General features: G+C 44.1%; 3 protein-coding genes across 7 annotated transcripts; 2 read left to right on the forward strand and 1 right to left on the reverse strand.

Moving 5' to 3' along the window:
* MSN (moesin) lies at nucleotides 731-43,734 on the forward strand. Its single transcript, XM_021405923.1, has 13 exons — nucleotides 731-883; nucleotides 20,787-20,870; nucleotides 31,418-31,513; nucleotides 33,367-33,641; nucleotides 34,052-34,135; nucleotides 34,492-34,638; nucleotides 35,053-35,149; nucleotides 36,637-36,800; nucleotides 37,274-37,404; nucleotides 38,070-38,230; nucleotides 38,729-38,821; nucleotides 39,238-39,471; nucleotides 40,545-43,734. The coding sequence occupies exons 1-13, from the start codon at nucleotides 872-874 to the stop codon at nucleotides 40,707-40,709; spliced, it is 1,743 nt and encodes a 580-aa protein (XP_021261598.1). The 5' UTR covers nucleotides 731-871; the 3' UTR covers nucleotides 40,710-43,734.
* Nucleotides 43,881-51,027, forward strand: LOC110403103 (adrenodoxin-like). Of its 2 annotated transcripts, XM_021405924.1 has the most exons (5): nucleotides 43,881-46,453; nucleotides 47,502-47,733; nucleotides 49,271-49,395; nucleotides 49,932-50,061; nucleotides 50,317-51,027. In XM_021405924.1, exons 2-5 carry the CDS (start codon nucleotides 47,555-47,557, stop codon nucleotides 50,435-50,437), a joined length of 555 nt encoding a protein of 184 aa, XP_021261599.1. In that variant the 5' UTR covers nucleotides 43,881-46,453; nucleotides 47,502-47,554; the 3' UTR covers nucleotides 50,438-51,027. The 2 variants fall into 2 exon arrangements, with proteins under 2 accessions (XP_021261599.1, XP_021261600.1); XM_021405925.1 differs by lacking the exon at nucleotides 43,881-46,453 and having other exon boundaries at nucleotides 46,731-47,733.
* On the reverse strand, nucleotides 55,322-88,320 carry LOC110403202 (rho GTPase-activating protein 20-like). Of its 4 annotated transcripts, none has more exons than XM_021406202.1 (15): nucleotides 88,187-88,320; nucleotides 72,427-72,509; nucleotides 70,156-70,326; nucleotides 69,388-69,537; nucleotides 67,980-68,021; nucleotides 67,176-67,260; nucleotides 66,217-66,294; nucleotides 65,008-65,074; nucleotides 64,056-64,244; nucleotides 63,434-63,609; nucleotides 62,747-62,908; nucleotides 61,456-61,565; nucleotides 60,351-60,540; nucleotides 59,617-59,731; nucleotides 55,322-59,003 (listed from the first exon to the last, which is right to left on the reverse strand). In XM_021406202.1, the coding sequence occupies exons 2-15, from the start codon at nucleotides 72,504-72,506 to the stop codon at nucleotides 57,298-57,300; spliced, it is 3,321 nt and encodes a 1,106-aa protein (XP_021261877.1). In that variant the 5' UTR covers nucleotides 72,507-72,509; nucleotides 88,187-88,320; the 3' UTR covers nucleotides 55,322-57,297. The 4 variants fall into 4 exon arrangements, with proteins under 4 accessions (XP_021261877.1, XP_021261878.1, XP_021261879.1 ...); XM_021406203.1 differs by lacking the exon at nucleotides 88,187-88,320 and adding an exon at nucleotides 87,802-87,932; XM_021406204.1 differs by lacking the exon at nucleotides 88,187-88,320 and adding an exon at nucleotides 74,918-87,430.

Below are 132,968 nucleotides of genomic sequence, written 5' to 3' on the forward strand. Positions count from 1 at the left end.
GAAACTTTGGAAAGTGGTCCTCAGACTATTTTCATCCATGCATTTCACAGCTTTTATACCATGTAATTATGGTGATGGCCTCTGAGGAGGCTTGAGGACCAGAAGCAGTGTGTATGCCAAATTACAGGAAGCCACAGCCCCTTCAGTTATGCTTTTCAAATACCTGAAGCCGGTGGAGGGCTTTATAGTGAAACAGACAGCTATGAAAACCCTGTACATGACAGCATGCTCAGTGAATGCCCTGATGAGTCAAGGAGACCATCAACTTACCACACCACTGCTGAGCTGCACCCAGTGCATGTGACTCAGACTAAATAAAAGACAGGATTTATCACACACCACTGCTGTCGCCTTATTCTGAAAAGTGGAACTGCCCATAATGCACGTTTTATGTTTAAAATAATGCTTTTAGCAAGGACCAGATGTCCCACTGACATCAGATACGTAAATGAACTTCAGAGGCCAGGGCTTTCTCGGTTTCTTGGGCACCTGATTTTGGGGCTGATGGACCACACCTCAATTTTTGCCCTGGTGGGCCTCAGCTGCTGCCACCAACACCACTCCTCTTCCGAGAGTGCCTCGCAGAGGGTCCTTCCAGCGGGTCAAGGCCTTCTGTAGTCCCGGCTCCGTCTCCCGGCCCGGCCTTACGACGCCGCCAGGCTGGAACGCGCCGCGCCCTGCTAACGGGGCCGGGCCGCGCCCCGCTCCCGCGCAGGGGCGGGGGCGCCGCGGTACAGCCCCAAAAGAAGGCGGCCGCCGGCGGGGTGGGGTTTGCGCCGGGACAGGCGGGCGAGAGAGTCCCGTTAGAAGCGGTGCGGAGAGCCCCAGCAGCGCAGGACGAGCGGTCCGCTGTGTTCAGGACGCCGGAAAGATGCCGAAAACGGTGGGTGCTCCCCAGCCGCTGGGGGAGGGTGACCCAGCTGTCCGGCCCCGAGCTTCCTCCAGGGCCTGGTGGCGGGGGGATGATGAAGCCTCGGCTGCCTGCCCCGCCGCTCCGCGGGGCGCCGGGAGCTCTTTCGGGCTCGTCCCCTTCCTGGCGGCTGGGCGCCGGAGGCATTGGCGGAGGCGGTAGCGGCCACGGATCGGCCGTGACCCCGGGTGGGAGGGTCTTGTCGGGAGCGCAGCGTGGGCCCAGCGGCGAGGATGCGGCGGGTGGGGAGGGAGCCGCCCGCCCCTCCATCTTGTGCTGCGCTCTTCGCTGGCCGCTTCCTGTCCCGCCGCAGCATCCCCGCGCCTGAAGGGGCCGGGCCGGTCGAGAGGCGGCTGCCTGGCTAGCGGCGTGCTGGGCAACTCCCTCCGGATGCTGCCTCTCCTCCTCTCTAAAATGTCTGAATAAAGAGGCGCCTCTCTTCCCTTCCCTTCTCTGCCTTGCCGGTGTCTTATGCGCGCGGTTGTGTAGTGAGCGTGTTGAGTGAATCTTTTGAGAGTCTGATGGGGAATTAAATCTATGGCTACGTTTCACGTGCTTTGTGGAGAGAAGTTTGGGGTTTTCACAACTTGTAATTAGTCAGTTTAGGTTGCTAAGGGAGGTTTGTCCCAGCTTGACTCTTAAGTATTTCTTGGCTGGAGAGATCTTGATACTTAAGAAAGTCTGTTCAAGTCCATACTTGACTCCTTCTTACAGCAGGAGTTCAGTGACTAATAAGGAGCTTTTTTTCCCCCTTTCTTTCTTTTTTTTTCTACTCAATTTAATTTCTCCTGGCTGGAGAAAGACTTGGTCCCTGCCCTTCGTTGATGAAACAGGAAGGAGCAGACTGGAAAGCTCTGGATATTTCCTCACTAAGTGTGATCTGAAGTGGCCTAGGGACTTCTAATCTTAAACTGAAAGACCGTATCTCTTACATCAAGAGAAGTGGGGGGGAGAACCAAACAAAATAACCACACCTCTCTATAAGGGGAAGTTGAAACAGAATCCACCCTGATTTTTTTAAAGTAGTTTAAAGTTATCGCTTTAAAATAGATATTAACTACATATTTAACTGACTTCTGCTTTTCCTGCTGTCTTAAATGCCAGCATGCCAGCTCCCCGAGACAATAGATGGATTATTGTGCTTTAGTGGGCTTTTTTGTTTGTTTGTATTTGTTTTTAATTTTAAACATTGGAATCTTAAAGGATATCAAAATCAATCACTTAAAGGTTGAGAAGACAGTACTTTCTAAAGGTTTTGAAAGGCCTTTCTTCAAACAATGATTAGTCAAGAGTTACTTCCTAAAAAAGGCAAAAAATTCAGTAAGATCAACAGAATTACCTCAGATTAAGGGACTCCTGTGTAAAGTGCAGTGGACGCTTTTTATCCTGAAGAGAGTTTACAGTTGTGGTGTGACTTCTTTTAGTATGAATCAGATCAAAAATCTCTAGTGGAGAGGCTTATGAGGCAGGGTTCTCTGCTGATAGGATGAATCAAAGTGTTTTGACACTGCATTACAAGGTGCTTGCAGCCTTTCAGTCCGGAGACACACCCTAGACTGGATTCACGTTTGCTATCTGCTGCTTTCTAGTTCTGACAGAACAGTCAGAGCTGGAATAGATAAAGAAATTTAGGTACTTTACTGTACGTTGCAGAAAGCAGTTCACGTGTTTGTGCTTGTTGAGAGGGAAGGCTGCAGGCCTCCTGCTAGAACAGTCACTTCAGTTTCCTGCCCCATCTGCCACAACTGCAGACCCAACTGAAATAATATTTTAAACATCATTTCTTGAGTTGTGGTTTGCAGGAACAGGAAATGCTGGCATAACTGTGTAATCAGTTCTTCATGTGAAAGAAACACAACCGCTAATGTGCTAGCTTAAGATTTGTTAATAGCTACTTAATTAACAAAACAATAAAACACAAGTAACTTTCCTTAATTGAGGTCAAATGTAGGTGAAACTTGAGCAGCTAGATGTAGCTATATGTAGGCTTCATCACAAAAATAAATCCATTGTGAAGAAGACAGATGGAGGAAATGTTCCAGGGAACAGTTCTGGCTGGGCAGGAAAAACGTTTGTGTCTAAAGTGTTTGGTAGCTCTTATCATTCATCTCACCAAGCATACAGAACATGTTGCGGCTGTTTTGTGGCTTGAGCAGCAAAACCTGTTGAGTTCTGAGTCCCTGCTTTCTGGTAAGCCAGGCTAAATGTTAACATACCTAGCGAGAGTGCCTGTTACACGAGATTTGTTCACAGTGGCACTGTGCTTTAGTGCACTATTAATAGGAGTCCAAGATTAAATCTGGTAACCTTTGAACTAGTGGCTCATGATTTGCTGTTGTGAAGTGTAATGTCTGCAGTCAACAGGGGAGTTGATTGTTGAAGGCCTTGTAGACCATGTAGAAAATGCATCATAGATCTGCCTGCTAATCCTGCCACACTCTTCACAGGAAGGCTTCATTGTTTTATCTTGAGTGCTTTTATAGTTAAGCAACCAATTCCTGCTCATATATTTTTTTCTAAAAAACATGCAGGATGTAAACAGTTGGAGCACTCATGGAAGAGGACGTACAATCCCCCCCCCACACTTTGTATTGCAAAGAGGTGGAAGTGGTTGGTAAAATGCCTCTTGCAAACTATCGTCAATCTCTGAAATTCTGCTAGTTGTGAGAAATCTGTTAGCTGTGAATGGCTCTGATCAAATATTCACTGTCTCGTACTCTGGTCTTCAGCCATTTCAGGGTTGATAGAGCTGAATGTCACACTTGGTTCCAAATCCTGATAAAAATGAATGAGTTATCACACTGACAGCGGCTCTGAGCCCCATAGTTAATTGCTTTAACTTTAATGTTGCAAAAAACATTTTAGCTGGGGAGAAGTAGTGGAAAGAAAGACAACTCTTTTGTACCAGTCACACCTATCTCAATGCTGATATTTCAATGTATTTTTAGCTGTTGGAAAAAGTAACATTTATATATCAGGATTCATAAACTATTTTGTCAGTGAATGTGCTGGCTTAGTGGCTATGTGCATGGTTTTGTCACTGAGACCTTGGAGCGTGAGCATCTACCTTGTATGAAGCGTGTGTTCAACTCTTACAACTGTCCTATCACTAGGAACTGAGCAGTTCTGTTTTATGTAACATAGATAAATTGATGCAATCAGAGCTAACAGCTTCAAACTGGGGATCATGAAGTTCGAACTCCTCTGACTGTGTTAGCAGAACTAGCTGTTTCTTTGTATGTACGGAGTGTAAGTCTTCCAGGTTTCAAAGTGTTACTGCAGAGAAAATCAGCTTGGACAAGCATGAAGTCCTCAGAGCAAAAGAGCAGTGAGATTTGTAGGTCTCAACTCTATTATGATAGTTCAGATTTAAAAACAAACCTTAATTGCTGCTTTCTTTTCCCTTAATATTTTCTAAAAATTCGGTGTAGCAGTTGCCAGTAGATGCATCAGGGACTGTGCCTGTAGCTTATATTGATGAACTCCAGTTGGACTTCAAATGTCCTTGAGGCCATCACTAGGATTGGAATAGGTCTGGTTAGAAGGAAGGTTACTGCTGGACTGTGTGGCAAGAATCAGGAGAACCTGCTTGGTAATTTCTTGAGGTGTGGCAACTTGCTACTAAATGCTGCAAGGAAGTGGCAGCTGTAAGGGGAGTGCCATTTGTAGCACTGGATAATTTTTTTTTCTTGTGGACGTTTCTAGAGATCTTAAAAGCTGCAGGTGGAGGGTAGACAGTGATGAAAACGTAACTAGAAATGGATGGGCACGCACTTTTGGTGCCCTGGATTGGAATCCTATTGTACTGTGAAGGAACACTGAAAGCATTCCAATGCCACTGCTTACCAAGTGTTGGTCCTAGGATGTTGTATCTCTCTTTTTCCCTCCCTCAGTATAACTCAGAAAGTTTGGAGCTACTGATCAAAGTTGGGCTTTGGCTTGATGTTGGGACTAACTTGTTAGGCAAACACAATCCATTGTATCTTTCTTCTAACACTATAATATACGTTGCATTGCACTGAAAAGATGTGGCCGAGAGCTCTCAAAGGCCTTGCTTTATATAGAAGCTGATGTTGTCCTGTTGGTGAATTTCAGACGAGTTTGTACTTCGGAAGCAACGGTAACGAAAACATGCTGAGTGTGCTGTGGGACCAGGTTAACTACCAGAGCTATAGCTTTATATCTGTCATGGCGTGTTCATACCCTTCCTTGCATTGTGTTCCTAGATTTGGCAAGAAAGTAAGGTTTTACTTCTTGGGCAGGTGAGCCAGTTGTTGCTGATGACACTGAGCAGAAGCTTCTGTTGGTACTTCTGAACCTTCTATGCTGAGGTTAAACAGGGATTTTCGATAACCTTTGTGCTCACTTTGTTTATACATAATGCTAAAATTTTACTTCCCTTTCTTATGGAAAGCCCTATCTCCAACTGTCAATGCACTGCAGAAAACATCCATTACAGAGGTTTTAAACTGTAGCAAGCAAGAACTATCCTGAGTGCCTGATCTAAATTGGTTGACATGATCTAGTTTGTAAAACTGTAAATGACAGATTATTAGGGTTGAGTGATTATCATATCAGAGATTCAATAGGATTCAATATTAATTGACTTAATTTTTAATTCTCAGCTTCTTGGTTTGTTTCTTGAGCAAGAAGTAGGCTGGTAAGGTGCATGTAATAAAAGCCCAAGGAACGCTTTAGATTTGGTACTTCTGCTGTAAGAATCCTATAGGGAAAATAGTGCCTAATATCAGGGGACTGGTCATTACTCACTTCTTGCAAATATCCCATTGCCTTATCTCGTTTGCAGGCAGTACTTCTTTTGGACCTGCAAGGAATTGCAGCGATTTCCTTGGGGCAACTGCCTCATCTGATTAATCACCTCTGAGTGTTAATTGCAATTCTTGCTTTTCTCATGTTGCTACTTTATATGTCTTAATATGGACTCCTCTTTTGACAGGAAATGTCATTGTTGCCTCTAGAGGAAACTTGTTTCATTTGTTTTATGCACAGCGGCTGGTCCGAAGTCAATTCCTCTTTGCGCAGAGCTCACTGACGTCTCTAGGTAGCTACCTAAAGACAGCTGGCAAATTGAAACTGAGTGTTTCAAATACCTTCTGTCTTTTTGTGAAACTGGGACGAGGGGGGATCCTTCTTGAGTTGCTGGGCCCTCTGCATCCTTTCTGATCAACTGACACCTCTCACAGAGAAACTTGTCTGGAAGAGGTAGCTCTGGCACTGCTCCCAGTTATAAAGGAAACTGACTAAAAGCTTCCTCTAACTACTACGTCATCTCCTGCACTCTTTCCTGGCTTGGTGCAGTTCAAACAACCTTATTTGGTTGCCTCGTTTCTTTTTTTTTTTTCTTCCTTCTCTTCTTTTTTTTTTTTTTCTTTCCCCCTGTGCAGCAAGAGGGCTTCCCTGAATTTGCACAATAAAACTGTTGTCTATGCTCAATCATTGTTCTAAGGATTATAGTGGAGTTCTTCAAAAAGAGTTCCATGATCTCAGTACTAACTCCTGGCCCCCCTCCCCCAGGTGTCTTGTTTGTCTGCGCTCTCGATGTGATGATAGTGGAAATCTACGTCCTCTGTGAGGAGTCTCCCCCCTGTTGCAGACATAATGATGGAAAAGAGGAAATCCTTCTCTGCCTAGGAATAATGGGGGTATTTAACTGTTTTAAATGAAGAGCAGCTAGTTAATTACTTTCTTTTCCCTGGCAGTGTTTGAGAATAGCAGGGATTTGCCTAGTGCAGCCAATATTGCTGCATCAAAGGAGTTTGTTTTTTATCCTATCTGAAATTTCTAGAATAGGTTGAAGTCTCTAGATTCATGGAAAGCTAATCTTGGGTTAACCTCTTTGTAACAACTTGAATGCTCCAACTAGAAATACCCATATAAGTGTTCTGGAAGCTGTTGGCATTATACCCACCGTTCTGACTACAATAGCTAATGTTGGCTCTTACTGTAAATAGATGGTACAGTAAATATTTGGCAGTGATGCAGGAAGAAAGTCACTGGTAGCCTTAGTGATTATAAAGACACAGAATCAACTGCATCTGTTTGGAGGTTGAAAATCTGAAAATGCAGAGGTTTGGGCCTTATGTTTGCAAAAGACAATTATAGCTGTAGCAAACATGGACACATGGCCAGGTGATCTAGCGCTGCTTCCCTCCTGTGTATCTCTGAAAGGATATCTTTGCTTCTGTGAATGTGTGATCCTCCAGTGGAGTAGTGAGGCTGTCAGAAATTCCTGATCTATGTATATTAACTTTCTGAACCTATATTAAACGGGGAGAAAACACTCTGAAGAATTTTAGTGGTATGACTTGTGCAAAATGTTTTCTTTTCCTAGTTGTTTTGATACCTCTGAAGTTATAGCTGTCCTGAGGAACCTGTTTTCAAAAAATGTTTTCAAAAATGTTCTGTTCTCATCCCACTCCAGGCATAGGAAAGGAGTTTTTGGCTGTACTAGGTTTTTTTTTCCCTTTGGCCATTGTTGGTTGACCAACAGCTGCAGTCGAAAGAGGAGAGGTGCCCCCAGAAGGAGAAATGAATGAAAAAAATTCTGAATCTGACCAGCTCTGTGGGGAGAGGTGATTAGGCAAGAATTGTATGGCATACTGGGAAGGAAGAGGCAGACTCCTCCTTTTTTTTTTTTTTTTTTTGCCAGCAGCAGTTCTCCACAGAGATAAAGAAGTATCTGAAAAGATAAGAAAGAGGATAACTGAAGTAGTGAAGCAGAATAGCACAGACTGATCTACGTTCTCTTGCAAGTTTATAGCTCTGCTGATCAATGTGTTTGTTGCTTAGTGAAAGGCTACTTAGGAGGATACTAACTTCAGCAGTGTACTGAAGTGTGAATAATGCAAAACTTTTTTTTTTTGAAATTAAGTCAGTGTCAGACAAGCTTACATGCAGCATATTGGAGAGCTGCACTTTTGCTGTTGTGTGCCTTCCTATGTTCTCCAGATATTCTTTTTAAGGCAAAAATGATGTCTTCCTGCAGGCATGAGCCATTCTTGTCTGTTTATCGCTGGCTTCTCCTTTTCCCATTACTAAGCCCTTATGACTTGCAACTTTCTTTTTCCCTGGATTAGACATAGTTAAGGTGGGGAAGTGACTAAGTAGTGGAAAAGTGCGATCAATCATTTAGTCACACCATTTAATAAATGTACTTCGTTTTATGTAACACAGTCTAACAAAACAAGCGATTATAGTCTAAATCTCTCCTTTCTGTAGCTTTTAAACTATACTGAAATGGACTATCGAGTATTAATTCTCTACTTTGTTGCACTGTAAAAACTGAGCTGACAGATAAATTTTAGGGTGAAATGTTAGAACTCTCAACAACTCCACTAGCCCTCTTGGTCTCTTTATTCATAATACCTTTAAGAATAAGGTAGAATTTTTTTTATCCTTTGAATATTCTATTCTGGAATAGTGATTAAAACAGTAATCCACATATATTTCCTCAATGTGCTGTATGTCTTTTCAGGATGGCTGCTTGATGGGAAAGAAGGTTCTGGTTATATATTTTGTTCTAGAACTTGTTGTTCTAACTGGTTAGTACAGGGTGGCTAGCTCTTCAGCAGCTTTTGCAGTCTTGCAGAATTACCAACATTTTAAGCTGAGGAAGATGTCTAGAAGTCATCTGGTTCCATTTCATGCTGAGAGGAAGAAGGCTGGTTTCAAGGCTGGATCACTTTCTAAGTTGTATTGAATTGTTCAGGGCCTTGTATTGGTTGCAGTGGGACAATAGTTCTTGACTTCTTCACACATAGCTTGGAAAGTACTTGAATTTGCAAAGTGTTGGGTAGGTGCCTGGAAGTTCTTAAGGATACCTTCAGGAGTGTGGAGGCATGGAGACAGTAGAGGAGCTATTCATGTATAACGACAAAAAACTATCAAAGGCAGCCCCCTTTTTTTATTTCAAGAAATACATATTATAAACCCAGTTACTGAGTACACCTTACTTATCTGTTCAGTGTGCTTGTACAGCTGATCCATGCAAGGCGTCTGATTATGCCCAGAAGTAGTCTAAAAACACATTCCCACAGAAAGCTAGTCTAGGCCAGAAGATCATGTTAAGCTGTCAGAGCCCTGAAGCAGATAGTGATGATACATTGCATAGTTGCTTCTTAGCAATGTTTACAGTACTGTTTCAGGAGATGCAGCCCTGTAGAAAACTGGGAATAGTTCTTTTCAGTAGCAGTTCACTGAGAGTCTGAAGCTTTGTTCTGTCCTTTAAGTTGTAGCACTTACAGAACTGTAGAGGCTTTATCAAAAGCGAGGCTTTTGGCTTTATCAAAACCAGGCTTTATCAAAAGATTGCCAGATACTAATACTGGTCCAAAGAAGGCAGTGGGAGGGTGCGTTATGGTGACAGGCATTTTCGGATGGTTTGCAGCGGTGGTGTGACCACACCCTGCATATGCTGGCACTGCTCTCTCCAGGCTGCTGCCAGCAGCTCTACACCCACTTGGGAGCCTTTTGGGACACAGGGTTCTGTGTATTCTGCTGTTGTAGCTACTCTGTATATTAGGAAAGCTCAAGTGTTTGAACTACACGGAGCTTAAAATAACAAAAGGTACTTCATCGATCACAAGCTGGTCTTTTATAAGCTATGTACAGTCCCAACAGTTTATTTAAAACCTAAAGTAGGTTGGAGAGGGAAGCAAATGTGGGTGGGGAAATTTGCACTTAGACAGTACTATAGAACTGAGCTGTTTCAGGGAAATCAAGCATTTTAGAGAACTGTGACCTAAACAGATGCAAAGAAGCAGCCAGCCTACATGAGACCCTTTACTGAAAGGAAATTGCAGGATTTTTCTAGCTCACTGAAAATGATAAAACTGAAAATCACAGGATGATGAAACAGCTTTACCTCATATTTGACTGCCTGCAGTTAAATTTGGAGGGATGGCTCATAGTCTGGGCAGTTGAATCCCACAGTAAGGCTGTGTTCTAACTCCTAGAAGTCTGGCTATTGTTCAAGATACTCAGTGAGCTCGGTGAGCTGGCCAAGAACTCAATGTGCCACACCCAAGCATTGCTTTGAAAGTCTGGAAAAGGCAGCTGCTGCATGTAGTTGCACTTCTTGCTTGTTATCAGCAACCCTAAGTGCTGGGTGTCTCTTGGTTGAAGAACAGGGAAGGATCTGAAACAGCTGAGTGCATTTCTAACTTGTTCATCCAAACATGAGAATCCTGCAGAAGTAAGAGCTCAGTCACAGAAGTGATCTTTGTGCTATCTTCCCTGTGGAAATTCTCTTGAATGATAAGTGGAGTTTCTGAGTGTGGCTTTCTTATTGCCCTATATTTCAAGTTACTGCTAAGACACTTCTTTCTTAAGAAGTAGATGAATTTGAAGACCTTTACATAGGGAATGAGTTGTTTAGTCTATTAGCCTATGAACCTTTAGGTACTTAATGTACATGTGGTGTGCCTGTGTAGCTCACATTTATTAGCATCCTGTCTTGATCTTGTTTTGAGCTCCTTCCAGCAAAATTGATGGTTATAATTTTGGATATTAGGTTTGCAAAGCTTGTTGGCTGTTTGAATGAAAACGCATCTTGGCTACCAGACACGTCGTCTTAACCCCTTGAACTATTTTTTTTTTTTTGCAGTTGCTAAATGGTACTGGAAAATCCCCTGCCTTTGAAATGAAGTTTGGGAGGGAAGAACTAGACTAATGCAAGTTTAGGAGGCAAAAAGCTGCTGTCTAACAGTCTACTCAGAAAATCTGATATGCTTCCAGTGGCAGTGGGGTATTGGAACTATTTTGTGTGTTCAATTACTGCAGTAACAGCCAGGGTCATAACACTGATTTTACTGGGGAGGGTGGTGATGGTTGGACCAAAACACTTATTTGTAACCTGTAATTGGGATTGCCCAAGAAGTGCGCACAATAGCTGTGAGAAATGTCACAGGTACCACTGCAGGCATTTCAAACATGCCCACTGCCCTGCTGAGTGCCTTTAAGTTGAAGAGCTTTAATGAGGGATGTGGTTAAGCTAAGACACGTGAAGGACAGCTGCCAACCCCACTATTAGATAGAGAGGCCGTAATAGGCATATATTGTTTCTCCAGAGAATAAGCACCTTCTAGCATGCACAAAGCGAGTGTTTTAAACCAACCAACCAAAAAAAAAACAAACAACCCAACAAACAAAAAACAAAGTCTGCTGGTAGTGTATGAGTAGAATGGTAGCAACTGTGTATGGCTAGATTTTGCTTTGTTTTCCCTCTTGATACAGGAACTGTAGAAGAGGATAAAGTTTTCTTTTTTTTTTCCCCACCATTGTTTTTTCTTCATCTGCTTCTGGATTTTGACTAATATATATATTATATATATATAAAGAGCGTTCTCTCTAGGTAGCCCAAATGACAGGTACAAAAATAGTTTTCTAGGGGCTGGCTTCAAACTAGCTCTGAAGGAAAAGCAAATGGCAATACTGTGTCTTGGAACAGCTACAGGAAAGCAAAGGGAGGTGTACAAGGAATCTATTTATGAGAAAGGAAATGGCAAAAATAGAGGAACTGACCCTTTGCACAAAGTTGTGAATAAGTTATGTAATAGTTGTGTGACCTACAAACATCTGACTTGAGTGTAAATCTGGGGACTCAACCGTGGCATCTTTTGTGTCTTAGGACTCTTGTCTTGCGACTCCTCTGGTCAAACTGAAATTTGTTTGTGCTTCAGACAGTGTTGCTAGGCTGTTAGCAGCCATTGTGTTGAAATACCACTGGTAGGATGTAGCTAGTTACTGTCTGCTTGGCTGCAAAGGAAGTAATTATATTCAAGTAACTTTAACTGGGAAACGTGTTGTTGAGGACTTTGGAGGATGTGCTGTGTTGGGGAATTCCCAGTCTTTTTTTTTATTTTGAATGACTTACTTTGTAGTAGTCTTACGAAGTAGAACTTCTACAGGAGCAAAAGTTGTCTGGGAGCCTAAACCTGATCACTAATTAAACTAGGTAAACAGTGCCCCCAAAATTTTAAAATTCTATGTTCTCCAGCCCATTAAGAGGCACTGATAAAGCTCTGGCTTTGTACGACCTTACATTATAGTGCATACTTGCTAGCACTGTTGAAAAAAGCCCGGACCTTTGAAACACTGATTATGAGAAAACAGAAAAGTTGAGGCAGAGTGGACAGGTGAAGACAGCCTCTAAAGTGTGGAAAATGTAAATGTCAGCCTCTTTGAATAAGGAATAGGATTTTCTGAAGCTCTCTTGTGAGCTCTGTCGATGTGGTTTGAAGGAGTTTTTAGAAAGGATGTCCTTTGAGATTGTAAGTTGGGTTCGCCACTTGAGAAGAAGAGGTCATGGCATATATGAGGATGCCTGAAATAGATACCATGACTTAATATGAGTAACAAATCTCTTGTCTGATGGGCTTGTCCTGAGGATCCCCTCAGGCTCAACTGTCCTTACCTTGTAATCAGGCCCCTTGGAATATCAAGTATTGGTCAGTTGTAAAGAGGGACTTCAGCAAAAAGCTAGTTGTAGCTTCTCACGCTTTGTCGCAAGAACCAGAAAAGCAACAAAGTACTGTGTTGCTCTGCTCTGTAGGCATTACCTTTTCAATGGCAAAAGGTGTCTTTAAAGAAACAGTTATTTTCATGGTCGCATTCCAGTTTATTTGTGGCTGTATGGATGAATTTTATTATCTCTGGGACGTGAGCGATCCAACTTCATCTCGTAGTGCAGAAGATAGAGGAGTTGTGAGGAGATCCCTTGTGAGAAAGCGGAATTGAAAGGCGGAATATCTTGACTGTGACCCTGACACAGATACACATTGGTAGAGAAACGATTAAAAAAGTTATGCCTGTCTGCTGTTCCTTGTAGCTCTGCTGATGAGGGCAGTTACAGGAACTAGTTGCTCTTGCCTGCTGCTCTGGGGTACTGTCCTGTGTCAAAGGCAGACTTTCTCCAATAAGAGGCTGTTCTGCTGAGAGCCAGAAATGTGTCATTCGCTGATATGCCTCTTCACATAACTCAGGTGCTTTTTTTTATTTTAATTTTTTTAGCCTGTTGCTCTCAGTTCTGCTGTACAGCTCATGTTCCTGTTACCATAAGTTTCAATAAGAGTTGTTGAACTAGGGCTAGCAAGTATTTCCAGGAATGTGTAATTTAAAGGGCTACTTGCTGGATCGGTAAGCATAGAGGCCTTGCTCTTTAGCTAGAAAATTCCATGATAGGGTGAGAGAGGTCTTGATAGATCTCTGCCAACATGCTGAATTGCATCTGATTATGATATGTATCTAAATCTGCTGAAAGGGCAGAAGAAAGAAGAGGAGTAACACTCTTGTCAGGAGTAATGCAGTCTTCACAATTCTTATTAATAACTGGTATTAAGAAGTGTTCTCGCAAAGTAGACAAGGGATTAAATGGACAGTAAATATTGGTCATCAAAGCATAAATTCTGTAGAGTTAGACTTGCAAAGCCATAGTACAAGTTTTTTGGGGAAAAAAAGAAAAACTTTGCTGGAATGCTACTTTTGTGTTCATGTGGTTAAACAACTTGTCTTTTTTAATCACGGGTTCAAAAAATAGTCTCTTGTGGTAACAGTCAAACAAACAGATATTTAAGGCTCTGACACTACAGTATGACGGGGTTTATGTTAGGGTAAATCATTTAGTTTCCTTTTTTAAGGAACTTTCCTGACTGCTTAGCGTTACATTTTGTACCGGATTTTTTGTGCAACCTCAGTCAGTCTCCTATCTTTATCCATTTCAAGGACAGGGATTCGCTCTTTTATCTACTGCATATGCTACTTTCTATAAATCCTGTGAGAATATTTGTATAGGAAATGCTGCTAGAGTGGCCCCAAAATCAGTTTATTTTGAACCCCTTTGTCAGATAAAGCAGAAATTCTCTACTCTTCCAAGCTCTGCATGGTTCAGAGGACTTCTGGAAGACTTCCATGTTAGTCTCCAAGTGCTAGAGGAGTGGGTAACCAGTAGCACAGATATTGTTTTAGTGGTTAGTGTGCTCTAACCAGCTCTCCCTCTTTGTCCTGCTAGTGGTACGAAATCAATTCCACAAAGTTGCATTTTGCAGGAAGTTAAAGGCAGAGTGTTTTCTGCACTGGCATCCCTCTCTTGGTGTCTCTGCAGAAGAGAGGTAAAATGTCAGATGCATACTTGTGTCAGGGCATGTCTGGTTTCCTCCAGCTCAGGCTCTGCCTCCCCACCCTTTCTCAGTTCAGTTTCTGCAAGTATACTCTTGAAAGCCGTGAACTTTCTCAATCTTGACTGCTGTCACTGCAGCTCACTTCCTGTGGCAGCTTTTTAGTCTTACTGTTCTCAATAACTTGGTTCAGAACCTGTGTGAAAGCTGCAGCTTGCTGCCTGCAGAGTCCATCCTGCCTCACTGGAGACTGAGAGGAACTCCAGAGGGGGCTGCAGCTGTAACGTGGCTGCACTGAGATGTGGCTCCATAGGGTCCTCTGGATCTGAGCTGGCTTGTTGCTGTGCTTCTTCACAGGGAGGGGTGGAACAGGACTGCTTGAGCCCAAATCTCATTAGATTTAACTGTATAATTTCCCTGGTCTGGCTTGCCAGCGCCTGCACTTGTGGGAGAACAGGGCTACATAGTGAAGTGGAGCTGCAGCAGCCACAATCCCTGCCTCACTACTGGCTATTTTTATTATGGGTCAGCTCCTCTCGCCTTGTTAGACTCCCCGTGGCTTCGGCAAATGAGTAGCACCATTCCCCAGTTGAACAGAGAGGAGCGTTGGAGAGCAGCAAAGCTGTGGGAGCCATCTGTGGGATTAATTCTCTCTAGGGGCTGCAGCCTGGCAGGGACAGAGCTGGTGGCTGGGGTGTGCCTGCTCTCTGCTGGAGTTCTGCTCCTGATGAGCTTAGGGTTATGAAAAGGCCCTTTAAGACAGCTGGAAGGGGGCTGGTTTAATTAAATGTAATCCCTTTAGAAATTGCAAGCACTTTCATATGACCTGAGTCCAGCTTCACCCTAACACAAAGGACCCAGGTCTGCCTTCAGAAGCGTGCTGGTACTCGGAAAGGAGCCAGATGTCTGTGAGTATTGCTGGTGCTTCAGGTGGGGGGCATTACCTCTAATGCTCTTTCAAGGCAAAGCAAGTTGCTTCAGTGTGCTCTGTGGATTGCTGTATGACTCCTGTCCTTCCAGCAGGGCACTGGGCCAGTAAGCACATAAGGTGGCAGGGCCCATATTAGCTAATCTGCGTAGCTGGGAGTGGAGTATGTAAGCCCTGAGAAGCATCTGTTGTCTCAAAAACACATATTTTATGGAAGAGCGGCACAATTCTAATTATACTTACTTATTATACAGTTGTTTTCCAGTCACAGCTGGTGCCACCAGTGCATGGTGCTAATTGAGTATCTTTACCTGCAGTAACTGCTGGGTGAAGAGATGCTCTGTAATACAGAAAGCCTACAAAGGTTAAGGATTGGCCTGGGGTTTCCTTTCTAAAATAAACTTGCATCTTTTCCATAACAGTCAAATAATAAAGTATGACTTTTCCCTAACTGTAGTTTCGCCATTTTGCCCAGAAATGATCCACTTGGTGTCTTAAACCTGGAAGACATTAAAATGTGAAGATTGAGGCCTCCAGATCAGCAGTGTGTAACAAACTTGCATTCAGGAAATCCCAGGGAGAAAAGAAGCTTTAACTCAGGATCAGGGCTTTGTAGAAGCTGATACTGTGTTGTGCTGTCTCTACCTATTATTCTGTCATGAATTTCCTAGTGCTCTGTTCCTATCTCAGTTTATGACAAACAGAATTATCTGTTCTACCTGTTATGCTGCTTAATACGTTGTGATATTAATGCAGGTACTGTATCTGTTATTTAGCATGATGGTCAGTATTTCCTTTTTATCATAGAATGGTTTGGGTTGGAAGGGACCTTTAAGATCATCTAGTTCCAACACCCCTGCTATAGGCAGGGACACCTCCTGCTAGACCAGGTTGCTCAAAGCCCCATCCAGCCTGGCCTTGAATGCTTCCAGGGAGGGGGCATCCACCACCTCACTGGGCAACCTGTTCCAGTGTCTCACCACCCTCACAGGGAAGAATTTCTTCCCAATATCTAGTCTAAATCTACCCTCTTCTGGTTTAAAACCATTTCCCTTTGTCCTGTTGCTACATGCCCTTATAAAAAGTCCCTCCCCAGCTTTCCCATAGGCCCCCTTCAGGTACTGGAAGGCCACTATAGGGTCCTTGGCTGCAGGAAGTGTTTTATTGTGCTTTGGCAGTGGCAATCTTTAGTTATGCTTTGACTAGTAAAACAATGCAAGTCCTCAAATAGAGAAGAGGAAGAGTTGCTTGGTTTCTAGCTCTTTCCTGTAGCCATTATGAAATGAATCGGAAATGAAACTTTGGCTTTTATTCTTGAGTATTTTTTAGGTTAGAGTAATTAAAGTTGTCTTCTGAAATGTGATGAATTTTCTTGTAATGTGCAAGATGGCCTTTTCTAGAAGCTTTTAATACCATATTGTTAACTGTTAGTATGCAAAATACTCTATGAAATGATAATGGAAAGACATAAGAAGCCTACTTAGAGGCCATCTACCTGGGTAAAAATTCTACTAGTTCAAGATCGAAGCAGAATTTTGAGTGTTGTAGACACTTGCATGCAGCAGTGAGTGCATTATAAATGTATTATAAATGATGAAAATTCAATTAGTTGCTTTAAATAGAATTTCAGTATAGCTTACTGCATTAGGATAGCATTTTTGGTAAATCTGCTGCTAATGAAAACAAGTAAACCTTCTAAAAGTGCATACAGAGCATTGAAAATTTGAGTTTACTAACAATTATTTTTGGAAAAAAGAATGTGGATAAATGCTGTCACTGTAACTTATAATAAATAAACTTATAATAAATGCTAATACTGTAACTACTTTGTAATCAGTAGCAGATAATGTCTTTTTCTCACTGTGTTTTCTACTGTTGCTAGTGTTGGAGAAGGATGTGTCTTGCCTGCCTGGTATGACAGAGCTAGAACTGTGTATGCTCAGCAGTCCAAGTCAGTTATCTAATGGAGGGGCATTTTATTAAGTTTGCAGACTGCCCTCAAATGAAGATGTTGATGAGGAATTGGGCACTTATTACAGTCTTGTCCAGTCTCCGTGTCTGACTGGCTGTTTTCTAGAGTGTTCTAGTTTATTAGTTTTGTTATATACTGCCCGGGAAAAGCAACCAAGTTTTTTCAGGCAGAACTTGTCTTGTTATGGGGCAAAGATTGAGTGCCTGTAGAGAAAAAGGACGGTATTGTGTCTTAATTCAGGTATAACACATTACCATTCCAGCATACCATTACCATTACATTGGAGGACAGGCTTTTCTTCTGATTTGGGAACAAATCTGTTGTATATACGCTATAATTATTTCTCGACAGGGAGACAAACCAATGTCTACTGTTTTGTAGGTGCTAGGATATTTAATCTAGGAAAACCTCATTAGATGGTTTAGAAATACAAATCTTAATGCTAATGAATCTTGAGGCTTTTCTTGCTTAGAATAAGCATTGATGCTAAATTACATTAATAGTTTGAAAGTACTTTGGCAGGATAACTCAAGGGACAAAGCAAGCTGAAGAGCCTGAATTATGCTGGGACTAGATTATTCTTTCCTCTGATAAAGTACTTTGTTGTGTACCTCTTGTGTTACTTCTGTGTTAGACAGTACTCAGCTGTGCATGCCTTAGCAGAGTGGTTTAACTAAAAATAATATTTTGAATGAATGAGGAGAATGAAGGTGATCGTGCAGTGCCTGGCATTTACTTGCCAGGTAGATAGTCTGTAGTAGATAGGTAGGCAGTTCTGGTGGCTTCTGTCTGAGCTGCAGTCAGAACCCATTAGGGTAATAGTGAACTGACCAACAGTTGGATTATCCTCGGGCATCTTTTAGAACAAAGCTCCCGCCTTGGTGCTGCTTTTTTTCTTTCTTTTTTTTTTTTTTTTTTCCTCCCCCATGCTTTAAGAACTGATTTGTGTTTCTATAGCAGTACTGAACAGAAGCAAAACACCGAGGTAAAGCTGCATCTGCTCTGAAGTACTGTCAGGCTTCTTATCTGCTAACTGGGAATGGAGAATATGACCTCCCATTGCCTGTAATGGTGGAAACTTCACTTTGTTTTTCCAGTTCTCAGCAGCTGCCTTAAAAATGTAGCTTGGGAGCATGTGGGGGGAAAAAGAAACAACAAACAGAACTTCGTGGTGTGTGTGTTTTTTTTGTTGTTTTGGGTTTGTTTTTTTTTTTTTTTTTGAGGCAGTGGTACATCCCAGGACATGCTTTCCCCCATTCAGTCTGTAAGAGCAGTATGCTATTTGTTAAAACTTTTTTCAGATCAGGGAAGCTAGCATTACCGGGGTGTGGTTCTGTAAAACACATGCCTGTTTCCTGTGGTATCTTAGCTCATGCTGTATTCTAAAACACCATAGACTGAAATTGCAAATGCATACCCTATTCAAGACTTTCCTGCTCCTAAACCTTAGATTGCTACTCATCTTGAGCACAGGGGGCTACTACTAGGAAAAAAGTCTCTCTCTTTTAATTTAACATACTAATTGAAAGATGATAACTCATCAGAGAGCTCAAGTATGTTTAAGTGAATGACAGTGAAGGAATTTCACTGATTGTAGCATGGGACCTTACTTTACTGTGCTAACAAAGGCATGAGTATTACAAATAATAAGGAATTATGAAATTCACAGAATCATAGAATGATGTAGGTTGGAAGGGACCTTTAAGATCATCTAGTTGCAACCCCCTAGCTGTAGGCAGGGATGCCTCCCTCTGGACAAGGTTGCTCAAAGTCCCATCCAGCCTGACCTTGAATGCTTCCACGGAGGGGGCATTTACAAGCCCACTTTGCAATTCTGTGAGGAGAATACTTATTGAAGAAGCTTTGTTTTAAAACTTTCAGTGAAGTGCTTAAAAGTTATTCAGGCATAGGTTGCAAAGAGCTACCACAAATGTTTCTGGTTTCTGGTGCTTCCACTGTGCTCAGATACTTCTGCATTCAATCACTTATGGAGGTGTTATCAGCCAAGAGTAGCTACTGCATTTTATCCATTAGCAGTGGAGCAGAAAGTCTATATATTGTTTCCACGATAGCTGATATATAAGTGGATTAGGTGAACAGGAGGGGCTTTAAAGCAAACAAACAACAACCTGTTGCTTAATGACTTGTTTAACCCAATGCCTCTTAGACATAGTTTATGGATATCTTTGCTCTTGCTGGTACATGTCCTAGGCAAGACAGATATAGAAGCTGACACCCCTTCTGGTACAAGAAACTGCCTCTAAGTACAAGTAGAAAAGCTGGTTTTGGGCTCTCAGTCCTTCTAGCAAGCATATCGAACATTTCTGTGCTTACTCTATCTTTTTAGTCTCTAATGTCACATTGTTAACTTACAGTATAAATTGCAGTTTGAGCTGCTCTTGCTAAAACTGTTCACAGCATACCTTTCCAACCCCTGAAAAGTGGGTAGAGTAGACTAAAAGTTGATTACGACAAAGAGCAAATAAATGAGGATTTAGTGATGTACAGTAAATGGCTGTTGGCAGGGATGAGAACTACAAGCGTAATGCCTGTACCCTGGGGTTTCATGCACTGGAAATCATGTCTATGTACCTTCACATTTTCAACTTTTGCTGTGATGGAGAAGCGTTAAAACAGTGTTCTAAAATGTTTGCATCTTCTCTATGTATTCCTTTTTCAGAGTATAAATATGCAAATAGAAATGAATTCTCAGAAATCTTGGTGTACTTGAAGGCTTTACTTGGCCTGGTTAGAAGTGAAGTCATCTGTGTGTCCAGGAAGGAGTATTCCTGTATCTAAGAATCAACAAGAAAATTCTGATAATGAAGAGTTGTAAATGGAATCAGCTATGTTTTACACAAACATTTGAGATACGAAGCTTCTGCTATTTAACTTGTTCCCTGAGAACTGTTGGTGAAAGATACACAGGTGTATTCTTGCTTCTGTGAAATGAAACTATAATCTTGCTTGCTGCAGTTTCCTTGCCAGTTTCATTTCACATGAAAACATGATGGTGAGACACTCCTGTCATCAGAGTGCATCATATAATATTTCTTCTGGAAGACAATTCATTATCTCACTTCTTACTTTTTTTTTTGTCTAAGGTGTCTACTCTTAGGAAATTTGACTGCCTAGTAAGATGCACCTAAACTGTTTATTCATTGTTTCTAGATCTTTCACCTCCCCAAAAGAACCAGATGTTAGTATGCATCTACAAAGGCATCATTCTACTGGTTTGTAAAGTGCCTGCTGATATTAGTGTCTTAGTTCAGTGTGCATTCTTTTTGCCTTAGCACGTGAGGTTATCCTTGTTTGTTTGTTTGCTTTGTACTCATAGCCCTTAAAGAATACCAGGGATTGTGCCTTATAATCTCCCCAAATATCCATGGTGACTGGAACAATATTGCTGTATACCTTCTGCTCTTCTACAGCAGGTTGAGGTTGTTAATGCTTCCAGAGACTTTCTTGATATTCATCCTTCATATGTTCCAAGGTTTGGAACATCTTTGCTTTGTTGAATGATTCCGGGGTGTTCTTCACTGAGAAATACAACCTCATAAGCTGTAAATGGCTCTCTCATATGTATCAGTATGTAGATCTGAATGCAAGCTGGGTCAGGCAGGATGGACTCTTATATGAGGACGCTGGAGAACTTTGTTCTGCGAGCAAGCTGAAGTGGTGGGTGCTGGGAACACTATGCTCTCTGGGCAGATGACTTTATAACTGTTGGCAGTGGAGCTCTTGGAAGCTTGGGAATGGGTCCCTGGATGGAGGCAGATGATGTTTTTTATTATTGTGTGGTGTTAGAGCACGTATTGTTATGATGTCTCTTCTGTTTTCCAGATCAGTGTGCGTGTTACCACCATGGATGCTGAGCTGGAATTTGCCATCCAGCCCAACACTACAGGGAAACAACTCTTTGATCAGGTAAGCAATGGAGCTGCAGAAGATCTAAAGTTGATACTGGTGTTGTGATTCTGGTAACAGCTTCTAAAGGGCTTCAAATACTAAATGACAGTGTGTATAGTAACTTTAAGAGAACTCAGAAAAATATGAAATTACATGCTTTTTTAAAAACTACTGTATTTTTTTTTTTTTTTTAGCTCCAGGAGTATGTTAGGAACTATTCTTACCTTCGCCAAACTGTATTGGTACTGTAGTTCATAATTTGCGTTGGATAGCAGTAGGTATCTGCAGTCACAACTCATAAGATCAGTGTTACAGGGCAACTGGTAAGCTACTGTTGCCTGGCTTAGTTGCAAACGTTGTGTAATTGATTTCAAAGAGTAACTGATCTAGAACAGAAGGGTCTTAGCTGGGATTTCAAACATTGTTGCAACATTGTGCAAGTGCAGTGATACTCTAAGCTCTCAACACCTCCTGTGTTGGTGAGGGTGTTACTGAGAAGTTATGTACTGTACTATATTGAGCCTTCATCTAGGTGCTTTAGGCTTCCCCTGCATTCTCTGGCTATGCAAATTTCTTTCCACTTTGGTCCATACAGAAGGAGGGAGACATGTGCATCCTGAATTTGGAGTGGCTGAACAAAGACAGTTAATTGCAGCTGCTGAAACTTTGACAGGCCCACTGTGTGTTTCTGCTGTAATCCTGAAGGGCATATCTAGGCAACTGTCTAGCCACTCAAAGCATCTGTGCTGCTAGCAAGTGATGTCATCACTTCTTCTAGACAGTCAAGGCTTTGTGAGGACACTGAGGAAGAAATCAAGGGTTTCCTAATTGGAGAAGAATCTGAGCAATATGTTCATGGCTTAAAGGAAAGTGAAATGGATTTTAGATTCATGATCAGATGAAGGAACTGCCAGACCAGATATGTGAGGTATGGCCGTGGCTCAGTAGTACTATGCATTCTGGGGCCAGCTCTACACTGAGCCTGTCTTAATAAGCAGAGAAACTTAAGAGCAGCCCCACCCATAGAGGTAAGCTATTTCATTTGGGGCCAGAGAGCCTGATTTATTTTTTTTTAGATGTTTAACCACAAACTGCTACTTTCCCTCATACTCACCTGAATGATTCAAAACTAGATATTATATTGTTCTCCATAGCCCAGCCCCAGAATGGAGAGAGTAGAGTGAGATTCTAGAGTTTAGCAAAGGGCACCCTTTTATGATGGTATAGGCAAAAAACCCTTTCAAAAAAAGTTCTGTGCTGCAGTGTAGTTTCTCAGCTGTTTGCATGTTACTACATAGTAGCTCCAGTATATTGAACCCCATGTGATCTCAAGCCTCTTGCAGTTCTTTTGACAGATGGAATTGAGTTCTGGATTCCATCCAGAATGCATGTGTGCAATGTGGAACTCCACCAGTTAGTTTATGAAACCTTATTCCATTAAAGCTGACATGATATGCTCCTAAATTAATCAAAAGGTGAACTGATTTCTTTTGGAGAGGTGCTTCCTCAGTTGGATGGTTCCTGTAATTATTTTTCAATATGTAATTTTTGACATTTTTTATATAATAATAAAATAATAATAAAATAAAATAATAATATAATAATAATTTTTTATAATATGTAATTTTTGACATTTTTTACTGTGTCCAGTTTTGGGCCCCTCACTGTAAAAAAGACATTGAGGCCCTGGAGCGTGTTCAGAGGAGGGCGACGAAGCTGGTGAGGGGTCTGGAGCACAGGCCTTATGAGGAGCGGCTGAGGGAGCTGGGATTGTTCAGTCTGGAGAAGAGGAGGCTCAGGGGAGACCTCATCGCTCTCTATAACTACCTGAAGGGAAGTTGTAGTGAGCTGGGGGTCAGCCTCTTCTCTCTTATAACTCTTCTCTCTTATAACTATACTAACTAACTAACTAACTTATAACTCTTCTCTCTTATAACTAGTGACAGGACGAGGGGGAATGGCTTCAAGTTGCACCAGGGGAAATTTAGGCTGGACATTAGGAAATACTACTTTTCTGAAAGAGTGGTCAGACGCTGGAACAGGCTGCCCAGGGAAGTGGTTGAGTCACCGTCCCTGGAGATGTTCAAGAAACGTTTAGATATAGCATTGAGAGACCTGGTTTAGTGTGGTTATGTTGGTGGTAGGTGGATGGTTGGACTAGGTGATCTTGTAGGTCTTTTCCAACCTAGCTAATTCTATGATTCTATGACATTGTCTGAATAAAGCACCAGGTGCTAAGAGGTGTTGCTACTGAAGTTAGCAGTGCTTTAAATCTGTGCATAAATTTTTCAGTCTGCACTAGACCATCTGTAGCTTTTGCCTCACTTGACATATAGTACAAGATGAAATTGTGGTGTCAAACTTGGACTTCAGCAGCTTGTCTGTGTTTGTGAAGCTTGTGATCATTTTTTCCTGCATGGGAACTTTTCATCTCCTAGTAATTGATTTCACTCCTTTGTGAACAGCTGCAAGTGCAGAAGAGAGAATTTGTCCACTGTCAGACTTGTGCATAAAGGAGGCTGAAAGTCCTGGGGATAAGGGAGCAAGTACTTGCATACTGACATGCTCAAACGGATTCTTGATCTCTGCAAAAGGAGCTAACTATATACCAAAACAAGAGAGTCAATAGCAAGCTGATAGTGTGTAACTAAACTTACTCCCTTTAGCATCGGAAGAGGGTACCTGAACATATTAGACTATTACACTATGGGACTTGCTGATCAATATGTAGGGGATATCTTGCTGCATGTAAAGTAATGAAAGGATTATCAGTCACAAGGAGCCTCTAGTATTCACTTATCTGGCAAAGACTATCTGGAGGCACAAACGTGAGTTGAGAGTGCTCTTCTGTGATGATCTTTTTACTGCAAATACACAGTACTAGACCAGTTGAGATGTTGCAGCCAAACTGTCTAATCTTATGTCTGATTCTCAGCAGGTATCTGTAGGCTTCTTACTGTTGCATAAACCTTTCTTTCCTTTGTTACATATTGTGTTCTTGTCTTTACTTATTTCACTTTTAATCCCATGCTCTGCTTTGTCCCCATTGTCTCTGTTCATTGTTCTCTAAAACCAATACCCCTTCACTCTTAAGAGAATTTAGGCAAAGTGCAATCTTGTAGCTTATCCAGTTCTGGCTTGTCCTCTTCATAACTTTTTTTATACTGTCAGCTGGCATGTATCCAATATATTTATAATGGCTGAGCTGTTTGTGTAGATTAGTTCCTGTAAAGGGCTAGTCCAGAACTATTTTCCTTGCTGACACTACTAATGGGATCTAAGCAATGATTGCTGTCTGACTAATATCTCTTCTCTCTATCTCAGTTTCTATCCTGAGGTGGTCTTTGGTCTCATGCTGGGATCTGTAAATACAAAGTGACTGTTAATTTTCTAGTTCCCTTAGGCTATGACGTGCTCCTGAAATTGCTAATCTAGGTTTTGTGCATGATGCTGAATCTGAAAAAGTGTCTGCCATCATCAGGGTTTTTTTGAGGGTGGAGAGAGTTTCTCTATAAAGCAAGCTTATGTTTTTGCTGTTGCAGCACATTGACCTCCTGGTGTGAAACCCAACTTTGACTCTTTCACAGAAAAATTTTTAGATATCCTGAATGTTTTTGCCCCAGAGTGCCCTTTCATTTTGAGTAAGTTGTCAGTTCTGATTTAGACAAAAAGCAGCTAAGTTTTACCAAGGCTTCTAGCTGCACAGCTATCTCAGTGCACGCTGCTGGCTTTGTTCAGCAGTGTTTAGGTAGCATTTGATTCCACCTGCCGTGTCTAAAGGTAGAATAAATATATCTCTTATCCCAATGTAGTTATGACCTACTCTGAATAGAATTAAAAGGACTTTTGGAAAGCTAATACCTAGGTGACAGCTTCATGAGGAAGAACAGTTTGAATCTAGAGAGAAAGTTCCACACTAGTAATAGGTGAATGGGCTTGAAGTAGGGATGCTTCTATCTCCCTCCACATATTAACACTTGGTTAAATTCCAAAGTAAACTTTTGTGCTGTTATCTTCTATAGTTGGATACCTTGGAGCAGAAATATCCTTATGAATTGATATACAGGGTAGTAACATCATGATTTGTACTAGAGGTCTACCTATGCCACCCTGTTCCCGATGCTTGTAATTGTACAGTTTTAGCATTAAATAGCTTAAATGGACAAAACCTGTGTTGGTTGAGACAGGAGGACTATACAAGCTTGTCTTCAGCAGCTCTGCTTATGTGCCTCTTAGTAACATTGCTGAACTGCAGTGCTTACCAACTCACCAGGAAAAACAGTAGCTCTGCTAAGGATGAATATGGACTCTGGCTGTAGTCATGAAATCTTCAGCTATTTTGAGCACATCTGTAGTATGAAAGCATACTCCTTTCTTCCACATACCCAGTCAGCTGTACATGGCAGCTTCTCCAATGCTTTTTTTTTTTTTCCTGATACTTTTGACCTTGGATCCTTTTGGTTTCTTGTTCTTTCTCCCTTGAAAGCCTCTTATTTCTTCTAGCTTCTTGTAGAGGCATCTTAGCTGTCTGCAATGCTAGATCTATTCAGTGATGAGTACAATAGATGGGTGGGATCTCTACCCATTTGATAGACCTTACATCAGGTTTTTTTTAAACAACTGAGTAGTGGCTTCTAAACTGTTTAGTCAGTACTTCTTTCTCCATCCTACAATGAACTCTACTTCCCTGACCTCAGATTTGCTTCTCAGTGACTTGCTTTGTGCTCTCTGAGCCTGTAGTTGACCACATAAACTTCAGACTTTCCAATACTAGCTTTTGGACATCACAGAATCCAAGAGATAGTGACTTCAGCATGTTACACCACAATAAGCCTTTAGTGTAAGCAAAAACACCTCATCGCTTTAAGGGCAACAGCTGTCCAGTTAAGAGCTGTGAAGTCAAGTCACAGGTTAAGGAGAAATGTGACACTAGAAAATGTTTCTGTTACTTCAGATTTTGAAAGCAAGCGGTTAGCCTTCCTGAGATACTTTCCTGGGTAAGAGGTCAGCACCTGAAGCAAACAGTGTTACTGACTCCACTCACTTCTTTAGAGGATAAGTGTCTGGAAGCTTTGTAGCTAATCTTGGTCAAAGTGCAAATGAGATTGCTCTCCTCCCCTCTCACATTTGCTATTTTTTGCATGTTCTTAAGAGAAAGTGTCAGCTAGAGCACAGCATCATTCTCTTGGCCTAGTCTAGATTTCAGTGAGTTGCTTGGATTGCATTATCTTAAGTTCTGATAAGGCCAGCTGATACTTTAGAAATACTGTCTCACTTTAAGAGGTGGAGGGAGTGCTTCTGAGATGAATATGTAATAATGCTGGGCTCTCTGAGAAACCAGGCTCTACCCATGGATCGTATCGTATATTGTCAGGTTTTCTTCTGCTTTCTGTACAACCATGATATTTTTTATTTCTAAAGAAAAAAAAGCTTCAAAAAGAGATCCTCAATACACAGTGTGGTGCTCTGTTAAAGGAATCGCTTCCCTCTCCAGCAATGGTGTTTTGAGGCCTTTGGTTAAACAAGTGGCCTTGCAGTTGAGCACCACCAGTAACAAAGTGGATTTGTCTCAAACTGAACAAACCTCACAGAAATAAAATCAGTGTTATATTCTTGTTACCAGTCCCTTTGCCAAGGCAAAAATTCTAGAAACTTTTCCTGAGAAGTCCTTTCAGGTGCCGTTCTGCTCATGAAGAAGTGAAATTGCTTCTAACAGGTTCTCAGTGATACCAGGCAAAGTATTCACATAAAGAAGAATTGAGCTCACGCAACTGGTGAAGGGGATCTCTGGCTATGCACCACTCCTCAGGAAGCAGCCTAGGTCCAGGAGATGCTCTCCCTTTAGTGAATGGCCCTTGTATGAGCCCAGGGTGACTCCTCCCTGGGTCCACCCCTTCTGGTCACTTGAGGAGCGTAGATGCAAACAATTGGCCTGTGTTCCCTGGGCCAGGCACGCCATCAGGTGCTCAATCACCAGTTCAAGCCGTGACCTAACAGTTCTCCTACAGGTGTTCTCTGTGCTTTCAACCTAAATGAGTCTCTTAAAAGCATCCCTGTTTTTCCATTACTCAAGGTCATGAGATGTACTTCCCGTCCAGTGTCTAGGGAGAAAGGTACTGGATATCTAAAATCTGTTCCTCATCTATGCAGAGTGTAACTGCTGTTGTTCAAAAGGATAAGCCCGTAAAGCGAAACAAAATTGCCAAGGATGTATCCAGCTGCCTGACTTGGAAGTATCAGTGTCTAATATCTGAGTTCTGTGTTACCGAATGCCAGTGGTGTCTGTGTGGCAGTGCAAGTTTTCTCACTGTCTTTGCTGCGTAAGATGGTGGAGTACACCAAAATGGTACCACAGGCTGCCTAAAACATCCTGTAACCTGTGGAAGAAGAATGAAATGATACTGTAAACAAGACTTTCATATTTGGAGTTAAACTGTGGCATTTATGGTCAGAAAGAAGTTTTTTCTTTCCCTGAACGTACAGGTTCCAGAATTTTCTGTAGACTGCAGTAGACTTAGACTTTAGTTAAAATTGTGTTATGAACTAGAAAGAATAAAGCATAAACAAGAGCAGATGGTTACAACATCTAAATGCTTGCAGCATGCTGGTCTGGTGTGGACAGTTTGAACATAGGAAGGCTAGAAAAAAGAACCAGCAAGGTGGTGGTAGTATGTCCTGAGGTATTTTATTGTTGAGCTTAGTCTCTGCAGACTTCTTCCGTGCCCAGAGCCAGACTGAAGATAAGTGAATCTACTTGAAAGACGTGACCTGTATCTCAGTGTGATCTAGCTGTGGCCTAAGTATATAGTCAATTTCCTAAGTTATTCCTAGTTTGCAACTGAAAAAGAGGTGTTTTTTTGTTGTTTTCTTTCTTTCTCCTTCTGTGAATTCCTTTCTTATCTCCACTTTTCTGCACTCATGCTTCATTTTGTACATAACGTGCCTGAATACTAGCTGAGCCAATGCTGTATTCAGTTTTGAAAAGTAACGGGGAGAAGGCCTCCTCAGTCATAATCACTGCAAGAAATAAAACCAAATAATGCCTGGGCCTGATAGGGATCTTTTGCGTTGTCTAATCCGTGGCCTAATCAAGGAAGGATACTTGTGCAGTGGCACAGGTTTTCAGTGTCAGTAAAAGTAGGATGATTAAATGACATTTATCTGCAAAGTGCCTCTTTTACTAAATTGAATAGAAAATCTTTGGCATATTAAGCTGCAGGTGTGGCACCGAGTCAGAGCGAGGCCAGTAATATTGTTTGCTAGCAGATTTCTCTCAGAAATACTTGACATGCCTCTCGTGGCTGTTTCATCTTTAGGCAGGACAGCAGGGTAGATTCAAGACATATTTAGTGTTGTAGAATTCCCTGTGATGCTTTGTCCTTTGGAGCAGGAACTTGAAATATCTTTTCTGCTTGAACGCTTTGCTTTTATCTTTGTGTAGGTATTGCTTTCATGCTGGATCTGCACTTGTTTGCATGTGTGGTGTATTTCACAGAATCACCAAGGTTGGAAAAGACCTCCAAGATCATCTGGTACAACAGTCTACATACCACTAATATTTCCCTACTAAACCATGTCTCGTAGTACAACATCTAAATGTTTCTTGGACACCTCCAGAGACAGTAACTCAACCACATCCCCAGGCAGAGCCCGATCCTGTGCCTGACCACTCTTTTGGGGAAGAAATTTTTCCTAATATCCAACCTGAACCTCCCCTGGAGCAACTTGAGGCAGTTCCCTCTAGTCCTGTTGCTACTTATGTGGGAGAAGAGGCCAACCTCCACCTCAACACAAGCTCCTTTCAGGTACTTGTAGAGAGCTCTGAGGTCTCCCCTGAGTCTCCTCTTCTCCAGGCAATTTCCCGAGGCTGAGAACTAGAGCAATCTTGAGGAGTCATCTTGATGCTAAAATCTACATTTAAGAGGTCTACTTGTGACCCTTCTGCTGTGGCTCAGCTCTTAATAGCAAGAACAGTACCTGGGAAGGAGACTGGTACATGTGGAGGGAGGGGTAGGTCAGAAAGAGCCATGCAGACCTGAAAAAGGTGGAGTAAGGAGAAGTGAGAGGAAACATTGTCTGGAAGACCTTGAGTTTCTCATCTGGACATATCTAAAGAATGGTACTACTATGTGCTTAGAATGTCTCTAGAAAATGAAGCAAAGGTTGCCAGAGATATACCTCCTTCCCTAAGGCAAAGGGACAAAATTGCTCACTAAAGTGACATTTTAAGTTAATGGTACTTGCCGAAGACCCTTGTTGTAACTTATCAAGGTACTGTGCAACAGTTGGATTTTAAGGCTGCCTGTGATCTGTTGCCAGTTGTAGATCAAGCCTTGTACTGCATGCTAAACAAGACACTGGGACTGACTTAATATTCTCCATGGCACGAAGAAAAGATGTCGCTGTCCGGCTGGGAGCATAAACTTTGGTATTTAAGTATAGTGGTCTGTGTTTAAAAAGTACTTTCTGTATTTTCCTGTTCTGTGTGCCAGCCGTTCTCCATCCCAAGTCACTGCCAGATTCTTGGAACATCTCACAGTTGATCAGGGCTCTAAATGCTATACACCCCCGAACAAAATTGAGCTGTTAACTGCTATCCAGGTTCTTTGCAGCTGTAGAAAACTGTTTTTAGTTCATGATCTATTTGCTTCTCAGATGGAACCAAATATCCTGTTGAAGCTGAGGTGGAAAGGACTGTCTTTTCCCTCCTCCTTTCCCCGCTTGACAGAGGCTACCATCTTTACATTCAGCGTTTACTTTCAGACTGAAGGCTGAATAGTCCAGATCCATGCTCACACTAACAAGCCACCATGTGCCTTGCTTTACATTTCACATAATTCATAGAGGAGGAATTGCAAGGCATCTTAGTTTGATTTAGTAGCCGACTGAGGCTGTGAAATTGTGTGCTGTGCTGTCTCCCCCTCTTCTCTGTCCAGACCATTGTTGTCAATGCAATTGCTGTGCAGACTTCTACTGTGGAATAAAAGTCCTTTTGTGTGGGGCCTCAGTGTGATGCCATTCAGTTCCTTGTTGGCAGTTCAGCTTGTTGAATTCCCAGGCTTAAACTGCAGACAAATGAAAGTGAGGCAAGCAGACACATGCAGCAGTGGGGGTGAGCCTCCATCCCATTCAAATGTTAATATTGCAGAGAACAAAGCTTTCCTTGGGCTCTAGGACAGCCTTTCTTCCTCTCCTTCTTTCTACCAAGTGTTTTCAATATATACAGCAAAATCTAATGCTTCTCTGAAAGCCTCCTTAGCTTGGTGCATCCCACTATGTGACATGTGCAAGTGAAGGCTTATCAGACCTACATTCTTCTTTGTTTACTTCAGGATTTAGGCCAGTTCTCCCAATTCAAGCAAGGACAGGCTGAATAATTTCACAGACTTCAAGAATTATGTATATAGACTGTGTAGCCTTGCGTAGGTTTTGTGTGTGTGTGTGTGTGTGTGTGTGTTTCTAATAGCATGCCTCTGCTGAAAGCTCTCTTTGGTTTTTTCTGCCATAATGCAACTTCTGTAAAGCCAGCAAGAATGTCTGATCCAAGCCATAAATAACTGAACTAGTAATATGTTTGCAGGGACCGCATATCCTTAGTGTTGTGCCTCAACAAATCTGGAGACCACATCAAAAGAGAATAGAGCACATCTTTAGGAATCAGCAAGGAATTAACTTAAAAGAAATTTGAGGGTTAGAGAGACATCATGTAAAACATGGGACAAGGCAGTACTGAATCTGCCTCAACTATTTTTCAAATCTGTTAGCCTCTGCAGGAGGAAAGCTGCGAGCAAGCACAAGAGGTGGGCAGTGTTAAAATACAGTTCTCCAGGTACAGTGTTAGACCTAAAGATAAGTGTGTTCTCCTTCCTCCTCCTTTGTCTAGTAGTGGAGGTTAAAGGTAATTGCCCTGTTTGCAGGCATAAGATCAACTCCAGGGTGTCCAGGAAAGGATGTGGAGGAATTTCAGTTTTTAGACTGAATGAACCATATGGTAGGTATGTTCAGACTTGCCAGAACACAAAGCGGTGGTGTCATGTTAGTGAACTTGCTTTATAAAGAAACTTCTCTCTCCTTTCTACCGGCATTATATGGCAGTAGTCTTGCCCTCTCCCATGATGCTCTTTTCTTTAGTTACAGTATGTTTATAAAGCCTTCTTAACTTTAATTTATGTAGCACTTGTGGCCTGCTAGAGACATGATTGAGAGAGGTTCTGTACCAGTGTAGATATTTCCTGTGGATGCTCTTACCTGCTACACCTGTCAGATTCATTGCATTGTATTTTGGCTGTACAAGTTGGCTTATAAGTGGCTAATCAGTACAGTATTCCAGCTGCTGTTTTTAAGTAGAAACAAGCCTTAAGGATATAGAGGAGAGAGATGCGTGTGTTTCCCACATGGGACTCCTCATATGCTCTGTCGTCTATGTATGTGAACAGTATCAGGGTGGTGGAGTGCTAGGGCACTACTTGTCTCTGTGCTCATCTGATCTTACCTCTGACAGGTTTTCTGCTGCCAGTGAGATCAGCCTGTCTGCCTATGGCTCTTGCTAATCATCTTTATTCTAGGTCGTCAAGACAATTGGTCTAAGAGAAGTCTGGTTTTTTGGACTCCAGTATCAAGATACAAAGGGATTCTCAACGTGGCTCAAATTAAATAAAAAGGTATGTCTGCTTCAACCTCTCATTTGTCTGGGGTTCCTTTCTCTTGGAGGGCAGAAGCAGTCTCTGTATTTCTGTCAGGGATCTGTTCTTGCTTCTCTACACGCATGAAGTTACAGCAAGTTTAGTGAGTTGATACTACCTTCCTTCAGTCATAGTCATAGAATGGCATGGAAGGGACCTTAAGGATCACCTAGTTCCAGCCCTATTGCCTTAAGCAAGATTGCCACCCACCAGATCAGGCTGCCTAGGGCCCCATCCAGGCTGGCCTCGGTCACCTCCAGGGATGGGGTAACACACACCTGTGCTGGTGCCTTACAACACTCTGAGTTTGAAACAAACAAACAAAAAACCTCCTAATTTAATCTAAATCTCTCCTCTTTAAGTTTAAAACCATTTCCCCTTGTCCTGTTGGACCATGTAAAAAGTCATTCTCCCTCCTGTTTATAAGCTCCCTTCAAGTACTGGAAGGCTGCAATGAGGTCTCCCTGAAGCTTTCTCTTCAGACTAAACAAGCTCATCTTCCTCAGCCTCTCCTTTCAGGAGAGATGCTTCAGTCCTCTGATAATCTCTGTCGCCCTCTTCTGAACCTTATCCAATAGCACCATGTCCTTGTTGTGCTGCAGCCCCAGGCCTGGACACAGTATTCCAGATGGGGCCTCAAGAGGACAGAGCAGAGAGGGGTAATCCCCTCCCTTAACCCTGGTGCCTCCCCCACTTTTGGTGCAGCCCAGGATACTATTGGCCTTCTGGGCTGCAAGCACCCACTGTTGGCTCGTGTCAAGCTTCTTGTCCACCACAACCCCCAAGTCCTTTTCTGTGAGGCTGCTCTCAGTGAGGTCTCCCAGTCTGTATGCATAACTGGGGTTGCCCCAATGCAAGTGCAACGTCATGCACCTGACCTTGTTGAACCTCATTAGGTTCACACAGTCCCACTTTTCAAGCTTGACCAGGTCCCTTTGGATGGCATCCCTTCCTTATGTTCAGCCTTCAGCCTTTATGTTCAGTTCCTTCAGGATCCTGGGATGCATGTCATTGGGCCACGTAGACCTGTTCACATTTAGTCTCATCAGGTAGTCTCAAACTTGCTCTTAGTCTACAGCAGGAGGAATTTTACTCCTGTAACTCCAACCTAGGGCTTCAAGGATGTGAGAGATGTGGGAAGCCTGTGAAGACATAGGAAGTTCCATACTAACATGCAGAAGAACTTCTTTGCAGTAGGGGTGACGGGGCACTGGAACGCGTTACCCAGAGTGGTTGTGGAGTCTCCTTCTGTGGAGATATTCAAGACCTGTCTGGGCGCCTACCTGTGCGACCTGTTGTAGGGAACTTGCTTCAGTGCTGGGGACTGGACTCAATTATCTCTTGAGGTCCCTTCCAACACCTGCAATTCTGTGAAAACTGAGGCCAAGAACTTGTTGAGTACCTCAGCCTTCTCCGTATCTGTTGCCATTTCTTCCTTCTCATTCATTAGAGGGGATACACTCTCCTTGACCTTTCTATTCTGACCAATGTACCTGTGGAATCTCTTGTTATTTTTCCACATCCCTTGCCAAGTTCAATTCCGTCTGAGACCTGGCTTTCCTCATCTCATCTGTGCACGTCTGGACAGCATCCTTGTATTCTTCCAAGGTCACACATCCCTATTCCCCATCATACAGTCAATCTTCCCCAGCCTGCAAGATCTGCTAACCACCCTCGTAACTGTTAATGTGAGCGTCTTGCCCATCCATGTTTGTGTTGGAAAGGAGATTTTTTTTTTTTCTAATGCGTGCCTGTCTTCTCTTGCTGTCTGTTAACCTGCTCACTTTCATTTTTTATGTTAGCTATTAAATCTGATAACTCTGTTGCTCCAGGTAACAGCACAGGATGTACGCAAGGAAAGCCCTCTTCTTTTCAAATTCCGAGCCAAGTTCTACCCGGAAGATGTGGCAGAAGAGCTGATCCAGGACATCACACAGCGCCTATTTTTCCTCCAAGTGAAGGAGGCAATTCTGAATGATGACATTTATTGTCCTCCAGAAACAGCCGTCCTGCTGGCTTCCTATGCTGTCCAGTCAAAGTATGGAGACTTCAACAAAGAAGTGCACAAGTCTGGTTATCTTGCTAGTGACAAACTGCTCCCACAGAGGTATGTGAATTTGGTCAATCTTAGAACTTCTTTGCCCTAAAAAGTTCAGAATTTCTGGGAGTCCTGACCAAAGCATTCAGAATAAAATATAGCCCGATGCCTCTCTTAAATTAAGATCCTGTTGCTGCTGAAGAAACTGTAATTGGAAGTAGTTAGAGAAGCTCCAAAAAAAACTGAAAATGTAATGGTACAAGGAGAAACATAGCTGAATACAGCTTGTTAGAAGCTTTGAATACTGTACCGATGTGTCTCTACCTAGCCTTATTATAAAACCATATTTCTGGGAATGTTTTTCATGTTGGGAGCCATGATGCCCATGGAGTATTTAATGAAGTGTTATTCTGGATTGATGTGATGGTGTGTGCATAAATTCAGTGGCTGGTCTCAACAAACCAGTGTACTTTTTCTAGAGTTCTAGAGCAGCACAAGCTTAACAAGGACCAGTGGGAGGAGAGGATCCAGGTGTGGCATGAGGAACATCGAGGAATGATTAGGTAAATAATGCATGTGAATCTGCTGTATTTAAGATAGTGTGATATATGGTAGTGTGTAATGTACGAAGTCGCACAATAATCTGTAGCTTGCTCCACGATGAGTTAGCATTTGTCAGGTTATTCTACTGAGAGTAACTAGGCTAATGGGTCTCTGTCATTGCTAGTCCATATGCCTGGCTGACGTTACTAAAAACAAAACTGAACTTACAGAGCTTGTTCACTGTTATCTTCAAGGATGATTCTGAGAACCTTTGCCAGCCTATTGCTGCTCTAGCTGTGTAGATAGACAGCACCTTCTTGATCAAATGGCTTATTGACTCAAGGAAGAACATCTGCTTTCTTTTTGCATGACACAGAGAAGATGCTGTCTTGGAGTACCTGAAAATTGCACAGGACTTGGAAATGTATGGTGTGAACTACTTCAATATTAAGAACAAAAAGGGCTCTGAACTCTGGCTAGGTGTAGATGCTCTTGGACTCAACATTTATGAGCATAATGACAGGTAATAACCCCCTCTCCTCATCACTGCCTTCAGCTCCTTTCCAGTGTAAAGGTAGTTAAAAGTATTCTGTTCTGGAATTTTGGTCTATTACTAAACTCTACTTCTTATGTGTCATTCTTGGTTGTGTTTTTGCCAGAATGCACTGTAAAATGTACTGCTTAGGACCAAAACCCATGAGACACTGTCAAATCTTACCTGTGGATGCATTCTCCAGCTGTCTTCCATTTAATCAAACAGGATTGAAAACTGCTTCCTAGTTAATTTATCTGATCAATTTTGTTTGCTTATTCCAGTCAACCTGAGAGTACTGAAATATCATGGGGGCAAGTTTTTCAGAATTTTGAGCTTTATGTTGTAGTTCAGAAATTTGGAATGACTTGGGACATTTATGTCCTCTGTTTTCTACTTCTGCAGGCTAACACCAAAAATTGGATTCCCTTGGAGTGAGATCAGAAATATTTCTTTCAATGACAAGAAGTTTGTTATCAAGCCTATTGACAAGAAAGCACCAGTAAGAAGCAACATTTGTATTAAAGTTTTTGAACTTTCAGTTTCTTCTTAGCTGAATTGTAGAATGGCTTGGTTTGGAATGGACCTTAAAGGTCATCCAATCCCAACCCTGCTGCTGTGGTCAAGGTTACTCCCCACCAGATCGGGCTGCCCAGGCCCCGTCCAGCTTGGCCTCCAGAGATGGGGCACCCACGCTTCTCTGGACAGTCTGTGACAGGGCTTCACCTCCCTCTGAGTAAAAGGATTTCCCTCTAACATGTAAACCAAATCTTCCCTCTTTTAGTTTAAAAACGTTCCCCCTTGTCCTGTTGCTGTTGGATCATGTAAAATCAGTTGTCTGTGGTTTTTATTATTCTTTTAAATTGTAAATAATATTCTTATCAATAACATCAGCAGTCGCTTAAGCAGTTCTCTACTACCTGGTCTGTTTGGGGCAGTATGCCCAGAAAGTATCTAACAGCAGTAAGGGGATAGATGGAGATTGGTTCTGGCTGGGAAGGGAGACATTTGTTCAGTGTAACCTTATGCTATCCAAAGTCAGGGGGAGAGAGAGGCATTTTGCTTAAGGTTTCTGGTTCTCCTACGACCATTCCAATTCTCTGATACGATTAGGGGTCTGAAGCGCCTGTGCTAACTGTTGCATGCTTCCATTGGCTTTAGCAGTGTCGAATGTGGGTGACTCTGGGCAGCCTGGTCTAGTGGTTGGCAACCCTGCACTGAGCAGAGGGGTTGACACTAGATGATCTTTGAGGTCCTTTTCAACCCAGGCCATTCTATGATTCTGTGAATTGTCTTTCACCATGTTTTACCTTATTTGAAGCTGAAGCTTCACATCATTTTGTACAGCATGCTGGGAGCATTTTTTCTTACATTTTTTTAATGAACATTATTTAATTTGATTTAATCTTTAAGGCTTGTTAATATCGTGAGCCAGCCAATACCTTCTGTTCTTCTGGTCATTCTTGTTTTACGGCTGCTTGGAAGCATTTTCCTGCTGCTGTTGCTTTTTTTTTTTTTTTTTTTAACAGAAGTAAGTTATTTTTCCTTAAGATATAATGTTTAACACTCTTTGTGGCATAAGAAAAAACCTTACACATGATGTGGATGACCAGACTATTAAAGAACTAAGTGGGAATAAAGGTGGGGGGAGACATAGTCTCAGAGTGCCTAGTAAACTAACCCATGATTGTATTTGTAATGAAACAATAGAGCCAAGTTGCTACAGGCACTGTGTACTACAAATGCTTTACGACGATACCAAGTACACCATAACAAGAAGTTGGGCAGTTCTGCCTTGTGTATATTTGTCAGCTTGAAATTCACTCCTGAAAGATGAAAGTCTGACTGCTACCACCAGTGAGTTAGACACTGATCAGAAATGCTGGCTAGCAGTTTTACAAAGCTGAGAGTTTTGGAGTGTATTGTATACACAGGGGGGTTTGTTATGCTGAAGGAGCAAGTCTAATGCTGCCTTTTCCTTGTCCCAAGGACTTTGTATTCTACGCTCCTCGGTTACGGATTAACAAACGAATCTTGGCACTTTGCATGGGAAACCATGAGCTCTACATGCGCAGACGTAAACCAGATACCATTGAGGTGCAGCAGATGAAAGCACAGGCTCGGGAAGAGAAGCATCAGAAACAGATGGAGAGGTTGGTGCAGGGTTCTAAGTAACCTGGACTTGGTTCGTCACTCCACAGTAGCATCGTGTGCTAGATAAAATTGCTGGCAGCACACTCACTAACCTGCTTGAGCCATGAACAGGGCAGACTTCTTTCTGCTTCAGTAAATCTAATGAGATGATGGAAGTAGCACTCATCACAAGTGTGGTTTACCACCACTTTCTTGGTATTAAATGTGTGCCCATCTATTTGAAAGGACTGATCTGGGTCTTGATATAAGGAGCTTTCCATTAGGAGTATTACTGTTATGAACTTCCACTGAGGTGAATGCTAGCAGGGCTTTTTCTTTCATCACTTCACTTTAAAAGGAGCACAGCTGGAGTAAAGATCATCAGCTGAATGATCTGATGCCCTTCTCTTGTGTCCTTGTAGTTTCACTGGGAAGCACTACAGACTGAGTAGTTGTTAATTATAACTTGCATTATGACTTTCCCCATCATCAGAGCCCTGCTGGAGAATGAGAAGAAGAAGAGGGAACTGGCAGAAAAGGAGAAGGAGAAGATTGAACGTGAGAAGGAGGAGCTAATGGAAAAGCTCAAGCAAATTGAGGAGCAAACCAAGAAAGCTCAGCAAGGTAATATGAAATACTCCAGTATTCCATGAGATCCACAGTCTGAGTAGTCTGAATGAGAAGGATTTGAATAGTAAAGCTAGGAGCTTCTCTGATCCACTCGGATTCTAGTATTGTGTGCTAACTGGTGTGTTAGGGCCCTAACTTAGCCTTCTAAAGCTGAATGTAACTCTGTAGATGCTGAAGTATGGCTTGTATTAAAGAGGTGGGTGGCAGCTTAGGTGCCTCTCTGGCAGCCAGAGTGTCTTCCAGTTGTCCACATGCCAGCTGGAAGCTTTATCTTAGCACATCTGTAGAGGAAAGAGACGGAAAGCGTAGCAAGGGTCACATCAGCCAGTACTCTGGCTTTTACAGTCTAGTTGCTTGCCCAGCACTACTATGCACTACCCAGTCAAAATGCGGCGTGCTCTTCTGTCTTTAAGGATGTCATTTTGGCATGGGTACTTCCCACAAATCAGGCAAGGAATCTGCGGACTTGTAACAGGTCTAGCTCTTCATCTTCCAGCTCTATTTGCAATGTAAAGGAGAGGAAAGGGGATAGTTGCTTGAATCTTTCCATTCTCCTTAAAGGAAAGCTCTCATCCAGGAGGTAGGGATAAGGTCATCTTCCTCTTCTACTGCCTTTTTTTGCTTGATTTCTCTTCAAATGTATTCTGCTGTTCCATTAGAACTGGAAGAACAGACCCGCAGAGCCATGGAGCTGGAACAGGAGAGAAAACGAGCTCAGGAGGAAGCAGAGAAACTGGCTAAAGAACGTAGAGAAGCAGAAGAGGCAAAGGAGGCCCTGCTGAAAGCATCCCATGATCAACAAAAGACCCAGGAACAGCTGGTAAGTGGGTTAGCTGAAAATCTGGTCAGGCAAATAGTGGCAGTGTAGGGGTCTAACTAAGGTCATAGAGCAAAACTAGGCTATGAATATAGTGAAGAAGCATTGTTTAGTTCTTAAATGTTTATCCTTGAGAAGATGAATTAATATCTAAATATGCGTGCTTGTATCTACTTGTACAGTAGATTCAGATTGTTGTGATTTTTGCTTACAATAGTATTTGATGCTGAGAACAGCATGTAGAACTCACTAATTGCTTTCCTTGGCTTGGATTCAAAGATGTGAGTACTGTAGCTCTGTTTGGAAGAGAAAAAACCCTCAACAAAACCCTTTTCTTTTTTTCCCTTGCATCATGTAGATATCAGTGGGACTGAAGTATATAGATAGGCTTTCTCCTTACAGAAAAGATATTAGAGATACTGTTTTTATTCAGAACTTGGACTAATGCTTCATTTAGCAAGTACTTCTGTTTTGTCCCCACTGAAAGTCTTTCCTTTACAGGCTGCTGAAATGGCAGAACTCACAGCCAGGATCACACAGCTGGAATTGGCCAGGCAGAAGAAAGAGAGTGAGGCCCAGGAGTGGCAGAAGAAGGTAAAGCAAAATCTGAACTAGCAGCAGTAATTTTTGAGGAGTTAATCTTCATTTTGTTTTGTGACCTAAACTACTGCACTAGAATACCACACTAGACTGAGTGTCTGCAAGCTGAGGCTGTTGCAAATATGCAGCTTTGATTTTTTTGGTAGAATGAGTGCCCCATTCTAACTCTAGCTTGAAATAGTTTGACTAATTAGGCCTATAGGTCATTTTCCATGAGTTATAACCATTCCTTAAATCTCTGATGTGTAAGCCAGCAGAAAATGTTGTGAGTGATTGTGGTTGAGTAGCTTTGGAACATATCACTTCAGTATGCAAGAGATGTAAAGCTATAAGAAGTGTTTTTGTGCACTTCTGCAAGAAGTTTCTCACACTTGGGTTGCATTCATTAACGATGGTATGTCTTACTGCAGGCACAAATGGTGCAGGAGGACCTAGAAAAGACCAAAGAGGAGTTGAAGACTGCCATGAGCACTCCTCACGTCACTGAGCCAATGCACTCTGAGAATGAGCATGATGATGAGCAGGATGAAAATGCAGCAGAAGCCAGTGCTGAGCTTCGATCAGAGGCCACAATCAAGGACCGCAGCGAGGAGCAGCGTACCACTGAAGCAGAGAAAAATGAACGAGTGCAGAAACACTTGAAGGTAAGAAGTTGGCAGCAGAGAGTGTATGTGCCTGGACGTTGTTTCTATTCTTTTTGCCATTATTGTCACTGTGAGGTTTTACGGGTATTCCTTTAAAAGGAAGGAAAAAAAACAAAGAGAGCAGTGGATGGTGAGTGAGGGAAGGTGATCCTGACTTTATCAGATTGCTGCTTACCATTAGGGAAAGGGCAGAACTTGTCTCCTGGCAGTTCATTTCTATTTCATTGGAAATAGCAAAGTCTTTTCAAGCAATGCCAAGAAGCAGCATCTGTGAGTTACAGTGTGCTTGCGTGAGTCTTGCCAGCCACCTGACAGCTGTTCAGAGTCCAGCTGAAATGAATTGGAGGACCTGGTTGAATTCTTACTCTGCAATTGGCTGTGACTGTCTTGTCTGAATGGATTGCACTGCAAAACCCTGACAGTAGCCTTCTAAGGCTCAGCATGGGGGTAGCAATATTGCACCTCCTTCTCGTAAGGAATTCTACTCTTCTGGTATTGATGCTTAGAAAGTGGTGGTAGCTTGTGGTTTTTTGTTGTTATTTTTTTTTTAAATGTCTGCTGGCTGCATGGCTTGGAGCAGACTTGGCTTGTTTTGCATCATGCTGTGCTGGTCACGTACAGGTAGAGTGACAGAGGTGTCCTCTGTCATCCACAGCGAATTTCTTCTGTGGTAGAAGGCTAGTAATTGCTCAATTTCTGCAAGGCAATCTTGAATTCTTTAGGTATTTCTCCACTGGACTTTCTCCTTCTTCCTCTGAAGTAAATTGATAACAGTCTTTCTTTCTGTGGTAGACCAAGATAAGTAAGGTGGAAGCGCCTGAAATTTTCTACTTTCAAATGTAGAGGGAAAAATATTTGCAACTTCCACAGAATTGTTTAGGTTGGAAAGGATCTCTTGAGATCATCTAGTCTCACTGTATTGCTTAAGCAGGGTCAGCTGGAGCAGGTTGCCCAAGACTGTATACAGTTGAGTTTATCTGTTTCCTGTATAGGAGGATTAACAAGACACCTCCTTGTCCAGCTTTGAGATTCTGGCTTGGCTAACCGGTTGCTGTTTGTGTCTCCTTCACTAGGCTCTTTCCTCAGAGTTGGCAAATGCTCGGGATGAAACCAAGAAGACAGCCAATGATATGATCCATGCTGAGAACATGCGACTGGGCCGAGACAAGTACAAGACCCTCCGTCAGATTCGGCAGGGCAACACCAAGCAGCGCATTGATGAGTTTGAATCCATGTAAACTCTCCTCTGCACTTGCTGCCCTGCAGTCTCTTTTCCCTTCTTTCTCATCCTCTCCCATCACTCACTCCTAATCGTGCTGCGCTGGAACCACTACAGAAGAGCAACCATGGTCTTATTTATAGAGTTTTGGGCACATGCTGGAGTTCAGCAACAGAAGAAAGAACGACATTCTCATATTCCTGGGGTGGCTTGGGAAAGCAAACTTATATTAGGGCAAATCTGAAATTCTTTGACTTTGGGTAAAGTCTTACTGCATTTAGTTTTGTTTTGCTTACTGAAATGGCTGTGTAGCTGTCCTCTCCCATTGGGCAGGGAGGCCAGCAGATACTTTCACTGAACTATATAAAGTGCTAACAGTTTGACATTGTGCCTTCCTACTAACTTGCACAAGCTTCAATATTAAGCTTCGAGGCCAGGGTATAAATTTCTGACATTAAGGGTCTAAATCAAGTAGTTGAGAAGGAGAACCTGGAGTTTGGGAAGAAGGGTTGGAGGTAGAACGTGGACTTTCTTTCTAAAAGACCAAAGCTTTTGTCCTTTAAGCGTAAGCAGACCAAACAGAATCTGTGGCATTCCTGCCACAAGGAGGCCTTTGAAATATTTTCACTGATTTGGGATATATTGGAGCCTTGACTTCCAGGCTTTCCAGAATAAGTTTTCCTCTGGGTAAATGGCTTTGTTCACTGTCATTTTGTCTGACTTGAATGTAACCAGTGAGGCAGAGATGGCTAGAGAACACTGCCTTTCATCTTGAGATCACCACTGAAAATGAAAAGGGGTAAGCAGAAATGTAAACAACTAAAAATTCCTGTAACTGTATCTCTTTTGCTGAACCAGTACATTTCTAGTCAGGTGGGGTGATTTCAGTTTTTTCCATGAGGCCTTTTTAGCACGTAGTCATTGGTGCCTTATGACTGTGTATAGATCTACTGTAGCTCAGATATCTTCGTTTAAAATAGATACAATCATAAAAAGTGATTAACAGCTGAGGACCAAAACTATTTTGTATCTGGGTTGTGCAGAAACAAAACTGCAGCTGTGCCTTCCTGGCTTCCAGCAGCATTTGAGGGGAGAAGGTCACGAGATTTGTCCAATTGTTGCCTTAATCTTTGCTAGCATTTTGCCAGATTCCTGGCTCAAATGTTTTTGTTTGTTTGTTTTTCTCCAGAAGGATGCTTTGCCCCTTGATAGTTTTTAGTTCAGAGAGTTCTGTCTGTTAGAAGCAGGACACTAGTGGCTGTGGAGAGGCTCATCCTGTGTCAGTTGTTGTAATCACTTCTTATCCGTTCCTACTCATGCTGCAGCTACCCAGAATCCTTCTTGTCATTTCTGGGGAAAAAGCAGCCATGTATGCTCAGGGTTGAATTGGATTTTGCCTTGATCCTTCATAGAAGGAAAAGTAGACCTTTAGAAGAGGCCTTTTAAAAATGCGTTCCATCTACAATGGTGTTCTCATTTGCTTTGCCCTCCTTGGAATTGCTTGTTCCTATAGGAAGTCTTTGGGCTTGCTTATGATTTATTTTCTTGTCTAATGTGTTTCTAAATCTTGTAACTTTCTCAATTTTGTGGATGCTCCCTTTGTCTGTATGGTATCACTGCTCATGGTGATTCACATCGGAATGCTGAAATGTTTTCAGCTCCTTGTTTGATTATAGAAGCAAAGGAAGAGTGTGCCAAAAAGAAATGCTCACATCAGTGTTAACAAACTGCAGTATTTCCTCAACAATTTCTTGGGCTGCTAGAAATAACCTTACCAGTGTTGTATTTTTTTGGAAGCAGTACAAGTCTGTGTGGAAATCCATGCAAACACCAGTCAAACAAACCATGATTAGAAGTTTAGTTGTCTGTGTTACTTCTGAACATCCAGATTAGTCATGTGGGAGCCCCCTTTACTCTCCTGGATAGAATGTGCTTTTGGGCAGGAAACGCAGGAAGCTTTTGGCTGACCAAAAACATATGCTCCAGTGCTTTGAAAGTCACAATTGAAAGATTGCAGTTAAACTTGTCAGAACTGATTTGCATATTTCTGTACTGAAGGGTTATTGGCACTGACACTATGTGAGTCTCGTTACTGGTGGAGCAGACAGCCATTACACTTGTCTTCTGGTGCTTTAAAGCTGGTTCTCAGCACTTCTGCTCTGTCCGTGGCAACTACTGGGGCATTTGCAGGGAAATAAAGCCCTTACTACATTGAATCAGTTTCCTAACAGTCTGATATATAGTGCCTGAAATCTATGTTCAAATAATAAAATAGTAAACCTCTCTGCTTTTATGTGTCACACAACATTGCTGAACTCATGTGTTACGATGCTGGCATATCTTCTGTTTATAGGGTTTGTTTTTTTCTTTTCTTAAATCGTTCTAGTTCCAAATGGTCCAATATAGGAATAGAACGGCCTGTGCCAGTGACCTGACCTAACTCTTTGTAGTTGTTTCAGCTATGCCTTCTTCTTAAGCAGTATTATATTCCAGCGGTATCTAATGATATTTGATTTCAATACTTCTAGCTATGCACAATTAGAAAATATTAGTTATGGGATGGAGGATGTGTTTATGGTCCCCTTCCCTTGGAAATGTATACTGTATTGTAAAGAAATGATATTTTGCAAGAAAACTAATGTAAGAAGCTTTCAGTATTACAGTGAGATTTGTAGGCATGTTTTTTAATTTTTATTTTTTAGAATTGGTTTTCTTCCTCTTCATGTCCCAGTTTAAATGGATAACTACTCCTCATGGGGGTGGAGGGAGGGGGGAAGAAATACCTTATCAAATGTTTGCCTGGCTTGATTTGTCTTTCTCTCTCTCTCTTTTTTTTTTTTTCTGTAAATTATTTTTTTTTGACCGGCCTTTTTACTGGATTATAATAAAACACCTTTTCTTAGGGTTATGGAGCAATTCATGGATCCATGTGGTTATCTGCAAAGAGACCCTTGATATTAAGGCATTTTTTTTCCTGTTTGGAGGAGTTGTTAAAATCCGTACCCTGTTCTTCCTACAGTGCCAATAAAGTATAGAGAAATTCAGCAGATGGTGTCTGGATGATTGCTTAAAGTTTGCTTTGAGTCTAGCAACATGCTTCAAAGTTGGAGGTCTGACACGTGGTCCCTAGGAGGTCAGCCTGAGTGTAAATTTGTATCGCCTTTAACTTGCAAACTTCCTGGGCAGGAGAAGGAGGAAAAACTGCTGCAGGAGTTTGCTAATGGTGAGTACCTGCTATGTGTGGCTGTGCCCATGAGGAATCTAGCAACAGGTGAGCTCGTAAGAGGGTAGCCAGCCTTGGCATTGCTGCATGTCTCAGACTTGCTGCTGGCGCTGTCTGAGTCTGGCCCTGCACCAGCAATTTCAGCCTCATTTGTTTTGCAGCTACTTTGCCCTGGCTTTCTTTCTGTTTGTGTTTCCTGAGGTTGCAGGACAGGGCCCAGTGATGGAGGAGGATGGCCACTGCCAACTTTCTGCTGATGAACTGCTTGATCTTACTTTATGTCTGCTTTCCACGTGGTTGTTAAGAGGGTCTTTGCATAACCTCTGGCTCCTGCTTGCTGCACTGTAAAATAAGGCAGAGATCTCATCAAAACTTGTTGGTACTCAGAGATTTGCCAGGGTTGCTCTTCGATCAAGAGTGACTGAAGGGTCAAGGGAATGTGGAATATCCTGCTCTTGACTTGGGAGGTTACAGGGAAGCTTGTCTGTACTCCACATGCAGCCATAGTGCCCTCCCATTCATCTCTGAAGTATCCTTGATTGACTAAAGGAGAAGCAACTGTAGCTGCAAATAAAGGCCTTGCCAGGAGCACTGTAACTTGTAGCGGCCTTCACCCTGTCCAGCAGCAGCTGCACTGCCAGAGGTGGCTGTTGTCAAGGAGCTCTGTTATGAATTCATTTTGCTTCTCCGTTGCAGTATTAGCTCATCTCTGATAGCATTATTGCCCTCTTACTTCCAGTGGTGAAAATTTGTCCCTTGATCTCTTTGTTCTCAGCAGTTCTAAGGAGTTCACTGAACATTTAGAGAAAGGCCTGAGCAAGAAAATTGTAGTCTTTTTTGACAGATAAAGGGATTGAGGCATGTTTAAAGCCTTCCTCCTAATCCTCCAGCATCTACTAGTCAGTGTGTTGAGAGACGTGAGCTCACTTGATGTAAGCACATCAGTTTTGGGGCAGTCCTCTTTACCTGGTCCTGTGGGCTTGGAAAAAGACGAACAAGCATGGTTTGACCTGTTTGCTTATATTAACAGCTTGTTCTGGGACAGGAAAGGATGGCTGACGAATTCTTATGGTGATGATGGGGGAATTTCAGTTTTGTTCAATGGGCTTAGTTCTGTCTGCATAAACAGCCTATATCTACTTTCTTACAGGAGCATCTGTGAGGTGATAGGTGTTCTGGTAACCTTCACTTTTCCTAGATGTGTACCTGCTGCTCTACAGTCCCTGAGACTTCACCTGTGGAGGCAGCGCAGGCTTGTCGTGTCTGGCTGCCTCTTGGCAGGGACTAATCTAGAGCAGCTCTGCAGAACTCTGACAAGAGCACTTCGGGCTCAGGTATCCATTTTATTTATCCCTCCTTCACACTCCTCAGGGGCCAGCTAGGAATCTTGCTCTCCGTTTTGTTTTGTTTTCTTTTTTAAGAGGTAGAACACAGCACAGAGGATGATGCATTTCTTCCAAGGTATAACAGAGTTGTGGCTGAGTCTGGTGGCCCATTTCATGGAAATCAGTTCAGACTTCTTGCTCTGCCTTCATGTGGCCAAGCCACCTGCCTTTTCACAAACTTCCACGTAATGGAGCCACTTCTGTACTGAGACCGAATGCTGGACTTCAACTCTGTCATGACTTACTGAGCTGTTTGCTCAGTTCCTCTGAGCAATCTGTTTACTACTTATGCAACAGTCAGGGATGAGGGGGATAATGGCACCTCATAGATGTTTCGGAAATTTTTTTGTGAGGGTCCCTAGACTGGGAGGAAAGGAAATTGTCCTTTGCGTGGTGCAGAAGAAACTGGGTGATGTATTTCAGGCTAGGAAATCACTTCCTTCCCAGCATGTGCTAAGATGTTACTAGACATGTCAGCACAGCCACTGCATTGATGGCAGCCCGACCTGCTGGCAAGCAGGATGAGGCACGTGCTTGTGTGTGTGTGTGTGTGTGTGTGTGTGTAAGTGTGCACGTGTTTGCTGGTGGAAACTTGACTTTCACTAAATTTCTATAAAACAGAGTTAAAGGTTCACTTCAGCTATGCCTGTCATTCCCATAGTGTGTTGATCTCCAAAGCAACATTTCGAGGGGCTCTTTTAAAGTGGGGATTTTAACCTCCTTCTCTCTTTTCTCTTTTTGTGGGATGGGTAGTTATTTGAGCATCTTTCTATTTGTGTCCTGGACTAAACGAACAAGGTTTTGCTCTGGAAATGCTGAATTTACTTCTAGGCATGCTGCTAGACAGAATTGAAGAAAGGAGAAAGGGGAAGAAAAAAAAGCCAACACCAAAAAACCCAACACCAACAAAAAACAACAGGTTTTTTTCCTCCCTGTTTCAAAGACCTTAGCACAGGATATCAGAACCCAGTATAGGATGTGGTTCCATCACACCCTAGCATGGCTGTTTCTGTTTTCACAAGAAAACTGCTTCTTCCCTCCCTGCAGGACTGGATGTGATGATCTCAGACCTGACTTCCCCCTCTGTGCTCTCCTCTCTCCCATCTGGTGGCATTGACCTGCCACTTGTGCTCTGAGTTCCTGGCAAGGAGAGAGGTCAGTGCCAGGCAAACACACGAATGTCCTTGCTGTGAAAACTGCTGCACATATATCTAGTATATCTCTTGTTTCAAGGTTTGCTGGAGAGATAAGATGCTTTGTGGTTTGCTTGTTTGGATCACTGGGTTGCCTGCTGCATCTCTTCATGGTGCCTGAAAAGTGAAGGCAGGACTGAGCATAGGGTGCTGGCCAATAAAGAAAGGAAGCATTTTTAAAGCTCAACATGTGGGGAAAAAAAAAAAAAAAAAAAAAAAACACCCCAGAAACGGAAACTGTCCCCTCTGCAGCATTTTGTTTCTCAAGCAAAGTGGTTTACCCTGGAGCAGAGGGTACACTAAAGTAATGTCAGTGTTTCTGGAAGCAAACTAAAGGTTTCTTCTCCAGAAGTTTCACTAGCATGAAATATCAGTTAGTGTGAAGTATGTTATCTGTGCCTTTATGGCACTTTTCAACAGAGATTTTAACAACTGTGGCCGCCTCTTGTGTCTGTCTTGTGAAGTATGTGAATGAATATTCACATTCTTCAGCTGGGAGCCTGAAGGATTGGGGAAGGCAACAATGTGGTCAGATGGTGTCCGTGCCAAGGGCAGATCCCCTAAGCCTACCTCTCACCCGGTCTGTATAAGAACTGATGCCCCCCGACTTGTCTTCACAAGGCACCATCATCCAGGCCTTCACTGTTCCCATCAGTCTGCTCTTCCAACCCTCAGCTTGTGACCCTCTCCCTGCCCCCTTATGTGGTTAGACATTGCACTGAGCACTGCTCCTAAAATCTGGATTTAGGGCTAGTTCCTAAAAGGGAAGTCTGGAAGGCAAAACAAGATGAGTCTTCCTTGGGGGACTGGTATGAGGAAATGATGCTCATTACAATACTTCGCTCAATACCCGTGCCCTGATACAACCACAAGTGGGCTGGAGAGCAGCAAGATTCAAGCACAATCCTTCTGTCCCTCCCTCCCTCCTCAGGGAGGCTGTCCTAACTTTTTTTTCTCTCTCTTTTTTTTTTTTTTCTCCCTCTCAACCGTATTTATAACTCTTACTCTAGCTTGCCTTGCAACAAAAGACATCCCAGGAGACACGAAGCAAGACTTAAGTAGCATGATAGCTCAAGGCATCGCGGGGCGCATGCGACCCTTGTTGAGCGGACTGAAAGTGAGTAAAACTCGCTTTGTTTATTTCTGGGAGGTGACAGAGCAGAGTTGCATACAATCAAAGCAGGGGTTAAGAAGAGCCTTCAGCTCCACATGCAAGCTCCAGGGTGCTCCTGGGGAGTCAAGGTGAGTAAAATCCTCAACCATACATTGCTGCATTAGGAGGGATCTTTTCAGAAGGGAAATGCTCTGACCTCTACCTTGCTCCCTGCAGAAGGGAGCTGGTGCAAAGCATGACCTGTAAGGGAGTGGTGAATGAGGCTAAGCAGATGCTGATAGGATGAAGATGGTTCAGGGAGCTGATCTGTGAGAGGTGTTGCTCCCCTGTTTCTGGAGGCTTCTGGAGCCATGGAGGCTACAGCTAGTGGCCTGGATTCTGGGCATGAATATAGCACCGTGACACATGAGTTCACGCGCCACTGAGGTCCCATTACAAGCCTTTGAGGAATGGGGATGGTAGGCAAAGCAGGTTAGGTAGCTGGGCATTCCTGCTGCGCAGAAGGTGAGATGACCACTGGGATGCTCTGCAAATTGCAGATTCTCTCACGTTTCTTGTCTCTGCTGCTGTAAATGCTGAGTGGGGAACTGATGATGTCTGCCACCCTAGGAAGTAAAATACCCTCCCTAGGAGATTGGATTGCAGCCCCACTGCAAGCTGCCATGCCTTCCAGGAATGTTCTTCCTGACAGAGATACGGGGAATGTAGATCAAATGCTTAGCTGCTGAGATGGTGGCTGCAGGTGCTAAGGGTTGTACAAGACCACGTCATCTATGTCCTGCCAGGCTTCTGAGTCCAGTGTCACATGCTGGGTTTTGCTGAGACTGCTTGCTTAGGTTAGGACATGCAGTTCGTCATGGTGGTTGAGTTTGTGAGTTGAACTGTGCTGTGGATGTTGGTCAGAAGTTGCCCTGATCTGGAGGAGATAAAGTGAATGCTGTTTCCCTCTTGTTTGTAGATGCAGTACCACACGTCAGCACTAAGCGATGCTGATGGCCTTGTACTTAGTACTACGAGATTAAATCCCGCAGGCCGTCAGTACAACCAGTTATTTCTCCTAAGTAAGGATCGCATCAGCACAGAGGAGGTTACTCAGCGTGGTTGCTCTGTAAACTGGGCTAAGTGTGTCTTATCACAGGAAGGCTCCCTGTGGTTGAGTTCACAGAAGAGCAGAAAAGGAATGGTCAACAAGTAAATCCCTTGGGAAGGGACAGGGAAACAGCATGTGAATGACAACATCCCTTATTGCTTATTGATATCTGATCCTGTGGACTTTTGTTGTTATTACTGCATTTGGGATTAATGTCCCAGGCTCCAAGGCACGCTAATGCTTTCCTTGCCTACAAACACACCAGCCCAAACAGAGGCAGTGCAGAGCCTCTGCACCTACTCACTCACAGCTGAACATTTATTTTGAGAGAAGCTTGGTAAAATGGGAACTATTTTGGGTCAGCTCAGATTTGAACTGCTCTAATTTGTGCATTCCCACTGAGAACTGGCAACCTGAATGTCTCCTAGCATGTGTAGTGTAATCTTTCCAGAAATGGTGTTTGTATGCACTTCTCCTTGTCTAGTGCCATGGCTCTGGTATTCAGACAAAAGGCTTTGGCAGTGGACATGCAGGAGAAGGTGGGCTCCTCTGATTTTTGCAAACTTTTTTTACAGCACTGCAGATCTAGTGACAGTGCATTTTATAAATCGGGATGGAGAGCGACTCACAGCCACAGCCAAAGAAGGGGAGAGTTTGCTGGAAGTGGTAGTCAACCAAAACTTGGCCATTGATGGATTTGGTAGGTGTTGCAGATGGGTATGTACTCTAGGGAGTTATGTGTCTGTGCTGTGGCCAGTGGGTACTTGAGAATAGTACAGCTGCACACACAGTACTGTGTTCTGATGAGGCCATGAAGCATAGGGAGCATGCATACACCTCTCTTGCTAATTCAATCATCAGCACATAGCTATGCAGCCAGCTTTCCTTGAATTGCTTAAACCTGGGGTCTCAGTGTACATCCGCATGCTGGCAAGTTTCGCTTTCCCAACAGCTGCTTGCTGGGCTGGCTTACCACACTGAGCCATCCTGCTGCCGCTGGGATTCCAGTGGCACTGTGGTTGGTTGGTTGGAGTTAAAGCATGAATTTGAAAACCATGATTGTCCCAGAGCAAAGGCAAGCTAAAGTCTATCTTCATCTATTGTGTCTTCTGGTGTCTCTTTTGATGTGCTCTAGATCTGTTAAAGGACCTTTTCTCCCACTGTTTCTAAAGATCATCTCCCTTTACCCCCATGTTTTTTTTCTGATCTGCTGCTACTCCCTCACTTCTCTACCAGGTGCATGTGAAGGGACATTGGCCTGCTCCACCTGTCACCTCATCTTTGAGAAGGATGCCTTTCAAAAGCTGGATGCCATCTCGGATGAAGAGATGGACATGCTGGACTTGGCATATGGACTCACTGAGACGTAAGTATACCTGCTGACAGCAATAGCTACTCAAACCGCTGAGACAGATTCGCAGCACCTGCTTGGCACCCATTTCCAAAGGGACAGTTTTATTCTCTATTGCAGTTGTGCCTCTAGAGCTGTTTTCTGTCAGGTCTTTTACCTCTAACAGGAACTTCTGTGAAACCCAGCCTGGACCAACTATTCCAATGTGAGCTGGGAGTTTCTTCATTTACTGTGGAAACAAACGAACCTCACTTAATATTTTCTTCTCAGATCTCGCCTTGGATGCCAGGTGCACATTAAGAAGTTGATGGATGGTCTGACGGTGCAGGTCCCCGTGGAAGTATCAGACATTAGGAGGCAGCTGGAGGTTGGAAAGCAAAGCAAACAGTAACTGGAAACAACTCCTGCACAACCTGCTTCTTCAGGTGTGGAAGGACATTTTCCTTTAGGTTAACACCAGTACTTTGCAGCTGGTTTACAGTAGACAATAGAAGTCTGATTTAGTATATATGACTGTTCAGCAAATCTCTTATTTAAACAAAGCTTAATGCTAGGATTTTCAACACAAGTTTTAAATAAGAAAGTGCTCAAATGCTCTCATGAACACAACTGGATGGAAACATATGGCTTTACATTTCTCAGTGTGGGTGGAATAAACATCTGTGCTGTGTGTAACTCATCATCTCCTTCTAAATTTAAGGATTCCACTATTGTATGTAGCTACTGGGAATTTTGTGATGTTTAGTTACTTAACTGCAGAGCAAATTTTTCCCAGTTTGGGAAGCTTGAGAAGAGATAGATGTTCCAAATTCAAGACTGCGCTGCTTGACTTGATGACTTGACAAGCTTAGTCTGCTTAGTAGTAACATTTGAATGCACATCACTGAATTGTTATGTGCTACAATCTGCTAATTTCTCCAAATGTTCTATTTTCTCATTACTGTACTACAGTGTGCACAAAATAAAATTCTAATAATCAGGCTTTTAGATCTATGAAATGTGCTTTCCTTGTAACAGCACTCTGGTTGCAGTAGAATTGATCTAAGGGGAATTTAGATGTAGTAACCTACTGTCCCAGTTCATGTGACTGTTTTTTTTCCCCTCCTGTTTGAGCAAATATGTCAAAGTTGCCATCTGAATGCTATAGAGAATCCATGATGTGTAACCAAAAGTAGTGGAAATGCTGAGTCACGGCTTGAAGTAGTGATGGAGCACCTGGTGGGAAGGCAGGGCCAGCCCAGGGGAGCTCAGGTGCATGCAGTGTACCTGAATGACCTGAAGGGGTGGAGCAAGGATCCACCCCTTCCCACACCTCATTTAAGGGTTGGCAGTGGAGGCAAGGGGATCTTGCTGGAGATTCCTGTGTACCTGAGGCCTTCAAGGGTAAGCAGATTTTCTTCCTTTGTTTCTGTGTCTATAGCTGCTGCATTTGGGCTTGTCCTCATTTGTTGCAGCCAGAGTCTTTGCCACCCTGCTATTATTGCTGTACTTTTCATCACATTATAGCATTACGATTAGATAGGTGAAAAGTGACTTTTGTAGAGTGGGGTAATATTTCTCATTAGGCCAAATGGGGAGGACAGGCACATTTGGCTATACAAATCCTCCTTTAGATTTGAAAGAACTGCAGAATCTAAGCTTAAGGATCCTGGTGCAGAGTGGAAAACATCCTCTAAAGGTCAAGGCCTCTGCAGGTACGTTAAATGACTTTGTGTGGGACATCCTCATGACTCTGCCTCCTTCTGGAGATTTCCCGCATTACCCTCCGGCCTTGTGCTGTATTTGTGCTGGATTCACAAGCCAGGATCCGCCTGGAAAAGTTCAGAGAAATGAGAACATAGTCTTTGCCTGTCCCACAGCTATTTAGTCTGCGCCGTTAAATACCAGCACTGCGCGATGTGTCTGACTGTCAGACTGCGTCTGAACGCTAGGGGCCGAGGGATGGTAACGGCGGAGGGCTCCGCTCAGACGCCAGGTGGAGCTCGTGGTACACCAGCAATTCACGAAACCCAGAGCGGGTGGGAGGGAAGAGGATGCGACTTGAACCTGAATATCGTTGACTTCATCATATTTCTGTTCTTCCTTTCTCGGTCTCTGTGTCTGACTGGTGACTGGCTCTATCTCAGACATCTCAGAGCAGCTATCCATGTCTGATAATTTCAGTGCTACCTCCGTACTTTTCCTTCAGGCAGGAGTAATTCTGGCATGAGGTCTGCTCATCTCACTGTGGTTGAGAGTCAGTGTGTTGCTCACAGGTAGAGAGTGACATCCTGTAAATCCCCTGCCTCACACTTCAACTTCTTTTCTGGTCCATCGTGCAAAAATCAATACAAAATTGAATGCCAGGAAACTAAGAGAGGGATGTGCACTAGGAAAAAATTCTGGTGCTGCACATTTTCTTTTGTGATTTACCATAGGCTGCAAAAGAGATTCAGTGAAAGCAGTGAAACCACCAGCATCAGTACCACTTCATATGTTCCCACTCCTGATGCTTCCACTACCCCTTTGAAAAGCAGAGTGTCTGGGGTTTTGCAGTTCTACTCATCGGCTTCTTCCAGTTTGTGAGCCTGCTGCTGGACTTCAGGTTGCTGCTGAAATATGCCATTTTTTTTTTACAACCAGCGTGAAGTCACATGCTGCTCAGATGATGAGTGTGGCTGTAGCGCTGGTTTGAAAGGGCTGAGTAGTGGCTGTTGCATTCCTCTTCAGTGCGGTTGCTCTTTGAAGGAAATCTTTCCAGTGTGAGCTGCTTGCTTTGAAATTTAGGTAGCAAAATCTCTGGCAAGTCTGACCCTTAAAGGTGCCACAGAGTAGCAGATGGAGACCTGACTTTCCTGACTGCAGGTATGTCAGAAACAGAATTAAGATGCCCCTGGGCACTTCCATCACAGTTTCTGTCAGCCTAGAGGATAAGAGAACAAAGTTATATGTGCCAAGCACAAATGAGAAGATGCTGAAGTGCATGAGTCATTGTCTCCTCAAGGCAAATGAGCTGGTCTTTCTTGGCCTTGATCTATAGTGGAAACAGGAACAAGAATGCTCCTTGCTTCCCAGATAGTAACAGCAGTACATGGCTGCCTGAGTGACTGTGTCCAGCAGGGCCCAGAGTTCGGGTATGTGTCAAGACAACTTGGACTAAATCCCCACCCCCTTTTTTTTTTTAAATCTGAAAATGGGCAGAAAGGTAGGGGAAATACATGTGTCCATGCCTGAGGGCTATGCAGTAAAGGAAAATATCACTTTTCTGGGTCAAAACTACGTCTGTGTATTTGGTATCATTTGTTCTGAGCAAACTTGGTGCTCTGAAATTTTTCTCACAGGCTTTCTGGATCTTCTATCCCTAGGAATTCTGTGACTAATTTGTTATGTGTATTTTGTTGGCCTGCAAGTAAGGGGAAAACTTCTGCTAACTTAGCAGGTGTAGGATTAATTGCAGAAGTGTAGGGAGCATCTTGGTCTCCACAAAGCTAAAGTCTTAGTCCTGCAGGATTGCCTGGGCTCATGGAAAATGAGAGCTACAGTTAAAGCAGCATGTCTGACTCTCAGCTACTGCATATAATCTGAAAAAAACCAACATTTTAAAGAAGAAAATGTTGAACATGAGAACAGAGATGGCTACCAAAACATCCACTTGAAATAAACTGTACTTATCAGACAGGTAACCATTTTCCTGATACATAACTGAAGCCCTTGTAGCACAAGGCTAAAAAAAAAAAAAAAAATAAACGGTGCAGTAAACCGTAGGAGCAGGAGCTTGGGCAAAAGTCTTTCTGACCATGATGCACATTGTCTTGGTACCACAGTAACTATTTAATATGTAGCTTTCCCAAAGCTCTAATGCAAACTTCCTAGGATACTGTGTGTGCAGCATAGAACTGTTTGCTACTGCAGGGCTGCCTTTGCAGCGCAGCTGTGTGCTCCCACAGGGGTCAGTGGTTTGGCTCATCTTTTCTCAAAAATTTTGTAATATTTAGTTATTGTTTTTAACAAAGGAAAATTATTGATAAAGCACTAGGTTAGAGAAACCAGCCAGAGACATGTGCCCATATTAGGCAGCCTGAGATGAGGAAAATTTGTTTTGCCCCTCCCCATGTTTCTATAAATGAATCTCTTTTTTAACATGCTCATAATTCTTCTAGGTGAAGCAACTTGAGAGCTCTTACTTGGCATTTGGTTCAGACCCTCCTTGTCTGAACCAAAATGAGCCTGGCCACTGAGCCTGTTCACAATCTGTCAGCCTGTTTAGAATACAGATTAATCTCCCTTCCAAGTACAGATAACTCCCTTGTGATATTTAGTGTGGTTTCACCTTCCTGAAAAGACATGGATTGAGCCTACTTATTCGACAGCATTTCCTGGAAAACCCGTTCAGATTTGGTTTGCTTGTCATACGCAGACCTTGACACCAGGGACAGAAACTTCCATCTTTCCAGGCAGGGGGCATCACCAGGATCTTCTGCAGAAGCCTACAACCTGGGGCACTGAAATGGAACTCCTGCCTTGGGCAATTTGGACACTGGATCAGGCTCCACAAGGCAGTGGTCATGACTCTAAGCCTGTGGAAGTTCAAGAAGTGTTTGGACAAAGCTCCCATACAAGGGGTTTGATTTTCACATAGTCCTGTGTGGGGTCAAGAGTTGGACCCAGTGGTCCTCAATGACCCGGCCCTAAATAGTTTGTAGATGGCATGATTCTGAGTCAGTGTTTTGTATGTAGCAGAGCAACTCTCTTGCTGTGCTCTACTGAATCTTTCTGGGTCTCTTCCAACTCGGGATATTCTGCAACTCTGTGAACCTCCTGCTGCACTGTAGTATTACTTCAGGAAGCTGTTAATTTCAAACAGCATTTTCAGCAATGGAGAAAAACCCTGCTTGGTGAGGAGGGGAAACAGGGCAGGGTGCTGTGCTCAGTCTTAGGCTCACTGTGCCCCCTCTGACCTGGAGCTATTCACATTCATTTAAAGCTCAGTGTAGTTCTTCGGGTACTTTAGCTTGAACCTTTACTGGGCTATTTTGAGGGAGGGTTTTGCACTTCATTAAAACAGCAGTAATGTTACCTCCTGCCTTCTCCTTGGTGCTGTTTGGGCCCATTTTCCTTAGAGAGAATCTCAAATACTGATGGCTACAGCCAAGCAAGAGAGATGGCAGAGGGTTCCTTGCCAGCACAGGCCAGCCTTGCATGTCTTGGGTGGGAATCATGTGTGGCACAACATGGTTCGGTCTTTTGCAAGCATCACTACACAAGCACAGAAAGGAGGGAAAGTAGGAGCAATCACTACCTTGCCAACAAACCCGTGTCTCTTTTATTGAAATAGTTACAACCGTAGGTCTGGAGAAAAAAAAGACAAAAAGACCTGAAACTGCACCTCTTTAGTGTTTGTGTGAGCAAAGTGGTAGCAGGTGGTTTGCTTTACAACTATATACACCGTTCATCATACAGGGGCACCACAGTGAGGCAGGACAGAGAATACAGCTGGGAGGTGAACATTTTGCACATGAGGAAACATTTTCTGTAAACCTTGTGCTGTGGTCTCTCAGCTTCCCTCCATCCCCACTGAAATCACACAGTGTGAATTCAGAGTGCTGGACTAGGGCCCTGGCCCAGATAGGGACCAGCAGCTGCGAAATTCTTACTTGTTCATTTATAGTTGTGGCTTTTCCCTCTGTACAAGGGCTGAATAACAGTGGGTGTCAAGCAGCCCTCAAGTATGGTGACAGCACACACTCAGCAACTTGCAAAGGGTACTTCAGAAGGATTACCACTTGATCATTAAGATTCATCTGTTTCTCTTGTCTCTTACTGCTTCACTGTTACTTGAGGAAAAGGGCTGTCTCCCTGAAAGAATGACATATCCTGAACCTTTTAATTTGAGATTTCTCACATCATTTTCTTAATTCCTAACTTCTGTGGTACTGTGGTTCTGTGGTAAAATAAGCAGAGGCTTATTTTACAGCTCAGCCAGCAGCACCACAATCCTCTAAGTCCCATCATGGCCAAAGTGACTCTGAGCATTGTCCTGAGTGGCATCATGCTGATGGTCTAGGAGCCCACCAGCTGCATTTCTTATGTAGTACAATACAAGCAGCCTTCTACCACCTACTTGCCTGACACTTCTCCACATTTAACTCTGCTACAGTATACTGGGCAGAGTACTTTGGTGAGTGGAAACGCATTTCTATGACACAGCTTTACCAGTGCTGTTAATACTTGAACAGTCTCAGCTTATTAGACTGCCTGACAGCTTCCTGGCCCAATGGGACTTCCGTTGCAGCACCCACTTCACAGCTTTCCTGACTACTTCCACAACACTGTGACTTCATGCTAAAACCAACTACTGCTTCAGCCCCTTTCAGCATAACTAGGAATTTGATAATGATCCCCATCCACGCTGCCTCCAGAAACAGCATTCTGAACTGTCACCCCTCATTTATGGAAAAAATGTCACCTCTTGCTCAGAGCAGAAGGACCAGCTGTTCCCAGAGGATGCCACAGAAGTGAAATATTCGTAACTCTTTTGAAGCGACAGAGCTAGAGTCCTTCAGAGTAAGGGTGGCTTTGTCAAATAACAAGAATCAATGGACAATTAATTGGAAAAAAAATGAAAGAACCTTGGGTTAAGTTGTTACATATACCTTCTCTGTCAGTGAAAGCCAGGCTTTGGGCTCCATTTGGTCTTTCTGGAGTCCAACATCAAGTAGTAATGAACACAGAGTACTATCCCTGGGGGACAAAAGGAAGACAAGCAGAGAGAAGTAGTAGAGATTTCTAGGGTGGAGGTGAAGAATCTTCTTTTGGATGAATGGTGATGATGAAGAGGGAATAGTGGAGAATTTCATGCAAGCTTAATTTTTTTTTTTTAACTAATTCTGATGGAGTATTTGCTTCCCCAGTTCTTCAGTCATCTGTACATATCAGTAACTGAAGAAAATGAAGCAGAGTTTCTCCTTTTCTTCTTCAAAAAGAAATGAAGTCAGATTGTATAGGTCAGCAAATTCAGGGACAGTCAGGTGGCATTCAGAACACTTGACACCTGATGAAGCAGCTCAAGTAGAAAAAGAATTAAAAAAAGAACACCACTCACAACCCAACCAAAATGAATTGTAAACCCCAACATTACATACACATTAGTGCCACTTTACACTTACTGCTCAGTACAGCCTGCTAGATTCTTCACACCTTGATTATATCTTACAGAATATTTTCTGCTGCACATACACAAAAAAATAATTCAGTTCTTCCACAGCCACCTCCCTAGACAAACGTCTCTTCTGCAAATGCCACTGCATCACATTCCTCCATTTCCGGCTGGCTCCTGTGCCACTCCATCCTGCTCCGAAGAAGTTCATTCTCCACTGCTTCTGCCTCAGCCATGGGACAGGTCTTGGTTTCATCGTGTTTGAAATACTCCCTGACGGTGTTTTGAATGGAGGCAGGGAGGATGATACGGATGGTGTGGCTGAATGTGTTGAAACCCTTGCTCTGGGTTGGCGCCTGTGCCACCTCCACTGGCTTGCTCTCTTGCTTCTTAGGAATGGAGGCACTTTGGAGGCTCTCTTTGTGCTTTGCCTGTGAAGACAGGATCGTTGGTTCATAGTGGTGCTGCTTGGAGGCAGTCTGCAGGACAAGGGGGGTATTCTGCCCATAAAACACCGTCTGGGGGATATGGACTCTCACAGCCTGCAAGCTCTTAGATGTGCTTTGCTTACTGTGGCAGCTGGGTGAGTCACTGCTGCTGGTGTTTGCCAAGGACCTCTCCTCTTCTACTGGTGATCCCCAAGAATATTCTTTATTTGGGGCCATGTAGAAAGTTATCTTGGTGCGCTTCAGGCTTTCCTGGCTTGGAGGGCAGGCATCAACACTTCTGATTTCAATGTGCTTCACTACCTTCTCTCTGTGCTGCTGCTGGTTGATCTGCAGGAATTTCTTGCTGGCTGGTGAAGGCTCAGGATTTTGTTCTGGCTCGTTGGCATAATCCAGGCTTTGGAGCTTTGGACCAGGCACCCCTACAAAACCCAGCTCTCTCTCCTCTTTTTCCCAGTCATTGTTGGTTAGTAGGCTTCCTGCTGCAACTCTGCTGACAGAAGGAAAACTTTTCCTCTCCCCAGAACAATGTCTGCTCTCTACAGCCTTGGGTTCATACTCATGGAAACTGTCCAGGTCACAAGGATGTAAAGGCAGAGGAGAGGTGAAGGACTTGCGCCACTCTTTCAGAGACTTCTTGGGAATCTTGGGAGACATGGCATGAAGCCTGGCAGATGCGCCAAACATGAACGACGGGGAGGAGACATCTGTGGGACTAACAGCTGATGACTCTGAGCAGTACGAGAAAGCACTGTCTAGGGAGCTAAGTGAGGATGCAGATGGAGATGTAGTGGTGGAGGACAGGCTAGAGAAGCTGGACCTGTTGGAATTCTGAAAGCTGAGCTTCTTCACCGCAGAGCTGCTATGAGGCAACTGCCACAAATTCTGCTTGGCTTTATTAACCCCAGTGCTAAGGCCTTCATCAATCAACTTCTGGCTCTCCACTTGCAGTTGCTTGAGCCTGTGGATGTAGTCTGTGTGGCTGCGCATGATAGTGGCATCACAGCTAGACTGGCGGGCCACTGGCTCATGGCTCTGAGTAGGAAGCTGGGAGCTAAGGCAGACACTGGGCTCTGATGAGCACCGGTCCCTGGCTGGGCTGAGTGAGCGTATTGAGCCAATGGAGCAGAAGGAACCCTCCTCTTCGAGGAGGTCATAGCTGTCTGCACTGGTATTCTTATGTGTTTTGCTTTCGTAGCAGGCTGCAATCTCACTGAACAAGTCCCAGTCTTCTTGACCCTCATCGAGTAACAAGCCGCTGGGTGGTTCAAAAATGTCATCTGTTTTAGATATCAGGCAATGCTTTGGTCTTTCCAGGTCATATGCAGAGAATTCCAGCTCATCAGAAGAATCATCATTCTGAGCCATGCCTATGCCTAGAATAGAAAACACAAATTAATCAGTTGTCTGTCTCTCCTAACTCCATACAGTACCTTGCAGCCAAGGCATAAGAAATATTATCAACTCCATTTTGTAAAGAGGAAAGCAAAGATGATCTGTTATTTTTCCCCCAGGGACTAGACCAAGACTGGAAACAAAATAAAAAATTCTGGCTTGACAGCCTAAGCATTCACCACTAGCCTGCATTCATAGCACAGTTAACAGAAAAGTGAACCTCTTTCCACTCAATTGTTTAATTCTGTAGGGCTAAACAAATCTGGAAGAAAACATTGCTGGGACATGCCATTGCTAAGGCTACAATAAGTTCTTGTGATAGTACTTTAGCCCAGAATGGCTGGAATAGGTTGAACATCAGCCACAGAGAAAGACAGCTGCATTCAGAGACACATTTGAGTTGTGAGAATTCAGCTCTCTGCTTTCCCCTTGTTTCTTGCCTATGCCTGACAGGGAAAGGGAAAATCAAAACCAGCTGTTTTTTCAATACTTTTCTTTGGCAGAGGTGAAGGAAAAACAAACTGTTTTGCATAAAGAGTTTACCTATTAAAAAGATTTTAACAGTTTCTTGAACATAGAATGCCACCAACTTACCCAAAGATTTCTCTGAGTTTCTGGAATTTTTGTCTGGTCTTTGAAACAAGGAAGCAATGTCACCTCCAAAAATCTCTGCTGAGTTTTCGATCAGAAACTGTACTAACATGGCTACCTGGCAAAGACATGGATTTACAAAGTCAGTTTAATGAATATATAACCAGATACATAACACAGTTCAAGTAATTCCCCCAAAGTTCCTTTTTATTTCAAAAAAAATAGTTTCCTACAGAATCCTCTGCTCAAAAAGCTGTTAAGAATGCAGCAATACTTCTATATTAACTATGCCTGGGACAAGAATATGAACTATGTGAACTGAGCCAGATATAGCGCATTCTATGATTTTCCTTGCTATTGATAACACCTCAAACTACAATCAGGGATTCCTCCCCACTGCCATATTTATAGTGTACTTTGTCACTGCAGGATAGCTTTAGATTCAGATAAAATGGCACTAACTCTAGCTGCCCCATCTTTCTTTAGCATGCTTGTCCTGAAGGGAATTTCAGCTGGTAAAGCAATCACAGCTTCCCTTTCTATCCTACACAATCTGAGCGGCTAAATTGCTCTGCCAGCTTAAGCATAACTACACAGGGGAAAAGATGAAGCCCAGATGCCACTCAGATGGCAATGTCACTGATACTATGCCTCCCTTCAGTCTATAAAATACAGCGCCCATAAAAAAAGTGGCAAAAGGGAAAGACAATTATGAGATCAAACCTATGGAAGATTACCTTCTTTGTAGACCTGCTCTCCTCTTCAGGCCCTGTGGGACTAGGTAGCCACAGCATATTCGGTGCTATGCAGAGAGCCAGGTTAAACGCATTCATCTGATTCACGACAGAATTCTGCTCAATGTGATGAAGAACTCCGAAGAGGTGTCTGAGTAAGATAAGGTTGGCCTCTGGGAGCTGATTGACCAGGCTGTTCCAGGAGTGGTAACAGGAAAAAAAACAAACAGCACTATTCATAAAGATTCATTCTTCAAATACTGGAGGCTGCTTCCCAAAGCTTTTGCCCCCTTCTAAGCTTTTATAACAAGTTCGAGACATTCTCATCTGATGGTGAAGCAAGATACTCTCTACAACATACGTGAGAGTCACAATTTTACACCCATATTGCCCAACCACTCTGTCCACACAGCCATGGATGACCAAGGAACTTACACCCAGAACTTGTGGGTAGAAGTCCATAATGTCTTAACAAAACAAAGACCGCCCAAAGAAGATGCAGACAACTCCATGTCAGCAGTACAGGAGACAATGCCACCACCTGTGCCCTTGTTATAACAACAATGCAAGGAGACCTAGGTCAAATGGCATGGTTCAAAAACTGAGCTGAACCATTAACAAGAAGAGATTCGAAGTACTGTATGTTCCTCTTGCTGCTGACAGATTATTCTTGCTCAGGGCAGCAGTTTGAAGGCAGTAAAGCTGCTTTCAAAGTTCTAGTGATTATCTCAGTCTGGCTATTTCTTCAAACTGCCAGTATGAAGATCAGCTTTATTTTGTGCACACAGAAAAACATTACAGTTGTCAGAGATTTAAATCCACTACTATCTGAGGTTTTCCAGTGGCTGAATTATTGCAATTTATCAGTTTGCTTGTTCTCATAATTTGAAAAGGTCAAAAAACAAATTTCTAGAGATTTTTTTGTGGGTTAGAAATGTTATCAAGACCACTGAAAGGAAAATGTTTTGATCTGTGACAATGGCAATCAGCAATAGCTCTACTGTGACCTGGAGCAACAACAGGAGTCTCCCAGAAGATGAGTCTACAATTAGAGCCCTACATTCCCACTTCTGCACCAAAATAAGCTTTTATAAAGGTTTTCACAAACCTTTTGATAGCTTCAATCTTATGCGCCCAATTTTCTGTATCCACAGCTTCCATCCACAGTCCGTGCATGTCTGAGGATAGAACACTGTCAGGTATATTTCGGAGAAAATCCTGAATTAAATATATACATGCAGAGCAGTCTGGTCAGTTTTAATTTCCTTGTTTTGGTTTCACGATGCATATAGTCAGTGTTTATTCATATTAAGCATTAGATAAAATGAGATGTGACACAAATACATTTCTCCCTCCCTCCCCACTTTCACGAAGCTGTCGCCAGGGCTCTTCATTTGCAGCATTACAGAACTGTATCTATAATTTATGGCAGAAGCGAGTGAACAGCTAGCCCTTGCGCTTGCCCCCTCACCAGGACAGGGTTGATCTTGACTATATTAGAGCAAGGACTGGTATTCAAAGCTGTGCAGTCGTTCTGCTTCAAATATTTCTGATCAATAAGGACTGCTGTTTTCTGAGGGGACCATGCAAGAACTTAGCATACGGCCTGCATTGTAACATGTCTGACAGCTTTTCATATTAGGGCAGGAAAAACTAGAGAAAACATGTTTGTTAGCACTTCAGTTCCTGAATGGTTCTGATCAGTTTTAACAGATCAGGTTAAACCTGACTAAGTTTAACCAGGTTTGACAATGCAAACACTAGGCTTTTTCTTATTAAAACTTGAGTCTTACTCTAGTCTTTATCCCCCATGAGATCACAGAATGTCTTAGGCTGGAAGGGACCTTCAAGATCATCTAGGTCTCCCTCCACTCTCTTCTGTGTGTCCAGAAAAGGACAAAGAGCAATTAGGATTCTGTCATCAGAAGAGTGTGTGTGTGTGTGTGTGTGTGCGCGTGCATGTGTATGTGCGTGCACGTGTGTGTGCGTGTGTGCGTGTAGGATCTGAATTGCTGAGTTCAGGCTCTGTCACAGTATTTGACAATGAGAGATAACTCCTACACAGAAGCCATGGTTATTTAGGAAGTAAACACTAATATATCTGCTGCTGGAGGCTGCTTTGTACAATAATAAAGGTGCAAAATGAAACATTGGCAAGAGGGCTACTGAACATACCTGAATATTAAAGCAACCTCCACCAAGTCAGACAGATAACTTTGTGCACATAGATAGGTGAAGCCATCAGCTGAGAACATGCCTTGATAGAAAATATTTTGTGCAACAGCCCCTACAGTGCCCTGCCTTGAATCTTGCCTCTCTGTAAAGATTCACCTTGCTTCCTTACTAAAAGAAGGAAGGTATGATTAGCTGAGGTAGCTGAGTTGTTTGCCCAAACACACCGTGATGACAGCTGCAGCGACAAAGACTGACTCTCCATCCACCTGGACATCATCTCCAGAGTTTAGCTTCTCCTTCAATTCCTTGCAAGTCTTGGCATTGGCAGAACGTCTGAAAATGCCCCTAGTAGAGGGGCCTTCATGGTACAGCAGGAGCAGCATATCCTAAGAGAAAGGCCAGTTACTTATAAGAGCCGAACACTTCACCCTGTTGTTTATCTTATACCTCACATATTATAACATAATTAGTGTAAGAGCTGGTCAGCCCTGGAAAGGGGACAGATATACAAGAGGTTTGTCATGACTTGATCAGGGACAGAAGTCTATCGGCAAAGTTGCAGGTACAGTTCACATGGGTGCTCCTATCCTTTGGCAAGTGAGAGTCCAATGGACTCTTGTAGCGAATGAGGTTCAGGCTATATACCAGTATATAGTACACTTACACTGTTCCTTCTTCACTTGCAATGATCTAGCTGGAGAAGCCCATTGAAACAGCATGGACATCTACACAGCAAGTGATATGAATTATGCAGGAGAGGATGTTTTTACTCGTGCTACTGAGTTAGATCTGAATCACAGGCAAACGTCGATCTTCTCAAATCGGTCCTTGTAAGTATCACAAATGACTTTAAATTCTTGGCTAAACACATCACATTTATGTCAGGATGAGCAGCTTAAGCTACTCCTTACCATGATTGGCTTGGGAAGGATCCCATCAGGACAGACAGAGGACAGAGACATGCCAAAGAGTTTCTGTGGGGTGGCAGGTGACTGCGAAGGAGGGCTGTCTGTGGGTGCGCTAGTGCTGCGCCGCAGGGCCCAGTCAATCAAGGACTTCTTCCTTTTGGTGTGTTTCTGCAGTGACTCTAAAAGAAAACATACCTTCATTACGCATGTGGCTGTCATTCCTACTGGCCAGTGAGTGATTTGCAGCAGAGGCAGAAATCCCAGCAAATCAAGGACTTTCAACCAACTCATGGATAACTACTACACTGTTAATGAGGATGGTCAGGGGATACACAGCAGTTAAACCACCTGTTCATCTCTCAGTCATCAGCAAAACTCTTATTCATTCACTGTTCTTCAGGGAACCTTACCATCTATGAAATGCACATATGGCTTGCAACTGAAAGTTAATCAAGGACTGAATGTTTGCACTGACAAAGTCAGTACATCTGCAGTCTCATCCTCTACACATGCAGTCAGGTATGAGAGTGACATGGATATGCATACAATGCTAGGAAGAGATTGGCATTGACACTGAAAACAGCAAAATCTCAGTCTGGTTATAAGGCACTCCTGCAGCTCTTACCTCTCCTCAGTTGCATTGGAGCTTGGAGCCTGGGTTTCAGGACAAACTGACATTGTTTCTCCTTCGGGAGCTGCTCAAGGAAGGATGCCTCTGTTCCATCAAGCAGAAGGTTGTTATTGTGGGCTCCTTGTTGCTGGTCAGCAGAGTCCCGGAGACAGTTCAATGCGATGCTGAATGGATATTCGTGCCCTGTTGAGCAAAGAGGTGTGTAAAAAGCAAGTAAAGTTGCAGACATTTGTGGAAATAAGTCCAAATCTGGGCAAGAGGTAGCAGGCACATCCAACAGCTGCCACTCCAACTGGGACTCTCAACAATGCTGGTAGAAACCTCTATCTGAGGACTAAAGAGGTCAGGATGCACCTGTGCATGTACCATCATTGTTTTACAAGTTAAGTTCAGCAAGTTAAACCTGGCCAGCCACTCTCCATTAGCAGTTCTCCAGAGCATTATACCAACAGCGTACTGTAAGCATCACTCTGTGTTGGAGTTACCTCACTATGACAGTCTAGTATGTACTGGGCAGGTACAAGAAATAAGACTTGGAAAATACCAATAAACACCCACAAATAAATGTGCAGTGTAATGAACCCCAAAATAATGGTTTTAAAATAATTATGTGGTCTTCGAAGCTAGATGTGTTTAATAAACCAACATGCATTTCTTGGATAGCCTGGGGATGTGTTTATTGGGTTATCACTGAAAATGCAATGCAGCATCAGCATAACTCATTTGGTGTGACTATGCAGTATGCTGTAGGACAACAGTCTGAGCTACAGCTGAACAGCTGATACATCTGTCAGAGAAGCAAGAGGCAGTTTAAATGCATTAAACAGCTTGAGGCAAATTGTGGTATTTCTTTGCACTGTTTGTGAAATTTCTCTGGCACAAACACCTGTCATTTTTCACTTCCTTCTGTGGTGCTAGAATTGAGAGAAAATGGGAGAGCTCATACCAATGAGAGGGTAAGCAGGGTCATCTTTTCCAGAGATCACCCAGAGATGGTGGTCACTTGTCCTACCCTGGTGGTTGAAGAACAGATAAGAGAAAAATATCAGTTGAAGGGGGCCTAGATCAGGGTCCAAGAGGTTGCGCTCAACTCAGAAAACAGCAGAAAAAAATGTCTGAATGGGACAAGGGGTAGGACAGATGTGTATAGATAACTCCTGGACAGCCACGTGGTTGGGAGGGAAGGCTGCTCTGAGTCACTTTTTTATGATAGAGTGGAAGAAAAAAGGTTCAGAAGAAGAATATACTGAGAGCCAGGGGGATGTAAAACCACATAATGTTTTCCTGACTGCTCACTCAGTAGGCTCTGACTGAAGAAGTCTCCTGACACAACCAGCAAAGCGCTACCAGTCAAGTCACCGTGCTTTTTCAGGAGTGTTGGTGCATTAGTGTCCCTCACTGTACATGGAGGGCACAGAGTGCGGGACCACTCTGAGCCACAAGAGGCCAATGCTATTTGGTTGTGATTGCCAGATCAGGTGCCAGGGTTCTTGCCGTACCCGCTACTTTCCATCTCCCTTTCCCTTGCATGCCACAGCACAGCCATCCTTGTATGATATATTGGGATCACATGTTCTGCAAGCTGAAGAAAGATGAGAAATAGTAATCTCTCTCAAGCCTGGAATGCTATAGAATATGATGAGGCACTTGTTCACAGAATTTCACATAACTACATGACATAATAGAAGTGATTTCCTTACTATGGAATAAGACTTCCCAGGAATATTTTAGCAAAATATTCCACAACCTTCCTGGGTATGCTACTAGACAGTGTAAAAGCTAACAAACACTAATTGCTAGATCACTGCAGTGGGAAAGCCTCCCTTGATAACATCACTAGTTTGTTCACTATTTCTCAGCTCTATTAATAATTCTCTGACAAGCTAGGCCCAAGCCTAAGCAAGCACAGGAGTCCTGTGAAATTTGAAGGACTTTGTTTCAGGAAGTTTGAATTTAATGTAGGAATGTATGCGTGTCTGTGCTTCTAGAATTCTGCAACCACATAAACAGACTGCTTCTAGTCCAATGAGTATCAATGATTAACGATTCATGGTTAACGACAGCAAACGAGGACTTCTCCACATTGCACTATCCCAAAACTTGAATGCTGACAGCTTCCCTAGCTAGCATCTGGCAGTCCCTGCAAGTCACTTACAGGAAGTCCAAGCTGTAGAAGTGTCTTCTTCATCACACTCTCTGCAGTTTCCACATTGGACACATTGACTAGGGTGGTCTAGAAAGTAAAACAGAAGATGTAGGAAGCCATTAAGAAGGTATGGAGATGAGTTATATTTCTTGTAGCTTGAAAATTCAGCAAAAAAAAAATCACTCATCTGTCTATTGGCTGTCTTTACTAAGTATTCATAGAAGAGTCATGCTAATTTGAACTACAATGGAATCATTGTTAAAAATGATATATTATGAAAACTGTTCTTAGCTACTTATTTTATCATTGATTTATTATAACAGCCAAAGTCTTCATCCAGTAAAAAAGAAAGGAACTGGGTGGTGTTCAGATACTGTATTTGATCATATTGGTACTTTACTGAAAGTTGTACCATCATAACTGCAAGGGGTAAACACGGCACAATGCTAATAAATCAAAGCTGCCTGCAGTTCCCCTCTGAGGAGAGAGTTGCCAGAAGGTATAATAAGTGACCTACCAAGCTTGACATGAAATCTAGAAATGCATGCTATTAAGAGACCAGGACACATTCCAGCAATTTTTTTTTCAGGAGAACAAGACAGCGACTCTTTCAGGATCAATATCCTCCACTTACTATACAGAAAATAGGAATTACTGGTCACTCTACCACAAAACATTGGCAATTATGAACTGAAGCAAAATGAAATCAGGACAGATGCCAGAGGCCAAAAATAATATTAAGATATTTTTTGATAAGGGTCTCAATATCTCATGATTTCCCAAACCAATACTCTGAGTGGACTTCCAGCAGGGAAGGGCACAGATGGGCACCCTCTAAATGTCCTCAGGTGAGACTTGTATTTTAAACAAGGATAGCAGTAGCAGCAACACAGCCCTGCCTTCCCTCTGCTATTCCATGGATCTCCATGCAGCATTGGTCTAATGACCAAGTTCTTAGTTTTACTTACAGAAGAACAGTTACCAGCATCCGACACAAAGATCTGAAGGGTTAGATTCTTCAAATATTCATTCTGTTTCATTTCACTGATATGCCTGAAAGTCGAAGGAAATGGAGGGGGGGATATAATTTCCCAAGCAAACTGAAGAAGAGCCCTAAGGTTTGGATGCTAGAGGTCCAAAGGACCAGCTCCTTGGCACTGTAATAAATATAGATGGTATTACTGTTGTAATTCAACAGAGTGGTCATGCGCCCTATTGGCTTCTTTATCTTTCTTTGAGGCCCTAGACCAGCAAAATCCCACATGGCAATACTGCAGTGCAAATAGACATGTCTAGTATAACGTCTTCCATCATTTTTAGATTGTTACTGTTTTCCACAAGATCAGGAGACAACATATCCCCCTCTCCATACCTATGTCTGAATGTTAGTGAAAACAACATACAAAAACGTATTAGAAAAGTAGTAACTGGAGACTCTAGATGTCACGAAATAAAATTTTTAAATCAAGTCAGAAAACATCCAGAGAATCAATACCACTTGTGACATTTCCACCACGCAAAGTCAACCTCCATCTCCAAGGGAATAAAGATGCTCCAACAACAATATCTTCTAACAGTGTTCATCTTTTCTGTCAAGACTACTTTTGCTTTAACATAGGGATTCTATGTTCAGGTTTCAAAGGCAGACATTTCAAACCGTAGCTAGACACTTACTGTGATGAAAATCAAAGGGCAATTTCATATTGTAACAAATTTCCTCTGAGGACTGTAGAGGAATCACTCAGGTAAAGGATGAAAGGAGGGTGACTTACCACAGTAATGCAGACAGCCATCGTTCCTTTATGTCAGCTGAGCTGAAGATAAAAAGGGAGACAGATCATCAAATAAGAGCTGAGTAGGTAACAGCCTTTGGAAACTTTACCCAGTTTCACTTATATATAGCTGTAAGGCAAAGTTCCTTCCTGTAAAGTCCTGAAACAAAAGCACAGTCCTTTCCTGCTTCTGTGCTATTTCAACAACGACGACAAAAAGATCCCAAGAACAAACTGGATGACATTTCCTGCCCAGGCTGGCATATGTTCAGATAAGGAACAAATGTCTTTCTACGATGCTGGAGTTAACTCATCTTGTGGGCCTTTATTATTTTTTCAGAGATCTTTAATTACTATTTTCTTTCTACTACTACTTCCCTTCCAATGCCTGCTGTTCCTGTAAGGTTCTACCGCCAACATGCGTTGTCCAGGTCTCAGTGGTATGAAGGAAATTGAACTGGTTTTGAGTTTGGACTGAAATACAAATGACTGCCTGCATGTCAGAGCACGAGTCCTAAGGCCAGGAATCCATCACCTGAGAGACACTGTCCTGACCCTTGGACATGATGAGGCAGTAAGTGCAAAAGTAGGGCACGTTTCTAATTTCTTTTTCCACCAGAACAGCTGCCGCTCAAAAGAAAAAGCATTAGGCTAGATCAGCTCTTCCTAGCCAAGTCCGGAGAACTCCTGTAGTCAGGATGACCTTTGAAGTCTGCTGGCCTCTCTGCTTCATGAAAGAGCGTGATGCAGAGAAGCCTGAATTAGCAGCAGCCTGAGCTCTGCTTGGATATACCAGTTCTAGACTCAATTTTGCCAGGCTAATAAAAAGGTCACCTGCTTTTTGATAAGCCTTATGAGCTCAGGTGTCTTTGAGATGGCATTTGGACATGATCTGGCTATGTTCCAGCCTGTTCTACACTAGTGGTAAAGGAATTTAATTCTGGCAAGAGGCCATCTAGCAGTTTCCAGTAATGTAACTAAACCATCCTTTGTAATGTAAAAAAATCTCTAACTAGAACTAATCTCCTTCAGAAGTGACTGCTGGTAGGTACGGAAACAAGATGTTTGAAGGTTATACGATGGCACAAGCTTGTTTGCTGTGGCTGATTTGGATGTGGCACTTCAGGATATTCTGCAGTGGGGCCAGTCCTTGTTATAACAACAATTCTAAGGCTTGGCTCCCTAGTTTAAAAGGCTCTCAGAGACCAGCCTGCAGATACTTTTTTAAGACAGCTGTCTTCCAGTATCTAAGCTACTACGCCACACTGCCTAATGAGAATCCTTCACTCAACAAGGCCGGAGGTTTTTGTGGTGGAGTTCAGGGCTGTGCGCTCTCAGTCATTGTTTCACTTAATACATGGAAGACTTGGACAGCTGTCTGGTTGGAAAGAGAGGTCTGATGGAATACCTGAAGGTGACAACATAGTTGATGGTAGGCCAGCCGATAACAAATGAGTTCTCAGGACTCATCTTTTTCTCTGTCACTTCGACAAGACAGGTGCCAGTCCACACTTCACTCAGATGTACTTGCTTTTTGAGCTTCAGGCTGGAGGAAGACCTGTAATTCAAATTATGGATTTCTAAGGTCATATTCTAATGTCCAGACCCCCAGTGTTTGGTCATGCCACCTTACAGTCATGCAGATGCAGCAACAGTAACAGACCTCCAAAACCAAATGCCTGGGCATGTGGACGCATTGTAAAAAAGTTTTGCAAGTGGATTTTGTAGTTGGTGGCTCCAGTCTGACAGTTATGTTTTAGGGCAACATGATTCACTAGAGCTACAGGCAGGTGATGATTTGAGCTAGTTATCATCTACACTGTCTTTCTAACCATTGAAGTCACCTAAGCTCTTCGTGTACACATTATGTGAAACTGTGACAGAAACAGTGGGATCAAGAATCAATTTTCTGTACTTACTGCCTCCTGCCCTCATGCAATTTCTCCAAGAAATCCCAGGAGGAAAAGGACAAAAACAATTAGACAATCTTTTCCTTCAGGAAAAAGGAGTGAAACATTAATACTAGCAGGAATTTCTTCAGGTGAAAGGAGGGATGCAACATTTTAGATCCATATTTGTAAAGAAGAGTTATTTTGATGCCTACTCCAAAAATAGCTCAGAGCTTAGCCTCAACAGCACATACAAGTGAGAATGAGCAAGTGCAAATTCCTCTTACTTGGACTTGGCGATGATCAGCATATCACTGAACAAGATCAAATGTCTCTCCTGTGTCTGCAAGCCCACAGTTAGCTGTACTCGCTCATCCAGGATGAAAGTGGAGCCTGGGCTGCTGAACATCCCACTTGGCAGCCCATTGTCTGAATGGGAAGAAGAGAGTGTAGTTTCCCTGGAGAAGCACAAAAAAAAAAAAAAAAACACATGACTTTATCAGTAGCTTTTCTCTCAAGGTTTTGTGATTGAACTGGTGACTACTTTGGAACAGATTGATACCCCAGCACTTCTCCCAACTCAGCTCCTGCTACTTTCAATCAAGAACTGCATTTGCCTACCTCTGCCAATTAATTTTACCAGCCTCAAACAGATGGAAAACTGCCTAAATATCTACACCAAATCTGTATAGGTAAAGCTCTTCACATATTCTTTTTGAGTCATTTCTCAGGCAAAATGCTTACCTCCTGCAAACGTATGTGAGCTGTGACTGGAAATTAACACGGAAAACCCAAGGAAGGCCCTGGCTCTCAGCACTGCTCAGCCTGGCATGGGGAGGTATTGCTAACGACTTCCTTTTTCATTTCTGTCCCTGTTTCCCATCTGTACTGAACTGCTTGTCAATGCAAGGACTGCAGCACAAAGAAAATGAACTGCATGTACTTAACTATTTCTAGCCATCTGATTCTGGTTTGTATAGTTGTAATCCAACCTCATTTCTTCTACAGTTGATTTAGATGCTGACCATTTCCTCTCCCCCCAAAAAACCCCCACAAAACAACAACACAACAGTAGCTGCTGCATGTTGATTGCAGTCAGCAAGCAGCCATCCAGATTGAACCAGATCCTTTTTCTATGCTTTCCACAGGTGGAAAAACTCGATCATGTGTTTATCTCCTTGCTTGCATCTGAGCACATTCCTGAACACTCCTGGGGGGGTACAGTTCTGCCAAGCTGTGCTCTGCTCCCTGGTTGTTGCTGGCAGTATTGGCAAGAAAACAGGTCCCACACTGTCCTGGGTCTACCCTCACTCTACAAGCTTGTTTGTTGAGCACAAACCCGCAATAGTTATTCGCTAAGTCTTCTTAAGAGACCACATTTGCATACCTGATCCTGTCTGAACTTGCTAACCTCTCAGAAATAGTCCTAGATTTTTTTATTTTTATTACACAGATAGAAGGAAACAGAGATCCTCTGGTCCACACAGACAAAAATGTGCACCTTTCCTGCAGGCAAGCGTGTATGTGAAAGAGACACTCCACTTCCATCCAAAGGCAGCTCCCAGCCCCCTCCCACTCCCAGGTGAATCTTAAAGCCAGCCCTTCCAATGCCAGTCCAGCAGGCAGAGCAGGGGACAGAGAGGTCTCCTGTGGAGCCCCCAGATGGTGGCTGGGCAGGGATGTGCTTGGCAGAATGCCAGGATGCTCACAGGATGGATCTGCCAGTACTGGTACACAAGGCAGCAAATGCCATAGCAGCAAATGCCATAGCAGCATGTGTCCTGTTGTGCCTTCCTGAGGCATCCTCTTCCCACACCGCCTGTCCAGAAGACTCTTTCCCCATGGCTGCCTGTTCTCCTGACAAGACTTGCAGCTGGTGCAGCCTTCCTCTCCCCGGAGCAGCTCCTTCCAGACCTGCTCAGTTGTGGACTATTTGCAGTTCTTTCCCCATTAATTTAAACCAAACTGCAGCCTCTCACTGCAGTCCGGGCTGAGGGGATTGGTATGACCGTGCTCTTTGCTAAATCAGTGTAAATCTGCAGAACATAGTGAGGCCCATATGGGGCACCTCTGCACTGAAGTTCTCTTTCCAACACCTCTCAGTTGCGCTTCTCACCAAGAGTCATGCACCACTGGACAGAGAAGGCCCTCGTGTACTTCTCTGCATTGGGCATCTTCTGCTTCTGTTTTTCTGTGACATAAGTTGTTTAATTTCTTAGGGCACCTCTGTTCAGCTTCTCATACCACTGCCTGCTGCGGGTTAGATGGCATACTAAACAGCGATGCATCTGGCAGTCAAATAGCTGGCTGAGCTCAGCCTGAATGGCACAGGAAGCTTGGCTCATTTGCGCTCCAGCAAGAGGGTGGGGAATAATGGTTTGGTTTTTTTTTGGCTGTTTGCTAGTGTAGATGACACATATGCATGTACACAAAGATCTTCCAGATCTATCCGTAAAGAAATTGTCCTTGACACTGTTAAATGAACTTGAAAAACAGTTTGGTTTCAGCCTGCATAGGCAGAAAAGTGGAAAAAGGAATCAGAAAGGTATTTTCTCTACCTGGAATGGTGTTTTGACTTGCCAAGAGCTTTAGTAATGGCAGAAGGTGTAGATCGTCTTCTTTGGACTATAGGCTTCATCTTCTACAAGAGGAAAGTAAGTTGCAGTTAGTTTGGTCACCTTGGAAGCAGATCTGCTCACTGCACTCCATGAGTTCTCTTTTTTCCAGCCAACACTTATCAAACCCCAATACTGTAAACCACAATCTGAGACACTTCGCTTCCTTACTAAAATACTTGTCAACTCTCGCATACACATGAGACTTCAAACTTCTCTAACTTGAAATACTTCCACATTTCACAGCCAACATTCAAAGTAATGACATGAAATTAAGCAAAGACAAAAAGCATGGGCTGAGGGTCAGGAAAACTTCCTAACACTCATAACTAGCAGGCTGTGAAAATGAAGGGAAATCTCATTTAAAACTGCACTGAACAAAGCTATGGAGAGCATTTAATGCTACAGGGAGCCATACTTCACGGACTGAAGGAATGGATATCATTACTTAATAGATTTCTCTATATCTTCATTTTCCATGATATACAGATTCAGCAGTTGGACCGTTAATGTGTCCCTCACTTTGTAACCTCAAGACACTTGCATCTTTCTTAAAAGCATTAGCCATAGTCTTCTATGACAGTGAGGAGATTGTAAAGGTGAGATTTGTGACTTAGACATGATAACAATCCACGTCAACATATACATATGAAGGCCATTTTACTTGCCAAAATAGTCCCCCCCCCCCCCCCCCCCCCGGAGAAAGATGCCACATCTTAGCCTGGGAGACAAATACTTACCTAAATGGCTCATACTTAGTAAGCACGGGAAAGTCTGCCCCCTGGCTCATATCTAAATTCAGCATTTGCCTGTGTAAAAGCTTTAAGTATTAGGAGGTTAAAAGTATTCTGAGAATTACTGATCTTTTGACTTCTGAACATATCAAAATATGGAATATTTTAAGAACAAAAGAAACTAGGATTGCTGATTGAAGAGATGTCCTATAGAGAAAGCTTGTTCATTAACTACATATTTTTCAAACTGTGCTGAATGCAGTACTAACGCAACGACTATTTCTATCTCTGAGTACTTTACACTTATGACAGTGTGCTACCTTACATTAACTATATTAACATGACATTCTTACATTGTTAGAGGAAGGTATTATCCCCATCTCACTGATGGAAAGGCAGAGACCAAAATGATTACAGTGAAGTTGGGTGCCCAGTGTTCAGCACATTAGAAGCATTCTCCCTGCTCATTTTTTGCTACAGCTACAAGGGCTCAGCACATCTATAAATGTGTCTCCTTGCATTAACATGAGGAATCCCAAAAATAAACAACAGGTCACTAGTGATGACTTCAAAAGTTGGTGGAAGTTATTTACACAGTTCAGAAAAGAAATTTGTGGCAAAGGGGGAGTACAGCTGCCAGGGAAGGTGCACACTTACTCATGCCCTATTCCATTTTCAAGACAGATCTTGACTTCTGTGACAAAAGGCAAGAGCTTTCTACAACACATACTGCTGATTAATGCCTGACATGGTCTGTCTGAGCCTTCCAAAACACAGATGGACTTGTGAAAAACAGTGTATGGTCACGTAATTCCAAGTTGGAGTCGGGTACAAGAGCAATGGAATTAAGTCATTTCCTAACATATGGATGCTCAGCTTTGCAACATTCCACACAGGAGCTCTCTGGAGCAGCCACAGCCTCTTTGCCCTCCAGAACTGTTGGTGCTTGGAGGCAGCTGCTGGTGATCTATAGTGTGGAGGTCACCTGGGCACTGGACAGCATCACACAGCATTTCCACAAAGCAGTGCTTTCAGATGAAGAAAACACTTTGCTGTGCCCCACCCCATCAGAGCCAGGGAGCAGTTTTGCTGGAAGTCAGCTCTGCTCACATTAACCAGGCACTTGAATTAGAGAACCCTCAGAGGGACACAGCATAATCTCTACTGTTTTTTTTTTTTTTTAAACCATGGAAACAGATACTCGTTTACCCAACATACTTGACAGCACTTGAATGCTTGCAACACTCCAGACCCTGTTTGTGTATTACACATCTCTGAGCTGCCAATTTTAGCTGCGTATTTCTTGGCACTGGGAAAGTGGTGAGTCTAATGGCCCTCATTCCAAACCCATGTAAGGCCTACAGTATTAATTCCACTGGCCAGCACGAGCAGATTTCCCAGCCCCCCACTGATCTCTGTACTTGAATGTTATTTTTCACATAATTGAGGTGAAAGGGAGCTGAAAAATAATGACACCTGATTAGTACAGGCTGGATTTTCCCACTCTCAATAGTTGTTCAAAGCCTATAATGCCCGTAGCAGTATATAATGCTATAATGTGATGGAAAGTATAGCAATAACAGCAGAGTGGCAAAGTCCGAGGCTGCAGGAAATGAAGACAAGTCCAAATGCAACAGCCACAGACACACAAAAAAAAAAAAAAAAAAAAAAAAAAAAAAAAAAAAAAAAAGTCTGCTTACCCTTAGAAGGCCTCACATGCACAGAGATCTTCAGCAAGATACCCTCACCTCCATTGCCAACCCTAAAATGAGGGCTGGGAAGAGGTGGATCCTGGCTCCACCCCTTTCGGTCACTCAGGTGCATTGCATGCAGCTGAGCTCCCCTGGGCTGGCCCTGCCTTCCCACCAGGTGCTCCATCACTGCTTCAGGCTTTGACTCAGCATTTCAGCTACACAGTGGAATGCTGCTATTTGTTATAGTTCACATTTGAAAATTAAAATGTGTTTTTAAAGTTCAATTTTTCTGCAAAACATAATTAGAAATGTTTGTTTCATAAGCATTGACATGTTTTCAAAAATGCCATATGTTTTCTGTGACCACAGCAGCTGGTACAACTTCGTAAGACTAGTGCACTCTGCTAGCAGCAGTGAGAAGCTGCCTGGTCAGGTTCATCTCCATCAGCCAGTGAAAAGCAACAGGGAAAGACATCTCTGTTGCTTACAAGCTGCTGGTGCTATGGAAGACTGTAAGTTATGATGGCACGGATAAGAGATTCCGCTTCCAGATCAGGAGTGGGAGATAGACAGACAAGGTGATGGTTGGCTTGGCGATATGCAAGCCCACGACTGTCCAGTTGCAGGACCATCTATGTGGTAAGATGTGACAGATGTAGATTTGGTGTTCAAGAAACGTTTAGATGTTGTATTAGGGGACATGGTTTAGTGGGGAAATATTAGTGGTAGGTGGACAGTTGGACTAGATGATCTTGGAGGTCTCTTCCAACCTTGGTGATTCTATAATCCTGTGACAGAACTTCTGCCGTGCTAGAGACCATAGGGCAGAGTGGGTGAGTTGGCAGAAAACAAGGATATTTTCCAAAAGAAACTTGCCTGGTAAAAAGCTTTAAGATCCTTTGTGATAGGAAGAATTCTTTCAGAGCTCTCCATTTTACCGCAAGGCTCTGCCAAAGCAGTGCCTCCATAAAATTTTTGTTTTCAGTGGATCTGCATTCTCCAGGGAAAGATTTGTCAGTTAGCATACGTCCACCCCATACACTCTTTGCTGAGGCGAGGATGATAGCCATTCCCTCCCATTCTTGGACAAGGGAAGCACTGTGCACTGATTTTACCACTACTGACTCTTGTTAAAGATGGACATAGTCTAAAAATTAATATGTGATTCTAGATCCAGGACACTAACTCATCAGCACTTCTTTTGTGAAGAAAAAGTCCATCTGCCCAATGAGCTCTGAATTTAATTTAACCATCACCCCTTCTGTTCCTTCATACCTGGTTGTTTAATGAGCTCCTACGCCAACTCTGTTGCTACCATAAGCGGGATTTAAAAAGATTTGAAACTGCATTTCATTACAAACCATTGTACGGAATTTAGACCAACATTATCAGTCTGGCTTCCCTGTATTCAGGGGCATTAATAGCAATATGATCAAATATAGGGAGAGAGTTAATTTAGGTATGTATTAGAATGTTAAGTCACAGCCTGAAGCAGTGATGGAGCACCTGGTGAAGGGGCGCAGCCGGTGCTGGGAGCGGAGATGGAAGCTCCCTAGACATCATTCAAGGGTTGGCTGCTGCAAGGGAAGGATCTCTAAGTAGAGATCCTCTCCTCTGGTGTATTTGGTGAGCCCTGATCATCAGAAAGTATTTTATTTACAGGATTGTGGCCTTTACCTTTCTTGGGTAATTTAAAACTGGTTTAAAGCAGTTATGTCTGCCATCACCTTTCTCTACAAGGTCTACACCTACTTCCAGCATACTGATGTTTCACCATGAGTTTTTTGCATACTGCTGAATGGAGAAAAAGGATTGTAACCTCACCAAGGTGTCACTAGTATGGCTACAGGCACCTAGCTTACACTTCCAAGGGAAATTAGCTTCTCCCTGAGCTTTTACTTTCTGTTACTTTTTAATATGGAAAATTTGGCTCTTAGTTCACTGTCTTAAAGTCGTAAACTGAAGATGGTGAAAGGGTATCATATACTTTTAAAATACATATATATTTATTCATAAATGTGGACTCTGAGCAAACTCTGTGCTGACATTTAGATCAGTTAGGGAGGCTTATGTTGTTGAAGAAACTGTCAGAGACAGCAATACATCAATCACAATGTCTTTGATTTCTTGAAGCATCACAGACTGTTCAGAGCTAATAACACCAATATTATTCTCATTCTTGCATGCATCTCATGAAATAATCTTTTCCTATGAATACACAGTATAGTTATGTTGTGTCAGGGCAGACAGCTGAACTCTGCTATTCATTAACTGATCCCAGTAAACACACATTAAAGCAAAATTTACTGCATAAATATAGTGCACAGTTATTTAGTTCTTAGGTAACATTAAAAAAATAACTTAGAAGACATTTAAGAGTACAGGAACAATTAACTGATGCCTTGAGTTAGATCCACACAAAAAAAACTGCTGCTCTTTCATCCAATGAGTTTATGTTAACAGCAGCATTGCCGCAGAAGTATCTTACTGTAAGATAATATGGGACACTTCTGCCTTCTGTTCTGTCTCTTGTTTATGTGAGTGTAAGACACTTTTACAAAATGCCTGTATAACACCACAGTTGCATTCCTATTTTGAAAACTGAATTAGAGACAGATAGAGAAGGAGAGATTGTCCACTGCAAAAAGGAAATCTGGCATTAGGTTACAAGAATTGAAAACTACCAGGCTTGTTATTTCATTATGCTTATTTGCATTTAAAATTAATGTAGGGAGAAGTGCTTGATTAATAGCACTATAAACGTAATCTCCCTCTGATCCTGATTTCTTTGTAAGACCAGGAGGAACATCATGCAACACAGCAGCCCACTGACATGATGCACCAGGCAGAGAGGAAAGGAAAATGAAGCCAGGGGCTAACAGCCATCCCTGCACTGCCAGCACACCCTGCTGCTGCAGTTTTTCCACCTTCTCATGCACTGCACTCATACAGATGCTGTATCCTTCTCCCCTTGTTCCCAGAATTCATCTGCCACCTGAGAAACCATACAAAAGCGAACATGACTCCGTGACCAGGAGCAGTTTTATTAGGGGCCCCAGCAGACCTGGTGTCATTCCCTGCAAGGCCAAACCCACTGCAGGGTGCCTGGTGCCACCCTACTGGGAGGCTGCCTCAGCTGCAGATTCCTGCTCTGCATCTCACCATGTGTGCCTGTGTAACCCTTTGCCAGCCCGATCTTGAGTGACACTGGCCTGAAAAGCCATGTTCCTCTCCACACCGTACCACCAGGCCCTTGGAAGAGCACTTGTTTTCTTTGTAGCCTTGATTCCCTGCCCAGCATGCCACCCAGAATAAGATAAAATTTCTCTAATTCACTTCCAGCTGTCCCTTAAAAGGTAACTGTTTGGAGTACTAGGACTGAAACAAAGGCCTGGGCCATGGCTCGGTTCCCATGGTGGTTCCCCAGCTTTACACTTTTCTTAGTCAGGGGAAGATGCTATATATAGCAGAGATCTGTTGTCACAATGGTGATCGTGGTTAGGCATTGTTAATCAGCTTCCTTCCAGCTTTCGGCCAGGCAGGCCGGCCAGCACAGCCTGATGGCAAGAAGGGAGCAGGCCCTCCAAAAACCAAGCTATGTGTGAACTCGAAGGTCCTGAGAGGAGCAGCTGCATCTTGTGCAGACTGCCAGCCTGAGTCTGCCCTAGGCACCCAGCACGAGAGTAACCCCACAAACGGTCCCAAGGGAGCCTGGCCTCAAGAGGTGGGCTGCAAGCGTTCCAGCTCTGATGCTCACCACGAGGAAGATCTCAGGGGCCTGCAGGGAAGAGGAAAACAGAGGTCACAAACCTTGCTGAAAATCTCTGGGACTGAGCAGACACAAGCAAAGATGACCTCTTTGCTCAGGTAAATCAATGATTGTCCAGTATGGTCAGTGACTTTACATTCATTTAATGAATCATGCTATCCCTAAACATTTCATCTGTGGATGTGCAGAAGCTATTGATGCCGGAATACAGAAATGATGTTCTACATGACACTACATATCAGTAGTGCCTGAGGCATGTGTTGTAAGGGATGTAACAGACAGTGAGTCTGTAGATGGAGGCAAGGTGAGATGATCAAGAGATGAAAACATTCTTGAAAGGCCTGACTAGAGGAAGGAAGTGTGTTTTCTAGCAGATCTGTATTCATCCTGCCCTTAGTTCCCCCAGTGTTGGAGTGCATATGAAGATCATGAGTGACAAGCACTGCAGGGGCTGGTTTCACCAGGGAGCAGATGAAATCTCTGGGTGGAAGGCTACACATGTTTCTGTGCAATTCATTGTATTTCCTGTAACAACTTCATCCCTAGCTGGGTTGAACTGTGTTAAATGGGTCATTACCAGACTGCCCAGAAGCTCAATTCAGCTTTCAGAAACAGCCCCTACAGTGCTGATCTGAGACCAAGCAAGAGGGCAAACACTGTTCACTGCTAAGGACGGGCATCTCCCATCACCCCAGGCTCAGGTGCATCTGCAGACTGCTTGGCTCCTCCATGCTGCGTTTTACCCTGCAGTGGGGAGGCCAGCTCAAGACCGCACTGCAGCACTGTGGCCTTGCACTGCTTTAATCCTGCAATAACACCTTTCCAGGCTGCAAGCTGTTATCTGTGGGTTAGCTGCTGCCAAGGGGGTGTCAGAATCAGCTTTTCCAGTAGCAGGGCTGCAAGGGTCACAGCTGGCCTCCTATGCAAAGCCTGCAGCAAGTTCATCAGCTTCTGGCACCTCTCCACTTGCCACATCCGGGTACATGGTACCAGCAAGGTCTGACATTACTGGTGGTGGTGGGGTGCAAACATCTCCCAGCCCTCAGTGTGACAGCAAGTGCCTCATTTTGAGAAGACAGACCAAAAACTAATGTACTTTACCTGTTGGTGGCTGGTCTGCAGAACCTCTGCAAGGTTCCGCTCTCACAGCTGCCATTGCTCTGTGCTCTGTCTCTGAGTAGAGCTGGGTTTTGCAGGCAAGTTTAGCACCTCTGTCACATACTCCACTGCAAGACACCGGATAGGCCTTTTCCCATGACTTAGAATAGCCAAGAGAAAATGCATCAGGCTAAGACTTCCAACTCAGGGTGCTCACACAGCTGCACTGGCTCCTCACTCCAAAGACCAGGGTTTCTTATTCCAGCAGCTGTAGGAGTGGCTCCAAGTGCTGAGACACCCCATCCCAGTTCCCACATGGATGCTACGTGAGCATCCCTGCAGTACATGAGACCTTTGCAGTTGCTCTAGAGACATTCCAGGGCAGGCGGACAGGGGAAGAGAAGAAAACCCTGCATGTCTAGAGGAAGACCCCTGGCTGAGCGAAAGCTGTTTCAGGACAGCCAGCTGCCACTGCTTTTCCCTCCATATTATTGTGTTTCACCATAACTCTTTCTAGCTGGTGGGTTCTAAAACACTACAGTTCTTACTCAGCCAAGCCCTTCCTTACCCTTACTCCATATAAGTCTACTTCAGCTTCAAAGAGACTGCTTGAAAAATTGAGACAGTGAAGCTCAGAATGAAGACGTAAGTAATGTGTGCACAGTGGCATAGAAACATAGTGGCAGAGCTAGACTTGGAAGCTAGGTCCTTCTGGGAGAGATCTAAGCTAGGTCTCCTTTCTCCTCAAATCACAAGTTGTTATTGTGACATTTTCACAGCAAAGAAAAGGCAGACATAGTTCCTGCCAAGGAGTTTATCCAAAAGCACAGACCAATGTCTGTGAGCAGACAGAATTTAAGCAGATGAAATCTCATGGAATATTATTAGCAATTCCCAATATGTTAAAATTTGTTATCCTCTACCTGTCTGAAGAGGCAGGCCCACTTGCTGCCACTGGGGCTACAAGAAGTTTTTCCATAACACAAACGGTTCACTTCCGCTAACAAGGAGCAGCTCTAGGTACACGCACAACCCAATTAACGCTATGCTAACTGCCCTGTGCCTCCCTCCAACCTGAGACTCTGGCAATCCCTTATGTTTCCTGGCTAATGCAACACTGTTCCATTTCTTCCTGCCTGATTTTTCCATATTGCTGCATGTCAGGTAAGGACATGCCTGTCAGTCCATTTATATTTTAATAGTTTCATTACTTCACTCTGAACAGGGTGAAAATTCAGGGCGCAGAAGACAGGTTTCGTTGGGGTGAATTTTGCCAGCAAAGACATTTGGTAAAGCATTAACATTTCCTTGCAAATGCTAGGCAAAATCTTTAACTCTCCCATCACCACTTTAACCCTTTAATCTACTTTACATCCACAGTTAGCCTAATTAATCAGAGAACAAAATGCAAAATATTGTTGGGTGGCTGCAGCACAATATTTTATTGTGGGACACGAGACCCTTCAGAGAGATGGAGTAGAGTTTAATGTGAATGCAGAACTAAGAAAATTGTGTGCAAATATTTATCTGAACTGTTTTACACAAGTGCATCTTCACATGTTGTTTTACTAATTGCTTCTCCCTCCCTTGATGCAAAAAGCAGCTCCAACCAAACTCAAACATTTCTTAAAATATGCGGAGCCTGATGGCGCTAAATCAGTTTGCAAGGACATACTGAAACATTTCCTTTTCCTTCCAAGAAATGGAGCCCTGACGGTTTATTTTAAAATGTCCCATATAAGGGTGATCAGGAGAAACAATTCCACACTGTCAAAAGACTGAGTAGGTTTTCCACCCGGGCGTGACTGGGGACTAGTTTGACTCACACTAATCTGTTCCATCTCATTTTTCCCCTGCTGCCATGGGTTATTTGTGCCTGCAGGGCCTTCCTTCCCCAGGATTGTGCAACACTGGCAGCAGATGGCAAAGAAAAAGTATGTCCTGAAAAGCACAGGGGAGACTGATGCCTCATGGAGAGCATCAGAGGCCTTCCAGAATGAAGCTGATCTTTCTGAACAGCAGATGTATTGGTCCATATTCTTAAATAGCACTGCCTTGGACCCCAAATCAAGACACTTAAATTTGTCAAGGCTTGGGTCTGTGTTTCCAGCTACGGAACCGCTACCAACTTTCACCATGAGCACCCACACATGGAGATGGGCACAAGATCTTGGTCCCTCACCATAACGCTGCCCAGGGTCCCAAAACCAAGCAAAACTTAAATGACATTCAAGATGCAGGAGAGGTACCTAAAGAAGGACTCCAAAAGCTTTCAGCAGAAAGATAATGCCACTTAGCTCCTATTCATCACCTGTGCCTCTGTAAACACTTGGGTACCCAAATGGAGCTCTGTGCTTCCACACTATGGTATCCATTACCAGACAGTGACCTGAAAACTGATGGATACAAGAATTTAAAAAATTCTGCTATTTCCAAGCCTCTGCCCAATGATACAGTGCCTGTAGACAGAACCTGTGAGAGTTATGGTAAACTACATCTGAAAATATCAGCGGGAAGTCTTTTTCTCTGCAAATCTGAAGGTCCAGCACAAGTGTGTTCAGTGTATTGTGAGACAACAATGTAGGAAGAAATGCTTAGCCCTGGAGAGGATGATTATTAGCCATCACCTTCAACGGGATCACCCTCTGAATATAAACATTTGAAGGATACATTTGGACAATTTTTTTTCCACACTGATATAAATCTGAAAAGGTTTGAGAAACATAAATGCAAGTCTATTCTCTATAGTCAGCATAGTACAGCACATTTCTAACTAATTGATGGAAATTGAAGAGACTGATAAATATTGGAAATGGTTCTGTACTTCATGTTTCTGGTCTGACCAGGAATGCCTTCTTGCCTCTATAGGTCTTAAGAAAACCTCTGCATAACTCTACACACGCATGTATATATGATCTCCAGCATTGGGCTGTGGTATGCTCTGATTACGAATACAGCAACAAACAATTACAGGGTGACTGCTGATAAGACTTATGTGGTAAATCAGTGGGTGCATACTTTTAAAAAGTCCTTTAAAACATTTAATGCAAAAGCAAAAGCTTCTATTTTAAAGTAGGATGTATATATAACATTAGGAGGAAGCTTACTGAATTTCACAGTATAAAAATTCATTGCCGAGGCCAAAGTAAATTAAGAATCAGGATTTTTTTAATGTAAATAAACAGTTCACTGAGTTGTGATTTGGCAAAATGAAAAACCTGTAGAGCAGTCAAACCAGAGGAACAGAAGAATGTACAATATTTCTTCATGTCTTCAAAATAACCCCCTTCCTTCCCCTCTCCTGGTTCACAATTCCTCCTCCTACCATGAAAAGAAGTAAAAATCCATAGACAGCTGGGTCTGCCCAGTTACAGAACTACTCGTCTCCCCAAAACAGGGTTTCTGAGCTTGAGTATGCAGGATCAGCCCATTAGGGCCCAGATGATCTACCAGCACCCGCACTCAGCATGTGATATAGGAAGATAAAAATTGCACACAGAAGAGAAAACATTAACTACAAATAGTTTATGATGTAGTAATGCTTCACATCCATTGAACAGGCAGCACATCACCCCTTGAATGCTGTGGCATGAATTCTCACTTCTCCCTCTTCCTGCCATCGCACAAGACACATATTCAGTGCTAGCTCCCAGGTTCTTAGTGGACCTCCAACACATCCCCGATAGAGAGTGACCAGACGCTCACTGCCCTTATACCTGCCTTGGCTTTTCCTTAGGAATAGAAGCAGGCTTACTTCCAAGCCAGCTTCCCTCAGTCTGAATGCAAAAACAGTCATGAATTGTGATTTCCAAGAAAGGTCCCATGTTCCCACTGTAGGAGTGATCAGTTTTGCTGCAAGCAGAGTGTCAGTGGGAAACCCACTCCTCTCCAACAGGTACTGCCAGTAGCCTTTGGTGCCTGTTAGTTTAAGTACCTACTGCACATTGCAAGTCTGGTGCTTCTCATGTATTTACATTGATTAAATAATTTTATTTGCAGCTTGGCCACAGAAAAGAGCTTGGAAAGAGGCAGCTCTGTGCGTCTGGATTTCATTAGAGCTGAACATTAATCCCTTTATGACTTTTAAGCAACCCGTTAGTGCTCCACAGACCCAGGGCTGTTAAATGGCATTTTCAGAGCTGGCTGGCTAAGATGGATTAATCAACAGCACCTCTTCTAGCACACACACCATGAAAGGCAGTTTCCCCTTTCTCTCATTTGCTCATCTGCTTCACAATAACAAGACAGTTAGCACAGTTATTAGTAATACTCAATGTTGAACCCCCCCTCAAAACTCATCTCAGGTTTGTCCTGAGGATTTGTAGGATTGTAGGATTTAATCCCACAGAATTTTGCAGTTGATGACAATGAGGCTCCAAACATCATGAATTTCAGTGGAGCTGCAAGTCTAAAGTTACATGAGCTGGGCAAACAAAGGCAGACTTTGGCTCCAAAAATTGCACTTCTTCACCAGTTCTTGGAGTTGCAGGAAGACATTAGGAGTGGAACACTGAAAAAGGCCAAGAGAGAGACATCGCCGAGCAAGGCAGGCTGGAGCTGCATCATGCTAGCTGAGCCCATGTAAAAAAGAAGGTGTGAAGGAGGAGCCTGAAAACACAGCCTGAAAAGATGCCAGCAGCCTGAGAAAGGGAAGAGAAGCTAATCACAGAGGACAAAGAGCTCAGAGATCAAATCACCTGGAAGTCAGAGGGTGGTTTGCCAAGTGAGGCTAACAAGAGAATATGCACATCCTTACAGCAAAATATCTTGCTATAAATCAATGCAAGTTAAGCTGTGAAGCCTTAAAAAATAGGCTCTAGCTTCTGGACAGCAGAAGAGATGGAAACAGAAAAGCAGCAGAATGGAGCTTCTCCCATTATAAGTCCCTTACATGAAGCTGTCATAATTATCCCATGGGAGCAACTCCTGCAAGCTACTGCAGAAAGTCATAAGTGAGCCAAAGAGAGGATGTGATTAAGACAGAAAATACCTTCTTCCACTGAAGTCAACCATCAATGCCAGTGCTTTGTGGGGACCTGGATTTGTAAATCTGTAATCTGCACTGGCACTGGGGAGTGTGAGCGGTCATGGGCTTTTCTGAGATGTCACTCTCTGTGCCTCTATTTCTGGCACAGTCCAAAGGAGCTGGCAGTGGGAAACTCTGAGAAATGTTCTATTTAAAGATGATTTTCCTGATTCATACATTATTCCTCACCTTCATTTTCCCAAGTGTTTCTTTTTTACTTTTGCCTTAACCTCTGCAGGAACAATTGTGAAATCACTATCAGCTGAAACAAGGCCGAATACAGGGCACACTACATGGCGCAGAAGACCTCAAAGGCTTTCCAATCTGCCCCTTACACCTTGTTCCCATTACTTGGGTTTAACGTAAGTTTCTGTGTAAACAAGCATCTCCAGTCCTGTGCATTTTTGTGGATCTTTGATAGATTCTACCAGATTATTATGTGTTTTGTTTTGTTTTTTTTTTAATTTTGAGGAAACCACAACAGAACAGTTTCCATTGGCATCACTGTCAGTTCCTATTGGCATCATTACTTTTTCAAGTAGAAAATTATCCTGAGCCTCCTTCTTTACTTTCCTTATGCAAGCACATACACATACACACACAAAACTCTTTTGTTCATAAATTTCCTAATTAATGCTGCAGGCAACTTCAAAACCAAACCAAACCAAGTTTTTCAACAGGAATTAAGAAAAATAATTTTTAAATCACAAAAACATCCTGTTTTGCTTCAGTTTCTCCCTCGCGTGCCACAGGCTGGACTCCACCCTACCTGTTTTCAGAGGGGCTTGCTATGAGCACCAGGTTTTGGAAGCTTTCACATCATTATCCGTCCTACCATTTGCTCTCAGAGGAACTTGAGAAGGGACAGCACAGGAGAGAACAGGAAAGAGGAGTTGACTACTTGTGCCCTGCACACCCTTCCCTGTTCCAGTCCTCCCTCCCACAGCTCTAACACCCCTCAGGAGAAAATGCCAGGAAGAGGAAGATGAAAGAAAGTGTGGGGGTTTTGTCTGTTTCAAATCACAGTGACTGCCGCAGTGCCATGCTCTGGCTGAAATGGAGAAGGTGCTGTTAAGCAGACTTTCTATGTGCTGTACAAGGTGACAGTGATCTTCATGAAGACTCTTTGCCAGAAAAGTCAAAGAGAATATCCTAAGGAGATGCCAGGTCCTTGATCAGAAGCATGCGGTGAGGTAGGGAGCTGGCAAGGCTGGATTTCCATGTTTTATTGAGAAAACGACCACACAGATTGGGTGCGGAGCATACTTTGGTAGCTCCTCGAGATGCCTTCTGCAATCAGCTTCCAGCCAAGGACACAGGATGTCACCTGCACAGCACTGCCAAGCAGGCAGTGTAGTGCTGCCCATCCAAAAGGAGATCGTGTGCTCGTGCAAGGTGTGATACTATGTTTGAAGCAGTAGACTCTCAAGAAATCTAAGCATTTCTTTCTTTAAGTTATAAACTTTAATATTTGTTTTCCTCTTGAAAGGAATCTATGTTAAATTTTAAAACATCACTAGAGGGCGTTAAATAAATAGGCTTCCCAATCTATCTAACTGTACAGGCAGTGAGATCTTGGAGAAAACTGTTTTGCTACAAATCCTGCTGGGATGAGAGGGTTTAAAATATATGTGCAGCCTCCTGACTGCTTTCTTTCTTATTCCACAAAGTAAGCGTTCCTCTTTAAGTGTGTTCTGGAGAACACCAGCCTAGGGACCCAAAAAATGCACCCAGGAACTTCCCTGCAGCGGGTCATGAGTTGCGTCAGGTCTCAGAAAGTTGGAGAGGTGGCTACCTCATGGCAGAGAACACAACTGTTAATATAAAGCCCATCAAGTATCAGTGGCTAACGTTAGCTTAAAGCCATGCTGGACAAACTGATGATCAAGTCTTTGAAGAAAGCCCTGGGACAGCTGCGGAGCAGTGCCTGTGATGCTCTGTGCATCCCATGGAGCACAGCTCACACAGGAGCTCTGCACTCGTGCCCAAGCAGGCACCTGCAGCCCTGCTGCTCCGGCTGGGTGAGCTCACAGCCCGCTGCGATGCTGAGGCAAAGTGCAGCCCTTGCTTTCCAAATCTGCAAGTAATGCTGGCGCATCACAGCAACGCTTTGGGTTACACAAAATGCATCAGCTGAGGGTCCCATAAAGAAACAGAGTACTAAGGGATATTCTGAAGGTAGAAGACAGGAAAGACGGGAGAAAAACAGACACATCTGTCTTAACAGCTCTGGCTAGGGCTTGCAGGTAAAAGCTGCAAGCACCTCTAGAATTGGCAGCAAAAGGTGCAATAACACATTGCTCCAGATTGTAAGGATCTTTTTAAGTCTCTCTGGTTGTAAGCACTCTCCAGCCCTTGGAAAGGACTATTAATATCACAGCTAGATGCAGCCTTTTATTATTATTATTATTATTTTAAATTGAAGTTGATATTTATTCCAGTGGAAACTGCCTCCAAAGAAAATTGTTCCACTCAACTGCTGTTTATTTTGGATCATTTTTTTTTTGAGAATTTCAAATGGGCATTTTGAGTAACATTTACAGTGTTCCTTTATTTTCCATTATTTCATGCTAAAATGGTATTCTATTGCTGGTCCCACTGCCTTAAAAAAAAAAAAAATCACCAAAGGCAACTGCTGCTCAGCATCTCCCCCCCACCCCCCACGCTCTCTGCTTTTTTTTCCAGAGCCACATGCTCTTCACCCCAGAAAACACTGCAGTTTCTGTTGGTGAGTCTAAAAATACGAGGCAGTGACAAAAGGGCTGTTTTGCCCATCACGGTGTCCTGACATGAAGGCAAACTGACTGCACTTGACAGGTCTTCTGGAAGAACACGTAGAGGCAAAAGCACTGTGATTCTGCCACCATTCTGAAAAAGCCCACTATGCAAACAGGCCTCAAGAAAAAGGCTCTCAAAACTCTGTACTGCAGAAACACTCAGGTTGTTTCTGACCCAGTCCAAAGCCAAGCAGATCCTCTCCTCCAGACTCACGCATACCTACGCCGTGAGGTCTCCCATCTCCCCCGTCCCTCCTGCAGCCGGGCCGAGGAACACAACTCGGGCCAGAGGCAGCTCCTCTCCAGCACTCGTCCAGCCCCAGCACCTCCTCGTTCGGCTCCGAACTTCCCCGCCGCTCGAGGGACACCGCCCCTGAAACGCAGCCAAGACTGAGGGAGGACGTAGGAGATCCCCCCCGACACACGGGCAGCTCAGGGGAAGGATTACGAGGAGACCTGCCCCTGAAACGCAGCCGCGTCCGTGCGGGAGCCAGAACGAGACACCCGCTCCGCGCGGAGCAGCCACCCCGGGAGAGACAGCAGGAGACACCCCGCCCCGAAGCGCACCCTGGCGGGGAGGGCAGTGCTGCCGCCGCGGTACTTGCCTGGCTCCGCGCGGAGCCCGCGGCGCAGCTCGGAGCGCTGCCGTTGAGTCATGCCCGCGGCCGGGGCTCGGAGCCCCGCATGGTGCACGGCAGCTGTTGGCGGACGCGGAGCACCGGGGCCGCGCGGCGCTGCGAACGGGGCAGCTCCGCCCGGTGCGGGCTCCGCTGGGCATTGGCGGGGCGGGCCGGGAGGAAGGCAGGGAGGGGAGAGGAGGGGCCAGGCAGCGGCACCCCCCAACCCGGCGTGGGGCGGCTGCTGCGGGCGGGGTGCTCCGGCCGCGGCGCTCCGGTCTCACCCGATGGAGAGGAACGTGGGCAGAACGAACCCCCGTCCCGCTCCGACGGAAAACTGAAGTTAATGCCCCATTCCCTCCTACTCATCCTTCCCGCGTGTGGGTGTCCAAGGGAACAGCCCAGCCCGTACTAGAGCAGTGGCAGCCCCGCCCAGCACGGTCAGCCGGCACTTCCAGACCGGGCGCCCTCCCGGGAAACTTCGCGAGGTACAGCGAAGTGGAAACATACGCACAGAAGGGGCCGGGGGGAGGGGCGTGCTCCAGATTCATCCTGGTTAGGATGAACCCACCTCTCTCCGCGTTCGCTTGAGAGTCCTCTTTCTTTGCTCAAAGCATTGCCGAAAAAAAATAAATTAAAAAGGACATGGAAAAAAATGTGCTGGGGAAAAAGGGCAGGATCTGCTTTCAAAAATATGCATTTCTGTGCAGGGTTTCAGCACAAGTTGTAGCAGGCTGGAAAATTACAAAGCAAAGTGAACTTGGCATGGAAGGGGGCCCTGCGGATTGTCTCACTACCAGTAGTGGTGCAGATCCTCACTTTCAGCAGTGGGCATTGCTCAAGAGTAGAGTCAGGGACTAAATATGGAGAAGGAGCTACCCAAAAAATCGTGCTGAGTTTTTGTGGGCAAACTGAGCACATGAGCCAAGAATTGATGGGGCCAGAGACAGTTACATTCTTGTTCTGAAAAGCGGCTTACCTTGGAAGTCAGGGCACTTGAGCATGAAGGCATGAAAATAACTTCATGAGGTATCACTACTTTCTTCCTTCACTCCCACCCCCAGATCTCAGCCCAGCTGTCACCAGTGGCCTTGCCCCCCTGATTTTCCAGCTTCTACCATCAATCAACTTCTTGCTTTGCCTGTGCCTGTGTGTATCATTCCTTATATCTGCTTCTGTAGGTGCAGAGTTGCTACCTCATGGGAAAGGCTTGCTTACCTTCCTTCCTATATTTGTTTGACCTCTCCCTTGATCTTTCTTCAAGGAAACCAGTTAATGACAATTGTGCTAATAGATTTTATCAGTATAATATTTGTTAGTGCTACCACAATGTACGAGGCTGTCATTTATTGAAAGAGACCGTTAAGCAAAGCCTTAAGTCTCACTGACAGTTAAGTAAAGCCAGTAGGCACTTACTAAGTTGTTTCTCCAAGATTTTTAAAGATTCCGTCATGGGAATCTTTTGCAGTCATGAACAGAGTGGAGAGGTATGTAAATGCCCGCAGAGGGTAGCCCAGACTCCTTCCCATCCTCCCTTGCTGGTGCTGCTTCAAGTGGGATCTGCCTCACAGGCTGAAGTATCTGGGGCTATTCATCATTGAGAAGAGGTGAAAAGGAATGGGGGCCAAATTTCTTCCCCCCACTTCTTTTTTTTTTTTTAATAGGAAGTTCTGTTTAAAACGCTTTCTAATTTGCACTGCAGGGAAATTATGTCTCTGTGGGGAAGTCTATTTGTGTAGAGAAAGAAGCCACTCAAGAGGCTATTCCAAGGTAAACACATACCAAGGGTGGATACTTTCATAGTTCTCTTGCTTTGGGAAATATCTGTGCTATAAAACACTCTCTGAAGATGTGCTGAAAGGAATACGTTACAGGAGGAGTATGTACACTAATCTATGCTGAGATTGTTATCTCTTCCATATTAAAGTTTCAATCACTCAAGCAAGTATGTAAAGTGTTAAATCAATTGGACTGTTAAAAAGGTGGGCAACATCCCAGTCACACAGAGTGCCTTGGAAAATGAAGTGATTTAAAAAAAAAAAAAATAAAAATATGAGGAATGCTTTAATTACCACCTGGTACACAGTGGTCTGATCTTTATGTTTTCTCTATGCATATGAGCTCTGTCTCTAAACAACCCTTACAAATATTTTTCGGCATAAGATACTCAAGGTACTTCTGGAAAAAAAAAAAAAGGCAAAGTAAGTCAGCCAGCATGGACTATTGTAAACAAACATGTAGTTCCTCTTCATCAACTTGCATTCTTTTGGGAAATACCTTTGGAGGTAATTCCTGTAAGACAAAAGCTACAAATGAGCCAGGCAAATTTAATATTGCAAACAATACTAGTGCTTATTAGTGCCTTTCATCCATATTTTTTCTGTGTCTGGTTAAGTGGATCCACGGTCCTGTTACAATTCTGCCCATTATCTTCTTATATCTAAAATGGCACATTCTTTCCCAGAGGAGCTTTCCAGATAAAATTTCTTTAGGATTTCTTTCCAAAGTGCTAGTATCGTTTTCCTAATAGAGTAAGTAGAAAAGGCTTCCCTTGTAGCTGGAAGTTCCCATGACTTCTGAGTTGGATAACACTCTTCATATTAAATCAAAATGCTATAGAGCCTCTAAGCTTATTACACTCGTGATGGTAGCTTAATGGAGTTCAGCTGTGTTTTTTTACTCCCATTGCACAAGCATAGGGTTTCAGGATGTGTGTATCTTGTAGATCAGCAATGTGTGAAAGAGAATATTTACCCTCAATACTCAAGCAAACATAGAGGATCTTCCTCCCTCCCCTTTGCCTCCTGCCAAAAAACATCCAGGAATGATCATTTTCTGAAGAGCAGTTAATCTTCATAAGAACGGCTTAGAAACAGCCTACTGCTTTCTCCAGCTGGTTTGTTTTATGGTATCACAGCAGCTGCATATAGGATCTGATACGGAGTTAAAGGAAATGTTGTGCTAGGATACAAATGCTAAAGCACTCTCTCCGAGGAGCAGAATTAGTGATATGGAATTTAGGAAGGTCATCTCTGCTTGAGTTGTCTTCACTGGTGACTTTGTTGCTCTACTTCATCATATGCTTGTCTTTCTGAATCACTCTGCAATGTCCTTCTTTTCATTTTTGAAATGTGAATACACATGAAGCATTTTTTAAAGATACAACTGCTTCAAGGCAGCCAAATTGGCTGCAAGCCTGGGTATTATGAGGAGGAATTCAGGTCTGGAAATCTGACAGCATCAATGTTCTTTAGGTCCCTGGTGTCTTTCAAAGGGTCACCAAATGTCAGTGCTCCACTGCAACAGCCTTTTCCAGCAGGGAAGCCTGTGTGCAAAAAGATCCAAACCAACTTGTTCCAAGTTAAGCTTTTAGAGTTATTCAACATTCCCTCTCCCCTGCACCCCCCTCTCACCCCCCCCAAAAAACAACGAAGCAACAACATGCAAAGGAAAAAAAAAAGCCCCACACAAATAAAACACACACGAAAACCAACAAAGCAACCAAAAAGCATCACCACCTCTATACCATCTCCCCATTCTTTTTCAGAAGGACATTCAAGACACATTGCCTGAAACCATTATTCCAAATCATTGTGTTTTAGAAGAATGCAAGTGGATTATCACATGGGAAACATCTCAGACTGAACCAATTCTATGCTTCTTTCCCCATCTATGTCAGAAAATAAAGGACCAGCCAAGGGAGTCCACTTCAGTACAGTTGTTTCCTTTGCTAGCTAAGGAGCTGTTTCAAAACAGAGTGTAGTCCAGTCCTCATCCTCTTTTCAGGCAGGGAAGAGCCTGGAATACTGTGGTTTATTGGATGCAGCTGAAAACTTCTCCCTGTTGACAGCAGATCTCTGTGACCCTACTACATGGGCAGAAGTGATCAGGTCGCTGTTTGACATGAGCACCTTGAGCAGAGGCAGGCCAGTAATAACCGAAAGTAAATTTCTCAACTGATAGGAACACTGGAAAAAAAATTATTTTTTGTTGGTTTTTTTTGATAGTGCAGAGAATTCTTTTAAAATAGTTTGTCAATACATGTGATCAATGAATAAATTCACTGTGCTTTCTTTCCTACAGTGTTGCAGAAATACTACTTGACTCATGATTGTATTTGCCATGGTGCTAGCATTGCTACTTATGTTTGTAATGAGCTGATTTCCAGCAGCCCTGATTTCATGTTTACAGAACAAATACAGGGATCAGCTAAGAAACTTCTTCCTGTCTAACACTGCACTCCCTGTGAGATGAAACAGAAGGAAGTTCCTCTTTCCATTGAAGGTTTAAGTCACAGGCTGCAACTGGGAAGTTGGATGAAGGCTAGCCCATCACGTCCTTCCTACTCAATATCATTTAACATGGCTACTCAGGATGGATCTTTTTTGCAAGCCAAAGGTTGAGCTGGCCTCGGTATAGAAAGAATGCATCCTATAAGCATTGTGTACTCACTCTGATTTACATTGTGTTTCCTTTAGCAGGGCTTGCTGGCATCCTGTTTGCCTGGTTGCTTTCTCTACTGTAGTTTCACTTGGAGCTGAAAATACCATAGGGATGTCTGTACAATGATTTGGCATATGTGAAGAGCTTGAAGGTGACTGAAATGAAGAGGTTTCCTGATGGCAGATATTCCTTTTTCTTTCCTTCCTCAGGGCAAAACATCTGTTCTATAACAGCCCTTCTTGACACAGTCTTCCTAACCACCTTTTCATGTATGCAGTTTCCAGTCATTGCCCTTTCTTGCACTCAGCCTGCGTACACTCATGCAGAGCCAGGACCAATAAAAAAGGAGTGGATGCTGTGAGAGAATGTGTCTCAGAGTGTATGTGGGACCATAGGAGAGTGCAAATGCATCTTCACCCCTATGTGAGTGTACAGGAGAAATCACACTCTGGGATGTTGCAGCTAAAGATGCAGTGGCTTTGGTTTAAGATCTGTTTCCAGGCCTGGTCCTGAGAATTGCCTTTCATCTCTCCTTGCTGGAGGCTGGCTGGAAGAAATACAGCATCGGTATTTTTACAGAAGGAGACTGCACACTGGGGGAGTTGGGTTTGTTTCTTTTCCCTTCCTCAAACTTGAAAATACCTATTGGGATTTTGTTCCCAGTTTCAAGACAAAATAACCTCTACTGAGAGAGACCAAAGATGGGAAATGTGAGGTCAGATACTCAATGGAAGCATCCAGAGTACTTGGAATGACAGTGGATGTCATTTTACAGCCTTTTGTTCGAGGGACTGACATCTGCCATAGTAGCACATTGGAACACATGTCACTTTGAGACAAATGCTGAATGTCAGAAAGTTAAGGGAGCCTATTCAACCCTTAATATACACCAAAGATTTTGAAAAATAGCTCAAACATTTAAAGCTATGCATTTTCTAAAATAGTTTGTATCATTTACTGTGGTTATTAGAATGATAAAATCATAGAATAGTTTAGGTTGGAAGGGCCCTCACAGTTGCCCAGCTCCACCCCTGCCGTGGGCTGGCTGCCCCCCAGCTCAGGCTGCCCAGGGCCCACCCATGGCCTCAGGCACCTCCTGGGATGGGGCACCCACAGCTCTGGGCAGCAGCACCAGGGCCTTCCACCCTGCGTAAAGAATTTCTGCCTGACATTTGACCTAAATCTCCCCTTTTTGAGTTTAAAACCATTTCTCCTTGTCCTATCACTATCAGACCATCTAAAAAGTCAGTCTCCATCCTGCTTATAAGCTCCTCTCAACTACCAGAAGGCCAGAATGAGGACTCTCTAGAGCCTTCTTCAAGCTGAACAAACCCAGCTCCCTCAGCCTTCCTTCATAAGAGAGATGCTCCAGTCCTCTGATCATCTTTGTGGCCCTATCCACTTAAACGTGACTTATTTAAGTTGGGGAGTATGGTCTCATGCTGTCAGTACACAGGTGAGGCTGTAATCAGTGAATTGCTCTCCTTGATCTGGGCAATCTGGATGTTGTTGCAGAACCTACATGAGCTAAAAAATTTCTCTAAATTGGCTGCATGTGAATTACTCCCTGCTACCTCCCCAGGTTGTTCTCACAGTATAGTAAGCATGATGCTTCTTCTCCTGGTGAGAGTGGTTAACCACCTCCCATCTCCACTGGCTGGAGCAGGCTGTAAGCACTACCTGGCTGCAATTCCTGGAGCACCTGGTGCTCTCTCTGGCCACCTGGGGCAGTGGGATGGGCCTGGCTGGCAGGTACGGTGCCATTCAGCTCCCAGCCAAGCTCCTACTGCTCCTGAAACCTCTGCAGGCCTGCAGACCCTGGGGCCAAGCTGCCCTGCTTCCTCCACGTTCCTCATATGGGGAGAGAAGCACAGTGGTGCCTGTGGTCACCACCTTCCTGCTCCCAAGGGAGGCGGTGATACACAGGTTTGTCTCTGCCTCAGCACACTGAACAAGAGTGTCCCACAGGGAGCGCAGTTCTGGTGTCAGTGGTAGCTGTGATTTATGCCCTTCAGGGGACACATAGCAGGTAGACATTCTCAAGCCCCGTGTACTGGCTGCAGTGCCCCAATCTCTGTGTGCATTTCAGTGGCAACGAAGCCATCTGCAATTTTATCCTATGACCCAAACAAATCATAGAACTGCTCCTTCATCAAATGGACATAAGGGCTCTTACCCACGCCCTTATCAGTTCACGGTGTGTCTTAGTGATTGGCCATTTATGGGAAAATATGTACTTTTGAGAGTATGAGCTTTTGCTGTGGTAGCGCTCTGCCCACGCAGAAAGGGCTGTTTCTCTTGCCAACTTCCAGCCTTGGCCCTGCAAACATGATTTAGCCTTTGGAAAGGAAGAGACAACCAGCACATCCTGTGAGTTTTTGGAGAGGAATGCACAGCAGCTTGTGAAAATGATTTACTGTGTGTGTTGAACACAAAGAATGTCAGGCAGGCACAGCTCTGAGGGCCCCTGTGGGATCAACCTGTGCTTTCTTTGCAGTCATTGTTGCCGTTTTGAGCAACCACCATCAAATATTAATGACTGTGAGGAACACAATGTTCAGAAAAAAAACCAAAAACCCTAGAATTACCATTCTTTTCCTTCTACCCTTTGCCACCTTCTAGGATCAGATCCTTCTGAGGCTCTGATTGACTTCCTTCCTATTAAGTCAGTGGAAGGAAGACTGAAACAAGTAGCTGAGAAAGGGACAGGGACAAAGATGTGCCAAAAAGGGGATATCTCCACATTGCTTTGAGCCTTTATGTTTAGTGTGACTTCTGTTGAAGTCATCTCTGACTACTGGCGATGCAGCAGATCGATAAACTTGGATTAATCGATATGCTGGGATTATTAAGTGACAAAATACATTATTCTGTTTCAATTCATAAATATTCCTGTTGCATGCCTTAGTAAATGCCACATGGCCTGAGCTGATATTCTGTAAGCTATTCAGGGGCAGATTCGGTTCTAGGCAAGAGAAAAGTGGATTTAGTGAAACTTTGGGAATTAAACTGGAGTTAAGCCTGCACAAATCCAGGATAAAACAAAAGAGAATTCAGGTTATGAATTTTTTCTTAGTACAAACCTGGATCAACTGCAGTGCAGCTGATGGAACTATTTGTATCAGTTTTATAGCTTATATAAATGAAGATTTGGTGATTAAATATGTGTACTACTTAGGAACTCCTGTTTTTAATCTTTTTGTAATAAAAATGGTCACAAAAATCAGATTTATTCAACATGGCTAGCACAGAATTATTCCTGATAAAAAACACCAATGATGAAAACCATTGTAAAGATCCTGAAGCAACATCCTTGGCATTTGCAGCACATCTGGTATCTGCTGATCCTGGACCACTTATCCTGTGGCAAATGGGGAATAAATGGGAATTAGAATGAAAGGAATTATATACTCCTGGTAGACCACCAGGAACACCTTCATTCTTCTTGGAAGTGGATTAATTGTGAGAAGTGCAACAAAGGTCAGATTGCCTACCCCAGAACCAGCTTTCACCTCAAATAAGAGAAATAGGGAGAGGGGTTTGTCCCCCATCTGGCATCCAGTGCCATAAACTGCACAGGACATAGCTGTACTGCATAGCATGGGTTACAAGTTGGTGAGCCTCTGTGCTCTGAACGCATTCACATTTCAGCTGTGTACTGGGACAACTGAGCCGTGTTATGAATAGCAATGCCAGGTTGACTATGACAGCAGAACACACATCTTCAATCAGGAGCATATGTGAGTTTGTGTGAGACACGTGATGTGTGTTTGTGACTCTATGCAGCAAGTGTTTTGAATGGCTGTGTTTACAGATGGTTTTGTCCCACTTAAAATATCTTTGGCACAAGGCGGTTCTGTGACTGTGAACCAAACCAAGCACACCTCTAAAGTCATTCTTGCCATGAGATCACCAGCTAGCCACAATCTTCAGGACCTTTGAAGACTCCCCTTGTGTTTTTTTTAACACTTTTCCTCCCATTGAGTCTGATCCAGAGGAATTAGAATCCACAAAGGGAATAAAGAGAAACCCTTTACAAACCAGAGAAACCAGTCCTAACAGCTAGGCACAGAGATCACATGCAGGGGCTGAAACAAAACGTGTGTTGCTCTGGTCTGATTTTTTTGAAGGACTCCGAACGTGAAGTCAGTGTAAATATCAGATTACCATGATCCTCTGGAATTTTGAGTAGAGTCTTCTACTAGGTCACAATTTGTATATTTTGCTTTCTTCAGATTATTTATCAGCAAGCTTGACTTTTTTCCTTTTCTTTCTTTTTTTGGCTTCAAAGAAGTTAATTGTATTTATCAATCTAGTTGGTACATGCCAGTTGTGGTTCAGGATCCTGGCTTAGGGGTGGGTCCAATCATAAACATCAAATGTTAACACTGCAGGGTGCTGGGGGTCAGCTGCGTCTTTGTCCAAGTCGTGTACAAAGCCAGCCTCCAACACAAGCCATTTTCTTTGAAACCAGATGAAACAGAGCCTTGAAATGCAAAGTGCCAAATGGTAACACTGATACATGTGAATAATTTGATAAGAAGAAAATTGTTCAAAAAAGACTGAATCACAAAACAGCAGAAGCATTTCTGGAGGGGCTTTTCCCTAATGATCCTCAAACCACCAGCACTATAGTGATTCAAAAGTCTCTCTGTTCTCCCATTGGAGTTTTGAAACACAAAACAAAATAATTTTTCCACATCAGAGGAGTATTTTGCATGATAGTGAGCGTTAACGGGGTAAAATAAAATGGTGTAGTCCATGCAATTGCAAAAGGCAGTCAGAGCATCTGGAACGGAGTGCCCTGTTTGGCAGCATGGTGCAGGCACTGTATCCATCCCTGTGCCACACACAGACACTCTGCTTCTCATCTCTTCTCTGAGAGCCCTGCACACACACTCTCTGCTCCTAGCTCCTTTCATGCAGGCTCTTTCTTTCACAGCCATATACAACCAGGCCTCTTTTGTCTTCTTCCCACTCTCTGGCCACCATCCACCCACCCACTCTCTCTCAAATACTTCCTTCGCCTCTGGTTTTCATGCAGACATCTCCCCTCTGTACTCTGTCTCACACAACAACCCCATTTCCCCAACACACAGACACTCTCCCTTCTCCAGAGCATATGCAGAGCAGAGGCATTTCCTTTTATTGTGCGTACAGCCTCTGCAACCACACCCATCTCTCGTTTATTCATTGCAGTAACACATTTGGAGAGGAAGTAGTCCTGCTGAGAGCAGCCACACAGTCAGTGCAGGAGAGCCAAGTCTTCACCCCACGTTGCTACTACTTGTAGACTACTGCTCCCTGCCTGTACACCCGGAGGAAGAAGCATGGTCAGGCTTAGGACATGCGATGAGATGTCCTTTGCACTTCCAGGACTGTGAAAGCATTTCTTTTCTTTACCAGGACAAATCTGGCACAGGCAGATTCAGCAATGAAATTTCCAGTGCTCTTTCCTGTGACATCTACCTTATCTGCAAAAATACATGGAGGAGAACAAAAATAAGCTGCTATAAGCTGCTCATTCAAGCTTGCTATAGAAATACCAGAGAAATGCATCAGGGAATCTGGAGAAACTGGAAGCATTACAAGCTTCTCTTCCTCCTTGTTTGTCTTGGTCCATTTTGCAAGGCACTTACTGCCAGATGAGATAAATAAAGATGCAGTCCCCACTCCTTCATCCTCCCTTCATTGTTTACAGCCCTTCCTGAGTTTGGGGATTGTAGCAGCAGAAGCAAAAGGCATGGAGTGAAACCAGCCCGAGTCTTTGAAATACTGCAACTGCCTGAAGGTGACGAGGACAACAGACATGTGGCAAACTTGATTGCTGCCTGTAGCTGGTTTTAGACAGAAACCTAGCATCCATATCAATTCTAGAACATTAACATCTCTTTAAGCTGCCTGCAGCCAAAATGAAGAGGGGCTGGTGGATGGTGGGGAGGGAGAACAAGCAGAAGGTTGTTAACTTTGAGAGATGCTTGATGCTGTTCTCTGGAAATGCCTGACAACCCCAGCCCAGTTAGGTCTGCTGACTATTTTACCAGGCAGTCATTGCCAGGACTTTGCTGTTTAATGGGGAGCTTAATTACTTTTGGGTTACATGTTAAAAGAAACCATGTTAGCAAGAACTTTTCCCACACAGAGAGATGAGAGGATAACATTTGTCCAGCCAAAACTAATGAATCTGATGAAAAATTGTTGAAATTTCAAGCATTCAGATGTAAAACTTAGCAGTGCCTAGACCTTGTTTCCAATTACGGCTTGCCAGATTTGGACCACAACACTTCCCTTCCTGCTCCATTATTTGAGGGGTTAATACATATAATCCTGAACAAAGAAAGTGTTAAGAAAGGTTGCTCTTGCAGCATTTCTGGTCATAGTAAGAGCAGAAAACCATCAAGAAGTCATGGCAGATCTTTTGGGTCACATTTGCTTTTCTGTCCAATTCTTCACACTCATGTCTTTCTGAAGGTCTGGAGTTGGCAACTGGAGAAACTCCATCTTCAGAAAAAGCCTTATCTGGCCCTGGTTTCACCTTAGTCCTCAAAAACTGAGTCTCAAGGCTCTTTTCCTAGCAATATCCCCAACATGATCCTACCTGTGTGGCTACGCTTGCAGCTTCAGACACCTGAACAGAAGTCAGCTGCAAAGGAGAGTAGATTAGTTTCCATACCCAAAACTTTTTATAGGAGAGACTATCCTGCTACACTTATCATCACAGCATGGTGATACCTCTCAGTTTTTTCCTGACAATTAGCTCTCCTGCACCTCAGGACCTCCATGAAGTTATGGAAGTATCTATTCTGGGGAGTCTTAAACACACTGGTGGCCCTTTAGAGTTGCTGTCTGGGCAGCAAAGGCTGAAAGCCATCCATGGAGTGGGAAGATACTCATGAAGCAGAAGGAAGCCAGTTCTGCTCTTTTGACACATCGTCTCCATGTCAGGAGTGTGTAAAAGTAACTCAGGGAATTATGTTGTCTTATTTTTTTCCTGAGCATCAATTGCCTCTTTACAAAAACTGAAACACTTTGTAGAAATGCTTGCACATTTTCTGCCAGAAAAGTGTTCTCAAGCCTAGGAAGAAACACTTTGGGCAGAAACAGCAATGAAGCCCAACTTGGTAAAAAAAGAAAGTTTGTATGTTTATTGGTAAAATAAACACAAACATTAAAAAAAAAAAGTGAAATTATGTGCTAGAAAAATCATTCAAAGTGATTGATAGAGTTGGGAAGGTAGAAGAAAAACTTGCCTGAAAAACTGTGTTGAGTGCATGCCCTTCTCTGAAGAATTACAGCTGCATCTAGATGGGATGTGTGACCATGAACAATGCTAATCTGGACCCAGGCTTCATTTTTGGCTAGAGATCCCAAGCTCGCGGCAGCACTGTCTGTGGCCCAGGAGCAGGCATGAACCAGGGGAAAGTTTCACTTCTGAACTTCAAGGTTTAATGTCAGACCCTCCTAGACTTGAATTAAGAAGTGGAAGGAATATCTCCTTATCTATACAGAGCACTGATTTGTAAATGGATTTGATTAATGGGAAATATGGGAATATGGGCCAGAGTCATTGCTTTGGAATAGCTCAGTGCATGGCCAGTAAAATATGCAACAAATCCATTCATAGCCAGGGCTGAGAAAAGTTGCTCCAGTCCAGTTTGGAAAAGTAATCATGGCTGGGAATTAACAGTTCCTCCTCTTGACTGATACAGTCAATTTTCCCTGAACTGAGTGTGAATCCTGCAAATTCTGTTCTTTCCTGTGCATTGGTTCACGCTCCAGCAAAGCACTTTCAGGGGTGCTGCAGGAAGTGCACGGATGTGAGAGGTATGTGATGTGGTGACTGGTAGTGGCAGTTTCTGTTGTTTTTCTAGCTCAGTGCTGGGCTGGGTTTCCTGGCCCTCCTGCTCTAAGCAGTCAGAAATTTATTTCCAAACTTTGTCACTGATTCCACTTGGAAACCTGCTGGCATGGTGGTCTACAAACAGCCATTTCACAGCTGTGCAGCAGTGTCTTCCAATAGAGGTAAGTGATGTCTGAGATAAAAATCATACTTTAGATCTCTTAACCCTGTGAATTCAGCCACCTCACCTTCTAGAGGGCTAGTGAGCTGAGAGGCTTAAACTGATGTTTTATGGGTGCATTAAATGCCTGAAATCTGACAATATTCTAGTGGAAAATAGCACTACTGAAGTCAAAAGCATGAGTACAGCAAGCCAGAATGAAGTCAGTCATCTGAGTGACATATACATCACAGACCTTCAGTTCACCCAGGTCACACAGTGTCTTTGCAAATCCCAGGGCAGCAATGTCAGCACCTTGGGCAACAGCTTTCTGGTGCAGACCTTGACTCCACAGCCTGGGCCTGGAATTCGCCCCAGCCCAGGGCAGATCTTCCTCCTGGAGCTGAGCTGACCATGCAGTCACTGTGCACTCAGCAGATCTGTTTCCTCAGCTCACCACATCTCACTGGTGAGCAAAGGAGGTCCTGAACAGTTGTTTTTTTTTTTTTTCACACCTGCTGGAAGAATTCCCGAATCAGACTCCAGTGCTCAGAGGCCTGTAACGTGCATTTTTGGGCAGTTTGAATCTTAATATAAATTAGCATTTCTAAGAATTTCCAGATATCTAAGTTATTTTTTGAAATCACATGGAAATAATATGAAAAAAGGATCAGAAATGTTTAAAGGCAAAGAGGGAAAATACCTTGATCCTGTGCCAGTTTAATATGACTAATAGATTCTCCTAGGATGGCATTCCAGGACCTGCTTTGCTACAGGAGCAGTGGTGACAGATTCTTGCAGGAACAAAAACAAAGCAGTTAGTAATCCAAACATTGCTTGCCGTCAGTCATAGGCACCATGCCTAGCACCTAGGCCCCAAACACCACTTTCCACCAGACATGGCAGAAGGAGGCAAGAGCTGCACTCATTCGGCGGGCAGCTTAGGCCCAGAGCCACTACCAGGCACAGCAGCTGTGGGGTGGCCAGGCAGCACCCTGGCCCCATGGCTCTCCTTGGGAACATGTATGCAGGCTGCACACTCCCCAGCCTGCAGCAGCTCCCACTAAACCAGGAGCCCAGTGTTGCCTGAAAGAGATTATTTAATGTCTGGCTGGAAGAGTGAGGAGAAGGCATGAAAGCATGGGCGGCAAAGCCAAGATTTCAGCTTTCCATCCTTTAAAGGATGAAAATGTAAGGAAAAGTGTCAGAAGTCAATTTATTTTGGCAGAGAGAGGGGGAAAAAGCCCTGAGACGTGGCTAGGAGCCAAAGTATTTGTGCCAGCTCCAGCCAGGACCAGGCTGTGGGCGAGGAACAGAGAAGCATTGGTGTGCATGTCCCAGTGGCTCGGCTGTCAGGCAGGAGGGCTGCAGGTGGTGCTGCCAGGACACGGCAGGAGGAGGTCGGTGCAGCCTGTGGTGCCTGCAGAGGTCCTGGCCCATGTCCTTCCATGGGGTGGCATAGGGAATTCCTTCCTCTTGCTTCATGATGTGCGTGTGGTGGGGAATGAGGAAAAAACAGACACCATTCAGCTAAATAACCTTGTTGGCATTAATGCTTATCCTCCTGGCTTTTACTGCTCGGCTGGACAAAGAAGCGCTCTGAGGGATGGGTGAGGGAAGTTGTAATTTCTCCATGTGGTGAAGCATACAGACCTCTTTGGATGGAAGTTCTTACTAAGTCCTCAGACCCAGTTTTTTAGTCCCTCCCCCCAGCTCCTGCATCTGGTTCAGAATTTCCACAATCTGGAGAGTCCTGAAAAGGCACCAACACCATACAGAAGGCTTCTCAGAGGCTTCCCAGTCTCAGTGAGCAAGGGTTGCCACACTGGAGGAGATGGTCAAGATTTCCATCTACACCAGCAGTGGAAGGTTCATCTGTCCTGACTCTTTAATCAGTAAAAGAGGATTATGGTGCTGAGAATTCATTCCATGCCAACACTCCTTCCAGCCTCTGGCAAAAATTCCAGCTCTGTTCACTGACAGATCTGTCTTCAGCTGATTTTATTGTGGTGGGGTAATGAGACGAGAATAGGAAATAGGTTATATCTTAATTTAGAGGAGATAAAAATCCTGCTCTCATCTTAGAAGATGGAGAATGCATCTCCCAACTGGTAGTTCTTGTTTTCTGGGTTCTACATATGAAAATTCTTACTCTGAATTATTGCAAATAATTACTTAGTGACACTGGAATTCGTTGGCACAGTATCACATCCATCTTAACACTCCTTCCACTGCTCTGTGCTAAACTGATTATACGGAGGACATCACTCAGGTGTGACCTGTTTTCCATCATCAGAAGGTTTTGTCTGCTGTCTTCAGCATCTGACTGCTGCTTTGAGGAAATGGGCTGTATTCAGGAGAATTAGTCACAATGCTTTCAATTGGGTGGAGGAATATTGTAAAGCTATCTAATTGCTAGAGCACCACTGGTGATTGGATTAGCCAAACTATGATCAAAGTATTTCTCTCAACCCATCTTACACTGCAAAGTTGCTTGTTGGTGTGCTAAAAATCTTTATAGGAAAAAAGTGCCTTGTTCCAGAGCTAGTGTTAACTTTCGTCTAATGTACTGCATTAAAGAGCGGCTGGTTGCTGTGAGCAAGAAGTGACCTCCATTATGCATCAAACTTGTCCAGAACAAGTACTGAAGAGGATCTCGTACTCTTGTTGCTAAAGCCTTGGCGTATTTTCCAGTACTAAAAGACATAATTATGGTCAAAGATAAAGCAAATGGTGTGATTGATGGCCCAAGAAAAACTTGTATAGCATAGTCATCCTAAGGAAGGTGGAATGCTAAATGGTGTGTGCTATCTCCCATGCTTACAAGACTTTCATCCATCCTGATCATGAGTTTGCTGAAAAAGTAGCGCCAGCTAGAAAGGACCTAGAGGAGAACAGCTTGCTGATGGGGCATTTTTAGGGAAAATCTTATGTAAATGACTAAGAAAAGACTGAAGTAGGAGACAGCAATGCTTAATCATGTCCTCTTCCTAGTTCTTGCAGCACACCAGAACAATTTGAAAGTGCAAGCAGTCAGGTGGGAAGGTAATTATTTGTAAAATCACAGTAGGACATATCTAGGACCTATATATAGCAAAAAAAAAAAAAAAAAAGGAAGAATCTCAGTAAAATATCTTGACAGTGAGATGTGCTAGGCTGATAACTGTTTCCTGAAAAGTATCAGTGGAAGCTTCATCACCTGTGAAGTTTAAAACTTCTCTGTCAAACAATGCAAATTTTCCTATAGGAACGAATTCCATGCTGCTCAGGCAAAATGGATTAGATCTACCAGCAGATCTTTTATATCTTTAATTTCTATGATGCATCAAAGGAATGAAGCCCATGTGCCAAGCCACAGAAAAATCTTTATACATTCCTAATTTAAAGAGTCCTTGCTGCAAAGCCCCAAAGCCTCAAGCTGTCCATTTTGGATTCCAGCAGCAGCGTAGGCTTTGCTCACTGTTGAGAACTGTTGGCTCCATGATTATTTCCCATTCCACTGTATCATTGCTTGAGTAAGAAATCCCATGCAGGAATAAATTTTAGAGAGAAAATGGATGTTGGCCTTCACAGACTGGCTTCCATAGAGGCTGATGAAACATTGTTGGAGACTGGAAAAAGCAAATTGACAGGTATCTCATGCACACATGAGATCATTTTCCCTTGTGGAACTGTATCTTCCTTTATTACTCATGAAGGACTGCAGTTATTCATGAAAAAGCTTGTGGATAAGCCAGAACCTGAAAATTACAAAGGGCTAAGGCATTCCATGAAAATCAAAGTCTCATCATAGGCAATTAACTCATCATTAAAGTAGGCCCTACTGAAAGAGGATGATGACTAGAGTGGTCTGACTTTGTTGTCCTCCCTGAGCAAATTACAGTTGATGAGATGCTTAAACAATTTGCATAAAAACTTGTGAGAAGTTGGAATGGAGCCGTGTGGCCATCCCAGACCAATGTAAAGCTTTTTGCGTTATTTTTGTCTTTTGATGTATCTTCCCTTCATGCTAGGCATGTGCATGTGTGCAAACACAAGAATTTCCTTCTCTAAGGCCACTCTTTTTGATCCTGAAAAAAAAACTGCAGACTACACTCGTATTTTCAGCCTTTTGTCTCGGTGTTTTGTTCAGTTGTAATAGGTTTCTACTGCACAATTGCAGCATCCTCTAAGAATATACTCCAATGATTTATTAAGGATAGGGTTTAAAGGCCCCAGAGATAGGTTTAAAATCACTTAGTAGTTGCAATGTCATAAGAAATGCACAGGTAAAGTAAAAAGATTTTGCTATTTACCTTGTGAGCTTATATCTCACCGGAAGGATGTTTTACTTGTCCGTTTAGTGATTAGCTTAATGTCCCCTCTGCACAGTTTTCATAATCCTCCCAGCTGAAGATTTCCAACCAAAAGGTGCAATTTCTGTCCTTTCTTCCTATCTCCAAATTTGTGCTTCTGCTGTCCCTATGCTCCTCTGGTTATTCTACCTAGGGTGCTAGGGCTGCATGGTGTGTTTTGAAGTATCGGTATGTCCTGAAGTTATTGTTTCATGGTGATGAAGAAGGCTGAACGGTTCACAATCTAGCTTTAGTGAATGAATAAAAAGCTGATAAAAAGAGTCTCCATAAACTGGAACATGGCAGTTTCTGCTTAGCTGTAGTATAAGTACATGTTTCTGTATCTGTGCAGCAGAGGAGAAACTGACAAATGGCATTTTATATAACCAGTCAGGTAGATACTGGCTGATTATGCTGTCTTGAACTGCACAGATGAGGACCTGTATTAGAATTGAAGCTGCAGTCAAAAGTCTTCCAGAGAAAGTAAAATTTCACTTGATATGCCTACGTCAGCAAAGACTTGCAGGAGGGCTACGCTTTCCAAATCAATACACCACCTTTATTTCTTAGCTTCTTTATAAACACAGTTTCAGGTCTTGTTTCACATCCCTCAACAAGCAGCTCGCTTAGTCACAGCGGAGCAGTACAGCTGCTTTCCTCCAAGATCATGTACTTTGCTTAGAGGCAAGAAGAAGAGAAGTAGTGGAGGACAGAGGACATAGCCAGCAACGGGAAGGGTGCTAACATCCATTGCTGCCAAAGAACTGCCAGGATTTCAGGTGGTTTTGTGAGGCACTGTGTGAAAGCGGTTTTGAAAGATGAAATGTACTGATGTTTGTACTCCCTTTTTGTGGGCTAGTTTAATCCACCAGGGACTCATTGAAAGGGCAAAAGTAAGACGAGATCTGATCTTCTCAAAGAATTTAGAAATCAGAGGTCCTCCTGAGATTTATCCAATGTTTTACTGACATCCTTCTCTACCATATTCTTCATAAGGATTGCTGTTCTCAAGGCCTTGATGCTGACTACAGACTGCACAGGCAGATGTATCCCTGCTCAGAGCAGGACTGGGGCACAACTTTGGAAGCTTTGTAAGATGACGTTTCTGCAAACTGTTGGACTGCTGACACTCCCTGTCCTGTGAAATGGTAGTTCAGAGACACTGTGTAATATCTGTTCTTTGATTTGAATGCAGTATTCATTGCAGGCAGATTCTCACCCAAAGCCAGAGGTACAGATGCATCCCTCCAGCCATAGCTGGACCTACAGTATTTGATTAAGAATTCATGTCTCAAGTCTTTTAAAATGTTTGTGTTTATTTTTTAATTTTTGTGGGTTTTTTCCCCTTCCTTCTTTTCAGTAGTGCCATGCACTTCCTAGGGTAGAAATTAGTAGCAGAAAAAAAATAACGATGGAGACAGGCGAGCAGAAACATCTGTCAGCCAAATGGTCTCTCAAGACTGAAGCTCTGATTTTCAATCTATGAACAGTACTTTTTGTCTTCTGCCAGTGGGTGAATCTGGATACGTGCCCAGGAGTTAAACAAGAGCTGAGCAGAGAAATCATCAACACAGCTAGTAATACAGGAAAAGGTGGAATTTTTGTGGAATCTTCAGTCTTCCTGCTGGTTTCCTGCTTACTACATATGAGTCACAGAGACAACTTTTGTATTGGTAAGTGAAGCAGACCATCCATTCTGGGATGACCAGATCGAGAAAAATAGCCTGTGGATAACTCACTACCACTAACCTGTCTTTAACCCTCTTTGTGATGTTAAACTCAGCTAAAGTTGCACTGATTTCCGGGAGTGTGGTCAAAGCGCTCACTCTCTTTATTTTATTGCTCTCATTCTTCTGGTGAAAGTCTGTCATCCATCCAGCATTGGGGGGATGGAAGCACTGCGGGTCGGTGCAGTTACCAGATCGGCCAATCTCCCACACTCCCAAACAAACAGCTCCCACTACATGGTTTTTCACTCTCATGGTCATAAGAGTTTCTATTTATTGATATGTGTTGATGTATCTGATATATTTATTCAAGAGAACTTTCCTTTGGAGGCCTTGCAAGCTTTTTTTTTTTTTTTGTGCAGGTACTGATAAATGTGCTTCATTTGAGTTCCTTGCTACTAAAGATCAAAAATTAATATGGACATTCACCAAGATATTTCCTTCACTGTGTTTTAGACTTGGTGTGGGAGAGAAGCAGCTTGATTTATGGCAGACATTACTTCCATCACCAGGCTGGTGTGAGCCATGCATGTGTGTGTTTTTGTAAAGAGGTTACATTTAACTCAAATGTACAAGCCTGATGGGAGAGCTTTCAGGGTCCTGACCGTATTTTGCATAGAAAGAAGGACAAAAGCCACTTACAAAAATATGTATTGCAAGGCAGATTTAGAATGACTTATACTGTAAACCTATCCCACCTGAAAATAAACCTCAGTTAGATTAAATGAGTTTTCTTTTTTTGTTTGAAAGAAAACAGTCTGCGTACCATCTAAAGAAATGGGACTACAAGCAAGCATCAGAGAGATAGGAAACATGAGAGATAATTCACTAACCAACATTCTGTTATCGTTATAGTTCAAACGTGATTAATTCCTCTGGAATTTGTTGTAATAATATTAGTCCTGGTGACCTCATTTGTTATACATGTTGCTGCCATCAGGAACCTAATATGTTGCCTAAAAGATTCTGAGCCATCTGTACTGTACCTGATGGGAGGACATCTGGATCTCCTCATCTGCAACTGCTGCTCGATTCCTCCACCCTGGCAGTAGTTTTGTAGCTGCCAAAGGAAAACCATTGGCAGTGATTCAATGGTTTGGGCTTCAGTACCAGTTCAATGTCCCAGCATGCGCGGACTCTGCCTAGCTTCCCCTCCACTCACTGAGAGATCCCCACTACCTTTAATTGCTCTTTGTTTCATTTTGGCATTTACTTTTTTTTTTTTTTTTTGGTCATCTTCCATCATTTTGTTCAAACCTCTCCTCTTCAGCCATTTACTTACTTCTCTCTCCTGATGCATACATATTGGTCCTGCTGACCTGGACTGTTCCTTCCGTCTGCAGCATGACTCTCTTCTGAACTTGATAGTTACAAAAAGTAGGAAAGGCTGAGTTTAAGAGTCTCTTCTTGTTGCTATACATATGTGGGATGATGGCAGTTACTGTTATAAGTTTTTGGATGCAGATCTTCTACCCAGAGTTTGTTATAGCAATCCGGTTTTGATGAAGGGACTATTATGTTTCCATCTGTAACATTCAGCTTTCATACAATTAAACAGATTGTCAGACACCTAGAATTAGATTGGTGCCCTCTTGCTGTATATCCAGGAAGGCAGCAGATCCAGAAGGTTTCTGTGTGGATGACCAGTGCTGAATGTGTAGGGGCAGGACTTACGGACACTCAGTGCTTCACAATATCTAGGCACAGCCCTGAGCAGCCTCGAGCTACCTTGATCTCAGCTAGCCAATACTCGCTTTGCAGGACTGCACATAAAGTATGGTTAGTGCACACTGACCTCACAGCAGTTCTGAAACTTTGGTGCCTGCACCATGAAATATATTACTAATGATCAGTTCTCCCAGTGTGCTCTGCAAACATGACAATGCATTTCTCTTGGCTTCATTATTTTTAATTTTAGGCTATATTTGAAACCAATGAGGTGAAATTGTGCAAAAGGACATTTAAGACTGAAACCCAGTTAGAAAAGTATCCCAGCAGCAAAATCTGTAAAACCTTGGCACCAATTCCCAAAGTAAGGAGATGGAAGCCCTATTACTTAAATCACGTTACCCTGAGCCTAGCAAGCAGCTTGGGAATGTGTGTCAGGAAATCCACTTACACTGGGCCAAAGTGCCTTCCCTCTCATACGTATCTTCTCAGCCCAGAGATGTGAAGCATATGACGGAGCGCAAACATCTCTTTGTAGTCTTCCTTTTAGAAAATGAAATTGAATTTAAGTTTCTTATGTCACTGAGAGAAAATATTAAATTAAGGAATGGCAGCAGAAATGGCAGTCCCATGGTAATCACCATTTCATTGGGAAGAGTGGTCCCATACAGTGCCCTGGAGGTATTCAAGAAACGTTTAGATATAGCGTTGAGAGACGTGGTTTAGTGGGGTTATTGGTGGTAGGTAGATGGTTGGACTAGATGACCTTGTAGGTCTTTTTCAACCTAGCTAATTCTATGATTCTATGCCAGGTATATTCACAGTGCAGATCAGATTCTGATGAGCACACCTCAGCTGTAAGCTGCCTGCAAAGAGGCTGTGTGTGGAGGAAGTGTTCACAGGTTGGAACGAGCAAATAGATTAAAATAGTGAGTCAATTAAAGACATTGATTTGTGGAGCACAGAAAGCTTGCAGACAGAAAGTGAACTGAACTGAATACATTACTGACCATATGATGAACCATTTAAAAGATTCAAAAATCCTTCAAAACATACTAAAAGTCTTTAGTCATAAATTATTTTTCTTTTAACTTAGCATCCCAGTTTTTTTTTGAGAATTATTTGTCCATGAAGTGTGGACCTCCCTGGATTCTAGGAATAATCAGCAGTGATTCCTTCCCAATCTTGATACTTCTCCCAGTGTATTTCTGTTCTCTACTAATAGTGGAGGCAAAGTAGCTTGCTAGGCATTTGAAGACCAGCTAAGGCAGCCCTTCAAAACTATTTCCTTGTTACGTGCAGCCTTGATCCCAGTTGCTTTAGTATCTGCAATACCTGAGCACGGCACTGCTAGTGCTGCATGTGATGCTCGAATGTTGCTGCTCTCATTGGAGAAAAGCTTACTCCTGCTGTAAAGACAGCAATGCTCTGCATGCTGCACATAGACAGTGTGTCCACCAGGTCCCGTTTATGCCTGAACTCCTCATGCAGCACGCATTGCTCATGCTCTTGCTTTTTGCATCAATACTACTTCATAACAGAACTGATTTTGTGATGCTTCAGGCAAAGATATACAAATTACAGGGCTTGAATCATTACATAGCAGTTGATGGTCACTGAAAATGAAATCACAAAAAGAGGTATAGGAAGTCCCAAGGTTTCCTGATGGTCGGGATTTCCCAGTTGGCAAAGCAGTATATAATGCCCTGATGATGTCACTGTAGCATCAGTTGATTGCCAGGGTATGCTTATATTGCTAAACAAAACATTGTCAGCTTGCAAGCTTAAGTATCAGACCAGCGGTCATCTGCCCCACTTAATTATTAGCTCACAACTTGGCACTGTTTCAGCTGTTGCTAATTAATGCTCTCTAACATGATGTCTGAGCGTTGTTTGGACAATATAATAAATCAGGAAGCATTGCCAGTAGGCAGCATAGGCAGTACCATTTCATGCTATGAAAACATTGGGCTAATACATTACAGGACAGGCTGTGTGTTCTTTCATGAGCTTTGAACTGGAAAAAATTTAAGGATCATGTCTTAGGACCACAAGGCCTCCACGTACTGGAGATCAGAGACTAAGATCTTCGTTACTTGCACACAACCAAAGCCATGTGTTTGGCCCCAGGGCCCAGAGGGTGGCTTGCTGTGTGGCTGTAGACAGAGCTGGGTGCTACTCACAGGACCTGAGCCTGGTGCTGACAGGAGCCGTGTGGCAGGCATGGGTCATGCTGTGCTCTGTGTGCACCCCGTGCTCTGCACACGGGCTGATGGCCTTACAGGCAGGGGAGAACCTGCCCTTCTCCTTCCCAGGCACAGGCACACTGCCTCCTCCACCACTGCCAGCCAGACCACACGGATGGAGCAGTGCTTTCCCGTCCCCTGTCTATGCAGTGCGGGAGCTGCCCAGAACTCCCGTGGTGCACTATGGGTGAGAGATTATGAGGAAGGATGCTTTTCTTTTGGAAGGAAAAAAACGCTTCTTTTAAGTGTGATAAGGGCCAGCTGGGAATGAAAGAAAATGAGAAATCCCATTTGGGAAGTAATCCCGTTGTGCTACTTGAGCCTTTACTGGACCACTTTGGATTTTATTGCTATGTTTAAATCACACCTGTAACTAGATGAAAAAATGTTAGGAGCGTTGTGAGTTCTCCCTGCTAGAAAGAGTTTCAGCTCAGTGGTCCTGGACAGGCAGAGAGCAGCACAGCGTGCTAGGCCCTGGGCCGCATGGTCCCCTCTGTCACAGCAGCATCCACCATGTGTTCTGCCACATCCCTGAACCCCAGCTCCCCAGGCACCGGTGTCTCACACTCTGCCACTGTGCTGTCTTGGCTGTGGGAATGGAGCAGGGCATCAGCGCAGAGGCTGACAGTCAGCAGGTAGTGACCAAAAGCATCACTTACGTGGGAGGCACGTTCTGACCAGTCACATATTTTCAGTGCATGGTAAGCTTGAGAGAAATGTTGAAGCCAGGATGCTGTTAATTTGAAATGACTTCAATCTTTCTTATATAATATAAAAATGATAGGGGAAGACAAACTTGCTTTCAAGTTATGGTCATGACGTGTGATTGTGAAAGCATGTGTGTATAAACTGAGAAAATGTTTAAAAGACAAAAAGCAAACAAATTCCAAGAAGGGAAGAAAGAATTTTATTTTTTTTCCTCATGAGAACATGATGCAAAAGGCAAAGAACCAATCACAGAAAGAAAAAAAGTTTCTGAAATACGCATGTATTTTTATTGATTAAAATAATTTAAAAATGTGGCCCTGAATAAAGAAACAAAATGTTTCAGTCCCTGAGAAAATGACACTACAGAACATTTTCATTGACGAATTGCATCAGAGACAGCACAACTTCGGAACTGCTCCACAGGGATGAAGTGTCTCTAGGTAGATCTGAGCAGGAGAGCTGCGGGACCCCTGGAACAGGAGCTAAAGTCCTGCACAGAGCTGCAGGGGAGCCTCAGGGTCTGCTGCAGGAGTGCAATGTGTCAGAGGGGCAGAGCAGCTCACAGAGCAGGCTGAAATTTCAGTTGCATTATCATGCACTCTTCCTCCCCTCACACTCATGTGAACTCCCATCCCCAGTCTGAAATGCAGATACTCTTGATTATTAATCTCAGGTGTCCTTGCAGAGTAATGAGGTCTCTTTCTGCCCCACTCCCCTGTGATTTCCAGCTGCCATCACTCTCAGCAATCCAAACAAATTCAAATATTGCACTTATTTATAGAACTAAATGCTGACACTTCTCTCCACTGAGGCTAGCACTCCTCTCTCAGGATGGGGGCAGATTTCAGGTCAGTTCATTTTCTCACCTTCTTTCACTTCCTTCTGGCCCTGGTGCTGCTGCCAGCCCCTTTCCTGCAGGATATTCTAGTGGTGAGTGCTCACTTGTTGTCGAAGTTAAGGCTTCATCTGCATTCTGAGTGCTGGGTGCATGCACGGTCTTTTACTCATCTAACCCTTCTGTTCCTTAAGCATTTCCTTCCTTGGGGCACTAGTAGCATGGAAATTGTTTCAGTGCTCATCCCAGCTGGAAAGACCTGCAAAACTTGTGGGACTGTAGCTGCTAGATAAAGAGGCTTATTTTTGCCTAGCTCAGGCTGAAGGATACTGATAAGTCCATGGGGAAAAGGTGGTAGAGCTCCTTTCTGTTTCTTGATTGTCAGAGCTGCTCCACCTCCAAATGCTGGAGTTTGCTTTGCTGCTGCAGAATGGATCCTGTGCATGAATCTGTCCCTTGTCCATTTGTTTGTACTTGTCTCTGACCTGTAATTTAAGCTGGGAAGGTTGAATGAGCCTCACCTGCTCTTGAGATGTGAAAGTCATACAGGAATGCCTGCCCATAACCTCTGTCGAATTAGTGAAGGAATACTGGCCAATTCTTTATGTCACACAAAGTATATCGCTGAGATATTTTGTATCTCAAGCCTCTCAGAGGGGTTCAGAAAGTATCCACCCAAATGCAACAAAAGTAGCTTGGATTCCTGCAGACAGGAATCAGAAGAACAGTGACAATTTGCACTGCATCAGGCAGCTATCTCCAGTGGGGCTGAAGTTGGAAGCCTTGTCCACACCTATGGTCCATGCAGAAGGAGGTGTCTTTCCAGAGGCTGGGTTGGGATAGGCAGCAGTTATAGTGCCTTTCCTGGAGGCATTTGGGGTAAAATGAGATCTCTCTCTGTCTGCATCAATGATATACAAAGTGAGGGACCTGGGCTCTCAGCTTGGGAAATTAAACTAGGTACCTGGCATCAGACTGCAGCAACTGTGGAAGTAATAAGTTCTAGGTGTGTTAATTAGGAACTGAGCAAGTTAAAATCAGGTCCACTTTGCAGAAGCTGAACATGAGGATTGCTGTGATCCTGGACCTTGTACTGCAATCAGTGGTTGTCACCTTCTCAGTTTTGTCAGTGCTACATTGTTTGCAAATCCTTTAGGGCAGAAATTCTCTCCCCTTTCTGTTGACAGGCCCTCGCAAAGTCAGGCCCTGACCTCTCCTACAAATATTTGTACAAATATGATCATATTGCACTGTAGTTCAACAGAATGACTGATAAATACTGCCCCTGCCTTGAAGAGCTTGAAACACAAGATGAACTGTTATGAGCAAGGGCATGGCATTGCTTTCAAGGCATGAAGTCTGATATGAGCATAAGTGATCATTTCACTTCTGTTCAGTGACAATATTAAGGTTATTTAGAACTGCCTGCCTCCAGTCATAACAGATGGAGGTTTGAAGGAGGGATGGGCAGGGGTGGGTCCTGCAGTCAAGTTCAGGGCAGGTGTTCTAAATCAGTGGGTATGACAAGCAGCAGTAGGCTTCAGAGATTTTCACTCTTAATCACCATTAAGAACAGATGTGGCTAAAAACACCTGGAGAATGAGGTCAGCAGAAGCCCTGGCCTCCTAACATTAACACTTTCTTTTGCGTGCTCCTTGTTGGGCCTCTGTAACGCTGACCTGGTGGCCTTGTGCCACAAAGGACAGCAAAGAAGGCAGCTTGGTAGGGTTTGTGCAAGAGGTAGATAAGAGAAGACCACCTCTAGTTACTTTCCCTGGGTGTAGCTGGTGACATATTTTCTTGAAGAAGCAAAAATATTTTTGTTACCTCCTTTATTGCCCTCCTGACTTCTGTCCCCAAACCCTAGAGGAAGCAATTCATTACCCCTGCCAACATGAACCACAGCTGATGGCAATTTGCTGTCTTGGTGTCCCTGCTTCTCTGCTGAGAGAGCCAGCTGCTGTCTGCCTACCTGTGAAAGCCACCCACTGCTCAATAAGGTGACCCTGTGCAGATGCAATGTTCCCATCACAGGAGGCTGCCAGCATCTCTGTACATAAATGTTCAGGGAACATTGTTGTTGATGTTCTCTGTCAACACATGGTGCTTTAGGGAGAGATATTATGATGGGGAGGGATGAGGCAAGCAGCTGGCTGTGATGGTTCTGATTGTTGCTCAGTTCGGATATCAAGAAGAACTACGTTCCTAAAATTACTGTAGTTACCACCAGACTCTTCTTTGTTTTCCTAATCCGGTTCTGGCAGAACTGTCAGCTGTGGATGATAATGATACCAAAGATCACATTTTAACTGGTAGAAAGGCAATTTCCAGGGCAAAGATTTCAGTACTGCTGCCTTTACTTCAGTTGCAGTTATTCAGCGGGACTGCTCTCTGCCATTGCTCCACCACTCCGTCTTCTGGGCACCACAAGGCGGCACAAGCCTTTATTTGACTTATTTTTACAGGGACTTTAAAAATAAAATCCATCCCTCAGACTGAGATGTTGCCTTCACATTTTTTGTGACAGCAGCTATTTCCCTGGGGAGACTCTAAGCTGAGGATTGCAAAGAATGTTCCCATGCACTTTCCACAGCACCACCCGTCATGGAAATAGAGTATCTGCCAACCAGTGAGCCACCAGACGTGAAGGCAAATCGCTATTTCTCCGGCTGCTTGCCAAGCAGACCACTCTTACTAGGAAAAATGAGGAACTGATCTTGCGCCTTAGATTTGGTGGTTGTGTTTTGGCAAAGGCAGGACTTGTTTTATATCTGGAAGTTTAACGCAGTCAGGGCAGCTGCCCAGGACTGGGCGCAATGGACACTTTTCCCTTGCTGGTCTGTGGGCAGGACGCTGCTGGTTTCCTTTTCCTGCTAACGAGAAGGGCAGGATTGCCGTTGACTGCTGCAGCGTCATGGTGCTGGCCGGCGCCTCCCAGCATAAAACGGTGAAAGTCAAACCCTGTTTCCCACTCTTGAGCGCGGGATGGAACCGCCGCGGCGCCCGTCCCCGTCCCTCCCTTCTCAGCGGGGCGGTGGCGCCACCCGGTGGCGGCGGGCGGGAGCGCGGGGCGGTGCTGCGGGCGTGCACGGGCAGCTGGGCCAAGCCCCGGCCCGCGCGGTGCGAAGGGCCCCGCTGTGGTAACGGCGTTAACGGCTCCGCGCTGGCCGAGTAGGATGCAGCCCTCGTTTTTCCCGCTGAAGTGCAGAATTTTTCCGCGGTCCTGGCGTGACGCTGTCCTGCGTTTGAAGCCGTCTGTGTAGGACACACGAGTGGAGCTGTAAGATTTCGAGCGAGACAGCTCTGCGGGAGCAGAGGAGTGGGGTGTGTTGCGGAGCTCTTGGGGAGGATCGGGTCAGGACAGTGAGAACAGCCCTAGAGGAGGGCAGAGCAGGAGCTGGGGGCGAAAAGGGCGCTCCCTAACACATCTTCCTTGTATCAGTCACCCAGATCGGGCTTTGTGTCTGGGAGGGCTGCTCCGAAAGTAACGCCTTCTATTTTATGATGTTGGCCCACGATGTCGGCTGGTGCGTGACAGCAGAGGCTGAAGCTTCCCGCCGATATCCCGTGACGTTCTGTTGTCGTGCGACAGATGGCAGCAGAGGGGCGGTCTGACAGAGCGGTGCCTGACACGGAAGCGCGGATGGAGCAAAGGGGTGGAACTGAATTCCTTCGTGCGGGGTAGAAGGCGCCCACTGACATTCGTGGACGCTTGCTGAACGCTTATGGAGACCCAGCAGTGGCTGCTGGCGCAGTGAGGGGTGGGTGGTGCGTTTCAGCAGCGGTGACAGCGATGTGAACGACAAGACATGTTGTGGATGACCATGCAGATGTTTATGAGCGCAACATGCAGGATCTTGTTCATCACTGGTGAAAATACACAGCTAATGGTGGTGACTATGTTGGAAAAAGTGTTTTATAGCTGAGAATTTGCTCTATGAAACAGTGTTATTGTGCTCTTTGTAGATGTTGGAGTTTCCGTGGAAATAAATGGGAGGCGCGACTTTCAGGGCAACCTATGCACTAAAAAGCTACAAACCCCTAGGTAACACCTCGATATAATGTATAAAACAATAGCAGAACAGTTTTAAGATTCAGCATTCGTATTTACTCCTCCTTTGACAGGAGGCCATGAGAGCAGCTGTGATCCCGTTAAGGCCTCCCTTCTGCCCCATGAACAGCCTGGCTAGTTGCCTGGTGGCACTGCAACCTGCTCAGATTTATCGGTGCTCTGATACTCATACCTTGTTCAGGCAGTGTGCTCAGATGGCCAAGTTAGTCTATGTTTTGGTGTCAGACATCTAAGTTCACTGCCTGGGTAAGGCTGAAGATCTGCTTAAAATACACTTTTTATATGCCTTGTTGGATTTGTGTCATCTTTTAGAAACTGCTGGTAAAGGAGTTGGTTTTGTCTTTATATATTTGAAATCTTCAGACTGAGGTTGGGAAACATTGCAGACTGTTAAGGCAATGCATACATTAAAAAAAAAAAAATAATGGCTCCTACTCTTATGAAACTTGTTGGCAGTTGTACCAGCAACAGTTTTGTGTGGGTCTTTCTTGTTTCACCATGAAGAGCTTTGATGAAGTAGGTGGTTGTGCTGTGAGAGAGGTTTTGGGGCGTCAACTTTAAGGAGAGCAGCTGAAGAGATCTTTCATGTCCAAACAGGGCAGGTTTGATCCAGTGGTTACAGTGATGCCCATTGGATTGAGACACGCATGTATGTTGTACAGCAAAACTACTTTCTTTCTGTTAAGAAGGCTTCTGCAGCTGAAGAGCAGCTCTGGTGTTGGGGAAGCCCTTCATTGCCACAGAGGGTGATGGCTGATGCAAACCCAACTGTCACTGTTGAGCAACACAGTACACGAACTGCGAGCTGGAGCCTAGTGGTCACGCACTTCCCTAAGACAATGACTCTGCAAACAAAGAGAGCAGTGTTGAAATGCCCTCTGTGCATGCTAAAAGTGGGATGTGTGATAAGCTGCACATCTGCCTCCTCACGGAAGCCCAAAGCAAAGGGTCTGAAACCAGCAAAAGCATCTTGGTGACCCTGTGGTGGCTGCTGGCAGGCCTGTGGGAGCCCAGGGCTGATAAACACACCATTTTGATATTGTAGGCATTTCTGGTACTATTGGTCCCACGTTGTTTCTCCAGTTGCGTCTGAGGCTTAACCGTACAGCAGAACATCTGCTCGAGATCAGACAAGGGGGCAGCCGACCTGGTACCCTATCACTTTGGGTTTGCCTGCAGCAGATGCCAAAGGGCAGAGCAACTGGTATCGGAATGGTGCAGTCCTGCTCTCCAGTTATCTGTGACTCAGGAGCCTGTCAAAACTAGTATCTCTGAACTTAAAAGTTCTGATGCATTTTTTCTTCCCTGACTTTTGTAATTGCTTTTGGCAGCAATGGCCCCTTGATCAATGGGAGTGGAGCAGTCTGAAATGACCATTTAAAGACATCACTCTGCAAAGCTACATTTCTTGATGCATTCCCATGCGGGAAAGGGCCTGGTGTAGTTCAGAGACAACAGCCGCAGTAGGAGTATGCCAGTTTAACGCAGACCTTTGCTTGTTACATCAAGTAGTAATCAGAAATGCTTTGTTCCCAGGATACTCATTTGATAAGATCACTAGAAACTGGCAGCAGAGAAACTGGGCTAATATGTCATTTCTGAAAGCAGTATGCAGAGAAAAGTAATTTAACGTGGTCAGTAAAAGACACTGATTAGCATCAGAAGCACAATCTCTCAAGGGGGAGTGGGGTGGAGCTCAGGAAGAGCCAGCACAATTCTGGCTTTCTGATGACTTACGTGGTTGTTAAAACTTTCTTACGTATATATAATTGAATTAGAATCCATGGCTGTTTTCCTAGTATTCCAGGGCTGGATTCTATTATTAGGGATAATACATATGCAGTAACTGCACTGACATCAGCAGCAAACAAAATACATTTTTACAGCTCAAAATTTTCTTAAGAGATTAGGACTATCCAAGTCCTACCAGGTGCAAGACTCATTCCTTGCCTAGTCACATAACAAGATTACTGCAAGAGAAAACATACTCCTCTGAGGGAATAAAGGTGGGAAAATATGGCTTTATTTTTCAATGATGTGCTGGAATTAGAGAGACAGATAGCTGCAATATGAGCTTATTTTGAGGCAAAACATCTAGGAAAGATCATGATTCTGGGTATGTGTGAACAGAGAACAGGTCTCTTCTGAATGGGGATGACAGACTTGGGGAAAATGAAATAAGGTCTGGTTTTCCTCTCATCATAAGAATCTAGGTGTACAAAATGATATGAAGTAGTGCTCTTTTCCTGCTTCTTTAGAATTACAGCACTTGCACTACTGTTCTTCACTGTATACTATTATTAATAGTGTGTGCAGTACAGAATGCCTTTTGGGTCATTCAATGGCTGTGACAGTTAGTGCGGTTTTCTTATCTGTCACTGTCCATCAGGAAAACAGCTTTGAACCTCCTGGTTTGTGTCTTTCTTCTCTTTCTCTTTTTTTCTTTGTAACCAGAAGCCTAAAATAAAAGGGTCGAACATATAATCAACCATGAACAGAAACATCCTCCATTTGCTGGAGTCCAGGCTCTGACTTACTGCTGTGTGCCTGCCTGAGAAGGGGGCATGAAGGGAAGGAGACAGCTCTTACTGCAAAAATGGAGGGTACACATGGTGTGCTGACTTGTTTTTTCTTTTCTGAATGAAGTAAGGATTCAAAATGGGGAAAAAAAAAGTGCTCACACAACTCAGAGCCCAGGCTGGCCTGTGAGGCATGTGCAGTCAAGCGTGCGTTTTGCAGAAGGAACTAGCAAGCTGGCAGACAAGTGGTGAGAGTGCAATGTCTCCAGCCTAGATTGCTGGCTGAAGAGATTCCTACTCCACGCCTAGCTGCAGGAGTTAAAGGCCTGGGTTTCAAAAGGATTTCCCCAGTGAGTTCCTCTGTCATGTACAGCTCAGCTTTCAAGGAATAGTTGTCATTTTTTTAGTGTCTAGATCTAAGCTGTGGCTTCATCAACCATCTTCTGAAGGTTGACAACACTCACCCTGTCTTACTCCCTGAAGAATCCAGCAGCATGAGTGCTTCCAGATATAAGCCTCATGATTGCTCCTGGCCTCCCCTTTCCTCCTCTCCTTGTTCCACTGTGGTCACTCATGTGAAAGACCCTCTTTGTACTGTTTTCTTTTTCCCTTCTGCATTCATGCAAGGCTGACACTGGTCTCCTCAGCTTTGCCCAAACACTGCCTGGAAAGGTGTCAGGGTTCAGTGCCATCTGGACAAATTGCCAGGGGCTGTGCTTAGAGCTGACTGCTGCATCAGGCAATCCTGGCTTCCTTGGAGCCCTGGCCACCTAGGCTGCTGCAGGGTACATCAGCATCTACTGCTCACAGAGACAGCTCAAGAGAAGGTCCGGCAGCAGGTGGCTCTTTAGGATTTAATGTGAAAGCTCTCCTAGACCCAAGGATGGAGGAAATAACACTTCAAGTAGTTAGCCAATGTGGGAATAAATAGCACTCTTCACCTGGGAAGAGAATCTAAGGGAGAGTGCTTTGGTGTTCTGGAGTTTGATGTATGAATAATTTGTGTTTGCATCACTTTGTACAGTGGCATAAAAACTGATGGCCTCAACTCCAGGTGCTGCTGGATGGTAGAACTGTGTCTGAGGAAACTGAAGTGAAAGACCACTACCAATGGTTGTAATCGGGCCTGATTTGATGATATAGCCTTAATTCCTTTGTCAAGAGGAGCTTGTTGGCTTTGAAGATATTTATGGAATGAACTGTTCCAAGGAAAAAATCTCCTGCTATTCTGGGAAGGTACACTGAGCAGTGGAGCAAACTCAGCATTCATTTGGTCTTTACCAACTGGTATAGATCAGTGGATACAGAGCAGCACAAATGTGGAATGAGGAGGAGTTGTTGTTTGTGCAGTACAAACCTGCTAATTCTTCGTGGCATATTTTATGACAAGTAAAAAGTACAGTAATCCCCCTCCTATCTTCTCTCCCTCCTTTCTTCCTCTTCCCAGAACAGGCTATAGAGCTGCATGCTGCAAGTGTACTGAAAAAGCTAGTTTGATTAGGAAATAAAGCGCTATTTCAAGGTTCTTGCACTGAGTGGGGTGGTGTGGTGACAGTTGCAAGCTATAGAGGAAGTCAGCTTTGCTGTGAAACATCCACCTTAGGTATCAATATTGGCCTCCAGGACCATGCGGCAACTGGGAGCAGTGCAAAGCCGAATGTCTTGACTAGAGAAGGGCACTGGATCATCCTCTTGTCAGACTTAATGGTCTGTGCTGGCATGTCTGCTAAGAGGTCTGACTGAAGCTGGCCTACCTGAATAAGCTTCAAGTAAGCTGTTTTGGATGGCACCATTGAGTGCATGTTGGCAGTGAAGGATCTCAGCTCCTGATGCGAGGTTTGCAGCTGTGCTTTAGGCCTTTTTGTTGGATGTGTAATAATTTGTCCTAATTTGTGCAGCCACCCAAGGGGAGCCTGAAATACCCAAAGACCAATTTCCAGCATGATGCTATTCCCAGATCAGCAAGGTTTGCTACCAGGTGCAGCCAGGTGACAAAAATGAGCAGGACAAAATCACCAGACTTGGAATGAGCCTTCTAATTTCCTGAAATCCTAAGGACCTGATCTGCAGGTGCCCATGGTGAGGAGGCTGGGAACCAGCATTCTTTGCCACAGGGCTGTTTGCACCTAAGAGCCTTATCTGCAGATTTAATGGCCTACATGAAGGAACAGGGCTTGTTTAGCTTGGAGAAGGGAAGGCTCTGGGGAGACCTCATTGTGGCCTTCCAGTACTTGAAGGGAGCATATAAACAGGAGGGGGTATGACTGTTTACATGGGTGGATAGTGATAGGACAAGGGGGAATGGTTTTCAGCTGAGACAGGGGAGGTTTATGTTAGATGTTAGGAGGAAGTTTTTCACACAGAGGGTGGTGACGCACTGGAACAGGTTGCCCAGGGAGGTTGTGGATGCCCCATCTCTGGAGGTGTTCAGGGCCAGGCTGGACGTGGCTCTGGGCAGCCTGGTCTAGAGGTTGGCAACTCTGCCCACAGCAGAGAGGTTGAAACTCGATGATCTTTGAGGTTCTTTACAACCCAAGCCGTTCTATGATTTTGGCATCAGAGTTTGACACTTCTCACCATGAACTGTGAGATGTAGTGGCCAAAAGAGACCACTCTGACCTCCTGTAGAACAAATGCAGTGCATTTCGACTTCTAGCTTTAGAGCAGTACGGAGATGTTTGCCAGCAGGATGGAACCAAACTTGCTCTGAGTGTAGCAAGTTGGTAAGGGCAAGTAAATTTGTGAAGGAATTTGTCTACTTTTCTCTTGCATTCCTAATAAGAGTATTGAATAGCATCTACATTTCGAGTTTTCAGGTTGAGTTTCTTTGCCTGTGGGCCAGAGTCGATTCTGATCCACACTGTTGTGCATCAGCACTATTTCCAGTAAAACACAGGAAGTCCCATAGACGTTCCTGATGTGTGAGCAAGATCAGAAAGAGGCTGACAGTGTTTTATCAGTAATGCTACAAACTTACTATAGAAACTAGCAAAGATGAGTGATTAGAACTCAGATCTTCTGTTCACGTAGCAGAAAATGGAGAGGCATTGTTAGCTGCTTCTGTATGAGAAGGCAGCTGAGAAGACCAATGTGAGAGAAGAATGTGGACTGAAGAATTTGGATTTGAATTCAAATCTGGGCTTTCAGAAATAACAAAATGCTGTGGTATTTGCTTGGGTGTTCTCCCTCACTCTTAAATTCAGCCTGACTTCACTTCCAGTGTGAGTGACCAAGTATTTTATTTTTCAGCACTTTATTTGCACTGCATCCCCACAAACAGTAGAAATAAAATATCTGCATTTTTTTTCTTTCTATAGATCTTAACCTCAGAATTAATCCATTTTAAAGCCCTTCGGGCGTAAGCAAAAGAGAGTGAAAAAGAAAGGCTAGAAAAAAGCTGCAAAGACTACATGAAGTCCGCTTCTTTGCCCTAACTAAAACTGAAGTAAAAACAAAGAAAACCACCCAGACCTTTCCATTCCTCTTTTATTATATATTTTAAAACACAGGCAGATGAAAGAGGAACTTGAAATAACTGTATTTCTCATAATCTAACTATCCCTCAGCGCAAGCATCAGGTTTGGATTTTAGCAGGAGAGCTGGCATCCCTGGCACCTACACACAGGCTCAGGAGTGGCCTGTGAGCAGTCCCAAGGATCTTGGAGTGCACAGTCAAAGGCATACATGTTTTACAGATCAGGGATTTGGACAGAAATGCAGGAACATAATAAAATAAATGGCTGCAACCCAAGCTTGCTGATAACATAACTGAAAGCTACTGGAGGTTCTCTAGCACTTGCTGCTGGGGCCTGCATTAGCCAAACGATCAGGGCAGCAGATGTAAGAGGAACTTTATGCGGTTTGGCTGCAGAGCTGGGACAGGAGTAGGAAGGCTGGGAAGGAAAACCTGAGAGGTAGAAGCTGGAAAGCAAGGACAGTAGCTGGGTGCTGGGAGTGAAAAGATGAGTCCTGCGAGAAGGATCCCCAAGTCTCCTTGAAGGTGGCACTGCTGTTGGCACACATGCTTGGGATAATGCAGGCACAAAGTAACAATTTTAATGCTGCTAGTCAGGTTAGATGAAAGCAGCACTAAGGGGTGATGGAGTGTCTACCTTAGGGCACCCTGTACTGCAGGCAGGCCATGAGAGGACAGAGGATAAGAAACAGAGGATCTGCTCTGGTTATAACTCTGGATGATGCTGAACGAAGTCTGGGTGCTGCTCCAGAGGCAGGAGTTTGGCAGCCCTTATCCTCCTGCTTATGCATCTAGAGGTGCAAGAAACCCCACTGGGCCAAGCACATTGATGATCCTGTTCCTTGACCCAAAGACTTCCTGGCAGTCTCTGCCTCTGTTTCCTTCCCCTGCATCCCTTCCCAGCCCTCCCTGCAGCTCCTCTGGGCCCCCCAGCCCGGCTTTGCTGTGGGTTGGCCAGCTGTGGGCAGCCAGCACAGCCATGCAGCTGCTTCCCTGTGGAGACAGCAGGGCAAGCAGGATGATGCCCTCAGCTGGGATGTGAGGGACTGGCTGCCCTCCTCCAGTGGCCTGGGCTTGCTGAGGTGATTTGGCTGCACAATGTGAGGGCTTAAGGGCCATCCTGGCTGCCTCTAGCCCGCTCCAAGCCTTGCACCCTAGTATGGGATGGAGAGAGCTGCTTTCACAACCTGGACGTGTTGTCACTCGCTTCCAGACATTTCCTGTTATCTAACCTCAGCCTTATCTTCCCCATTTGCAGCTTCCTCTTGAAGGAGGAGCGGCCCCTTCAAAACTGAGCTGTGTGCCCCGGCTGTGCCCTGCAGCCAAGCCAGCCCCACACCGCTGCCCCTTCCTGGCAGGCCTGGTGGTGCAGCACGGTAGGTGCCAGAGGTCTGTTCTGCGGCTGGGGGGAGAGGGAGGATCACCCTGTGGGTCACTGGGATTGGGGTGCCAAAATGTGCAGGACGACCTGGCCGCGTGGAAAGATGTAATGGTTGCCCTGCTGCCATTGCACCTCCAGCTTCTGGAGGACGGAAGCTCATGTCTGAGTTGCCTCCCTCCATGTTGAGAGTATTTCTTGCTAAACTGGGGGAGCTTTGTTGGTATTCCCCTTTGGGGAGGAGCTGTGGTTGGGCAGTGTGTGCTTCTGTGAGTGCAGAGCTGGAGGATGCAGACACGACCCACCCTACCTCGAGAGTGCAGTCCTTGGGACTGTGATTCATTGATGAAGACGAATGGGAATTAATAGCATTAAATGGTGTCCATACCTTAATGCTGGGATGCGCGTGTTTCCCCTGGTTCGCATGCAGGCATGCTACAGATGAGTTGCTGGCTGTAGCAAGATTATGATCTCAATTAGTCATAGATGAGACACCAATGAAAAGTGGGGGAAGTTGTGGGATGGAGGAGGGTGTACTTGGGAGCTGTGTCCCAGCCAGGCACGGCCATGTCCTTCAGCTCCTTCTCTTGGCTGTCCTGCAGATCCAGGCTGTCCGATGAAGGTTCTCCGACACCTCCAGCAAGCACGGCAGAGCAGCTGGGGCAGGGGCCGGAGATCACAGGTGAGTGCGAGGATGTGGGAGGGCATGCGGCCATGGTGCCAGCTAACAGGGTTATCGGGCCCTTCCCAGTGCTTTTGCACAGATGTGAGGTGCCAGCTGCAGCATTTTTGGGTCCTGGCCTCAAAAGCTGTTCCTGCAGCCGTAGCCGAAGCCCACAGCCTCCTTCCCTGAGTGTTCACAGCTGCCAGAAGGTGCCTTGCACTTATGGCTCTGTGCCCAGAGCTGGGGCTGGCTGTCTGCTTTGCTGCCTCTTACAGCTCTTCTGGTCCTGGGGTCTGGATCAGGCCTGTGAACATCCCAAACCCCCAGCAGTGTGCCTGCCAGGGGCACTCCTGCTCCTAAGGGGCAGTTAGCAGGGTTGAGCCATCCATCCCCCAGTCCCTCTGGACAGGTTTTGCCATTAGCAAAGATCTGACAGGGGGCACGGGTGTGCACTTGGATGCTGCAGGGAATACTGGCATGGAGCTGCTGTGTTAGGGCTGCAGCTCCATGAAACACTCCCGAAGGATTATCCAGGCTGGTAGAGGAGGACAGCAGCATGCCTGGGTGTCACTGGGAGGCAGCGGGTGGTGCGGCTACACACAGTGGGATGGCGGCACTGAGAGCCTGTGGGGCAGACTGCAGGAGGCCTGGGAAGGAGGTGGAGGCACGAGGTAGGAAACTGCAGTTTCCTGCTGGAAGTGGGGCTACACTGTATGTGGGGAAAGAGTGCTGAATTATGTTCTTCACTTTTGAAATAAGTCTGAAGAGGGAAAGTTAGACTCATAGGACAAGATGGAGGAGCAGGGCCACGTAGGGGGTTGTCCAGCCTGGGCTGAGCAAGGAGGGGTTGCTCTCAGTCTCTTCACAAAAACAGGAACAAAACCAGCATGTGTGGGGCTGAGGTAACAGGGCAGTGAGAGTGAGTGGCAGTGGGAACATGTGGCTGCTAGATGCCTATGGCCCTCATTGAGCACTGGAGGCTCTCAGCTAGGTGATCCCCAATGCTGGCACAACTGCTGAGTCACGGCTCCCAGGAGCTTTCTTTAGGAGAGCGGCTCAGCAGTGACCTGCAGTGCACAGGTACGATAGGCAAGGGCCCTTCTAGTTGCTGCAGAGCCAGAGGGGGAGGGGTTACCTCCTGGTCCAGCTGGGGCAGCAATGGGGCTGTCCCTTGATCTGCCACCCTGCACTTCTGCTGCAGTGTTCCTGGGGAGTGGGTGATTCCTGTGCTCCCCCTTCACTCCTTGGGTCCTCTCTGGAAGCAGAGCATGGCCCTGCTGGCTGCGATGGGCTCAACCTGGAGCTGCTCTGTATGAGAAAGAAGGCAGCTCAGAGCTGCTTTGGCACCTTCCAGCCGAGGAGCAGGAGTTGTTAATTAACTGGATGCAGCATTTGGCCTCTTGCTCTGTTTTCAAATTGCTAGCTGTCTCATCCAAGCCAACAGATGTGCTATGGGGAGCTATTATGGATAGACAGCCCAGCTTGCCTGCAATGAAGTAAACCCTTCAGGCTGCAGCTCCAGGTTTCACTGGAGCCTTCCTGATAGATGAGACTGAACTGTGCCAAATATTCCAACGTTTTTCAGGCAAAGCTCACAGCCGTGTCAGCTGCAGGGCTGGGAGCACGGGGAGATCCTAAATGGATCAGGACAGCAGCCAGGGGAAGTCTGCCACCAGCAAATGCTCATTTAAGTTTGACTTGGTTTTAATGAAGGCTTCCAGTTCCTGGAGAAGTATGTCCCGAGGTTTACTTGACAGACAGGGTACAGCAGACCAGATTCCTCACGCATCTGTGGGAATTCTTGCTTTCAATACAGGCTGCTATTTGGTTTTCACTGAGCAGAAAACAGAGATGACCTTGATTCCAGTGCTAATCCTGCATAATAAATGCATGCCATGAAATGGCTGTATCCTGCAACCTAGGACACTGCCACTCAACGTGTGAGAAACACACGGTTACATATTTGTCCATGCTATTATCAGATTTAGAGAAAAATCTATGCAATAATTGCACTTTTCATTTATTTTCATCACAGGCTGCAGACCTGTCTGGTAGCCATGTAAAATTCCCCAAGAGATGGTGAGTGGCTTAGGGGGGAAAACCAAAGCTTTTCTAACCTCAGTAAGGGCCTTACTGGAGAATGCAGGAAGCTCTTTCTGTTTCTCCCCCAGCAGTTGATTGCTTGGTCTGTTTTACAACCCTAAGCTTTGAGTTGGAAATACCCTTTTCAGCTTGAAACCAGAAGCTCTGACAATGACAAATCTATTCAGATGAGATACCATCGTTACAGGGTGGGGTAGCAAGCTCCATTCCCATCTGCTGATAGTTCTATCTCCACTGTGTGACTCTCCTCTTATCTGTTGCTGACAGCAATGTTTCTTGTGGCTGTTCCCCATCCCCAGCTGCAGTGAGGGGTTATTTTCAGCTGCAGGAGCAGAAGCAATGCTTTTTTTTTTTCCTCCTCCTCTCTCAAGGCCAGATCTTCCAGTTAGCACTCAGCACTGAAGCTGAGGCAGGTCTGTGGCAGATTCCTACTCAGTCTCTGTATACCCCATCCATTGCACATTGATATTCTCAGTCAGTGGGGGAAGTTTATTTTTCACTCCCGTGCTCTTCTTAGTATGCAGTGTCTAACTCTTACTGACAAAACATTTTCAAGCAGAGAGAGCTCATCCTGCCTTTATTAAGACTGACAACAGCTGTGTAAACCCTTTGAGGCTTATTGATTTTTTTTTTATTTTTTTTTTTCATTTCCTACAGTAGAGCAGAGTGTGATTTGGAAGAAGAGCCATTTGGCCATGTACCCATTTTAATTGTGCTTAAACCAGTACATCTTTTGCTAGAATGATCCTATATCAGCTTATCAGCACTGACACAAATTTTCTAGTATGAAATACATGTGCTTCTTTAATTCATTGCAACATACCACTTTTATCTATGGTTGAGACTCTTGCTAAATTAGGAGGCAGAACAAAGAGCTATTCACTATCTGCATCTCCCTGAAGAGCTGATGCGGAGGGCAGGGGAATGTAAGACTTGCAAAGCCTTTGTAGTAACGTTGCCTAGAAATTGATTTTATCTTTAAGGCTGTCGTTGTTTCTTTGCTGTAAAAACCTTTTTCACTCAACTGGTTTTGGCGCACATATAAAGAGCACGTATTTGACATGGTCATTTTTTAATTTGTACTCTAATTTTTGAAAAAACAAAACAAAAATGCCCTTTTCAATTTATTTCTGTGTGTAATATCGATGGATTCCTACAATCATCCTTGTAAAATAGAGTCCTAGAAGTTAGAGATGGATAAGGTTTAATATTGCTCACTGCAGAATGCTGTTAACATACCTCAGCTAAATTCTACTTTCGTGTCTTTAATGGTCGGCCTTCCAAAATATAATTAGTACAACCTCTTTAGACTTTCATTTTGATCCCAAAGATAGCTCGGCTTCTTTCTCAGAAACTGATGCTGCAAGTCATGTGAAATGAAGAGGAGGGGAGCAGAAAAGCAGCTAAAAGCACCAAGCCTAGAACCAGGCTGTGGCTGAGTCTGGCCTGCAGAGCCGGTGAAGGGCGCTGGATCTCGGTGTTCTGAAGCATGCATACAGCTCAGGAATCATAGTTAATTTTTGAGAGAGTTGCACATGTCAGAGTTTCAAAGCTGTTTGAATTCTGAACTGTCAACATCCCATCACAGTAATATTTAGCAATATCATCTCTTGTGTCTATTTTGTTTAATATTCTTTAGGTGCTTTTCTGAATTTAATTCACACTCTTGTTAAAGGAACAAGAGAGCTGGCAGCACCTTCTGGCCTTTGTGGAAAGGAATAATGGGAGAGGGAAGGTTATGTCCATGCCTAAAAGAACATGGGGTATGTCCATGTATGCAGGTGGAGAGCTCCATTTATTGCAGGAGAGATTTTTCTGTGCGCTGGAAATGGAGCAGAAGGGGATTAGTTCAGCAGCGGAAGAGAAAGTTTCACTTCATTCCCAGAGAAGTTCACTGTTTCTCTGTGGAACGACTTAGTTTTTAACATCACAGTCTTTATAATTAGCATTGCAGCTTCCTGCTAGCAGGCAGACTTCGGGACCAAAGTTTGCAGGGGTGAAAGGCTGCCCTGGATGATTTCTCTTGCAAAAGTGGACACCTCTGGCACCTAACCACCAGCCAGTGCTGGCAGCTGACCTTACCTCAGGCAGTGAATGGCAGAGCCCTCTGTGTATGCACAGAGTTGTGCCTTTTTCCAGATAGGCTTGATGGGTTCCCTCTTCAAATCTTTAGGCTTAGGTAAAAGATCCATTTTAACTATCAGTGTACAGTAAGAGGTAAAACATGAATCCTGTTCCCATCAATAGGAACTTTGGCATGCGTAAGGCCAGGATTTCACCCCAGCCTGTGCTCCTTGGGATCTATCAGGCTGGTTACAACAGAAATGGGTATCTAGAATTGGGCACTGGAAAGCATGCGACCACTTGACTGCAAAATTAACAAAGAGACGCAAATAAAAGAAACAAAGTATGAGAAGCCCCCAAAAAACTTGTTTAAATTTAGGAGGACAAAAATCCAAGTGGTGAGAAGTCTGGTGGAAAGGCTTGCTCTTATCTCTGTCCTATGCAGAATTGTTCCCCTGCAGTATGTTCTCTGGGTCTTTGTCTAGACATTGTGTGTCTAGAGAGACATTTATCTTCATGATGCGGTACTCAAATGGCATGTCTGAGTGCTCAGATGGATATTTTGTCAATATTTCAAGCTACCAAAGTAGAGCTATAGCTGAGGTTGAGTTTAGAACTCAGCATTATTTCCAGCTCCACAGAGCTTAAGCATTTCAACAAATATAGCATTTTCCTCAGCAGAAGGCAATGTCTCCCCCACACAGAAGTGTTGGAATGGGGAAGTATGGGAGGGATGATGATGGTTCACTAAATGGAATAAGCCTCTGGAGTTAACAGCAGCTTCAGCCCTCTTTTCCTTCTCTGTTTGCCCAGGACAGCACTCCAGTGAGGAGATGGGGACAGCCTGGTGAGAGCTGCAGTGCAGCACTGCGTGTATTTGACAAGCTGAGTTCGACACTCAGTCTGGCAGAGTGTCAGTTTGTCAAATACCCCAAGTGAGGCACTTGCTGAGCAACATGGCAGCACGCTGAAGGGATGGACTCCTTCGCATCCATATTCTGCTCCTCTGTAAGCCCAGTGAGGTATGGAACAAACTGCCCCACTGTTACTGAATGCCCCATTGATTTCATGCTGTCAGGTTTCCCTTCCACCCCAATTTCGGAGGTGCCTGTTGAAGTGGTATTCCTAGTGACAAACTGTTACAGGAGTGCTGGTACAGTTCCTCTGCATTGGGAGAACAGAATTGGGCCTTGGCTCCAAGGAAAACGCTGTTCTGTTCTACAGCACTGGCTAGTGTGCTGTTAATTAAGCTCCTCTTTGGTTGACAACGGTTCTGCCAAATATAATCATGCCATCATGGGTAATTGTTGCATTATCCTTTATACAGTATTTTTATTTTGGATGTGTAGGAATCTTTTTTTAATTGAAGCTGGAGTAGAAAATAATGAAGCTGCTGTTAAACTTCCCTTTCTCCTGTTAGCCACTGTGAAGTGCTCATTTGCTCAAGCTGTTTTTAAGTAAGACCATCAAGTCCATTACTTTTCGTTGAAGCCTTGTTGTTTGGAAAAAGCTCCCTGGCTTTGGCTGGTTCTTCCTAGACAGCACTTGTAGCAAGGATGCTTCTTGCTTTTGCTACATTTCTATTTTGTTAAAATAATTCCCTTGAAGTAATCTCACTTGAAGAGACCATTAGGGTCTCTTAGCATTTTTAAGGACTGCCTTGTAGCATATCAGATACACAGCTTGAGATCCCTCTTGGAGAGGGAGGGGTACAGCTGACAGAGTGTAAGTGCCCAGCCCAGTTTGCCAAACCACTTCGCTCAGAGAAAAATCCCAACACTCTACTGACCTTTCTTTTAGGACAGTACAACCAGCAAATTTTGCAATATTTGAGAATATTGATAAACTTTAATACTAAGCTGCTTTTTTTTCCCTAACTATTGTGAAGAAGTTGCAGTTTGCACAAAGCTGGGCCCAATTAATATTCAGTTTGGCCTAAGCAAACTATGTTCTGCTTTCTGAGTAAGTCCTATCAGCAGGGCTCATGCGCGCTTCTGGACAAACATGGTCCTGCTCACTGTGATTCACACTCCCGTGGTCTCTTTCCAGCACCTACGCATGACTCACAGCCATCACTCTGATCAGTATCACTGAGGTCAGCTTCAAAAGAGAACAAAGTCTATTATTTCAGGGTTTGTTTTGTCCTCTGTGGATCCTTAGTGTAGCAGGCAGATGTATCAGCCCCAACCCTTTCCGCCCTCACAGACCTCCAGGTTGCAACAGGCCTGAAGTCCTCTGCACTGCAGCTAGCCCAGTGTTCATTTGAAGCTCTTTGCAGTTGTTTCCTCATGCATTTACAGCTTTTACTTTCAGAAGAATTTGCCCCTCTGCCTTTTAGGGGAAGAAAGTTAACCCATTCTTCTACAAGAAGAAATACCAAATTACAGGGGGACAAACTTTTCTGCCACAGCCTTCCCCTCCTCTCCCTCTGTTGAGAACAGCAGGTTCAGGAGGGCTCTGAGCGCCGGGCACATCTGGCAGTTTAGAAGCCAGCAGGTTTCCACAGCTGTACAGAAGCGAAGGGAGCTTCAAGTCTCATGACATTGTGCTGGCCACTAGAAATAGTGCGTTTTTCTGGAGCCCGTGTAGTTTCAGAGCGGAAGCTGAGGTTTCCCTTTCTGTGCTGGTGTGGAGTTTGCCTCTGTTGGATGTGTCACGTCACCGGGTGAATGACCAGTACAAGGAAAGGAGAAGTTGTTCTGTTTGGTGGAGATGCAACACATCAGAGCCCTCTATGGCTTTCAGAAGGAAAGTGTTCCATTCCCAGCACCATTTACTACCAAGCATGCAAAAAAATATAAATAAAAATATAACCACATGTTGCTTAGAGGGAAACAACAGTCTGGGCACTGGTGAAGGTGTTTGTTTCCACTGGTCTTTTGCTGATGACCAAGGCTGTTTTGCTGCCTAGACTAGAGGCAGTGCCAGCAACTGAGGAACTGAAGATGTGTTCCAGCTGGGGCCTTTGCTACCTCTTTCTTAGTTCCTGTTAGTTTCTTCCTCTGCAGCCTCTCCTAGAATTCAGGGCTCCTGAGGAAACTGCCTGGAGTTCCTCAGAGAAGATCAGTGCTGGGAGGGATCAAAATTTGGAGAAACTGCAGTGTTACATAGTCAGTGAGGGAACTTGAAGTCATGAGCTTATAATGGCAGTAAATCTTGCATAAAACATTAGGTTAGCTGTAAATGAATGAGGTTGAGACTTGGGCTGGAAGAAAAGAGAGCTATGTTCTAAATCTTGTCTACTGTGATGACAATGGGGAAGCTGAGAAGTTTTCAGTTCCTTCACACACAACACTGACCTTATACCACATACTTCTGCTCCATGTGCACAGGGCTGCAGCTCCCCATTTTCCTCATTTCTTTCATCCTGCTTCACCCGAGACTGCTAGCACCAACACTGCTGTTCCAACCCAGTTGCCTTCAAGCCCAGCTTCTGTGAGGTGTACTCTGCAGCAAGTGTGCGAGCTACAAAGAGCACACAGCTGTTTGGGGATGAACTACTGCAGAGGCAAAGCAGAAGAGCCCCTTGTGTGTATTTCTAGCAATCCCAACACTTCTCATCCTCAGCCAGGACACAGCCAACCACCCTCCTCTCCAGCAGGCAGGAGCAGGCTAGGTGGGAGTGCAGCACCAGCACAGGAGCCCAAATCAGTGCTCAGCATGGGGCTGAGTCCCACATAGCCCCTGGGGACATGGCCCTGCTCAGCGGCCTGGTGCTGCAGCGCAGCCACCCCCCAGTGCAAATCTGCAGCTTCCCTATCCCTGCTGGTGTCCAACAGACAGAAGGGCAGAGCACCGTGGCCACACGCTGTCATCACATGAGATGCAAATATAAACAAAAGGGAAACAAACTAGGGTGTTGGGTAGCAAAGCTTCCTGCAGGAAACGAACTCAGCTGAAGGCAGGAACAGCTAAATGCACAGCCTTGCTGCCATTGTAAAAAGGAACTTTTGTCCTTTTTTTACCCAGGAATGCCCTGGAGTGGGTTGAAGTACAGGTGACAGATCACACATCCCACAACAAAGCCTACACCCCACTAGACTGGGCTCACAGTGAGTGGTGTTCGTGTGGGACCACTGTGGAGCTGGTGCTCAGCTCAAGAATTGATGCTTCCAACAGACTCACTGACATGAGAGTTCTTCCATCCCTTCCAGGCCTCAGTCTGCTGTCAGCACTGTTCAGAGTATTGCTGTATCTTACCGTGCTCACACTGCAGTACCAGGTGACTGCAGGTTAGTGAATGTGTGCGTGGAAGAGCACCATGACCCTCACAAGAACATGATGGGATGTGGTGAGGACTGAAGTAATGGGAGGAGTCTGGTATGGGATGACTTGATGCCTCTCACCTGTCTTCTCTAAAAAGTAAACCCAAGTCAAACTTCCAAGTCACAGAATCACAGAATCCTTAGAGTTGGAAGGGACCTTTAATGGTCATCTAGTCCAAATCCTCTGCAATGGACAGGAGATCAGCTAGATCAGGTTGCCCAGGGCCTGAACCAGCCTCACCTTGAAAGCCTCTAGGGACAGTGCATCC

Source organism: Numida meleagris, chromosome 8 (genome assembly GCF_002078875.1).
Source record: "Numida meleagris isolate 19003 breed g44 Domestic line chromosome 8, NumMel1.0, whole genome shotgun sequence".
NCBI lineage: Eukaryota > Metazoa > Chordata > Aves > Galliformes > Numididae > Numida > Numida meleagris.

Bases quoted from the DNA above. Each gene is read 5' to 3' on its own strand.
- MSN (XM_021405923.1), top strand. The intron at 20,871-31,417 runs GTAAGCAATGGA...TCTTTATTCTAG, and splicing joins GGAAACAACTCTTTGATCAG to GTCGTCAAGACAATTGGTCT. The intron at 36,801-37,273 runs GTTGGTGCAGGG...CCCCATCATCAG, and splicing joins CATCAGAAACAGATGGAGAG to AGCCCTGCTGGAGAATGAGA.
- LOC110403103 (XM_021405924.1), top strand. From the start codon at position 47,555: ATGATAGCTCAAGGCATCGCGGGGCGCATGCGACCCTTGTTGAGCGGA. The intron at 49,396-49,931 runs GTAGGTGTTGCA...CTTCTCTACCAG, and splicing joins CTTGGCCATTGATGGATTTG to GTGCATGTGAAGGGACATTG. The intron at 50,062-50,316 runs GTAAGTATACCT...TTTTCTTCTCAG, and splicing joins GCATATGGACTCACTGAGAC to ATCTCGCCTTGGATGCCAGG.
- LOC110403202 (XM_021406202.1), bottom strand. From the start codon at position 72,506: ATGAAGCCTATAGTCCAAAGAAGACGATCTACACCTTCTGCCATTACT. The intron at 68,022-69,387 runs GTATTCCATCAG...TTTTATCTTCAG, and splicing joins AACTATGTTGTCACCTTCAG to CTCAGCTGACATAAAGGAAC. The intron at 60,541-61,455 runs GTTTGTGAAAAC...CTCCTGGAACAG, and splicing joins AAGATTGAAGCTATCAAAAG to CCTGGTCAATCAGCTCCCAG.